Consider the following 120999-nt stretch of genomic DNA (forward strand, 5'->3'; position numbering starts at 1 on the left):
AGGCTTTGTAAAAAAAGAAAAGAAGAAAGACAAAAAGAGGTGAAAAGGAAATCAAAGTTCTAAAAAGTAGTTTTAGTACAAACGTTCCCCTTGCATGCAGTTGGGTCACTGCCAGTACCATGAACCTGTTTTTAAATGGATGTCACGTCTATAGTTCATATCAAAATTCATGGGCCCAATCACCTTTTTTTCAACCAAGGTACCAATAGAATCTTGCTTCCTTTGCCAGATCTTCTGTGGCCTTAATAAGGGGAAGATGCTCTGAGGAGATCGCGCGTGTGTCGAGGGCGCCCTCCTGTGGCTATACTCAGCTCTACCGCTGTGCCTGCCTAAGGCTTCCTTGGCGCCTGGTCAACCCCCATGGGGCACGCAGGACCCCTCCCTAACCTGCGGCTCTCTCTGCACGACTGCCAAGAGCCACACCACACTCCTGTGCACTGCCGGCTTTCAAATCTTTTGACAGTGACTTAGCTGAAAAGTCTTAGAAAGACTTTTGCATCGTGACACAGTGAACACACATGCCTATACTTGTTTTTCACGACAGTAATTTGATCGCTGGTGATAAACTGGTGTTTCCTTCTTTCTTCTACTTCTACTTGTTTTTCTATATAATGCAGAGACTAACTGTGACCTACTGAGTCACAACCCGTGGTTGAAATACACTTGCCTGGACCAAGACACCCTGACCTGCAGGCTGCAGGACCTGTGGGATTTCTAGGCTGCACTCACCCCATGCCTACTAGGTCGTGGTGTGTGCCAGGCAGCCATCTCTGCTGCCGCGAGATGCTAGCATTTCCCTTTTCTCTCTTCTTTCTCTTATTTCTTCCATCCTTTCAGAAGTTCTCACTGCAGATCTCCTTAGGCCGTTGCTTGTTGAAATAGCTTTTGCTGCTGGGGATTTAGCTCAGTGGCATAAACACCTGCCTTATAAGCAGGCAGTCGTGAGTTCGATCCCTGGTACCGATAAAAAGGAAAAAGACAAAAAAAAAAAAAAAGCTTTTGCTAACGGCATGGGGCTGATCGGTGGCCACTGAGAAAAACAGGTGAAGGTCCCAACCCCTAGAACCTTGGAATGTGACCTAGTTTAGGAAGCAGGAAGTGGAATAGTTTCCCATCTCCCGAAGGGCTCATGCGGATGGGTCCTAAATTCAAGGGCAAGCATACTTAAAACAGAAGAAATGGACACAGCAGAGAAGACCAGGAGAGGTCAAAGAGAGACACGGAAGTGATGCAACCCTAAGCTGAGGACCGGAAGTCACTAGATGCTAGACAAGAAGATGCTAGCCTTGTGGCCTTTGGAGGAAGTGTGGTCTTGCAGATACCTCCTCTTCACGTCGGTTCCCCTGAGAACTGCAAGAGAATATGTTTCTAGCTTTTTAACCCCGAGTTGTGCAGTGTTCTATAGCAGCCATGGAAATCACAACTCTGACTGAGCCTCTCCTGTCACCAAGAAGGGATCCAACCCAGCCGGATGTGACGTCAGCTCCACTCTTCCGGGCACTGCAATGCCTCTCCAAACCTCAAGCCCCTCCATGAAGTCAGGCTCATCCTGCCACGTGTTTTCTTCCCAAAAGTTAGACTCAACTAAGAAGGTGTAGAATTTTTTTTAACATTTTTACATTTTTTAAATACATGTTTGTATTAAAAATCACATTCCTTGTAGAAACTGTGAGTGGACACAGCATTTCACAATTTCACAATGTGTTTCCCTTTCTGAATCTCATTTCCCACCTTTCCCACATCTCTTAGTTTTCAATCCATATGCCCAAACCACAACTTATTATTTCCTATTTTCTATATTTTATTTTGCACTTCATTTATATATCAGGTTTCTCATATAAAAGAAACCACGTGACACTTAAACTTGAGAATCTGATTTATTGCACATAACATTAGGATCTCAAGGTGCATTCATTTTCCTGCAAATGACTCAAGTTTATCCTTCTTTATTGTGTATAAATACCTCATTTTCCTTATCCATTTGTGTTGTGGTGCTGTAAGCATGTGTCACTGTAATATGATGCCTTTAACTGTTTGAGGAAGATACCTAGGAGAAGAACAATCAGATCAAATGGAATTTTTATTTTTGGTTTGTTGAAGAATCTCCATACAAATTCCATAGTGGTTTTACTAGTTTACAAACTTTCCAACAATGAAGTAGGATTCTCCTCCCCGCCATAGCCTTTCCAGGGTTTGTTATTATTTGATTTCTTAAAGATAGTTATTCTTGCTTCACTGGGATGGAATCTCTGTGCTGTTTTGATTTGCCTCTCTTGAAGGGCAAGCAATATTGAACATCATCTTTTTCGTTTGTACTTCTTTGTCAGAAAAGTATCTTATTCATTTCAGATGCCCAGTTTTAACTGGGTCTTTGAATTTGGAAGTTGTAACTGTTTTGAGTTTTTAGTATATTGTAATAGTAATCCTTTGTCTGAAGAGTTGCTAGCAAAATCTTTTCCCATTCTGTAGGCTGTCTCTTTACTCTGTGGTTTTCCTTCCTGTACAGAAGCATTTTAATTTAATGTAACTTCACTGATTCCTGATATTATTCTTGTGGTTCTGTTCAGAAAGTCTTTAACTGCCTATGTTTAAGAGTTTTACCTATTTTGTCTTCCAGTAGATTGTTTCGGTTTTAATATCTAGATCTTTGATTTCTTTTGCTTTTAGTTTAGTGCATGGTTGAATCCTCAGCATGTGAATAGTCGCTTTTTCTAGTAGCATTTGTTAAAGAGGACATCCTTCCTGTAAAGAAAGTTTGTGGCCCTTTTGTCAAAAATAAGGCAGCTGGTTGTGCCTGGAGTTGTTTGGAATCCTCCATTCCAGTCGTAGTGAACCCATGGCACATGCCTGCCCGCTGTTTGTTATCATAGAAAACTCGTAAGAGGTTTCTATGCTGCTCTGTTCATCGCTGCTCTGTTCAGTTCCATTGATCCACAAGTCTATATTTTGGCCACTACTGTTGTGTTTTTATCATGAAACTTTGTAGCATGGCATTGTGATGCCTCCTGCCTTGACCTTGTGGCTCAGAAATGCTTTTGCTATTCTAGGTCTCTTCCTGTTCCACATGAATTTTAGGATTGCTTTTGCTAGTTCTGAGGTGCATGTATGTTTATAATTATTATCTCTGCCTGTTGAATTGTTCCCTTAACCAATACATACTGAACACCTTTGTCTCTTCTGATGAGTTTTGGCTTGAAGTACACTTTGTTAGGATACCTACTTATGCTTTTTGTCCAGATTTCTGTTACATGGGATATCATTTTCCATACTTTCACTTTTAATCTGTGAATTTCTTCTTGAATTAAATGTGAGATTTTTTTTAATTGGTACCAGGGATCGAACTCAGGACTGTGCGCTTGCAAGGCAGGTGCTTATGCCGCTGAGCTAAATCTCCAGCCCCAAATGTGGGATTTTTTAAAATACTACATATTGAGGCTCGGGATTTAGCTCAGCGGCATAAGCATCTGCCTTGCAACCAGGCGGTCGTGACTTTGATCCTTGGTACCGATAAAAAGAAAAAAAAAATACTACATATCACTGAGTTTTGTTTCTTGATCTACTCTGTCTTTTAACTAGGAGGCTGAAACTACCCATTGTAAGAATTATTACTGAATGATATTGACTTATTTCTATCATTGCATTATTTTCCTATTGCTGATTTCCTAATTGTCTTTCCTTTTGCTTGGCTGCTCATCCCATCAGGTGTACTCTTTTTTACTTATCTGCATTGTTGATTGCATTGTCTCTCTCTAAGAAATCCCTGGGAAGTTTTGTAAACCTAGTTTGGTGGTCTTAAGGTGCTCCATGTCAAAGACATTCCTTATTTCTCCATCAAATTAGAAGGGAAGTTTTATAGAATATATACATATTCTGGGTTAGAGTTGTTTCCTTTTGGGCTTGAAACCCTTCACTGCAAACACTTCTGCCTTTATAGTTTGTGTTGAGAAGTCTGTTGTGAACTAATGGGTTTATCTTTACATATGCCTCATTAGTTTTATCTGGCAACTTTTAAGGTTTTTTCCCAGTGATAGATTTCCGATAATTTAAGTATGTTGTAGTAGGGAGAGGTTCCCTTTTGGTTGTGTCTATTTGGAGTTCTGTGTACCTCTCTTATTTCTTTCCTTATATTTGGAAAGTTTTCTACCACTATAGCCGATTACAGGTATTTTATGTTCTTTGTGTTATTTTCTCAATTTTCACTTAACTCAGTTATTCTTATTAGTCTTCTTTGCATCCTTTAGCAGCTGTTGGATCCATGTGTCATTTCTTTTATTGATTTTAAAGTTGTTTGGTAGCTGATCTTCGCAGGCTCACTGTCTTCCAGTTCTGAAATTCTGGTCCTCACGTTCATTGTTTCTGCTGCTCATACTTCCAATATAATTTTTTATCTTCTGGGGTCCTGATTGATATCTATTTGTGGATTCTAATTCTTTGCTAAACTGATCATTCATGTTTTATATCATTTTGTTTAGATTAGCTAGCTCTGTATTAGCTCTGACAGCCCCTGGATGATTTTGGTTATTACTTCCATTATCTATTTAATAATATCTTCTAAATCCTACCAAGTACCTCTTTGATCTGTTTTTTAACCTCCTCTTATTATGCTTTCAGTAATCTGGGTACGTGATTTAAATGATGCTCCTCCTTGATGCCTTCTGAATCAGCTTTATGGGAATTGGAAGTTTTGGGAGGCATCGTATTATCTTCCTGTGTTTCATTATTTTGTTTGTTTTGTTTTATGCTAAGGTTTGTGAATACTGCATGAAGTGTAGAGACTTTGTTGCTAGTGCAGACATCTCTTTAGCTGGTAAATTTTCAGTGATATACTTTGGGTATCACTAACTGCAATCCTTTGCCTCTGCCCCAAGAACTGACCACCTCAGTTAATTAGGGAAGGGGAAATGCACTATAATTGATTCAATAGCAGGTTCTCTGGGAATGTATCCTAATATTGCTAATGTCACAAGTGTAATGTGGTTGTTGTCTTACAGAAAAAAAACCACATTAATAGAAATTATGCAACCCTAGTATTGTTGTGCAAATCAACTAGAATAGTCTTGTTCAAGACAATTGGGTATTAACATATTATAAGAACCAATTATCTATGGCCTTTTACCCTAGAGAAGAAATGCACATTATAGTATAAACATTAAAACAATCTAGGTATAGACTTATGGCTAATAAGTACTAAATATGACAGCTATGTCTCTGCTAATGGTAGAAAAAAATCAGCAGTAGCTTTTACAGAATTAACTATCTGAAGAGTAATAAAGCTTTATCACTATGCTATTAAAAATATAAGAGGTTGGGAATAGTTATGCAAAAGAAGAAAAATGTAAAGCCTTAAACTACATGTGAGAAGGAGAAGAGAGAAGTAAAGAATCCTACTAGGGAGCAGAAGTCTGTTTATAGAATTCAGGAAAGTTAACAAAAAGCTAATGAGAAATAGAAGATAAAAGATAGAAGAGAGAAAAACTACTTGAAAACTAAAAAAAAAGGATAAAATTTAAAAAGAGAAAAATTAAAGGGAATAAGAGGAAAAAATAAAGGAGAAAAACAAAGATGAAGAAAAAGAGATAGAAAAAAGGAAGGAATAAAGACCACAAAAAATTGCCCAAGTCCTAATAAACAAGTGAGGGAGAAAGAAGAGAAGAAAAAAAGAACATAGATTCTGTGTCTCACACACAAATGCATTCATACACACACACACACACAAAAAAAAAGTAGAGAAAGTTTCCCTGTAATTTTGAATGTGTGACTTTCTTTCAGGATCTACAGTTTAGGGGCAGTGGTTTAGTCAATATGTGTCCTTCCTCAGTTTGGCAAATAGCTAAGGAAATCACACCTCAGATCTACACTGGATTCAGGGGAGGGAGTAAGTACTACAGGAGGGGGCCTGTGTGTTTCAATACAAACCTCTTAGAGAGTCACTTTCCAGTCCTCTCGCTGACCAAGGCTGTCTCTTGTGGTTGTCCGTCATCCAGTCATGGTGGATGGGTAACATGGAGAGCCCTGAAGTGAAGCTGTAACTCAGCTGCTCTGAGCCCTGGATTCCCCCAGAAAGGTACCTGATCAAGCACTCTCTTCAGGGATACAGTGGGTGCTTACACCAGAGCTGCTCGTCAGCTGTTGCCTGTTGAAAGACTCCCATGGGAGCAGAATGCTGTGCTGGCCCTGCAGATCACAGCAGCTGTCTGTCTGGCTACAGGTCTACGCAATGTTACCTGGACTCCCCAGTGTTCACGCTGTCTCTGTAGGTTCAGTCTTCCTTTCCTATGAGCTGCAAGTCAGGAACCAGGGAGCAAGTGTAGACTGTCTTTTTTCTTCTCTGTGTTGTGTTCTGTCTCTTCAATTTCTCAGAAGCTTTTCATTTTTTTATCAAGCCCTTCCTCATTTCTAGGGATCTAGTTCCTTGTCTTTTTTCTCCCCCAAAGTATTATTTTTCCAGTGCCTGGATTAGGTAAACACAACAGAAAAAATTCTGAATCTCAGACAGGCTGAGTTATTGTTGCTAACACTCCCAAGTTTTTCTCCTGTAAGATCTGTTCTTGGTTCTTATTACAAGACTCGACCTTACACCATTTCGTTTGAAAAGATTCATCTTGATAAGATAAACTCCAACTGTGGATATGTGGGGAAATTTTCCCCCAGAAAGTTCCTTAATTACATGCAGATCAGTTGTTGAATTAGAAGCCAGGTTTATCATGGCAGTAAGAGTCATAGGTTGGGTGTGGGGATAAAAGCCCTGAAGAGTGAAATAACTATCCAAAATCACAGAGTCAATTAGTGACAGATGGATGTTTCTGTGAATGTATAATACTTGGAGAGTTTAGGGGATTTTCTCTGTTCCAATATCATTGTGAGAAACATACTGTCTCAGTAGATGAGGTCACACTCATTTCTCTGGCATATTTTGCATCTATTCAGCCCTCAGCCTGTTTATATCACCATCTGCCTCACTTGCTTAAGGGGAATTGATGTGATCTCTTGCTTATCCTAGCTCTGCACTTACTCATCATAAAACTTTCTGATAAATTGATGAACCACGGTCATGCCTCAGGAAGAAAATAAACCATTGGCTATGCAACATTAGACAGTAAGAGTCACAGATAAGCAGATGCCAACTTTGGATTCCTAATAAGAGAACTCATTCAGCAGAAAAAGTGTTTTTAAATCCAAGGAGAAGCAAAATGAGAAGTGGGCAGAAATGATTCCTGCAATGTGCAGTGAATGCGTGGGGTAATTACCAAGTCTCCCCAATCCTTGTATTCCATCCCTACCTAAAGCTGGGTGTCTTTATTCCTAATCTCCCATTTTCTTCTTTAAAAACAGAGGTTGGATATTTCCATGCACTCCTGATGCCGTCACAGGATTGATTCGAAACGCATGCATAGTGCTTTCCCAGAACCCACTGCAAATTCTTAAACAACACAGATAGCCTCTGTGTTTGTTTTTATTACAACAATTGCATTGTTCTTGATCATAGCTTTTTTGCATGTCTGGCTCCTTGTAAAAAGACTATGCTGCAAAAAGGCTTTTCTCAACAGCAGACATGATACCTGAAAGGTTCTTGCTGCAGTATAAATTACTGTATAGTTATGGTGGTGGTCTAACATGGCGGAAGGCCAAAGTGGGAATGCCTACCACTTCCTGCTTCTTCTTCAGCCCTAATTGCCACTCCCCTTCCTGTTTGCAAGCAAGAATTCCAATTGGCTCCTCACATCATCAATGCCCACCCCATGTGCCATTTTAATCAGAGGTCATATAACGCTCTGCCTCTCTGTATCTGGTTGAAGGAGATAGCCCAGCCACCATAGATTGTGTACTCCTTTCCACGTCTTCAATAAACCTGTTCGTTTTGTGCTTTTGCTTCTCTGTTGCAGCAGAATACTCTTAACAATGCTTTCTTGCCTTGGTTCACTCAGATCATGTGGAATGGAGTATATTAAGTGCTTCCACTTAAACATATCCCATACCCATACCCTGTGTGTTTAAAAAACAATACTTGTGAAACATTGGATATTCACCCTGCAGTGAACTAGTAGCTTCGTTATGGTTTAGACTGAGAGTGTCCCCTAAAGCCTAGTGCTAAGAGGTGAGACTTCTAGATGGTGACTGGATGACTGAACTCATCAGTGGATCCACGTACCTGTTCCCATGAGTTCCCAGCTGAATGTACTGTTGGAAAGTGGGACCGGTTTGGCACAGGTGGGTCACCAAGGCTGTGACCTGGAAGGAAACTGCTCCCTCCCTAGCTCCACCCTTCTCTCCACTAGCTTTCCACCTCTGTACATTTTTGTCATGCCGTTTCTGTCCTGGAGCTGGCCCATCTTGAACTGTAACTGTGAGCCAAAATAAACCCTTCTTTTAAGTTGTGAATGTTGGGTATTGTGTCTCAGCAACAAGGAAGTGACTAAGATAAGCTTCAAATCACCACCTTGATGCAGTTCTTAAGCTAGCCTTTCCTCTAATCATCATCTCTCTCTCCTTTTTTGATACTATACTATCTGGACTTGCTTTGGGAGTTTTTTAGATGTGAGTTTCTTCTTAGCCTCTCCCCACCATCATGGTAATGGGCTACCACTATAATCCAGGACCATAACACCCTCTTGTAAACTTCTTCAAAGTCTCCCAAATGGTTTTCCTATCAGCACTTCTCCCATTTGGCTACTACCAGCTTAGTCCCTTCTAATTGATTCCATGGTCAGATTCAACTTCTAAATACACATCTGATGATACACAACTGTCTCCTTTTAAAATTCCAAACTGAAACAATTGCCTTGGGAAGAGGTAGACATTCTTAATGCAGGTTTTAGAAGCTCTTGGGAATATAGTTACAACTTCTCCTTTAGCTGTGCTTCCTGTTAACACCTAACCCATCCAGAAACATGTGTGGTCACCATGTTCTAAAATGTGTGTTAGTCATTGTTAAACTGCTCGTCATGCTGTTCACAGCACGTTCATGCCCTGTCCTGCTCTCAAAGTGTACTCCTATATCTGAGAGCATGTCCAGTTTCATATCACTGACAAAGAAGTGGATAATAGACAGGCATCATGCAATGTCTTATTTTACCTTATTTTACATTTCATAATGTTTTAGTACTGGCAATCAAACTCATGGCCTCACGCTTGCCAAATAGTGCTGTGTTGCTGAGCTATATTCCTGGCCTGAAGTGAGGGGTTCTTTTAAGGAAAATAATGCAACATTCTATTTGATTATCATGTGCATACTTTAGTGGAGATTTATAGTACAAAATACTGTATTATATTTAGCATCAAGACTCTGAATAAATGCACAGGAAGACAGTCAAGCAAAGGACTATAAAGATAAAAAATAAAATGCATCTTATCTCCAAGAAATTTACAATGCAACCAAAGATAACAGGGCTATGTTAGTACTTGTCACACAAAATAAGATGAATTCATCAAGGAGAGGTTCAAAGAGGCAGGTTATGAGCATGGGTAGAGGAGGTTCTAATGTCCTGAATTCTGCATCAGGGTATGGGATATGCCTTCTTAAAAGATGGCATTCATTGCTGGAGCTGACGAAAGACAGTAGATCTTGGTGAAGAATGGGATGTGAGGATTACAGGGTTAATGATCCGAGTAAACAGTGAAAATGCTGTGTGTTTAAAAAATAACAGTGTTGCATAACTGCAGCTCCAATAAGTCAGGTGACCTGGGAGAAGAGCGTGATGTATTAGTGTGGTTCACTTTCAAAACTGTGAGGGCTTTTGGCCTTGCATGGTTTATTTATCATTTGCACAAAATTTCAAGTTGATGATCCAAGGCCGACACTGCACATGGTGACAATGGGTGAGGAATCAGGATAACTCTCATCTTGTCTTTCTGCCCCCTATGGTCTGAACCTCCTATTCGAAAATGACTATAGCTATTGTAAGACAACAAAATGCAAAACAGGATAAAGATGAGGAAAGTAGAAGGCACACGCCTATTGTCCATGGCAGGTGGCATGTTTCAAGGATGACTTTAACAATTTTCCTCTTCCAATTTGACTTTAACATATCTCCCACAGAAAAGTGAGGTCTTTGCCCTCTCTCCTCCTCCCTCCAGCTATTCTTCATAATAAATGGGTAAACATAAGTAAAGTATTTCCCTGAGCTCTAAGAGCCATTCTATCAAAAAAATTGTACCCAACGAGGGGTTTTGGGGAAGTCCAATTCATGGCCAGTCAATCAGAATCCCACATTGTGACTTGTTCCTGGTGTTTGAAGTGGAGCATCTTGTGACACTGAGCTTCTGACCTGTGGGTCCTGACAGTATCTCCAGATAGACACTTTCAGAATAGTGAACACCCAGCTGGTGCTCACCTGCTGTAGTCCATCAAAGAATTAATTGTTGGGGAACTATCACTGCACATTCTGAAAACCAAGTCATAGAAGCTGTGAAATACAAGTTCCATGCTGTACTGAGAACAAGGAACAGGACACACTACATTCATTTCTTGCCCCTGTATCCTCTGATGGAATCTGGAGATATAGTCAAGTGGAAGCAAATCTTGATCCTATTTCTAGAAGTGTGCCAGGGTCCCCACTCAGGGAGCATCTGATCACTGCTATAATTTACAGATTGAATTTGTATGAAGTAAAAAACATACCACCAAGATTAACTCCTAGGAAGGGTCTCCATGCCTGTCAGTGAGAGAACCAGGGTCCTACAACCGGATCCACAACAAAGCATGGAAAAGAAATGATCTGTTCTCTAGCCATGAATACTTTAAAGAATGGAAGTACTTACTTCTCCCTGTGTCTGAGACCAAGTAATTTGAAGAGACATTACACAATCTCTAAAAGAAATCCAGTTCTCCTACTATAAAGATCAGCAGAGAATAGTCACTAACATATGAAAAAATGATAGCTCAGATTCACAAAAACAATCTAAAAGATCAGAGTAAATGCCTCCCTGTCTCTTATAAACAAGGTTCCTAAGAAAAAAAAGTCTCTAGCTTGTACTCACAATAGGATTTTTGAGGCCACTGCATCAATTTTTATTTTTATTTTACTTTTCATCAGGGGATATAAAAAAAAAGACACCAGGTTGTTACTAGAATTTTTTTCTCTCCTAAAATAAATCCCAGAAGACATGAAATAACTCCTCCACACTTTTGAGGGAAAAAAATAACATAAAATTGTAGTCATAGACTATAAAATTGGCCAAGCTATTTTTTATGTGAAAGAGAACAGAAAATCATTCTTAGGAGGCATATCACTTATACACCTCCTGGAAAATACTAGTCACCCAAGTGCTTCAAATGAAAGAAACCCTGGATCAAAATAAAGAACTCAAAAGTGGAATGGGCTGGTGTAAAGAAATGACAAAGAAAAAGCAATCTGTGAAATGTAAAAAGTTGATTCCTAACTAGGAAAGATGGCAAGGGCCAGAAGTCCCAGCTAGCTGGGAGACTGAAGTGGGAAGGTCACTTGAGCCTCTGAGTTGGAATTCATGCTGGGCAATGTAGAGAGAATTTATCTTTAAAAAAATTACTCATAAAAACTCTGCTGAAAGTATTCAAAGCAGCTTAGGCCAGTGTCAGGACAGGATCTCAGATACTGAAGACAGGTTTGCAAGAAAAGAAAGATTTCTCAAAACTAACAAGGGAACATGAGAAATCAATTCACCAGCTGCCAGATGAGACAAAGAAGAGTAACTTTAGATGAACTGGAGTCAGTGAATAAGCAGGAGACACCACAAATGACATTAAAAACATGTTCACAGGCATCATGACAGAAAACTTCCCTGGTAGAGAAAAAGAATTTGACATACAAATAAGTGAGACATATAGAATCCCAATTAGCCATGATAAAAAAACTACGTCCAGTCCTATCATAGTTAAGTTTCCAGAAATTCAACACAAGAATAGAATCTTTAAAGCTGTTAGGAAAAAGAAACAAATCACTTACATAGGAAAGCCCATCAGAATTACAGCTGACTTCTTAGTACAAACTCTCAAGTCAAGGAGAGCTTGGAGTGGAATTCTAAAGGAAAACAACGTTCAATCAGATTGATGTATCCTTCAAGACTATCTCTCAAAACTGAGGAACGAATTAGATACTTGTATGACAAAGAACATCTGAGGAAATTTAGCACTCCAAATGTCCTTCAGAACATTTTGTCTCCAAATCAGCACTCCAAAATGTTCTGAAGGACATTCTAGAAAGTGATTAAAAGGACTACTGCTCCATTAACCCTAACAGAAGGAATCCATCAGGAAAGACAAAAATTAGAGGAGAGGGAAAAAGACAAAAAAGGAGCAGCCAATAATAGGAAAATAATATGACAAGGATAAGTCAATGCATTAATGTTAGTGATCTCAATTCACCAATCAAAAGACACAGACTGGCAGAATGGACCAAGAAGCAAGATCCAACAGTATGCTGTAAACAAGAAACACAATTAATTCAAAATGAAATTCATAGACTGAAAATCAAAGGATGGAAAACAGTACTCCATGCAACAGGAATCCAGAAAAAGCAGAGGTTGCTATTCTATTTACAGATAAAGTAAATTTCAAGTGAAGACTGATTAAGAGAGATAAAGGTCATTAAATCCTAAGAAAGGGAACAATCCAAGAGGAAGAGATGGCAATTATAAATATATGCAATAAATATTAGTGCACCCAGCTATATAAAACAATTATTAATGGACATGAAAAATCAAATACAATTGTATTGGGAGATCTCACTACCCTGCTGTCACAAAAAGACAGATCAACTAGATGAACAGTCAATAATGAAATATTAGAACTAAACCAAAATTTTGAGCAAGTGAACTTAGTAGATGTCTATAGAGTGTTCCACTCCACAACATCAGAATACACATTCTTCTCAGCTGCACATGGGACATTCTCCAAAACAGACCATATACTGGCTCATGAAACATGTTTAAGTAAATGTAAAGGAATTGAAATTATCCTATGCATACTATCAGACCACGGTGCAATGAAATTGGAAATCCATGCCAAAGGAAACCACAAGAACTTCATCAACACATGGAAATTAAATATCATCTTATTGAACAATCAATAGGTCACAGATGAAATTAAAGAAGAAATTAGACAGTTTTTACAGCTGAATGATAATGACAATACAACATACTGGAACTTGTGGGACTATAAGAAAGCAGTCTGAAGAGGGACATTTATAGTAGTAAATACTCATATCAGGAAAACAGAGCAAGCACATATAAATAACTTAATGTTGAACCTCAAACTTTTAGAAAAAGAAGAACAGGCTAAACCAAAAGCTCATACAAGGGAGGAAATTATAATAAATGAAATTAAAGATATAATTAAAAAAAACTATCAACAAAGGAAAGCCCAGGCCCTGATGGATTCACTGCTGAATTCTACAAGGAATTTAGTAAAGACCTAACACCACTACTTCTCAAATCTTCAATGAAATTAAAAGGAAAGCAATATTCCCAAGTCCATTCCTAGAAGCAAGCATTACCCTGATACCAAAACTAGAGAAGGACCCAACTAAAAAAGAGAATTACAGGCCAAGCTCCCTAATGAATATTGAAACAAAAATCCTCAATCAGACACTAGCAACAGTGCAGCAAATTATCAAGAAGATTGTACACCATGATCAAGTGGGATTCATCCCAGTGATGCAGGGATGGTTCAACACACATAAATCCATAAATGTAACACATTGCATTAATAGAGCCAAGGACAAAAATCATATGATCATCTGAAAAGATGTAGAAAAAGCTTTTGACAAAGTCCAGCACCCATTCATGATAAAAATCCTATGGAATATTGGAATAGATGGTCTTTATCTCAATCTGATAAAAGCCATCTCCAACAAACCAACAGCTGACATCATACTAAATGGACAAAAACTGAAAGCTTTCATTCTAAAATCAGGAACAAGACTAGGATGTCCACTGTCTCCATTTTTATTTAACATAGTCTTGGAATCTTTAGCCAGAGCAATTAAACAAAAGAAATATAGAAAAGGTAAAAAAAAAAAAACTATCATTATTTGCAGATGACATGATACTGTACTTAGAAGACCCCAAAAACTCCCCGAAAATTCTAGATTTAATAAGCAAATTCAGTAATGTAGCTAGTTACAAAGTCAATACTCAAAAATCAATAGCCTTCTTGTACATGAATAACAAACTCACTGAGAGAGAAATCAGGGAAACAATTACCTTTACAATAGCACCCAAAAAAGTGAAATATCTAGGAATCAATCTAATGAAGGATGTAAAAATACTTCTACACTGAAAGCTATAGTACTCTGAAAAGGAGATTGAAGAGGATATTACAAAAGGAGACATTTCTTGTGCTTTTGGGTAGGAAGAACCAAGATAGTGAAAATGGTATCTCAGTGTGGTTTTAATTTGCATTTCTCTAATGACCAATGATGATGAGCATTTTTTCATGTATTTATTTGCCATTTGCATTTCTTCATCTGAGAATTGCATATTCATCTCAGATGCCCATTTTTGGATTGGATCTTTGAATTTCGGAGGTCTGAGTTTCTTTAATTCTTTATATGTTTTAGACAAGAGGCCCTTGTCTGAGAGAGAGTTCACTAAAATCTTTTCCCAGTTTGTGGGTTTTCTTTTCACTATGCTGGAGATTTCTTTTGACATGCAGAAACTTTTTAATAAGAAGTGGTCCCAGTTACTGATTCTGGGAAGTATTTCCCGTGTGGTTTGAGTCCTGTTCATGAATTCTTTACCTACTCCTATGTCTCCAAGGTTTCTACCTATTTTGTCTTCCAATAGATTTAGTGTTTCTGTTTTAATATTCAGATCTTTGACCCATTTAGATTTTAATTTAGTACATGGTGATAGACATGGGTCTAGCTTTAGTTTTTGGCAAATGGAGAGCCAGTTTTTCCAGCACCATTTATTAAAGAGACTGTCGTTCTTCCAGTGAACCTGCTTGGCTCCTTTATCAAAAATAAGGTGGTTGAGTGTGTTCGTAGTTGTGGTTGTATCTTCTAATCTATTCCACTGATCTTCAGCTCTGTTTTGATTCCAATACCATGTTGATTTTACTACTGTTGCTTTGTAGTATAACTTCAAGTCAGGGATTGTGATGCCTCCTGCTTTGTCTTTGCTGCTTAGAATTGCCTTTGCGATTCTAGGTCTCTTCTGGTTCCAGATGAAATTTAGGAGTGATTTCTCTAGATCTATAAGGTATGTTGATGGTATCTCTATTGGGATTGCATTGAATCTGTATAACAGTTTTGGGAGAATGGCCATTTTCACAATGTTTGTTCTTCCTATCCATGAGCAAGGGATGTCTTTCCATTTTCTGAGATCATCTTCAATTTCCTTTTTCAGTGTATTATAATTTTCACTGTATAAGTCTTTCACTTCTTTCGTAAGAGTAATTCCTAAATATTTCATTTTTTTGCTTGCTAATGTGAATAGTCCAGTTTCTCTTATTTCCCTCTCTGTAATTTTGTTGTTCGTGTATAGGAATGCTATTGATTTCTGAGTATTGATTTTGTATCCAGCCACATTACTGAATTTATTTATTGTATCTAAGAGTATTTCAATGGAGTTTAGGGGGTCTTCTATGTAGAGTATCATGTCAAGTTTGAAGACATAGGCAACTACTTTGAAGACAATAAGATTCACTAAGATACCCATTCTGGTTTGACTATTGTCTTCTTTGGAAGTCCTGTAATGTTTACAATGCCTAAGTTTTATTGGTCTTGTTCTCTACTGTTTTGTCCAACTTTATAATATCTAATAAGATAGACAATTCTTTTTAAGGAAACAAGGGACAACGTTGATAACCATTGTTGATAAACTTGTACTCTGTTCTACACCATGTGCTATGTCTATCCTTGGTATTGACTGACAGCTTTGTTTTGCCATATTTGACTGTATTCTCCCCCCCCCCAAAGAAAGTAATAAGCACTAAGGAGTAATAAAATCCAAGATGTGTAAATTTTGTTGTAAAAAAGAGAGGGAAAAAAAAAAAGAAAAAGAGCTCTAACGGATATAACAGCAAATGTGTTTGGGGGTGTTAAATAGCTGACTTTATCAATGTTTTTGGAACATTGAACACAGCTGTTTGCAGTCTCCCTGTTTGAATGTCCACCTTGTGTTCTTTGATACTGTGATTTGAGGAACTATTTTCAAGAAGATAGTGTGTAATCTACTAGCAGGTGATTTCTTACTGTTATGTTTTTTTGTTTTGTTTTGTTTTGTTTTGTTTTGTTTTGTAGTTCTGTATTGCGTGTACCCTTACGCCGCTTTGGTTTGTTTTGTGTTTTTCTCTTTTTCCTCTTAAATAAATAAAAAAAAAAAGATAGTGAAAATGACCATACTTCCAAAACTGTTATACAAATTCAATGCAATCCCAATCAAAATTCCAATAGTACATCTTATAGAATCAGAGAAAACAGTCCTAAAATTAAACTGGAATCAGAAGAGACCTAGAATAGCAACAGCAATCCTGGGCAACAAAGATAAGATGCAAGCATCATTATCCCTGACTTGAAATTATATTATAAAGCTACTGTAATAAAACCAATGTGGCACTGGCAAAAAAAAAAAAAAAAAAAAACCGAACTGAAAATCAATGGAATAGATTAGAAGATGTAGAAACAACTGCAGACACACTAAGCCACCTTATCTTTGACAAAGGTGCCAAACACATTCACTGGAAGAAAGATAATGTCTTCAATAAATGTTGAAAAAATTGGATTTCCACATGCCAAAGATTAAAATTGGACCCATAGCTTTCATCATGTACTAAAATAAAATCAGAATGAATTAACAATCTTAATATTAAAGCAGAAAAATTCAACCTGCTGAAACATAGAGTGGATAAAACTCTTGAAAACATTGGTATAGGTAAAGACTTTATGAATAAAACCCAGATTGCGTACGACTTATCACAAAGAATCAACAATTGGGATCTCATCCTATTGAAAAGCTTTTGCACAGCAAAAGAAACCACCCACAGAGTGAAGAAACAACCCACAATGTGGGAGGAAATTTTGCCAGCTGTTCCTTAGACAAAGAATTACTATAGAGGATGTATAAAAACTCAAAAACATCAGTCCTCTCAGATTTAAAGATCCAATCCAAAAAATAAGAATCTAAGATGAACACACACTTCTCAGATGAAGAAGCATAAACAGCAAATAAATACATGAAAAAATGTTCAGCTGCACTGGTCATTCAAGAAACACAAATTAAAACAACACTGAGATATCATCTCACCCCAGAAAGAATGGCTAGCATTAAGAAATCAACCAACAACAAATGCTGGAGGGGCAGTGGGGAAAAAGGAGCCCTGCTTCACTGTTGGTGGGAATGCAGACTATGTAACCACCATGGAAATCAGTGTGGAGATTCCTCAAAACACTAGGATTGGAGGTCCATTCAACCCAGCTATTCCCCTCCTGGGTATCTTCCCAAAAGAATTAAAAACATCATACCACAGAGATATATGAACACCTATGTTTATAGCAACACAGTTTATAATAGCCTAAGGAATGGAAAAGGAATGGATAAAAAAGATATCCATTGACTAAGGATGGATTGACTAAGGAATGGATAAAAAACATGTGGTATTCCTATATAGTAGGATACTACTCAACCATAAAGAAAGATAAACTGGACACTTTTATAGGTAAATGGATGCACCTTGAGAACATACTTATTGATGAAATAAACAGGACAGACATGTATGTGTAAACATCGTATTGTTTCATTAGTGGACAAGCTGAAAGAAAAAACATGTATATGTATATGTATATGTATATGTATATGTATATGTATATGTATATGTATATGTGTATGTGTATGTATATGTGTATGTATATGTGTATGTATATGTATATTTAAAAAACAGTTAAGATAGTTTTTTTAAAAAGCAGCAAAATGGCCTCCTTTGTCATCCACATGGCCTGTTCAGAAGCAAATCTATTTCTCCCTTCCCTGAACACCTCTGTGGTTCCACCTTTCCTTCTTCTGCATCTCATCCCAGCCTCTTTGTCCCAGAGAGAATGACCTCAGCCAAAGCAAGACTCAGGCCACACCTGGCTTTACCTTAACTTACTGTGAGTCATTTTGAGTTGACTTTTGAATGTCTTAAGAAACTTTTGATGTGCTATAAGGTTTGAGTTTTTTGCATGTGGATATCCAGTTGTTCCACTATATTTATTGAAGGTACAATCCTTTCTCCACTTAACTGCTTTTGCATCCTTGCCAAAAATCATTTGTCTGCTATGTGGGTATTAATTTTGGGACTTCATCTTGGTACATTGGTGGTTTGACTGTCTTGATATTAATGCCATTTTTTTTCATGATCACTGTAACTTTGTGATAAGTCATGGCATTGGGATGGGTTGAAGCTCTAATTCTGTTCCTTTATTACAGTTGTTTAGACTATTCTGAATCCTTTGTATTTTTACAGAAATGTGAAAATCAAAATATTAATTTTTATGAAAAATAATGTTGGCATTTTGATGAGGGATTGTGTTTTCTGATATTTATTATTTTCTTATACTTTTTAATTTTATTCTGTATTTTATTTCTAATTTCTTAAGGAAAGATGTGAGGATATTTCATAACTTTCTTCTTTTCTAACAAATGTAATTGGGGTTAAAAAGTAAAAATAAATTACTCAAAAATGTTGGTTCCTAAATTTCTTGTTAATATTACAGAAAACCATGTCTAATAAAATTCCTGGAAAAGAAAGAATGACTTGTATAAAGCATTAGCTTGTGAATGTAATTATAAAGTTCTAAATCATTCTAAACATTGGAAATCCAAGTTGATGAGGAACAAAGTATGTTAAATTTCTTCCCATTTGCCAATAGCAAAGTAACAATAATATTGATAATAATAATAATTGCCTATTGACTGCCTTGAGATAGCAATAAGAATAAGACTGATTAAAAAAAGAATAAGGGTAATAATCCATTTTCTAAAATTGCATAATCATGAGTATATTACAACAAAATTCAAGGATGTGGGATTTTCAAACTATGTGTTAACGCCTTTGGATTAAAAATAAAATAAGAGGACAACCCATTCAGGACCCCTTCTGTCTCTCTCTCAGACAGAAGCTTTCTTTCTTGCAATAAATATATTCTGCTGTTAACCTCCATTATTCCTAAAATTCATTCTTTGGTTAGTTTGTACTGGACATAGTAGGTTGGGAATTTCATTTCCCTGTATCATTTGGAGGTCTTCTACTGAGATCATTGGAGGGAGATAAGAGGTTACATTTGTTTCATCGCCTCTCAACTGGGACCCATTTAGGTAACAAATTTTTGAATTTTGTTCTGCGTTTCCCCATTGTTTATAATTGCTTTGTCTCATATAGTTTTGTTAAATAATGGTAAATCTAAGTTAAAACATGGGAAAATTATAAAGTTATGATATTTCTTTAATGGTACACTTCTTATTGTTCTTGTACATGTTGAATTTAAATTAGTTGCTAAAGTTACTGGTACTACTTGCTTGACTGTATTTAGACAATAGTACCAGAGATAATAATGATAGAACATCCTTAACAGACTTTAATGTAAACTTCTATAATCTGGTTCTCTTAAACAAAATCTAGCTCAGACTTAGAAAATATACATGCCTACAATAAAACACAGGATTCCTTCTATCTTTTAAGCAGCACTAGGCTGGTGGCTGGTCTTCAAGACTTGGAGGGCAGGTTTCACTGAGGCAGGCTGGCTCTGATTCTCCTCTGCACTCTAGAGGAAATGTCAAGCCTGTTCTGCTTCAGTTTCCTTCCTTTGGCTTTACCTGTATTCTTTTCCCACTTTGTACTTTCCTTCTAGAGGCATGTAAAATTAGGAAAAATTCTAGATTATTCCAAGCTTTTCCTTCTAAGCTAAGCCCACAGAAAATGAGCATTTGCTAAAGCCAAAAATGGGGAAGTCATCTTAGATAAGGGACACATAGCTTGTCTCTGGGTCAGTTGAGACATCATCAGAATTGTGCCCATCCAGGAGAACACACATGACAGCCATGTCCTGGCTCAGTGTTCTGGGCAAATCTCCTTTGAAGATTAAACCTGAGACACAGCAGGGAGAAATGGCTTTCATATGACAATGGAAGAAGTTATCTCCAAAAGCAGCACACAGATGAGACCTAAACACATTTAGAATAAGAAGGCTCTCCAAACTTTCAAGTTGTGGACTTTAAAACCTTGTTGTAAATTTATAGAGCATCAGGTAATGATCTTGCTCAGGCTTTTAACTATCTCTTACAGAACATTGACAGTGGTTACAACAGCTTTCACTCCTAAAAGCAGAAGACAGATTTCCCCAGCATCTGTTTGGTGAATCCCTATTGAAGCCAGTTGCCAATTGGAGTCAGTGGAGTACTAACCTGACAGCTGGATGCATTTCTGATGACTGATGTCTGGTTGTGAGGGGCCTATGCAAACTGAGAACAACTGAGGGGTCATGGCCAAGACACCCAAGTTTTCCTCAATGGGCACCAGCTCCCCAACCACAGAAAACTCCACTTACCTATCCACTTAGATCTTTCTGCTAGTTAACTAATGACGTTCCCTAAACTTGTCAGGCAGTTAAGACTATCTCTCAAAATTAGGTGAAGGCACTGAGCAATAGCTTTTTACTTTTGAAAAGAAACTAGCAAGAAAGGATTTATATCTGTGCCTTACACGTATGTTAATTAAGAGTAAATAGTCTTTGTCTTTTCTATGGTAAAATGTGATTGTTAGATGATAATTTGTAAGTTTAACTTGTGAGCTTCAAAGATATAAAAATTTAAATAAAGCATAGCCACTTCCCTCCACTAGGAAAGATTACCTTGGTAATTAGAGATCACAAATGCCTTGGAGAATTTGCCCACGGGCCCAGGGCAGAGTTCCTCAAGTTTATTTGTTGTTTCTATTTCCAAGGGAATCTCTTTCCCAGAACAGAAATGCTTTAGCCCACCTTTTTACAGTAAACAAAAAGCAGTAGTTTATTGCAAAGTTATGCTTTCTTCCTTAAGCATTCCTTATGGAAATGATATAGGAAACTCCCAACTTACTATGTCCGGTATGAGTTCCTGCTCTCTAAAATCGAAGAATGAATTTTAGGAACAAAGGAGATTAAGAGCAGAATATATTTATTGAGAAAGCTTCTGCCTGAGAGACAGAAGTGGTCCTGAGTGGGTTGCCAGGGACTCTGTCTTTTTCAGGGACTTATATAGAGCAAAATCATTGGGTGAGACGGGTTCAAGGTGGGGAAAACTGGGAACTCACAATGCGGATGGGCATAAGATGGGACAGAGCTATGGTTAGCCATTGAGATTAATAGTTCAGGTAAAACATTACATTGGGGGCAAATGGGGAGCTGAGTCATGTAGAAAGCAGGCGTTCTTTGGGAGCAGAGATTATTCTTTTTAGTGGCTTGGGATAGTGACTCCTGACTTCCTCAGGGTGACAGGAAACTATTTAGAATATCTGTCCTCAGGATGTGGATGCATTTGCTTGTTCTTTTGTCATGTAGCCTGACCCACAGCAGGACTGCCAGGTATCTGGGCTTCTGTACTGGCTCCTTCAGAAGACCCAGCCCTGTCTCACTGCCGATAGTATTTCTAACTCAGCTGCCTGCCGCAGAAACAAAGTTCATGAGCTATCTGGTAAGATAAGATTGCATGCCACTTTGAGGGTGGATAGGCTGACCAAATCTGTCTTCCACTCTCTCCAGAAGGCATCGATGTGCCCTGGAGCAGAGTCAACCCAAGGGATGCCTAGGGAACATTTATCAAATAGAAAGAAAAAGGGACACCTTATTTCCTGTTTTGCATAGGTAGGTAGCTCAATATCATTCATAGCTCAGTGAAATTTCCTAAGTTTGATTCCTGGTCTTGGAAAAAAAATGGTTTCATACACTTTTGCCTTGCTTTTGCATTACAGACATGGGCAACTCAATACCAAAGCCCTTTACTCCTTTTGAATGTATTCTTAAGCACTGGAAGAGTTCGACCTTTGCATGTTGAAAAAGAGCCAATTGGTATTTCTCTGCATGAGTGCATGACCTACCTACTCCCTAGAGCCAAAATGAAACCCAGAGGGAAGTATTAATTATGATGTTCTTTTACAACTAAAATTATATTGTAAGAAAGAGGAAAAATGGTTAAAAGTACATTATCTTGAAACTTTCTTTGCATTAAGAGATAATTTTTATCTGTGCTCCAGGTATAATTATAATCCTTAAGAGACCACTCCCATTCATAGGTCTTTTTCTCTCAATGATTTAAAGCAAACTCAGGTAGAACTAGGAAAATTTTCAGATGTCCCTGATAAGTACTTTGATGTCTTTAGAGGATTTACTCAGACTTATGAGCTAGGCTGGGAAGATGTAATGTTATTCTTATATCAAACAGTGACTTCTAGTGAGAGACAGGAAACATTACAAGCTGCTGTTGCCTTTGGAGATGAATACCATATTGTTAATTTTAGAAGGCCAGAAGATAGATAGCCAGTTCCCACTGGGACATAAGCAGTTCCTACCCAAGACCCCAAGTGGATGGCCAACAATACAAGAGATTGGAACAGGAGACATTTTCAAGTGTGTATTCTTGAAGGTCTAAGAAGGACAAAAACCTAGCTAATTATTTTAAACTGTCAGCTATTTCTTAGGAAAAAGGTGAAAATCATTCTGACTTCTTAGATCACTTATCAGAGGCAGTAATAAAACATATTTCCATAGATCCTGATTCAATGGAGGGGCAGATTTTGCTTAAAGACATATTTATTAACCAGTCAATCCAGACATTAGAAAAAAGCTACAAAAGATAAGACTTTGCTCCAGATAGTTCATTTGATTCTTCAGTAAAAACTGCTTCCTTAGTATTCTTAGTAATCAGGACTGGGATAAAACTGAAGAGAGAAATCAGAGACCAAAACAAATGGCTGCCTTTATTGTGGCTTTAAAAACACAGACTTTAAGTCTGATTCTCGGGGTTCCAAGAAGAGCTCAGCAACACACCTACCTGCTGTCACTGCCATAAGCCAGGCCACTTTAAGAGGGACTGCCTTAAAAGGCCTCCCAAGCCATGCCCTAACTGCAAAGGGGACCACTGGAGTTCGGACTGCCCTCTGAGGCTGAGGCCAAGGCCCCAGGGTTCAGAAACAGCCTGTCAGCTGGTCCCACAGAACTGAAGGGCCTCGGGGGCCACATCTCCCTCTGGCCAGACTGTCACTCTGCCTGTCATCTCCACAGAGGGGCCCTGAGTAATCATGACAAGAGGTAAAAACCAGCCAACTGCTGGACATTGACATATGTTTCTTTGTCTTTCTCAAGTCCAGTCTTCCTTCCAGGCTCTGTACCTCAATACAGTCAGCAAAACATAGGTGCTTAAACTGTAACTGGGATAACTTTCTATTCACTCATTGCTTTTAGGCATAACTAGAAGGAATATATATATATATATATCTCCAAGTTGTCAACTAATCAAAATGATACTGAGACTGGTTTTTACAAGTATAGTACATATTGTTGTTCATATAAACTTAAGAAAGAGTTTCACTTGTCAAAATAAAGTATTAATCTGGTTCTCATGTTAATCAATTTTAGAGATAATTATCACTAAAGGTAAAAAAAATTTATAACAATGTCAGACTCCATCAATAAAAGAGCCCAAGAGTCAATGGGTTACAATTGTCATAATTTAGAAACAGTTTCTTAAGTATCAGTATACTACTCATGCTTTGATTATGCCTGCCTTTGTATATAACTTTTTGATTATATATGCCCTGATTAAAAATTGTTGTCGCCTAAAGGTGCCAAACCCCAAGACATCATACAGATTATAAACAATATGCTAGATTCCTTTTGGATTCTTTTTACTGGGATCCATCAGATCTTGTCCAGAAAAAATTATGTGACATATATTGAGGTCTTAACTATACTCATTGAGCCTTAAATGACATTATAACTGGTCTTTCTCCCAAATAAAATAAAATTAATGAGACAGGTCATCAGCCAAAGTCAGATGGCATTAGACATTCTAACAGCAGCATAGGGGAGTACTTATATAACTAAATGCTGTGTATACATTCTTGATCCTTCTGCTAATATCTCAGTAGCTATTCAAGATAGTAGATAACAAATCAATAACATGTTAGATTCTAAAATTTCCTGGACTTTATCCTTGTAGAAATTAATTCCAGCTCCTTTTGCTAAATTTTTTTTTGCTAACTGTACTCATAATTACCTTGTTGATTTTATTCTTTGGCCGATACATACTTAACTGTTTCTTTGGCTTTGTCTCCTCCAGACTTAAAGCTCTACACCTACCCAAGAGAAAAGTGCCTGGTGTCTATCAAAGGCCTCTAGACAGGATCTCTGACTGCTGTTCAACCACTACGATCCTCTTCAGCCTAAAGAAGCCAGATCAGTCATTGCCCATTACCCCCTCCTGGCAGTCCAGGTTACTTCTTCAGTGGGAGGTTTTTTGCAAGCAGCTGAGTTAGTTAGAAATACTATATGTAGTGAGACAGTGCTTGGTCCTCCAAGAAGTCAGTGCAGAAACCCAGATACCTGGCAACTATGGGGGAAACAGACATCTCCTGCTGTGGGCCAGGCCTCAAGACAAAAGATCAAAAAAATACATCCATATCCTAAGGAGTGGTATTCTTTATAGTTCCCTATCACCCTGAGGAAGTCACAGGTCACCATTCCAACCCCCTAGAGAACAGTGACTGCTCCCTAAGAATTCTGGCTTTCTATGTGACTCCCTTCCCCATTTGTCCCTAACATAGTGAATTTTATCTAAACTACCAATCTTATTGGCTAACCACACTTCTGTCCCACCTTATGCCCATCTGCCTTGTGAGTTCCCAGTTTTCCCCTGCCTTGAACTCATGATTTTACTCTACTAAAGTCCCTGGAAAAGACAGAGTCCTTGGTACCCGCTCAGGACCTCTTCTGTCTCTCTCTCAGAATCTTTCTCCCAATAAATAGATTATATTCCTTTTCTAAAAATTTAATAAGATATATTTTCAACTGATTGGAAATTATGGAGAAGGAGAACTCTACATACAAAAATTATTTCAGGCTGGATATGTTGGTGTATACTGTAATCCTAGCTACTTGGGGGGCTAAGGCGGGAAGTTTGCAAATTCAAGACTGAGTTCATGGCCAGCCTAGACTGCGCTGCAAGACCCTGTCTCAAAATGAAATTTAAAAAGATAATGTGAGTGGGGGGTACAGCTCAGTGCTGGAAAACTTACCTTGCATGCTTGAGGTCCTGGCTTCTATATCTAAAGGAAAAAACGTTTCAATACTTTTTTAATTTTTTGAAAGTTAATTTTGTAAGATGTTTTAGATTTTTATCTGTAAACCCAGCACTTAGGAGGTTGAGACAGGAGGATCACTGAATTTAGGGCCAGGCTGGAATATATAGTGAGTTTATAGCCAACCTGAACTATCTATTGAGACTCTATCTCAAAAAAAATTTTAAGTTATTTTTCCTATGGAAAGTTATGCAATAAATTTCAGTTCTTTTAATTTCTTAGTTAATAAATTAGCAGATGTTGTGAGCAGAGATATAAGATATACCACCTGCTTGTCAATGCCCTTGGTCAAAAAGCTCCAGGAGCACGTGTCACTGAACAAAATTCTTTTGCCTCTGCAAAGAGCCAAGGAAGCACAATGAGAACCACAAAGAATCTCATAAAGTGGGTGCTAGGAAGGGTCTGCTGAGGCACTGGAGAATGTGCTAGGTGATTTCAGGGAAGGTTCAGTAAAGTAAAGCTTTCCTCTGGACTGATATCAACAGGAAGAAGAGAATGAGGCTATGGCTGTGATGGATAAGGAAGTAGGAGTCACCCACCCTGGTCAGGAGAGGAGGATTTCTGGTCATTTCTATGGCTTGAAAATGTCCGTGGTGATGTCTGTATTGGACAAAATTACAGGGTGTGCCGGGCTTGCCTGGGTCTGTCACCCTCCCAGGTGACACTGGATAAGCTTAGTGTTCTGTGGAATTATGTTCAGCAGAAGATCATCTATCTCCTGGCTGTGATTACCAGCCCAGGTCCCAAGCATCAGCTCCTGCTTTCTTCTTCCTCACCTGGTATGTGCACGCCCTGACAAATACACACATATGTTTATATGTGCAGAACCAAATGCTGTTATCCAGTAACAATCTATATATTTCAAAATAGCTAGAAGAGAGGATTTTGAAAGTGCTCAACATAAAGAAATGAACAGAGTTTAAGGCAAGGCGTGTGTTAATTATCCTGGGGTGTGTTAATTACCCAATATCCATGCATGCATCAACACATCACATTGCTCCTTATAAACACACCTGACTACCATATTTCTAACTTAAAAAATTTTAATTGTTCTATATTTTATTTTATTGGAAGCATTTCCTATTTCTTAATGAATCTGCAATCTATAGTGGATATGAATATATATAACTATACACATTTAAGCCCTTAAAGTTATTTTTTATTGTACAAACCAAAAATAAAAAGGAAAGTCACATACCATTGTTGGTTGAATTCAATGTACATAAACAATTTAGACCAGAAAATAAAACTCCCTAGTTTTACTGATTATTAGTTAACTGGCCTAATTTTGACCATTAAATAAATACAACTTTTCGTGATATTTGAGTAAAGTTATTAGCTTCATTATTCGCAGTCCAAATTATCATGGTCCACACAACACTTGAGAGTATTTTTTTTCTGCACCTAAAGATGAGAACTGAGGCTATTCTCGGCTGCTGAATGAAGCACAAAGATGAATGGAGAAAGATCAGGCTGAGCAAAAAACTAAATATTTCCTTTCATACATACATAGCGCCCACAGCACTGTATACAGGTATTAAAGCATCTGTATAGGAGTGAGGGCATAGATGTTCAGTGCTGTTTTGTTTTTAAAGGAAAATATATTAAATAATAAAAATCTATCATAAATGAAAACTCACCCTCCAAACCATAGAATTTTACCCCTTACTTAAGCTAAGAAACTTGTTTTCATCCAACTCAGGCTTCCTTTGTCCTTTTGTTCTATTTCTAGTCAGCACTCCCAGACTCAGGAAACCCCCTCCTCTAACTCCTGCTGATTCTGGTCCTTGCTCACTTGGTCATTGAACCTCTAAGTCTCCCTTTTCCTTCACTTGTTCTGGGATGTACTTCATTCTCCATCAGCCCAGCAATGACTTCCAGACCCACTTCTACATGTCTTTCCCGATATGCCTTCTTGAATCTTCCTTGCAAAAGACCTCCCTAACCCCTGCCCCCAAGTCATACTCGGGTTCTCCCCTTTCCTAGACCAGCACTGACTCACACTTCGCATGACCCACCCACACACACACAGACACACTAGGAAGCCTTCCATATCAAGGACTATTTCTAGTTGCATTTGGGATTCAGGAACTGGAAAAGATCAAGAATAGAACAGACCAGAGTGTATAAATTTGAACTGTGAATAACAATTAAAAGAATACAGCTGTATTCCCCATGCTCTGTTTTTCCAAGCGTGATCACGGTTTGTCTTGACTTGTTCCCCTGTGTTGTGAGACTGGTTCTTAGATTTCCGGAGTCCCAGTGCAGCCCTCCTCTACATGCCTGACTTTGGGTACTCTGCAAACTACCCCCAGTGAGCAATCTGTGAAGATCACACTTGCTGCCTACGGTGTGAAATCAGCACAAAGATACACAAGGGTGGTTTTAGAATAGTACCTTCTCCTAAAACCTACCATACAGAGGCAGTTACAGGGTATATACAGAAACAAAAATAATAAGCCTTTCTCTATAGCTCACACTGGCCTCATGAAAGATAAGGCACAAACATTCATTCCGTTTAACATCAACAAAGGTACATGAATACTGAGTTCATCTCACATCAAGCGCTTGCAAACTTCTTGCTAATTCTCTGACAGGCAATTTTTGCACAACTCTGTGCCTACCACATGAGGCTTTATGACAGCCCTTAGCAGGAGGGAGCTCAAAGAAGTCTGAGGAGAGGAGTTTGCTGATCAGATTGTATTATTATGAGTTCACCCCAGGACAGCAACAGACTGCAGGGGGTGCTGTAAGGAGAGAGGCTACACTTAGGAAGCTCAAGAAGGAGCAAGAAACTCCAAATGAACAAGTCTGGGCAGTAAGAAGTGGAGACTGACGCCATAGGTACTTGGGACATGGAATCTGGCACCCCGACTAGTGTGGAGGAAGGCAGAATGGTGAGAGATAGCCAGGGGATAACATCTGGATTTCTGAGAAATCAAGCCAAGTGGCAGGTATGAATGGCAGCTTGATGAATTTTGGCTGTGTTGCTTTTGAGCAGATCTCCCAGTGACCACATCAGTGGGTCTCTGGGCTTGGAGCTCAGCTTGAATGCTTTGAAGAGCAAGGACGCCCAGGAGCTTACACGCAGTGAAAAGCCAAGTCGTTAGTGGGCGTGCTACTGAGGGAAAATGAGCAAAGCAAGAGAAGAATCCCGGAGACCTCCGACTTATCACAGATAGGTAGGCAGTAGGTGTGGAGAAAACAGAAGTCAAAGACGGATGAGCAAATGCTGTACTGGAATCTTGAAGGAGGACAATAAAATGCAGCAGATACGTCATGGCACAGACAGCAAAACAGCTAACCAGCAGTGGGGGACTGGGGTAGCCATTTTGGGGGACCACAGAAATGAGCTTTCCTTGGATAAAGGAGGAATTAAAACATGGAGATAAATGGAATCTACTCTTTCCTAAGAGACTTGACTTTGAAAGATTTTTCTTTTAAGTTCCATAGCAATTGTTAGAGGACAGTGTGGCACCAGTGAAGGGTCTTTCTAGATAAATGTGCAAAGGACACGATATGCTGACAGAGAAGAAACTGGACATGGTTGTCTTCTGGAATTCCCCTCACACCTCGCCCCGCCCCACCTCCTCCAGCCCTTTCTCCTCTCTCCGTTTTGTATGTTCTTCCCCTTCCACTCACAGTCCGCACCTCAGATGCTGTGCACCTTCCATCCCCAGATCCACAGACCACAGCTATAGTAAAGATGCTAGTTGATAGCCACAGCCTGGTACCTTTGTGCTGCCTTGAGACCTCAGGGTGACTTATGCTAGGGGGAGACAGATCTCTGGAGACCCTGAGGGTGACTCCTCAGTCCCACACTGATCTTCCCACAGGTCATCGCAGGTGAGCAATGGGCCCAGCTGGGCCTGGCATGACTGAGAATCTTAATTTTTAATGTTATTTAATTTTAATTAGTTTAAATGGAAATAGTCGTATATGGCCAGGGACAAGTGTATTACATAGCATAGCCCTAGACAATCCCAGTCCAGAACCCCCTGACCCGAGTTAAACCTGGAGCATCTTGGAATGGTGAGAGCAGCCTTCTCAGAAGAGAGACCAAGTGACTTTATTCCTGTGCCCTAAGTGAGGCCACCATTCTCCCTGCCCCAAGACACATAAAGAAAGCAAAGAGGACAAACATGAATCAGAGCTCAGGTGGTGCTCTGCTAAGTATTAACCCTTAATAGGGCAGACGATATGGAAATAAACAGCAAAACATGGGCCAGGAATGTAGGAGGAGGAAGAGAAGGAAGAGGGACACCTCCTGTGCATCTCCTACTAATGTGCAGTCTGCAAGTTCCCCAACCTCCTTAGAGCCTCCTCCCCTCCCTCCCATGCTGCACAGTTTAACGATGAACCAGTAAACAGTAAACAGAGGCACAGGCTGAGCTCAGCAAAGGTGACTGAGTTGTCCAGAGCCCTACACCGAATCTACCAGCATCAGGACCAGGCTGAGTCCTCCCTACTCCCAGCCCCATGGGCCCTCTCCCAGCTGCTTCTCCGGACCCTTTTAAAGGAAGGCAGGGCTGCGGAAGGAGAACTGCAGGTAGGCCAGGAGCAGACACAGGCAGCCCCACAAGATGCACCAGCGAAGGGAGAAGAAGTTGTAGCCGAAGCCTGCCTGAGCCTTCTGCTTGGAGCCATCGGAGCAGGTGGCAGCCTCCTCCAGCAGCTTCTCGCTGGGCTTCCAGTGCACGACGCCCTCCTGGCAGGCCTCGCAGAACTCGGGGCGGTGCGGCCCGCTGTCGGGGCGGCTAGCCACATGGATGCGGTACTGGCCACCGTCCTCCTCGTAGCACTGCTCGCGCAGGCTGCTGATAAGGTTGTCCACCAGGCACTCGATGTTCTCCTCCAGCATGCTCGACTCGTCCAGCCGCGCCGTGCCGCACTCGTAGCACAGCTGCTTGAAGACACGCATGCGCACCGAGCCTGTCCTCTTGGCGCGGTCCAGGTAGAAGTGGAAGAGGATGACCACGTTGGCCGACTGCCAGGTATGCCAGCACCAGGAGCAGTGGAACCTGCAGGGAGGAGAAGAAGGTGACGCCCTGAGTAATCCTCCCTGGGGAACCCAGGGAAAGGCCTCTACCCTTGATCCTGGAAAAGGATAGAGAGTGTTTATTGCCCTGTGGGTTCATTAGCATTCTGAAACCCCCAGCTGCACCCTCCTCCCGGGGACATCCTTGGGCCAGGGCAGCATCCTCAGGAATCTCCTACGGGAGCTGTCATGCATCCAGCGTGGTCTATACCGGACCTCCAGCAAGCTCCCTGCAGCCTCTGCTACTGACCTTGGAGTGGGCAGCCCCGGCCAGCCTCATTTCTTGGCTGTAACCTGCAGTGCCGTGGAGAGTGATAAAGGTCCTTCTGCTCAGACCTCCTGTGACTCTGGTAATAGAGATGACCTACATTATCTGACACACACATCTTGCTTGCTCTTAGAAAAAGAAATGCCAAGCATAGGTCCTGGCTCACTGCAGGTCCACAATACACCACTGAGAATGAGTGGATGGAGACAGACTGGCCCAAGGAGGGACTGCCAAGTTTGGTCCACTTATCTTTACAAAGAATGGTCCCCTGTCCCTTGACAAATCATCACAAAATCCTACTGAAGCTCTGCAGTGAACATCAGAAGGGTGAGTTCTGAGCTTTAATCCTGCCCCCCCCCCCCACTCAGCCAAACCCCGTATTGCCCATCCTTCCCCAGTGCTTGTACACATTTAGAGATGGAGCACTTGTGGCCTTTCACCCCACGTGACTCTTCTAGGCCCGCACAATGGAGACTTCTGGGGCCACTGAGTGTCCACTGGACTTAGTGTGCCTTCCTGGCTGGCTCTTTTTAGGCCTTAAAGGACTTCTGACCAGGACCAGGGTTGGATCTCTTGGATACCTTCAGCATTTGCTGTATGCCAAGCACCACTCAGTCCAAGCCGTGAATAATCGTGAAGTCAAGCCACCCCCAGCCCCAGGGAGACTGCAATATATGCACAGCAGTATAGCCAGCACCACACAGGCAGGACTGGCAGAGCAGAGGGCCCTGATGATTCCTGAGCCACAGCACCAGGGTTAATGCACCCAGTGGCTTAAAGGTAGAGTGAGAAGAGGGTTAGCAGTTCTGCAGCCCTGCTGGGACCCCAGGTCGCCAACTAGTAAGAGATCCAGCTGAGCTCTGAAGCAAGAGTTTAGCAAAATATAAGGCCCCACCCAAGGATTCAGTCAGCGCTGAAATATGAGCACCCACTCAAGGTTTCAGCCCTTTGGGCCTCTTTCTCCATTTTCAGACTCCTGCACTTCTCTAATTGAGTTGATTGAGAGTTGTGTCCCCTTTGGGGGCTGGAGGTTTAGCTCAGCGGCATAAGCACCTGCCTTGAAAGCAGGCAGTTGTGAGTTCAATCCCCGGTACCGATAAAAACGAAAAAGCCAAAAAAAAAAAAAAAAAAAAAAAAAAGAGAGAGTTGTGTCCCCACCCTCCATCTGGACCCCTGATCTTAAACACAATGATAGCAGACCTGTGTGAGGGGAGACCTTAAGAATCAGCTAGTCACTACTGGAATAAGAAGGAACACAAACTGTAAAAGGTCCATCGTGTGTACCCAGCTAGAAGCAAGCCAGTTGCCAGTGTATAACAGGAACCCAACAAATGCTTCTTGAATGAATTTGAATTGACTTTTGTTAAGACCGGCTCAACTGTCGGTACACAAATTGGCCTGCCCCCTCAGCACCACTCTGCACCATGAGGGGCTCTGCATGCATGCCTGTGTCCACGGGGCCGGCTCTGTGTCCATGCATCCAGAAGGCACCTGCTGGCTTCCCTTGAATAAAGGCACTGTGCTAACTCTGCAGGTAGGTTTAAGGCAGTTGGGGCAAGTGATGCCGTGGTCCCAAACGCAAATCACTCTAAAAGATGGAGAGCTGTGTGGGTTTAGAAGAACATCCCCCCTTGGATAGAGGACCCTGAGCCTAAGCACCTACGAGTTGACTTGCCCAAAGTGACACATGTAGTTTTGCAGACCCACAGATAAGATAACTGGAAGAGATTGATTATCAAAAGCCAAATCCTCATTCTGCAAATGCAAGAACTCAGAGCCAGAAAGGAAAATTTACTGAAAGTAGCTAAATACAAATCTAGTTTCTAGCACATAAGGAATGGTTGGTAAGAGTCTCTGCATGAGATCAAGTTGCATTCAGTTACTTGAAGATGCAAACCTAGGACCAGAGCAGGCCCCACCCTCCCAGTTTCTAGTTGAGGTCCAGTGGAGCCACCTACTCTCCATTCTAACCACTCCTTAAATATCAGAGATCACAGGAGCATTGGAGATATTATTGCTTATCATTTAATGTGCACATCTTGGAGGTCCAAAAAGAGAACATAACTTCCCAGAGTCACCCAGGGAATCTGTGGCACAGCTAGCAGTCCTGTCTCTGCTGCCCCATTGATGCTGATACAGAGTAGGACTGAACACAGGACCAAACTCTGTCTACTTGGAAGGTGACCCCTGGCTGTGACCCAGGGCTCCCTGCAGGGCCCTCTTCAGTGGCTCACCTGCCTGAGGCATGCTGTTCTAGATACTGCTTCCAGCCAGGAGCCAGCTCACCGGGCTTGAGGTTGGGGTCCACGATGAGTTCCCAGCTGTCAGCTGGCTTTGCCACCTCCATCTTCTCATAGAAAACTTTTTTCCACTCACACGTGGTCAGGCTCATTGTGGTGCTGGCAAGGCTGGAAGGCTGAGTTCTGCCTGAGTGAGAGCACAGAAGACAGAGAGGCAGTGCAGGGCAGTTCAGTCTCCACGGTCTGAAAATTTTCATCCACAGACCCAGCTCCTTCCTTTGTCACCTTGGAACCTGTTGCCATAGCAGCGAGGCAAGGCTCTAAGAGTCAGGGCTGGGTAAGAGGGAAACCCCAAGAGGAAGTTTCAGCCCTGAGCTGAAACTGGGTAGCGACATTGGCTAAGTGGAGCGAGTAGGGATAGAAGCCCAGCCGCATGCCACACTCTCCTGACTTCCAGACTCCAAGAGGCAAGCACTATGCAGTAGGCTTGCTTTGCTCTATTGCCCTTTTGGACAGAAAGATGCTGCTATTCCCACATCCTCCAATGTGCTGTGACCCCACTTATCGTGTGTGTGCCACTTATTGTGTGGCAAGCACAGGCCGCCTGACCTGTGTGCTGGCCAGTCTCTAGGTGGCTCATCCATGATTCAGATCTAAATGCAGTGACTGGTTTATTGAACTCCTAACACAAGCAGATTGAGAGACAAGTAATATGTGATCCCTTTGCTCCAGACCTCAGATCAGGTGGTGAGATAGGAAGTAATTTAATATACCACAAAAAAACACTTCAATGACAGTCCTAAATCATAGACCCTAAAAGAGCTCATATTCAATTTCTGGTCCCAAGTCTTAGAAGGCTGGAGAAACAAGTTTGTTCTGAGCTGTGGGCTCCTGCTGCTCCAGCTGCCTCAATGGGGAATCACAGCTCCCTGATGCCCAATTTAAATACTTTAGAGACCAGAAGAGGCTTCAAATCCAAATTTTCATAATCCAAGGAGAAGCAGTCCCTTGGAGGGAGACAGTCATGGGCAGAGAAAAGACTAGGCCATGTGGCTGCTTTCCGGGGCTCTGCCCAGCTGCTGTGAGGCTCCTCTGCCAGCTCTAATCCTCTTAGGGCTCCCTGACCTGGAAACTTGGATCTGGAGAGGTGTGCAGACAGAGCGAAGATCGAGCAGAGTGGACAAGGGTTACTAGCAGCCAGAAGTTTTCCAGGCTGTGTTTCAGACGTGATGCTTGCTTCCAAGAGGTTTTTGCTTGGGGTGAAATCAGGGACAATGTTATTGAATCCTGACTGCAAAAGGGACAATGTTCCTCCACTACAGAGCTGAGAAAGGACAAAAATATGTAGTACAGCCATTCGTAGATGGCTCTGGAAAGGACCCTTTAGTTTTGTTTATCAGACTTCTTCATAAGGAGGTAGCTGAGTGATAGATCACTTGCCTATCACAGTAAAAACACCATCAAAAAATGTATTTCTTCATTGAATTCTTTATTTCTAAGTCAAAATCTCTCCATATTGATTTAAGACAGAGGAGGCTCAGCAAAGAGAAGCTGATTGTCCAAGGCCTTGGCACTGGGCTGCATATACATCACGGTGGACCCCTTCAGAAGTTTGGTGTCAGGCCAGCTGGGATGGGGCCCCTTGAGTTCCTAGCAATTCAGTGAAACTGAAAGGCAGCTTGGCCTGGCTAGAGCCATGTGGCAGAGCAATCAGAAATTTTAAACCTGTTCTCACAACACATAGCACTGAAGATAAAACAAAAGCAGAATGAGAATTACTAGGGTTTATGTGGTTTGATTTGTTTGGGTTTTTTTTCTCTCAAATGATGCAATCCCCTTAGGCTTAGCATCAGGTTTAATTTAGCATAGGAAACCTCTAAGCAGAGACCAATATGATTCATCTTTTTGTACAGCAGCTATGTTTTCACTCAAGAAAAACTTTCATGTGATACACGAAAGGGGCACAGATCACCTGGGTTTTCTGGGAATGGAAGTGGATGGTTGGGAGAGCAGAACTGAAGAGTTCTCTAATACACGTATGTAACTGTGGCCCCTCACACGCTGGAAGTTTTATAATACATTGCTGCCTTATTTTTAATCTATAGTGATCTTAAAATTTTTTTATTCTTTTATAAAGCAAAATACTGCTCCCTGCATGCTGCAAACAAAATTGGCAGGAGAGTGGAGGAGTAATGATAACATTATATCCAAAAGATGAAAAGTATAAAACAAAAGAGGCCTTTATTCTGAGAACATGAAGAGAGAAAACCAAAACCCTCGACCGCTGGAGTCCAGCTATCTCTCTGGCGGACACGTGGCGTGGGGGGTAGTAAGTAGCCTTGGTTTGGGGTGGAATCTAAAGGGGCATCAGGGATGCACGGGTAGCCCATTGGTCTTTGCTTGGTGCCACAGGTAAATTCCTAAGGGGCGGGGAAGATGGAGTCACAGGTAAATTCCTAGGGGTGAGGGAGATAGAGCTCCTTGGTTCTGCCTTTAAGGCTTCACCAGCTACAGTGTCCTGTCTGGGCCAAAACCCTTTCAGGTAACAGTCCACACTACCCCTCCAATATGAACTATAGTCAGTAAATACTTCCATGAGCTCTTCATGACTTCAGTTTCATTTGTTAGAAGGACATAAGAAGCACTAACATAGATTAACATAGAGGCTAATGTGACAAAGTAGTGAACAGCTGGAAGGATGGGTAAATCAGGATCAGCTGGGAACTTCTGAAAAGTATATATATTTATCTCTACCCCAGAGATTTTAGTACCTGCTCTTGTTCTTCAGGGAATATACTCACCCACTCATCCCAGGCCTGGGAAGAATCTCTGCCATTGCCAGCCATTGTTGCTGATGGGAATATTTGTCCCATAGGCCACCAGAGGAAGGAAAAAAAGTCAGTGGCTAATGATCCCTTATTAAGAACAAATTCAGAGGAAATAAAAGTTATTTACTATCTTCACTTTATCTTCCCAAATCAAAGGACCACAGAAAGTGCTATAGGCAAACACTAGGTCCCCTGAAAAATCTTTTTCAAGAGATATTAGGAGGCAACATGATTTAAGCCCATGCTTTGGGAGAGAGGAGATCTCTGGGTCCCAGGGAGGGTCACATGGTTGGAACATTTCACGGCTTTCCGACTGTGGTGCAGAACTGAGAAGCAACTTCTAGGGATGGTTTCACAGGGCTCCTTTATAAGCAGCAGTCAGACCAATGCAAGCAAGCAACCTGCTGTTACTACTGGTGTTCCAGGGCCCAAACCTGCTCTCTGCCCCCCCCCCCCACCTCAAATGCTGCAGGGCTGCATGGAGAGTAGCTGTGATCGCACCGAGTTATGGTTGGTCTTCTACAGTGTTCTTAAAAGTGAGCATATTTGTATTCTTTTATAAAACAAAATACTGTTCCCGACATCCTGCAGACAAAATTGGCAGAAATGGTGATAGGTCACTCCTCCCCTCCCCTTCAGGATGGAATGTGGTTAGTAAGAAGTAAGGTCACTAAAGGCAAGGACGATTACTATAAAGTTCAAACAGCTAGAAGAAAATAGCTGGAATGCTGTTACTATAAAGATTTGAGAAGATTGATCTGTTTACCCAAATATGAATATTATAAAATATACATTTATCCAGACATCATATGGTACTCCATACACATGCATGATTTTTAAGACTTTATAATCAGTTTTTAAAAACTGGTCAAACTTTTTAAAAAGGGGGGATTACCTACCTACACTTTTTGTAGCATTTTATTATTCCAGACAGAGATTTGATGAAGAATTATTGCATTATTATTACTGCCAAAAGATAGCACAATTAACATTAGGAATTGCTAAAGAATTGTTACAGTTGTAAAATCATATCTATGAAGAGAAAATAAACCTAAGAAAATATCCAAAATATTATTAGTCATCAGGCATATGCAAATTAAATCTACAATGATTAAAAACAAGAATCACCAGCCATGGTGGCACACACCTATAATCCCACCATTCAAGAGGCTGAGGCAGGAGAATTGCCATGAGTTCAAGGCCAACCTGGGCTACCTAGCAAGCTTAAGGCAAATCTGAACTGCATAGTAAGATCTTGTTTCAAAATAAAAGAATAAATAAGATGTGCTATATATATATGTATATATATATTCCCTAAGATGAATGCAAATTTATGTACAGTAAATGTGTATTGCTAATAACAAAAAATCTACAATGATATGTCAGTGCACATCCACCAGGACTGCAATTAGAAAAACTGATAATCCCAACAGTTGGCAAAGATGTAGATTAACTCTCAAACATTATGGGTAGGAATTCAAAACAGCAGTTTGGCAGTTTCTTGCAAAGTTACACACTTAGCATGTGCTGTAGCAGTTCTAGATACTTATACAACAGAAACAGTGGTGTGTGTCTACATAAGCACTCACAGAAAATTTATAGCACCTTACTCATAGCCCCAAACTGGAAACTAACTAGACACCTATCGACAGATAAACAAAGTGTGTCAAATCCACGTGGTATCTTACTGCTTAGAAATGAGGGTGGTCTACTGGAATATACAATGATGAATTTCAAAAACATGCCAAGTGGAAAAAGTTAAAGACAAAAGAGAGCATTTGTACAATCGGTTCATTTTTATGAAACTCTTAAAAGTGACAAAGTAAACCATGCTTAGCTTGGGTCAATATCCTGAGTAGTTTTTTTAGGTATATTGTATTCTCTTCAAACCGGAGTCCAACAATCAAACATTTCCAACTTTAGGGCCTGCCAGAGGCACCCGTTTTTGCAAGGGAAAGATTAATTTAAGCTGAGTCCATTCTTGAAGCAGGACTTTCACTGTGAATGAAACAAACCCTCTATCTTTAGGAACAAAGCCACTTTACAAGGGATGCTAGATCCTCCACGAGCTGTCAGGAAAGTTCTTTGGCCAGAAACGTAGCTCAGTTTGTTTCCTTGGAGAATTCACTAAGCCAGCATTGGCGATACTTCAAACTGTGTGAGCATGGGGAAGAGAAGGAGGAACATCTCCACTGATCTGGATTTTATCCTCAAGGCTAGATGCTATATTTATTTTTCTTCTTATTTAAAAGTTGATAAGAAAATGTTCAAGTTGCGTATAATTGGACACACCTTGTACTTACAAATTATATCTAGATGTTCTCCCAAAGGCTCCCACACTCATAGGTGGGGCTTCTAGAAGTGATTGGATCATGCAGAAGTGAGAATCAGCATAGTAGACCAGTGAGTTTATAGCTAAAGTGGGAGGTTGGGAGGCGGAGCTTGGTCACTGGGAGCGTGGCCTGGATGTATGAATGTATTTCCCCTGTTCCTCCCTTGACTTTCTGCTACTCATTCGGCATTCTGTCAGCTTATTTCCTCTGCTGTGCCCCTCTGCCATGCCATCCTGCCCTGGAGCTAGCTGACCAAGGACTGCAAATGTAAGCCAACATAATCCTTTCCGCCTTCAAATTGTGGGTGTGAGGTATTTTATGCTGAGACAATTACACAGCTGAGCATCCCCTTATTGAAAACTCCCAGTAAAGATTCAAACACACCACTGAGCTGTGGGTTTGGGGTCAGGAGGTGCACATTCAATAGGAGTCAGACACTGAAGTGAGCAACCTGTGCTCAGGGTTAGGTTAGATGTGCTAGGAATCCTTCCATCCACCTCCCCATTTGTCAAACAATTATAGAGAGTGAGTCTATGAACTATAAAAATGTTTTCTCACCCCAGAGAGGAATCTAGTAGATATTAATAGTTTAAAAAGAATCTAGTAGATATTAATAGTTTAAAAAAAGTATATGAGGTATACATTTCCTAATTTTTCCTTCAATATTTATCAGTAAGTTTGAGATTTCGTGATATACATATAATAGATACAGTAGTTTAAAAGTTACCGTTTTTGTTCATTTTGTGCTACTGCAAGAGGATAGTCCAGATTGGGTAACTTATAAAGAAAATAAATTTATATTTTATAGCTTTACAAATTGGGATGTGAAATTTCAAGGCACTGTTATCTGGTGAGGGCCTTTTGCTATTTAGCCCATGGTGGGGGGCTGAAGGTTAGAAGAACACTTGTGAAAGAGGACTGAAATTTCCATTTACAGTGGAGCCAACTGCACTCTTGCAGCAAGGAACTCAGCTCTGTGATAGCAGCGTCAATCCCTGGCAAGGTCACAGCCCTCTGATCCGATCATCACCTCGAAGGTCCCGCCTTCCAGCACCACTGCATGAGGAGAGCACATCCAATTCCTGAACTTTAGGCAACACTTGAAAACTGTAGCAGTCACCTTTCTTGCAAAGTTCTGAGCTTGACATAGAAGACACTTGGGAAGAGAGAATTCCACAGGAAAATCCGCTGGCAAGCAGAGAAAATGACTGAGAACCATCCATTGTTAATAAAACAAGATAATGGCCCCAATTACAAGCTGGACTGATAGTTAAATTATAGTTAAACTTGGGTACGCAGTGAGAGGACAAGAAGAACCAATGTATGACTTTGTCTTTTTTCCAGCAGAGGGAATATTTACTTAATTATAACACTTCCCATTATCAATGAGCACACCTACTATGCACATCTGGAATCCAATACCATTCTCCAGCTCCAGGGACCAGGTAGTCTTGGAAAAGTCCTCCAAAGGTTAACAATAGACATGGCAGGTGGCTGATGCTGCCTGCTGCCAAGCATCTCAGTAAGGCCTTGGGCTAAGACACCTACACTTGGCCTTTCTCCATATGGCCTGGGATTCTTCATGGCAGAGTGGTTGGGTTCCAGCAAGCAGTGATCGGTGCCTCCCATGAGCGGTTGTGTCTTACATTATGGCCGAATCTCAAAGTCATGAACAGACACAAATACCTCCATCCAGAGTAAAGGTCCAGGAATTTATAACTCACATTGGGAGAAGAGGAAGGGAGACGATGCAAATCAGGAAACACTGTTGTGATCATCTTTGGAAAATATACATTATCACAGTAGGTGGCAAAGCCAAAGAGGCTTCGGAAGGGGGGTACATGAGCGAGCACACCCTTACAGGATGAGCAGCCTGAACAAGAGGAACCCTCAGCAGAGACTTATAATACTAAATAGTCTAGGATCTTCTTGAAACTCTGCATTATTTAATGCATCCGAATCAACTAGAAAAAATGATCAAAAGTTGAGCTCTAAGAGTGGTGAGACCCGGATTATGATGGGTTTTTAATGTCATTCAAAAGTTAAGATGTGAAAAGAGACATGAAATCACCGAATTGTTTTAAGTCTGCATTACATGATCAGACTCATACATTGATATCACTGAAGTGATTTGAATTTTCCATGAACTGACGAGTGCCAAGCAGTGCTGTTCTCATGGCCCAGTGGCCTAGGTTTCCGGTCTACCTAGCTCCTTGCAAATCTGTGCTCCTTTAAAGCAAGTATAACAAATACCTTCACTCCATTATGCTAAATGATTCCATAGAGTGTCTTGCCGTATACCCCCAGTTGGGACTTATTGCATTAAATGTCATGAGAAAACGAAGAAGTAAATCATTTATAATGTTTATATTAAACATAAGCAGTATTCACATTTGGAATATTGAATGTTCTTAATGACTTTATATTATCAACACAGCTCCTATGGAGCATTTTTCCCAATGGAAGATGATGAATGCAGAATGGATACACTGATGCTTATCAGTCCAATGAACACAAATGCTGTGGTCTGAACGTGTCCCCAAAGTGCCTGCATGGGAAACCAAATCTTCAACATAGCAATCTTGGGAGGTGGAACCTAAAAAGAGATGGTTAGGTAGTGAGGACTTGGGCCTCATGAATGAATACACATTGTTTCCATGAGAGTGTGTTAGGTATCATGAGATCGAGTTTGTTAGAAAAGCAAAATCAGCCCCCTGTTTTTCTCTGGCCTTCATTTTCACTCTCTCACTTGAACAACATAAAGGGCTTTGTCAGGCGCAAGCATGATGTTCTTGAACCTCTCAGCTTTTAGAGCTAGGAGACAGGTCAACCTTCTTTATTTACAAATTACCTGGTCTCTGGTATTCTGTTATAGCAACCTGCTAAAACAGTCAGAATGTATTGAACAAGCCATCTTAAATCTCCTAATTAGTTTTTTAAATTATATAGAAGAACAGAACAAGCTGAAAGAAGTAGATTTATTCTTTAAAAGGAAAAAGGAAGTTTGAAAATGACTTAATTCTCTTAAATGTGATGATTACATGTTTACTACACACACTAGCCATAGCATATTAATCTATGCCACACTCTGAAAATCAATTAGGCAAAGTTCTAGTGCATGAAGAAACTTAACCTTCCATCCAGAACGATTGCAATGTCCAGGGGGAGTTTCTGATGGAAACTGTCCAGGATATAACATCAAACTCATCGGAGGCTGCAGCCTCCTCTAGGGAGTGCAGGTAATTCTTCCAAGAGACTTTGTATGATGCAAGAAACAGCAAAAGCCGCAATCTGAGACACCAAGAACTGGGCAAAGATGCAGCAGACTAAAGTGCTATGTGCATGTCTGGGTGGGCTCAGTTTACGTTGATTACAATAAAGGTTAGTAAAGATAGAGAGCTTCCTGTGTACCAGGAGTTTTTCTAAGTATTTTACATATGTTAATTCACTTAAGCCACAAAAACTCTTAGAGATGCAGTATAATTATAATCTCTATTTACATAGGAGGAAGCTCAGAAAGACTGAGTAACTTACTAAAAGTCACGTAGCTATTAAGCAATAATTCCAGGATTTGGAGCTATACAATCTGGTTGCTCTCCACATTTATCCACTGACCTCTTCCCTAGGCCCAGTTTTAAAGCTTCTAAATTAATTATAAAATTTCAAGCCATACAGAAATATATTGACTACCAAGTGAAAGTTCTACATTCATTTCTTGCCATCTCTTGCTACCCTTCATTTTTTATTAAGTTAAAACTAAAAATTCATTTTTATTAAGTGACAATTCAGAATTCAGAATCTACTTGGCTGGAGGGTATATTTAATTTTTAAATGGATCATGCTTTTTTATCATCTCTACAGTGTTTTGGAAGGTTTATAGCACTGTGTCATCCAAGTGTGGTACATAACAGTCTCTGAAACTCAAATCCAGACCTCAGCTGTGAGGCTGTGTGAGCTGATGATTTGTCCCCATAGAAGCCAGATCAGCACCCCATCACACTTTTTCTGCATCGCACTGGGCCACGCATATTCTGCGGCACAAGTGCTGTAGGACCACAGGGATCTATTAACATACCACTTTTGTATCAAAAAAGAGAATCACAATAGGAATATATTCTCATTAAAAGGTCATTAAATTGGGTAGCTTGACATATGAGGAGCTGCCTTGGCAGCCCGTTAGGTGATGGTTGGTGTATGTGTCAGCCTGACAGGGCCACAGGGTGCCGGGATCTGGACTGAACACTGTTTTTGGGTGTGACAGGGACAGAGATTCTGCAAGAGTTCAGTGTGTGGATCGATGGACAGAGCGGAGCACATGGCTCTCCTCAGGGTGGGCAGGCACCATCCAAACCACTGGGGCCCACAGAGACCAAGAGGCAGTAGAGGAAGCTTGAATTCACTCTGCCTGTTGGGCTGGGACACAGATCTTCCTTCTGCCCCTGACTGTCTGTCTCCCAGGCCTGTGCCCTACATCGTAAGTTTCCAGGGTCTCAGTGACAGTGTGAGACTTTTTTCCCTTTAGAATTGCATGAGCCAATTCCTCAAAATCAATCTCTCTCTCTCTCTGTCTCTCTCTCTCTAATATATATATATATATATCTTTAAGTGTGACTCCAGTAAAAGACAGTCTTTACAAACATTTCTGTGGTTTCACAGGGAGGACTCCTAGAAGTCTAGATAAAAGTTCTGTGCAATGTCAAGAGGCTACGACTCTCCATGGGGAGCTAGACATCTTGGTTCCCAGTACAAACTTGTGATAACCCTGCTTAACTCACTTCGGTTTCCTGAGCATTATTTCCAAGTTTCAGGATTAGTGACATGCAAACTCCACCCACTGCGGCAATGTGGGGTGTCTATGGGTACCATGGAAAGCAGAGAGTTCTCACTGATCCTGATACAGACACTCACTCTTTTCACAGTTCCCATGTGTCTGTTCTGGCTTGGGTGCTTTTGTGTTCAGTTGCCTACAGCACCTTCCAGCCTCACTGCATTGATGCAAGGAAACCCAGGCAGCATTCTCTGGGGTGCTAGGGAATCTGCTTTTAAATTATTGGGCAAGCATTTATTACCTGCTCCAGGTCTCCCCCCCTTCCCCTTCACTACTCAGTGTGAGATGAGGCTCTGAGGATATCAGGATGCCTGGGACATGGTCCACACCCTGAAAGATTCAGTCTGGGGCTGGGCTAGTGTGACCTTCATCAGAGTTCAGCTGTGAAACACTAGATACCCAAGCCATCAATAAACACATGCACGTCCAGCCAGAGCTGAACCCACTGTCTTCCCCTGACCTGTGAGCTTCTTAGTGGTAAATATTTTTTTAAAAAAGTTAAAAACAGAGTTGTTCCAATTTCTTTTTAATTAATGATTTTCACTTAATCGCATTGTTTTTGGAGAATATAGTGTGTATAGAATCAACCTCCAAGTCTGGGGCAGATCTAGAAGTTAATCTCAGCTTTGCTAGTTTCTGGCAGGGTAAAATCGGTCTCCATACCTGTGAAGCAGTATGGTAATAATAGAAGCTACTGGAACGGGTTGTGGAAAGGATCACATAGTTGTTACCTGAAACAGTTCCTAGTGTGAAGTTAGTGCTCAGTCAATGATATTTAGTATTATCTTTCACAATTATTTCAATTACAGAACATTCCCAAAAAGAAAAAAAGCATCATACAAATGGACAACAGATTAGTGGTTTCCAGAGATTAGGGATGAAGAGAGGAAAGGGTGACTGGGTAAGAGTAGAAATGTGGCGGGATCCTTATGCAGAGATGGGACATTCAGGCCTTTCTTTCCCAGGAAGCAGCTTTCGTCCTGGGGACACTGTCCAAGCGAACTCCTATCTAGAAGCTGAGTGCTGAGCAAGGCATCATGGCAACCTTTCTTACAACTTTGTGTTTTGTTCTCCCTTCTGTGGGCATTTTAGAGTCTGGTTGTTTAGACATTAACATTCTACAGTCTGGCTAGGTATGATTTACGTTACAGTTACATCAGAACTACAAATGAATAATGGAGTCTGATATTGTTACATTGTAAAAAGTTTGGGAGGAGCCCTTCCACAGCCCAAGAGATCTTCACGATGATAGAACAATTGCACATCTCAATTGTGGTGGTGGCTGTATGTAGAATAAAATTGCACAGACTGACCTCATACACATGTACGCTAGTGCAGGTAAAACCGAGAAATCTGAGTGTGGCCTGTGAATTACACCAGTTGTATTGGTCACCTGGTTTTGATATTGTGCTACAGTTCCATAAAACATTACCACACGGAGGACAGAGAAAAAGAGTACAGGAGGCCTCTTCTGCCCTATTTTTGTAACTTCGTATGAATAATCTATAATTGTTTCAAAATTTTGAAAAAAATGTATAAATGCTCCTGGCCCATTATGATTGTTTGTTGAATGCTATTTGTATGATTATTTTCTTTCATAGATTTTTTCAAATTTTTCTCCATCTAATACATATTAATGTTAAAGTTAAATAGGTAAAAATGTAATTTTTAGAACGAGAAAAATGTATGTGAACAAAGCTATGTATCGGAGAACTTGGGGTCTCCTGTGGACTGTAAAGAAACTTCATTTTGTTAACAGAGTCCTTCGTAAACCCTCTTTGAACGTGAAAGAAGCCAGGGAAAGCTCTGATGCTGGGTAGATGAACCCAGGTCTACTGGATGCAGGAAGCGCTGGGAGCATCAGGGGAGCAGGGCTGGCCTGCAGACATGAGAACTCTGGTCTCTGGGAGTGGTTTACACCCCCAGAACACCACTCCTCAGGGCACTCTCCTTTCTATCTCCCGGCTACTTAGACAGCAAAAGGAAGGCCACCATCTGCAAAAGGGGGGATCCCAGAGTTCATGCTGCACAGTCCTTTCATCTGTAGTTAGAAACCACATTCCAGGGAGACTGAGTTTCCAGGCCCAGGCCAGTAGCTGGTCAGTGTAGAGTGCACTGTTCATCCAGGTGGGGCTGCTTAACGCCTCCCTCCTGCCCTCTCTGGTCACTGTATGGGACCTACAGAACCCTGCTTAGCAGGCTCCCCGCCTGCCTTGGCACGGAATGGCACTGTGAGAGTCTGGGGATGCACTGAGGTGCTGGACTCCAAGGCAGGCCCTGGTGTCTTCCTGTCTGCCTCCACTCAAAATTTGTAGTCTCAACCCTAGGAGAATTCCCATTCTGGAAGTCTCAGTTCCCTTCCTCCCAGGCTGTGCTGTGCCCTGCAGAAACCTGTGCACAAGGACAGAGACACACAAGACAAAGCCCTGCTGGAACCCTTGGCTGCAAGTCTGTAGGCAAAATCCCATCATGACCCCGCCAGTAGGCCCTGTGTTCTGCTCGCTCACCCTGGGTTTCTCATCCACCAACTGGGATGCTTTTTCTTTCTGAAAGCCTATGGTAAGGATTAGAGAGCTTGGATAGCATAGCCTTTTGTGACTTGTACTTATAGTGTCCCAGAAGCCTCTGCCTGCTCTCCTGGAGGATTCTGCTAAGGACTGGCCTCTTTTGCCTGAGGGGTGACATATGATCCCTTGGTTTTCAAGGACAAGTGGAAACCCGAAACTTACAGAAGTGACCTAGAGTGGAAATTTACACACCGAGGTAGGTCTACAGAGGAGAGATCTTGGAACTAGAGAACCTCAAATCATATCCCATAGGTCAGCAGCTGGTTCTGTTGTATGCGGAACAAACACACAGACACAGGAGACCCTCTCAAAACCCAGCAATGGTTCATTTACTCTTCCTTTTCTTCCCTGCGGCTGCAAACTTCACTGCTTGCCCTACTCTGCCACCTTGTGACAAAACACTGGACTGCAATAGTAAAACCCAGACGCCAAAGGCGCTGTAGCACCCCCTTAATGGGACCTACAGGCTCCCACTCTGCGCGAAACAAACCTGTACAGATGTTCAGGGCTTTCCAGGCTGAGAAAATTCAAAGCTCGAAGGGGATGGGGTAGAAAAGTTGAAGTGGAGCAAACAACACGCTAGGCAAAAGGCAGGAGGTAGGCACAAGCCTCGTTGCTTTGGAAATGATGTGTCTGCCCTCGTGACTGAAGCGCAGGTGTGGCAGGCAGAACTGACTGGAGGTGAAGCCATCTCTCACCATCAAAAAAAAAAAAAAAAAAATTATACATGCGAAAGCCTGGGTCAGAGTGTGGTGGGAAGATAGATACGACTTGGTCCCCGCCTCAGCTCAGTGCAGCCCTCCAAGTAGAGGGCTCACTTTCATGGTGGTGGTGCCACTGTCTTGAGACTCCCAGGTGCACGCCCAGGCTCCTCGTCTCATCTCCTGAGCAATTCCGGTTTCATGGCTTCCAACATTCTACGTCAGCAGGGATCAGGGGAAAAACTTCCAAACCGTTGTCCAACATAAAACCTTGCTTTCTCAGAGTAAATTACCTGGGGATATTTATTACAGTAACAAAGAGGAGTACTGGGGTCACCCCTTAGCACAGGGCCTCTGCAGACATCTGCTTGGAAACCCTCTACCGCATCAGGCTGTTCTCTTTGTCACTCCTGCCCATTCCTCTGAGGTTTTCCCTTGCCGGGCCTTGCCTGAGAAGTGATCACATATGTGAAAAATATACAAAGAAAGTGGTCGATTAGGGGCTGCACAAGGCTGTGGAGATTGGAAGTCATGGCACTGTGAGGCGGTGATTTCAGTGGAAATAATGTCACAGGAACTGCATCTCGGTCGTTAGAGTGTCTTTGTTTAATGTCACAGGACTTCCTGTTCTGAAGAGAAAAGGAGTTGGGTTAGACTCAAGATCCCTGGCCAGGGTTACGCCTTCAAAATCCCTTGAGGAACATGGGCCGTGTCTATGGCCTCCTACAGCAGAGAGCCACTGACTGGATCAGATCGTGACAAATGCGAATTCACCATTAATTTGCTAAAGGCAGAGAGTGATACTCATCTCTGGTTGGGGCTCAGAGATTTTTATCAAGGCTGCGATGTCCCGATCTGTAAGTTCCTCATGGTTCCTATGTCATAGAGACCCACCTGGACCTACACTTTTTTCAGCTATCTGTCTAACCAAAATGTGGTTGCTCACTGAGCACACTTCTGTCTGCTCGTGCTCTTTTGGGATGAGACCTGTGAGTGACACGAAAGAAAACAGCACAACTGGTCAGAGGAAGATGAAGAAAAGCAGCCCCCAGCTCGGCTGAATGCTAGTCTTTTTGCAGTTTGTCTTCCTCACTGGTAAGAAGGGAAGCCAAGCGACCCTGGTGAGCTACTGTGAAGGATCCAGTGAGAAACAGAGCTCCCCATCACTCCTCTTCACCTCCAGAAGCCCGAGGAAGGACATAAGAAAGAGAAACCATGGCAGGGCCATTCTGGAGAGCATTCTACCAGCCATCTCCCTGCTTACGGACTGGTCTGGGCCTTGTTACAAATGCATATGCTGAAGTCTTAATCCCTGCTACTCAAGATGTGATGTGATTTGGAAATAGGGGTGTTATAGATATTGAGGGTGGCCCTTCACCTAGTGTGACTGATATGCCTTTATTTAAAGTGCTTTTCTTTAGCATGTTTATTTGGCTTTTAATGGCCACAATTATATATATATATATATATATATATATATATATATATATATGAATGATACAGTGTAGTGTTTCAGTACATGTATACATTATATAACAGTCAAACCAGGATGCTTAACATCTTAGCATGCCTTATTTATCATTTCTTTGTGACGGGAACATGCAAAACTTTATTTTGCAGCTATTTTGAAATATTCAATACAGTATCGTTAGCCGCAGTCACCCCACAGTGCCATAGAACACTAGAATTCATTCTTCTCATCTTTCTGTGTCTTTATACCTATTGTTCAACCTCTCTCTCTACGCTTCCCCCCTACTCACTAAGGTGTAACTACTGTTCTGTCCTTTACTTCCATAAGATCACCTGTTAGACCCCCACCTCTGAGTGAGAGCTGGCAGTGTCTGTCTTTCTGTGCCTAGCTTATTGTACTTAACATAACAACCTCCAGATTCATCTGCACTGCTGCTGCTGCTGGGATTCTATTCTTCTTAAGGCTTAATTAGCATAGTCCACTTTATTTACCCATCCATCAGTTGAGGGCCACTTAGGTTGTTTTCACATCTTGGTCACTGTGAACAGTGCAGCGGTGAATCTTGACACACACACGACCCTTCAGCATGCTGATTTCATTTCTCTGGAATACATTTGCCCAGCAGTGAAATTGCTAGATTGTATGATAGTTCTATTTATGATCTATGGAGGAACCTCTACAGTTTTCCATAGTGGTTATTCTAATTTACATTCCCAACAGCAGTGCATAAGAGTTCCATCTCTTCATCTATGCTGAAGTTTGTAATTTTTGGCTTATCTGATCCTAACCATTCTAGCTGGGGTAAGAGGACCTTGTGGGTTGAATTTGCATTTCCTTGATGATTAGGGACTCTGTTTTCATGCTGGCCATTTGAATATCTTCCTTGGAGAAATGACTATTCAGGTTTTTGCCCATTTTTTTAATCAGACCTTTTTTTCCTTCCTCTTTTCCCCTAGTCCCTGCTATTGAGTTGCTCATGTATGCCGGATAATATCGCTTGCTGTGTGCATAGCTGTCAAATACTTTTTCCATCTTATAGACTGTCTTTCACTGTGTTGATAGTTTCCTTGACTGTACAGAAAACGTCACATGAAGCAAGAGAGGTGATACTTTTACAGGCCAAGGAACCATTGGAACCCAGGGAAGAAACTTGGAACAGATACTTCCTTACAGCCCTCAGAGGAAACCAGCTTTGCCAACACCATGTCTTGGCTGCCCAGACCTTGAGACCATAAGTTCCTGTTGTTAAAACTACTCAGATTGAGGTACATCGTGACCACAGCTCTAGGTAACCAATACAGCTCCAGAGATGACTTCTGTGGGGGAGACAGCTCTGTGCAGACAGGAGGAGGCACTGCAGTTCCACAGAAAGGGTGAGAGATACTCAACCAAAGGAAACTGCTTCTCCAAGGCCAGGGAGATTTAACTCTTTGAGGCCTGGGGCCATGTTACAAACTTACCTGGTAGTTAGATATTCACTCTGACAAAAATTCTCGGTGGCACCTTGCACCTATCAACTTTCCCTTTTGGGACTGGTTTCCTTGACTATATAAGAGGATTGTGATCCCCAAATTCCTTTGGTTACAATATTCTGTGATTTTGATTCCATATGAATACATTCAACCTGCTTGCTCAGAGCACAAAGAAGAAAAAGAAACTTCACTCTCCTTACAAGCAGCCAATCAACTGTGATTATTTGCATCACTTAAGAAGGGGCAGACCCCAAACCTTGGGGATGATATGGTATACTAAGAGGTCCAAAACCTGTTAAGTCTGTTTGCTAGACTCCGAGGCCCTCCTGCCTTGGTGTCTGCCTTTCTAGAAGCCCACTGTCCTGGGGATTGCTGAAGATTGTCCTCTTTTCCAGAGGGTACCATGCATGCCCCTGGATGTCAAATTGGGTATGCCAGACACCATAGTGTATCTTTTGGAGCCCTTCTCTCTCTGCTTTGGACACTGAAAGAACACTGTCTTTCCAAGTTGCCATAGTATTTTGAGTTAACCAATTTTTGAGTTACTTTAGATGGATTCCATCATGTCTCTACTATAAGGGAGCTTGAATCTAGTCAAAGAATATTTGTGACTACAAATGGCCAATATCCCCTCCCCAGGCTAGAATGCCAATAAATTATGCTTTTCTGATTCCTGGAAATAGATTCACACAAACCAGATCAAGTCATCAGGGAAAGATGAGGTCTGGAGTCATGGACTTACTATAAGGTGATTGATTATAAGAGAGATTAAGAAGAGAAATCTCCAAATAATGACAGTCTTCATGGAACCAGGTACTGGAAGATCATCCCAGTTGTGGGGACCTTATTCTGATGTGACCCAGTCACTCTCCAGGAGTCAGCTTCTCTATGCTTCTCTTCCCCATTGCAATTCTCTTAGCGTTTTCCCAAGAATGACTCTGGCAGAATTGGACACAACATACTATTAATCATTACTCTGATAGAGAGAGAAAAATGGGAACTCAAGTTCCTGAGAAAATAACCCATTTCTTCCCAGAAACCTAAGCCCTAATAACTGAACTAAACTGGTTAAAGTTCTACCAACACACAGTTGTGTGAGGTCAGCCATGCTGGACACGTCTGGCTTCCTGACCTTAGGTTAAGTCCCTGTGTCCATTTCCCCATCTCTAAAATAGAATATTTATTTGCATGCTTTCTTGCAGTAGGGGTCAGGAGCAGGACCCTACTGTCCACTCTGGTCCAAGCACTAGGTGGCAGGAGGAAGTCTCCAAACTGTCCTGTCTCAGTACCTTTGCAAATAAGAGGAGACTTCTGAACAAAGGACACTTTCTATTCTGTCTCTTCTAACTCCTACATAGCTAGCTGTTCGCTTCTTCCTGTGGGTCCATCAGAGCTTAGCTCCCACGCACGCTTCTTCCTGACATCCTCAGAATCTTTTCCTCCGAAGTCCCTGCAACGTAGACAAGAACATCATGGGTGCCCCTTTGATGACATACAGTTTGAACCAATTTGCGTTGAAGGCAGCTTCTATAATAAAATTCTACACTCCTCTGCCCAGGTTGATCTGTTTTGAGATGTGTCTTTTTTACTTATTATTGATCACTCATTGGCTGTTGTCACTGTTTGATCTTCTCTGTTCTTGGAACGCCACCCACAGTGTCTCCTGGCCCCTCAGCCTGTCTATTAAACAGTAATGATACGTAAACAGGCTCAGAGGTGCTCTGGGAGCAAAGGGACCCTGGGGCCAGTCTCCCTCTGCCTGCGGATTGTCATTCCTGAAGCTGTCTGTTTTGTAAGTTCTTCTGCCAAGTTTCTATGGGAGCAGAGGGATCATTTTCTCCATTTTCAAAGAGCAGGGTGAGATGAGGCTTCAAGCTGGCAAGTCTTTTAAAGTCACTTTCAAAGGAAACCTGAGCTGAAAGGCCATGCGGTTGGCAGAGGGTGGTGTGACTTTCTGAAGCTCTCTCTGGGGTTTGGGGTGGTCAGTTCTCCTAGGCTTCCTAGCACGTGCTTGGAGCCTGCTGCATGGCCACTGCCAAGGGACAGCACTGTCCAGCCACCAGGCCCATGGACCTTGGAAAGGCTCTGCCTCCTCCCCCTCCCCACCGCCAGGAAGGGACAGGAAGGGGGTGTGAACTTTCTGCTCTGGGCCAGTTACCAGAACCACATTGTCCTCCCTGTCCTCAGGTCCTGTCAATCAAACTTAATCCTTGGGGTTTTTTGAGGTAAAACACAAGACAGTGCCAAAACAAGCAGAGGTGAATTTACGTCTGTGTCATGGGATTATTAATGGCCTAGTTCACCCAGTCTCTTCATGAACTGGCTGAGAAGGGGAACCAGAAGGAAAATGATTGTCCCAAGTCACATAGGAAGAAGTAACTGAGTTCTACCCGCTGCTCAAAGCATTTCTGCAGGGGTCAAAGTTTGTTTGGCTTGAAGCCAGTCATAAAGCTCCTGAGGCTACAGGAGTCTGTTGATCTCCCAAGAACCTCCAGAGTGTCCCAAAAGAGCTGAAGGATGAGCATCTGAAAGCTGCGGAACACCCCAGTGCTGGGAGCCAGTGTAAGTGCAGGCTAAGCTCCCCCAAACAGCCCTGGCCTCCTCTCAGCCTCTCCACTAGAGTAAGAGCCCCCTGTATTCAACATTCCCATTCCATTCCCTTCCCACCCATTCCCATTTCCCTTTCCCATTCCCTGAGGTAAGACCTTCGGGACAAGCTGATTTTTCAACATTTTATTCCGATATTTGTACAGCTATATTTTACAACATGGTAATGCAGTTTAGACACAGCCAAACCCTGTCTCCGGAGAAGTTATAACACAAGCATGACGCAGAATGGGATGAGACAAACACTCCCTAAGAGAGTTTAGTTAGTGACCACTTCAAGTCCCTGTGTCTGCCTACACTTCAAAAAGGGATGGCACACTCCCGTCCATCGCTAAAAACTTCCGTGAAAAAAGGCACCGTGAGGACACATTGTACAGGTATATACAAACTGAAAACTAGAACAAAATTACACATTTTCTCCTTCTTCGGCTTTTTTTGTTCTTTTCATTTTTTTAATACACACTTTGTAAATTGTAAACCTTCACTTGCAAAAAAATACAAATACACTGAGGCATTTTAGACAAAATATTTTCTTACTTATACAGATGCAATACTTAAAATATTCTCTTAAGTGCTCTTTCTCAATAAAGATTCTCAGATCCGTGTCTGCCTGCAGATACAAAATCGAGCCTTTTACGCAGTTTTATATTTTTAATATATCTTTTTAGGTTTATATATTTATATTATATATATATTTATATATTTACAACTCTGCCATATATTCCTTCACCTTTGGTTAAAAAAATTAAAGCCCTCTCTTTGATAACATACTGAAGTCCGGTCTTTTAAAAGAATGCTCATTTACATACAAAAGAAATATGTGTTCCCACAAAACATATACATTCCTCATTTTCCAGACGAAGTCAAGTCAGAACTTTCGCATATTCCCCTGCTTTGATATATAAAATGATTTTGCTGTGTTTGCTGACATGGTTTGCCTTACACGGAGGAGAAGAAGCGATATTATTTTCTTATGTTTTATGGCAGTTGGGGGAGGCAAGCCGCTGCAGCTCCCAGGCCCCCCAGGCCCCGTCCCCCACCCCCCGCCCCCAGCTATGATTTGCACTAGTGGATGAAAGAGGCACTACATCATGGGATGGACGTTGTTGTAAAGTGTTACAGTATCCTTTGGGTCGATTCTGAGGAGTGGCTGGAGGGGAAAGTGTCAACACTCCATGCTTCAGCAGGCTTTGGGGAGCTCCGGAGGCAGGTCGGTGGCGGACACGCGGTATTGCACCTTGGTGTTGGTGATGGCGCCATGCTTCTGGCGCAGGTGAAGTCGCAGCTGGCTTTTGTGGCGGAAATGCAGATTACACTTCTCGCACTGGAGAGACACCAGAAGCAGACCATTAGCTGTCGTCAACCCAAGGAACCTGTCAGCACTCAAAGCCCCAGAGAAGGAGATTCTTCCCATGAGGGATGAGCTGGGCTCTTTCCTTGCAAAGGCAGGTGAAGGAATCTTGACTTCTGCTGTGGTGCCACCCATTCCTTTCCCTTACTGAACACGCCTACCCCTGATTCCCTGCATGAATGCAAGTCTTACCCAAAAACACCACTCAGGTGCCAACTCCCTTATGCACTGATGTATTTCTGAATCTCCCTAGGATAAAAATAATTCTTCTTTCCTTTGGATCGCACACTTACTGCCTTGCCATATAGCTGCCTTGTGTATTAACATTCTTATCACTAATATTTACAATCTCCCTAGTGCCTAGCAGTAAAGTACCTGATAAATCTGAATACATTTAGACAAATGTATTGGGCCAGTCTAAGTTCATGGGTATTCTAGATGCTAAGATACTTTTCAATGCAGGTATATTTCCTACTAGGCTATATTTCTCAGATAAGCCAGCAAAGCATTAGCAAGTAGAGCTGCTTCTCCCTTTGATTCAGTGAATGTGTGGTAATACTTCCAAAAGTCGTGGCTTAAACGTAAGGGGATAACTGAGACTTGATCCTGGCTCCACAAATAGGCATTTTTAGGTAAAAGCCGAGCAAATCCAAATACAGTGTGGACTTCATTAATTCATTAGTTGTGACAAATATTTCAAAATGTGGAAATACCAACAATATGAGAGTCTTACGTGTAACCTTTGTAAATTTTGTCTAAATCTAAAACTACGCTGGAATAATAAAACTGGATAAGCTATATTCAGATACAGAATGCTTAAGGTAAAAAGAGAGATGAATTTAGAAAATTATAGATAGAATGGGAAAGATAGTCAGCAAAGATCCCTGGTATTAAGAGACCCAGGTCCATTGTATGCTGTTACTTATAGTTTTGGGTTCTAACCATGTTATTTCTCTCTGTGAGTCCTGGATCTCCCTTAGGTAAGTGCCTGTCAGTACATGCTGAAGGTCATTTTCAACTCTGATATCTTCTGTATCTAAAATTATAGCACATGATTATATAGCAGCAACTTACTGGATTCTTATTATGTGTATGTGCTATCCTGAACACTTAGCAAAGTGCTTCACTCAACACTGTTACTGTGTAAGGAAAGTACTATTTTTCAGGTTCATTTCATAGATGAGGACATTAAGGCACTACATGGATAACTAATTTGTCCAAGTACAAAGAGCAAGCAAGCAGACATTGATTCAAAGCCTTAGGAACGTGTGAACAACCGCATTTTGCAGGTTAACCTCTGGGCTGTAGGAGAACCATTCACTCACTATTCTTGGGCCCATTCCCGCCTACAGAGATGTGACAGCAGTCACAGACAATGTGTAAATAAACTAGTGTGGCTGTATTCTAGTACCGTGCAGAGTGACTGAAATTTAAATTTCATATACTATACAATGTCACAGAATACCATGTACATATATACACTCAGTTTTAGCTCACGGAATGTTAAAAAATTAGCCCATGGCCATTATTAGCTGAGATCCTGCTGTGGGGCGTGACAGTCCTAATGGCCCTTGTGGGGCAATGTGCTCCACAGCTGGCCGTCTTCTTGGTTGAAGTAGCCTTTCTCTGTTTTTTGTTTTTCTCTTAATAACCCACATTTTCCTGATTCTCCTCCTACTTCTAAGGTAGCTCCTTTTCAAACCCATCAGCTTTTCTTCAGTGTACCTCTAACCCAGGGAATAGCTGTGCCCAGGCAATCAGAAAGTGTTTGTAGAATGAATGAATGTCCCCTAAATCTGCCTATTTATAGACTGGACTGTTTCCCTAGGGCTCAGACCACTCAGCCCAGTGCCTCCTCTTCAAGATACTTAGGCTAAAGTCAAGCAGGGTATATTTGATGACCCTGGTCTCCCACGGTTAGTTCAGCAGGCAGCTCCCTATGTGCCTGAGATGGGAGCAAACAGTCCTGCTGGACCAGTCCTCCCCTCCCGGGCAGCCACGTTGGGCTCACGTACATGGTAAGGTTTCTCTCCCGTGTGGATACGCAGGTGGCTCTTGAGAGTCTGAAGGTGCCGGAAGCGGGTCCCACAGATTTCGCAGGGATAGGGCTTCTCCCCAGTGTGGATGAGCACGTGGGCACGGAGGTGGGCCACCTAAAGAGGAGCACAGGCATAAAGACTCTGCCACTGGGATGGGCCACAGACCTTCCAGCAGCCACAGGTCACAGCCAAAGCCCCAGAGGCCCACTCACCCCAGGCCTTGCTCAGCTCACCTGTACGAATCTGGCTCCACAGGTTTCGCATTTGTAGGGCTTCTCTCCAGAGTGAATTCGAGTATGGGTTTTCAGGTTGGCTGGCCGGTTGAACTGGGCCCCACAGATATTGCAACGATAGGGTTTCTCACCTAATCATCAAAAAAGGAGGAAAAAGGAAAGCCATGTCAATGGGAAAGGTCTCCCATGGATTTCAAGGCCAACTCCCACCCTCTGAGGCTGCTTGTGCTTTCTTACTTTTTGGGAGATGTCAGAAAGAAAGAGAGAAAGCCCAGAGATCTGTTCCTGGCCTGTCAGCTTCCCCCTACACATACTGGCACAACCTGCAGAGCACCAGGCCCAAGGAACAAGCAGTAGCATCAGGTAGGGTGGTTTGAGGTGAGGCAGAGGCAAGAGGGGCAGATTCCAGGAAGCCTGGGCTTCAGAACCAGTGCTGTCAGCAGCATCACCTGTCTTCAGAACCTGGGCAAGGCACTGTCCTTCTCTGGGCCTGTTTCCCTCCCTGAATCTGTGAGGCTAAGTCACACGACCTGAGAAGGCTCCTTTGCCTCCTCCTTTGTCACTGGACATGACTGACGCCATACTCCACTGCCTCAGCAGGGAGACACAACCAGGCTGCTCTGGTTTCTCTTAGAGCAAACATACTTTTCCACTGTGGCCAGTGCAGCTGTATCCATTTGTAAGAGGGATGGGACATGGGTTTGAGTGGAGGCTGCGGCAGAGGAAGCCAATCAGAGAGCTGAGCCTGCCTCCACAGAAAGTTCCTGGGAGGAGGAGGCCACTGAAAAATGTAAAACAAATCTTTGGAAGACATTAAAAGGCCTTTCACTATCTCCTGGCTTTGCAGAAGCATGCACAATGTCTCTATCAGCCTCGGTTTCTTCACCTGTACAATGGAAATAACCCTTCTGACCCCAGCAAAGGCAGAGAGGCAGGACAGAGTCTCAGAGGAAAGACAAAGGATATGGAGAGTGGGGACCAGCCTCAGCAAAACAAGACAGGACTGAGCCCCTCCTACGGGGCCTACTCCCTGCCTCACCCAACTGGGCCCCAAGGCCCCTGGGGCTGGCTATGGACCCTCTGCCTTCCTCCCTAGGAGCCCTGGAGCATTCAGGCAGAGCGAGGCACGGCCATACCCGTGTGGACGGTCTTGTGGCTGGCCAGGTTGCCCTTGTAGCGGAAGGAGGCCTGACAGCGGTCACACTTGTAGGGTTTGTCACTGTGGGTCTGCAGCGTGTGCCTCTTGAGCGAGGCCTCCTCAGAGAAGCGGCAGTCACATTCATTGCAGAAGAAGGCCCCATTCTCTGTCGGTGGGGGAGAGGGACACAGCGTCAGTCAGCAAGCCACAGAGGAAGGTCTTAAGGCTCCTTCCCCTGGAGCTATCCTGGTGTCACACAAAAGCCCCCAGCTAACCAACACTCACAAGAGCTCAGAGCAAAGGCCCTATGGGAGTCTATCTGTTTCTTAGCATTAGGATCCTCGTGCATGGAGGAGAAAGGGGACAGATCAGACTGTGAGGTAGAGAAGAGAAGTTCGAACCCACAGGGCCCCAATGGCCTGTACCAATTCGCTGAATATGCAATGGTTTTTCCTTCTTGCTTCTAGAAGGACCTCTGAGAACTCACTTTTCTTATGGTTTATTTACCTTCAAACTCAGAAGCCCTCGGGCAAGACCCTTCCTTCACCTCTGAGAGCCTCTCTCTGCTCTCTGTCTCCAAAGTTAGGGTCATAAATCCTGCCTGCCTTGTAGGAACATGTTACGTTACACAAAACAAAACACAAAGCATTATAGAGAAGTGAGATATAGTGAACTTAATTATACTCTGAGGTCACTGAAGTGACAGTAAGGAAGACTTCCCAGTCATCCCTGTTCCTATTTGGATTTTGTGTCTCCAAAACACCTCTGTGACACTAGGACACCAAAACTGACAGTAGAAATAGAAACAGAGGCCCAGAAAAAAGGAACTGGAGTGCAGAGCAAGACACATAGCTAGGGGACAGAAGGGGACAGTCCCTGTTCTTTTCTGACTACAGATTTATGATCCTGGGCCAAATATCTCTAAATCAGCAACTTATTTCTTTTTTGACTTCTATAAATATTTGAAAATGGCATGCAATGTATGATGGCGCCATAATGTCACAGCCAGAGTGGGTGAAGAGTTGTATCGTTTATCTTGTAAAAACTATGATGCCCATCACCAAATATCCAGAAACATTAATTTAACCCACTGAGTTCAACTAACTTCATTCTGCTAACATTTACTGAGTAGCTCCTGCATGGGAAGGACTGACTAAGACCCACAGAGGATGCTGGGAGGACTGAAGTCAGACGCTTCTCCTTAAAGAACCCAAAGTCTAGCATGGCAGAGGAGGACTGGGCAAGCTCTGGAAGCAAGAGCCAGCTTCCTGGCTCCCTTTGCTGGAATGGAGCTGAAAAGACTGCTCGGTCAGTCTTGATGGCACCAGATTCACTCCAATACCCCACCAAAACTTGCTCTGGCCAAGGAAGTTTCCAGAGACAGGAAAAGTAGGGTCATCCACTGGTGATGTGCAGGGCCAGGGGAGTTCTATCCCAAAACTAGGGAGGACAATGCATACACAACAGAAGCACAAAACCCAGTGGCGCTTCCCTCCCGGGCAAGGAGAGGCAGGAACTCAGGAACGGGACTCACCACAGCTGGAGTCTGAGTACTCAGACTGAGTCTCTCCCATTTCCTCCGGGAACGTGGGGCCAGCGGTATGGAGGCACATCTCTGTGTGCTGCGGGGACTGAGAGCCACAGGATGTGCACTTGGGGGGATGCATGTAGAGGGGCGAGTGGCCCTCACTGGTGCTGCGTGGGGAGCCTGTCAGGGACCTGCGGGCAGGAGTAAAGATAGATTAGTACCTGGGCGGGGGAGTCCAATCCTCTGCACCCCTGCACATTTTCTCCTCCTTGTGGCAGGCAAGCCCAGAGGCTACAGCTGTCACAAGGCCTGAGGCCCCTAATCACTCTCAAGCCTGCCTCCAAATAACATCTATGGGATCAAACTGAGTCCAAACCCCTCTCTTGGGCCCAGTTCTTTCTTGAGGTACAGCCACCAACATTCTTTCTCACTGTAAGGGAAGCTTGAGGGTCCCTTGCTATAGCAAGACCACGGGAAATATCTTTGGAATCTGTGGGATACTCTTCTACCATAGAAAGGCATGATCTCTCTTGCTATAAAAAACATACTTATGTATAACACACTTCCTTACTTAGGTTAATTTGCTCCACAGGCACTAATTCTAAACCTTTAAGAGACTTAGCATTTTAGGCAAAACAAAAACAAACAAACAAACAAAAGAACCCAGACTTCTGCCCAGGTAATTCTGGAGCTCAGACCCCACCAGCCTCTGAAGTCACCTGTTCATGATGTTGTTGAGCCGGCTGGCTTGGGGGATGGTGGAGTCTTCCCCGCTGGCACTGAGCTTGGTTGGGGACTGGAGGTCAAGGTTCTCAGGCTCCATCGGTGGCTGGCAGGCAGGTGGGGCAGTGTAAGCTCTCGGTGAGAGGCGGCCCAGTTCAGCCTGCTCGGGCCCCTCCGGCTTGGCATTCTGGTTGAGACTGTTGAGCACAATGAACTTGTATTTCTTCCAGTTGCAGGCTTTGGGATCAGTGGGACTCTTGGCTGGAGGGGAACCAGAGGCCTGAAGGATACAGGCATTCTTGCTGCTGCAGGACTCTGTGGGTGAGTTGGGCTGGCAGTCAGATTTCTGGGGGCTCTGTGGACTAACCAGACCTTTCCTATTCAAGGGTGCGTTGGGGGGCTCGAAATGCAGGGCAATCTCATCCTCTGAAGAGGGTCGCTCTTCTTCTTTGCTGGTCTTGTCACAGAAGTATGGGGCATTCCGGGCTGTGGGGGCAGCAGGCTTGGGGCCCTCGGCCACACTGTAGCGCATGTCACCTCGTGCTTCCTCTGGGACTGCTTCCTTGGGTGAGTAGAGGCTGCTGTGGCACAGGCTGGGAGACACCTCCAGGGCCGGCCGGCTGTACTCACTAGGCCCTGGCCTGGCACTATCACAAGGGAGTGCTCGCTCCTTGGGGAAGGGGTTGGCCACAGGCATCCTAGCATCTCGAAGTTCCTCATCAGAGAAGAGGAACGGACTGACTGGGAGGTGACTGTACATGGGGTAAGAGGCTGGTGGTGTGGACAGGCCACCGTACAAGCTGGGAGCAAAAGCTCTGCTCTCACACCCAGGGGTGTTCCTCAGTGGGAGGTTGTTCTCCACCACCTCCCGACCCCGATAGGCCATGATGTCTTGGGGCATCAGCATCCGGCTGTTCAGAAACTCTTCACGGGAAGGTTTGATGGCAGAAACCATCTCTGCTTCACTGTGGGAGAAAAAAACACCGGGCAAAAAATCAGAACTGTTAAATGACCTGCCAGTGACACTGTTATGTAATCACTTCTGTGCTTGAGTCAGCTGGACGCAGGGGATGTGGCTTTGTAATAGGGAAACACAAAGAGAAGACACATACACTAGAAGTCTAGCAATGTGTCTTACAGTGGGGGAAAGCTGAGGCCCACAGAAAGAAGTAAATTATGTATTTTGGGGCTGATATGCTCATATCTGTGGACATACAACTTTTCTGATGCTAGAGAATTTAATAGCTTACATGAAGCTTGCAAAGCCCTTATCTCAGATCATGCATGCAAAATCCGGGGAGGAGGGAGAAGCAGGAATTTTACACACCCAGAAACAAGGAGGGAAAAATTTACCCAGTATAATTTCAGAGGGTCATTAAACAACAAACAAAGTAGATCTCTGTTAAAGAAAGAACCTGCCCCATATGCTAGATGGATTCACAGGAAAGTTTATGGTGAAGAACAGGCAGTAAATGCCAGTGCAAGAAACTCTGGTTTGCAAACCCACCTTGGTGTTTAGCAGCTATGTGACCTGGAGCTTATTATTTAAGCATTCTAAGCACAGGCCCGACCTATAGAAAGTCCCAAGAAATGACAGCAATGATGATCTCACTACCATTATCATCCACAGGAGACAAAAGACTCTGGCTGTAGACGCTCGAAGGAACATTATTATGTGGGGGAAAAAATAGGTCAGCTCAACATGGTCACAGTTAACTGAGCTAGAGCTAGTGAGCAAAAGCCAAGGGAGTCAGATTTCAATTTGCCATCGAGAGGCGCTTTCTGACTATCCAAGGTAGTCTCTGTGGCTCTGGGAACACAGAGTTCTGGACTCAGATGAAACAGCTTGGAAAACTCTTCTGTGGGGTAAGTATGCCACCTCCCCAGAGCAGCTGGGTCAAATGGGTCAGAAAAAATTAAGCCGAGAGTCTGTGTCCCACTTAGCAAAGCTCTTCACTTCTTTGTCCTTTGGGTTCCTCACCTTCCAATGAGGATTATCTCTTCCTTTCTCTTAAGTTCCCTTAGACCTAATGAAGCCTATTAGCAGCAGGCGACAAACAGGACAAGTAAGGCGGCCCCAGAGGCTGGTAGGGAACTAAGGACAAGAGCATGTGTATAAATGGTTGGAACAGAAATCTAAATGAGAACTAAAATACACATGCAAACAGTAAGACAGAACAAAGGTGCAAGAGCAAGCAGAGCGCTCGGGAACACAGAGGAAGAGCTGACCAAGGAAAAGCAGTGATCAGAAAAAATTCCACACAGAGGAGCTAGAACCCAATCTTGGTCTTGCAGAATGAAGAGGAAGAAAGGGCATGTTAAGTGATGGGAAGAGAACTAGAGTTGGTAATGCGTAGGACATATCTGGACAGCTGTGAGGAGTTAAGCCTGCCCGAAGGCCAGAGTTAATAGTTATGAAGGCAAAAGTGTGCAAAAGTAGAGGAATGTTGGTTGTGGCACAGTAGGGAGAACTGTGTTTCCCCACATGCATGCGGTATCGAGGGTTTCTCATCCAGAATCATCCCTTCTGCCTCCAGGTCCTCTACCTAGGGGGCAGCTCACCTGGCCTTGATAAACTTCCGGCAAGTGTCCACAACGTGCTCCATCTGTAGGTACATAGCGGTGGCCATCACGGCCATGATGTTCCCTTCCCGCAGGTTGAGCCGAGATGTGTACATGAAGTCCAGGAGGATGCAGAAGCCCTCAGGGTTGATCTCAGGATCCAGATTGATCACGCTGAGGTTGCACTTCAACTGGTCTGTGAAGATGCTATAGAACAGGCCGCTGCAAAACAAACGGTTCCTTCTTGTAGACGTGTCACATCTGTGATCATTTATAGCTGCTCAATTCATTCCCCAGGGCCTCATCCCAGCACTTCCATAGCAATTAATGGTAACTTTTGTGTATGGAGCACATATCAACTGCCAGAAATTCCATCAGTACTTTCTGTATGCTTTTATCCTATGTTCCTGCAAGGTAGACACTACCACTTTGTACTTTTTGGTGTGGGACAGCTAAGATCTCAGAGGGTAAGTAATTTTTCAAAGTCACAGAGCCTGTTTTCTTTTTAGTCTTAACTGCATGGATTGCCAGAGTTAAATTTAGCACACATTTGCAGTAACTATTCTTAGTCTGTATCTTTGGTATAAGTATTTTCCTCCTTGGTATATTACAGTATCCTTCTTTTTAGAAATCTATTTTTTAGAAGTAAGTTGGATGTAGAGGTCAAATAAATAAAAATATGCCTATAACTCTACTACACTGCTTTTCTCCAAGTCCACAGGCTATCAGAAGGTAAATTATTCCTAGTAGATTCCAATAAAAATCTTAAGACATGCTCCCAGGGACCAGATTGTCCAGTGGAAGAAAGCTAAAATTCTAGGTTGTCACTTCATATCTACTCTTTCTGGATGGATTACCAATTATTTCTTGGATTTGCCAAGAAATATCTGTGCAACCTTGGCTAAGATACTTACCTTCACTGTATCTTGATTTCCTTACCTGCAAATCAGCAGGAATGCTAGTGTGGATATTAGAGGCTCATTGAAACCATGGAAATATTAAAGGGATAGACGATGCCTGCATGCACTAAGCGTCAACAAGCATTACCTACCATTTTTATATCCCTAGCAGCCTCAGTCCTCTCCATTACTGAAAAGAAAGTACTTGTAGAAGTTGGATGGTTTCTAACCACATTAGGGACCTTGCACTCTCCATCATTCTACCTGCGACTTGCTTTTATCATCTCTGAAATGGAGGCACAGTGAAAGGGCTGCTAGGAAGGTGGATGGAGCTGATTTAATAGAATGCTGCTCTTAAAACTTGGACAACTGGTCAAATATGAAGAATTAACTGTCTCACTCTAACTCAATGTATTCTGAACACTCAGGAGATACAGGTACAGCATAAAATAAATAGTTATAGCAGAAAAGAGCAAAAAGGTCTCTGGTTAATTTGCTTAATCTGGTTAAAGATTCTCCTTTTTTTCTTCTTTTTTTCCTTCTCTTTTCTTTTCAACTGGCTAACTCAAGTCATTCTCCCTGTTTGCCCCAAACATATCCTTTCTTGTGGCAGTATATGACTGCTTCACCTATTATGACCACAAGAACAGAAGCCCTTTCCTCTCTAAAAGTGTATTCAATCATTAGCTTCCTAGGAGTGACAAAGCCAGGCCATGTGCTGAGGAGATCTGGCGATAAAGGGGACGTCTCCCCAGACATCTGTCCTACCTCGCTGGCTGCCAGCACCTCCGTTCCCAACTTAGTAGTTACAGCTCCTTCCTGTTCAGATCCCTCACCTGCAGGCCATCAGAACTGTCTTATGGGCTCTAAACTGTTCACGGCTGACCACGATGACGACATCAGTCAAGATGTCGCGGCTCCGGAGGCGATTAAGGTTGAGAAGAACGTCACTGGCATGGCGGGTGAACTGGATACAGCTGTCAGCCGGCGAGGCCATTTTGTCTTCACCTGAGCAAAAGATGCCAAAGTCCTATTAGTCCTCAGAAACCGTCCTTACCAGGAGGACAAAGCATGTGGCATAGGCTGCTAAGGTATGGCAATAATTCAGGGCCCTTGTGTTTGATCATAGATCAACTCATAACCCATCTCTGGGTATCACTCTTCATAGCTATAAAACATAGAAATTTTTTTAGGAGACAGGGCAAGGGAAAGACTCTGTTGAATGTTTTTCCCACATACCAAATATTCTGCCAGGCATTAAGAACCAGTGAATGTGTTGCAATGGAGAGAAATTTCATCTTGAAGACTACCAGGCTACTTTGCCTTTGGCCAGCTATGTGACTTGGGCCAGGTTGTTTTCTATTTCTGGGCTTTGGTTTTCCAGCATGGGGACAGTCATAGCTATGTCTGTTGTTTTAAACATTAAAGATAGGCGCCCAGAGTGTAGTAGGTCCCCCCCCCCCCGCCAAAATCAGAGCTATTTTCATCACAATCTAATTTCATTATCCCAGCCACAGCCAGTCTCTCTACATTACTGGGCTTATTTTCCTTTATGCTTGAAATACCTAACACAGTACATCTTAGTGCCTGGTAGCCGCAAAGTTAGTCTGAATAAAGAAATGAGTGAGGGAATAACTAATCATAAAAGGGTCGAGGACAAGCGAAGGGAGTTGGGAGGAACATAGAGGGAATTGTTAATCTTTGTGCCTTCAAACAAAAGATGTCGAAGTCCACAGCAACACATGCATTAGCAAAATTAAAAAGAAACAATTTGTCACAAAATTTTAAAGCATATAATTAGACTTACTTACCCAAAGCCTTGCTTCACAGTTCGAAATTTTGCTTAAAAACTGCAAAGAAGAGAAGAGAGCAAACAGAAATTGATTTAATGAATGTAAGATTGTCCACTATAGTCTTATTTTAGGACATGCGTATTTAGTTTTGCTTTGATAGCTGCAGCCTGCCAACTGCTGTGGTTTCACCACAAGCTAGCAAACATATTCCAGTTCTGCTCTTCCAGAAACAACAGGCACCCAAAGCTATGTGCTACCAACGTCTTCACCCCGAGTACTGAGACTGCTCTTACATACATTAGTTACATGTGCACACGCATTTTCTTTCTCAAGGTAAAACATTTATATCATCCCAACGCCACTTAAGTCTCTGGGAAAGAAACACTAAAAAAGGACATCTTTCTATATCAATGACAATGATCCTAAAAACAGTGGCCACTCTCAAAACCTGCTAAAATATTATCTTCCAAGCCTTACAATGATTACACAAGACTGATAGACTTAGTATCTCTATCCTTATTTCACTAGTGACGAAACTGACCCAGAGGTTCAAGTGGCTTGACTAAGACAAACAGCTAGGCACTATTTCCTGATTCTCTGGAACACTTAAGACAGAATACAGAGTCTACAGAATACGAGCTGAGATGGCATGTCTTCACATTCCTTGAGGATCTTTGCCCTCTTTTTTCAGTTTCCTCTCCCCTCCCTCCCGGGTCGGGTCTAAGACCAGAGAGAGTACTATAGCTTCCAAGTTTGTGTTTCTGCCTCCTGGTGAAAGATTTAACTATGTGGTTTACCTGAGAACTGGCCAGCGAGCACTAAACTTTAAAGAGATTTAATGAAATGTGTGTTCTTTCCAAATTGCTTTCTCTAAAACAATAATCACGCAAGGCATAGGTATAAGATTCTCCTTTATGACCAAAGGTGGGCTGTCAAGGGAAACCACATGATATCAGAATTCTTTTTTCCCTATTCGAAAAAGCAAAGCTCTTTAGAACTGTTTTCCGGGTAAAAGGGCCCTAGGCCAGTGAGGTCATGTTGGGTCGTGTAGATGGCTGACGGCCTGGCCCTAGGTCTCCTGGCTGGAATTCCTGTCCTCTATCCAAATTGGCCTACGTGCTGCAGAACATGCGAGACAGCACCCCGAGGTGGGTGAATCTCGTTTTTAAGTTCCTTCCCCCACACAAATACTTTGCGCCATTCCAGGCTGCTGAGTCTTACCAAGGGAGCACTCTAAAATGAGAAGTTTCTTTGAGTATGTAACCAAACACACCGACATTTCTCCGTGGTCAAAAGGGTCAATCGCACAATCTCATTGGTTTCAAGGTTAGTGTGTGCATGTGAGTGAATCAGGACGGGGAGAAAGACATGGCACAAGAGGCTGCCTCCTCCTCTCCCCATCCTAATTCAAGATGGAGTGAGAGAGAGCGAGAGCCACTAGTATTACGGTCCTAACCAGAGCTCCTTGATCATCTCTTTTGAAAAAGAATGTTGAAGGACCCATAAAGTTTATTTAGAAACTCTCTCCTCTTCCTTCATGGAAGAGGTCCTCAAACATTTCTGGAAAACCCAGGCTTTCCTTCAACCAGCTTTCAACCACCAGCTGTCTTGTGGATTTCCAGTTCCAGACTTTTGGAACCACAGGAAGCCGAGATTTGCCATTTCACCATGACAAGTGGCAATGACTCATTCCAGACACAGATTGAAACAAACAAAAACAGTTCCCCTGTGTCCACTGTGAGCTCAGATTTGGGCTTTCCACCGTAAGCCTCTCCTTGGCCTGGATTTTTAAAAATCGCAATGCAGTGGACTGCATCCTTACGAAATTCACGACTTTGTGAACTCCCCCTGAGTGTTACAGGGTGGAAGAACCCCCTAGAATTTGGTGTGGATTCTTCTCTTTTTACAGACCACTGACCTTTCCCATCCATTAGCGTATCTTGCTAACAGCCCTGATTTACTGTGGAGGATACTGGGAATAAACCTTGCCCAGTGTGCAACAAAATCTTGGACAAACCTCATCTACCAGCAGGGGTCCTATCAATGTCACTCACAAGACTCAACCCACAAAGCCATAACTCAGAAACTTAAAAAACTCCCCCCCAAACAAACAAACAAACAACCCCCTCCCCCCATTAAAAAAAAAAAACCTGCAGCAGGCCAGACTTGGATGCTCTTGGCTACAGGAATACCAAGAAAGAGTGAAACGTGCTCTAATGGGACTCCCACACCCTTTCCTCGAGTTTGTACATCAAAGAAGCACCTCGGTGAAGGCAGAGGCTGAAAAGGAGCTTCTTCTGGCAGAAGGATAAAAGGAAGCCTCCCCGCCCCTCCAAAAAAGGCAAAGAGAGAAAACCGGCAGAAGTGAAAGGGAACGCGAGCAAGCGGCAGGCGAAGCGATGAGTGAGCAAGCTATGCTTCCCTCCCTCCTCCCCCTGCCGGCTGGGAGCAGACGGCAGCGCGCTGGGTTTGCTCGCTCCTTGCAGCCGCTCAGCCCCGGCGCCACAAGAGCGCGCGCCCTGCTAGCCTGCGCAGACTCGCCCACCCCGAGGCCCCGTACCTGGCTCCAGGCACCGCCCACCCCCGGGCGACCGGCTGGCACCGCAGGCACCGCTGCCCACCCGCTTCGGAGCCCCCGAAAGAAGGCGCGCTGGGAGGCAGGGTGGTTAGGACCGTGGCAGCCCTTAAATTAGTTGCATTCAAATAAAGGTTGTCGTGCACTCCGGTAGCTAACATTGTGTATGTGCCGCTGCCCTCCACCCCCAGGCCGCCAAGGCAAGGGGTAGTGAGGGGAATGGCACAGCCCTCTCATTCCCGGAACATAGCCGATCTCCGCTAGCGGATTTCACAGAACTCTCTCTGCCTAACGCTGGTTCCAAGGAGAAGTAACTTTCCAGGAAGCTGCCGGCCCCCGACGGCCGCTGGGATCGCTGCCTGCGCCGGGGATTCACCGGGGGAGGAGGGGGGGGTCGAGAAGGCTCTCGGGGAACACGGTACACTTTCCCCTAAATCACTGGGCCGCGCGAGGTCCAGGGCTCTGATTCACCTCTCCGCTCCCCTCCCCCCAGGCACACATACGCGCAATCTATAGATGGGCAAAGGCGGACGAGTTAGGAGCGCAGCCCAAGACAGAACCCCGGAGTTTGGAGGCGATCTGAGGCTCATTTCAGGCCCAGGTCGCCCAACTCTGGCGTGTACCGGGCGCCTCTTTTCGCCTCTCTCACCCCCTGCTGTCCCCTCCCCGGCTCGTTAAAGTGAAGGGGTAAGCAAGGCGTCAAGGTCAAAGCGCTGTAAACCCAAGGCTGAGTCCCTTAGGAAGCAGCCCGGTGGGAAAGAACTAAACCGAAAGCCCCTTCCGCCTACGTTGGCAAACCCGGGAACCCAGATCCGCTCGGTTTCCGCCCAAAGTCTTTAGGAATGTAGCTACCAGGCGGAACCTGGCAGGGTCTGGGGATTTCAGAATTCTGTTTCCTCGAAACAAATCATAGAGTCAGGGAGTTCGGACTCAGAGGGGACCCGGAGCGCCGACCCCAGCAGGGCGCGCTCCAAAGTTACATCGCCTTCCCAGGATTGAAACTCCTGAGTGTCATCTCCTAACTGTTCCCGATAACTGGGTCCAGGAGATGATTTGGGGTGGAGGTCCGAAGGGGGCAGCCTCGGCTTCAGACGCCTCGGTCTAGTTCCCAAACTAGGAGGCGATGTCACACTCCAGCGCACCCCATCTGCGGCGGAGGCGGGGTCAGGGTCTGTCCTCGGAAGCTGAGTCCTCCCGCACCCAAAATACCATTCTATGGCTTTCTCATCCCGTCTCCCGATAGGATAAAGGAGGAAAACGTAGACTGAGGTTTTAATCTGAGATGGGGCGACAGTCCGGGCAATGAAAATTAAGTAAATTCACTTCCTATAAAGTAGGAAACCCATGGTTCGGGCAAGTCAAACCTCACCGTGTTTTTACCACTGTCGAACACTAGAGAGAGCCCTCGGTCCAGGCCTGAAGCCCAAGGCCCCCCTCCACGGCCCGCCCCTCCTCCTCACTGACCTAGTTTGGCTTTGGTCGCCTAATTTGGAGAACGCCCTTACCCCCTACCCCTCTCTTCTTTATCCAGGCCGGCTGTTCCGATTATAGGCAATCTAATAACTCCAATAATTCGCTGAAAAGTTCGAAGGAATATCTGAAAGCACAAGACACCCTTCAGGGTCAGGGACAAGGAATTTTAATAAGGCTGGGGCTGCCGCAGTTAAACTGGCACCGTGGCCCCCGCCGGACCAGTCCCTTTCCCAGCAGAGTCCAGCTAAGCAGCCCTTAGGGTCCAGACGCCCTGGGCGGGCGGTAAGGGTTAGGTTCAAACCTCGGGGGTGGAAAGGGGACACTCCTTGTGCTCTTGGCTGGAGGGTGGGGGGAGCGACAGACTACAAAGACGCATAGCACCATGACCTCGGCACCTGCCTCGGGTGACCGAGGTGTTCGAGGACATTATGTCCTGACTTTCAGTTCTGTCACGGTTGTTGCCAAGAGCGCTGCTCTCGCAAGCCTGCAAGCTTCTAGGAATTGCAATAAAACAGAGGGATGTGTTTTATCATCAAGATCTGAGGAGTACCAGCAAAGGGACGCTCCCTGTGCGGCCAGAAGGCCGGAAGACACTGCCAGCAAACACGTCCCCTGACACGGCTCTCCCCGCCATCCTAGCTGGATCGGGCTCAGCCTTTGCAAAAAAGGAAAGAAAAAAAAAAAAAAAAAAAAAAGGCTGGGGGGGGGGTGGTGGAGGCGAGAGGCACGATCTCCCTAAGCTAACAATGCCTTTTAAAATTTGATCTGGACAGAAGTCAGCCAAGGTCTTTATTCACGTTAATGAAGATGGAAGGCACTAACTGTCCTTGGAAAGCGATGAGTCAAACCTCACCGCGCTTCAAACGCGTACCCAGATTTGTTTCCAGCACGGAGAGAGGCGCATTTCTCTGACGCGTCCTCCGACAGCTCCCCGCAGTGGGAGCCGCTGAACTCGATTTGGGCGGACCTGGGCGGGGAGACCGCAGTGCCCTCGCCAGGCGAGCGCGCCGGTGTCCGCTAGAGGCCGCCACACGCCGACGCGCCTTAAAAGAGCTCGGAGCAAGAAAACTTCACTGAGATGTGGCCCAAATTCTGGGGAGTTTAGCTTCTGCTTATGAGCCCCCCTGCTACTGCTCTCCACACGCAGACACGCACACACGCGGCTTCTCGCCAGGCCACTAAGCACAGGTCAGAGGGACTTTCTGGGACCAAATGTGAGGCTCAGGATCGGTGTCATGTCCTTCTGCAACGCTGCAGTGGTGTAACCCCAGAGTTTGGAGACGCCCCACTCCTTGTCACCACTGTAAGCTTTTCATGGTTTTATCGAACATCTTAGGCTACTCTTTCTAAACGAATTTCTCCAAAACAACTTGGAGATGTTTTCCAATATACACTGGCCACGATGGTCAGGTGGACACGAGAGGTTAAAAATCAGGGTTAACTAGGACTGTGCTCCTTTCTCATAGATCCTGTAAAGGAACTGAGACCAACTTTGGTTTGAAACCACTCTGGAATTCTCAAGTTTATAACCTGGTCCTGGTTAGGTAACTAACTCACTACTAACATGTCCCCTAATCGTGCCTGTTTCTTCAACTGCAAAAGAGTTTAAATCCTAACCACCCTGAACTTTGGATGACACCCTTCTACCACTTTCCCAGGGCAGGCAGCACAGCCACAGGTACATGAATTCCGGTTTCTCCTAGTTGAGATAGATGCGGGATTGCCGAGACATTGCGTATGAGGTCGAGCATCCAGGACCCTTAAATTTTCATCCATCTTGCCAAAACTTTGGTGGTCGGATGCCGTACCCGTTGGAGAATACTCTCCCTCTCTTAATCCCACCGTTTGATGAGTAGTACACTGGGAGACCCAGAGGTGCAAAGGTTCGGCCCACCGCCCGAGACCGGATGTCGACCACGACCCACCACTAGGTGGCGGACTCAGTCCGTCCGAAAATCAACGTTTGGCCAAAACCGTCTAGCCGGATCCCCCACTGGCTTTTTTTCATCTTCTGTCTGTTGGGGGTGGGAGGTGTGGCTGCTTCCCAAACCAAAGCTGGAAAACATTATTTAGTGGATATCATTGCCTTCTTCCCGATGCTCACGTCTCTAGCAACCACAACGCAGAATCTGGGAGCTGCTTTCACGTATTTTACAGGATTTTTGTTGTTGTTTTCCTCCTAAGAGCTGAAAGTACTGGTAAAAGAAAGGGTGCACTTGTCTTCAGAGAGCAGAACAGCACTCGAAGATATTGGAAGAGAATTCTGCCAAACACTGGCCGGCTGGCATTAAAAGGGCAAAAAAAAAAAAAAAAAAAAAAAAACAGAGAAGAGAAAAAAAGGCGGGGAGTCGAGAATGAACCTCTGGTCCCCACGAAGAAAGCGGGGGTGGGGCGGGGGAAAGAACTAGGTCCTACCCTGACTCACTGCGCCCGCCAAAGCGTAGGGGTGCAGGAGCAGTGGGGTCTTTCTGAGGCCTCTGGGCTCGGGCTAGGGCTCAGGTTTGCAGCCGCAGCTCCTGGCTTCCGGGGAGGGGGGCGCGGAGTACCCGGCCGCTCAGCCTCTGCGCAGCGCCGCACGCGCGCGTGCCCACTTGTTGCGCAGTGCAAGAAAACCCAACACGCACCGCACTCTCGCCTCCCAGAGGGGTGCAGGCCAGCCTAGCACCGCCATCCACAGATCTGACCCTCACCACCACCGATGGTGAAATGATGCACTTCCAGCTACGACTATTTTTTAAACACCAAAACATTCCTCTATATCTCAATGTCAGACAGGCAGCAGTCTGCAGGCCCTGAGAAGTCAAATTCAAAAGGAAAGGCGCGCTACCACGACCTGGAGAATTCAAGACGACTCAAGTCCAGCGGGGCACCCCTATCTTGAGGCCCCTTCCCCTAAATCGTTGGACCTGCGTTGCCTGCTATGACACCATCCCTAGCTAGACAGCAACGTTTTCTTCCTTACTGGAGAGATCAACTGCAAAGTATTTCTTTTAAAGATAAAAATTTTATCTCTCCTAGATTTTAGTTTTTAAAAATTTTTCGGGGGGGGGGGCTCATTAAGCTCATTACAGTTGTTTTTCAAATATTTGACTTTTTCCCAGTAGTTTCACTCGCCCAGGGGGGGCGCTGCCGCACCATCTCCTCTGAAACACTTAGCTTTCTTTCTTTCTTTTTTTTTTTTTTTTTTTTCACAACCAAGTGGGTTGAGTGTGGCTACCCAGCAGGAGATAGAGGGAAGGAAGGATTTTGACATCTAGTCATGGCTACCATTTACTCAACTCCTAACTAGAACTCTTCAAGGACCCAGCAAACGACAGTTTTAAGAATTTAAAGAGTTCCATCATTGTTTGTCAAACCCAGAATAGATTACACAGTCTTTTCAAGAAAGCTGTAGAGATTAAAAACCCTTCAAAACTGGGGGGGGGGGGGGAGGCTGGAGAAGTCCTGCTTTGTCTGGCTGTCTCCTTAAAATTACCTATTTTACAGAATAGTTTCAGACTTTATTGTCAGTATCAACAGACCCTTAACATCAGCCAATGCTCCAGTCTACAGTATTGGAAAATCTTCCAAATAGGATACTAGAAACTTCTATTTATAAACTTTGGGGGGGGGGGGATTTCCCATCCACAGGTTTCTAATGTGGCCTAAAGACTCAGTTACAGTCATTTTAGCAAGAGTATCCATCTCCTCATACTCTCTCTCCATTTCCTCCTCCCCTAGAGACAGCATTTCTTCTTTCAAAAATACAGCATATATTTTAAAGCACAGAACGTGATTTCACCTTGCTCTTTTGAGCTCATATTTGCTACCTCCAGGAATAGCATGTGGACTAGGGCCAGATGAACTGCAACTTGGGCTGCAGATTTACGAGGTTCTGTTTCAGTGCCAAAGGCTTTTGGTAGTAAATAGTGAGGAAAAGAGATACCTGTCTCCTGATGGATTCTCTGTCTCTCTCTGTCTCTCTCTGTGTCTCTCTCATTATTTATGAAAACCACACACACCTTGCAAAGAAAAAGGGAAACCGGCCGTCTCTGTAGAGGAAGCCAGTGACACCGCTGAGAGCCACAAACTGTATTTCTAAACAGCCCTTTCCCTGGTTCCGTCTCTCCTGCCCCAGTTTTCTTTTTCTTTTTTCTGGACGGTAAAAAAAAAAAATGTATCTACTGATATTCACTTAAAATTTTTTGTGTGAAGTAAAGCGTCATAGGATTTCCCTCCTGGAAACTATAAACTGAGTGAAGACAAACACAAGCATAAAAAAGACTGCAGGACTTTCCTAGGAGAGATGACTGGTCTCTGAGGTGTCAAGAGACCCTGGAGCAGCTTTCAGCACAGGTTTGGGGTCATTCTCTCAGCTCAACCTTCAGGACCTCCACTATGCCCACCACCAAGTCTTATCCTTTGCGGGAGGGGGCATAACACAGAAGATCTTTTTATAAAAATCCGTTGGGTTACGTTCTTGTTTTCCATGGGGGAGTTTTAAAACTCATTATTGCAACACGAGTTCCATTTTTTTTTTTTCCGCCAGGGTTCCAATAACATGGTAGCATAAAGGTAACGCAGACCATACTTCTCCAAGACATTTACAGTACCACGGTCACTACCTTCCGGACTGGGGTGGCCCCTCGCTCCTGCTGGTCCCCAAGCACGGCGGATTCCAGAAGCTCCGACTCACTACCCACTCCCGCCCCGGGCCGCCGCCGCTGCCTTCCCCATTTCTACTCCCTGGAGGAGAGCTACAGGTTGCAAATCCAAGCAACCTCGTAATCGTAATCCTTTTTCCCCCCTTCCTCTGTGCAAAAATCACTCACAAAGCTCTCCCTTTCGCGCCCTCGCCCGCTCCTCCCGCGCCAGGTCCCCTAATCCAAGCCACAAAGTCCCCTTCTCTCTGGGTCTTGCACTTTAAGTACCGCGGGCTGGGGCTGTTTTTCTTTCCCTTCGCCCGGTGCAAGGACGTTGGGAATCTGAAGCCTGGAGTCCGCTATACTCAGGCCCACAGTTTGCCTTTTTTTTTTTTTTTTTTAACCAGACCTTGCACCACGGGAAAAATAAAATAAAATTTAGGAAAAGGAGGTAACAACCGCGGAGAGCCAATACAGTCACGCAGAGCCCAAAATACAAACACCGCGACCGCCAGAAAGCCCGCCAGCTTCTCGCTCTCCCGGGCTGTCCTGTCAAGGTTCCCCGCGTCCTTGCATGCTGGAAGGCGCCGCAGGTGCAAACGCGCACCTCTTTCCCACCCCCACACCCCCAAATTCCCGTCCCGCCATCAGCCTCTCTGCACGGGATGGGCAGCGAGAGCGCGCGCGGGGTGTCCCGACTCCCTCAACTACAATCAAGATAGAATAATTTTCAAAAAGTATTCAACATCCCCGCCCCCCATCCAAGCTAAAAACCTCCCCAAAACACAAGAGGAAAGGGACACCGAAAACATTCATCTCTAATTTAGGAAGATCACGGTTCTGAAAGGAAAAGAGTAGACACGATACTTCATCTGTGTTTATGACCAAAAAGGAAAGGAAAAAAAAAATCCCAAAACACCCGAGGAAGGAGTTCGGTTGCATTTTTCCTCCCAAATCTCAGCTCGGCTGGAGGCAGGGAATCTCAGGGACCAAAGCCGGGGGAAGGGAGCCACCCGGGCGAGCGAGCAGGCGAGCGGGCAGCCTCCCGGAGTTGCCCGGGAAGACCGGATCGGGGAAGGAAAGGAGAGGCCGGGAATGAGAAGGGAGGGAGGAAATGGGAGACTGGAACCGGGGAGCAAGGAAGGCGGTTTGCAAGCGAGCAGAGAGGGAAAGAGAACAGCCGCACGAATCCAGCGCGATCACAAGCCGTACGCAAGCAGCAGCAGAAAGCGAGAGCGAGAGCGCGAGCGCGCGTCCTCTCCGCGGTCCGAGGCCAGACAGCCCCCAGACTGGCCTGGATCACCCCCTAAACACTGCCTCATCCTCTCCGCTCCGGCTGCCCCTTAACTCCCCTCCTTCTCGCCTCCTCCACCTCCTTCTCAAAAACCAAAACAATCTAAGGGAGGGTGGCAAAAGCCTCTCCAAACCGGCCGATTCACTCAAAGACAACAAAAATAATCATACTAATAAATACATATAAAGCTATGTCCTAGAGTGGGAGAGACGTGGGACTAGTCTTCGGCATTTATTTTAACACCTGACAGCTAGAATAAATAAATATATACATTTATATCAATAGATACACATAGGAAACTTGGAGCCAAAGCATTTGGCAAAAGCGGGAAAAAAAAGAATTAAAAGGTAAAATAATGATCATGAGCAGCGGCGGCGACAGCAGCGGCAACGGCGGCGACGGCAGCGGCAGCGGCGGCGGCAGCAACAGCAATAATCACCTGGTGTCCGGCCTTTCCTAGAAACTTCTTGCATCACCACTTCTAAGAACCCCAGTTCTAAGAATCAACAGAGCTCAATTCTCGGAATTTGAGCTGCGGACTTCACCACTGCTACGTAGCAGGGGAGGACTCCGTGTCAGCTCTGTGAAATTTTTACCTCTTATGGCCCACAAAACTCGCTCCAAGCCACAATATTTTCACACTGTCCTGCATATTTCAAGCTCCTTATAGGACCAATGTCTTTGATATGGAGGTTCCCTTCCGAGGGTCGAGGAGACAGAAAATGGCTCTCCCTTTCCGAGCCCCTCAAAGTGGTACGGCCCGCTCCGCCACCGTCACGTGGGCTCCTCCTCTGTGACGTCACGTCTTCTCTGTAGCAAAGCTCGGCCTCTGGAATTCTGAGAACTAATTTGCTATTCGGTGACATAAGAGGCGGAGTGCTCTTTGCTTTCCCCGGGTCTCGGGCTAATTCTTCCTCTCTTACCCATAAACTCAGCTCCTCGAGCTAAATACACAAAAGGGAGCGAGAAATTTGAATTATTGGAACAATGATATTACGTATAGGAGGTTTAGAGAGGCGAGTAAGAGGAAAACAAAAAAAAAAAAAAAACAATAAACACCACAGCTCTTTCCAGCTAGAATATTAGGCACCACGAGAAAAATATTTGCCAAGCAGTTTTCGGTGGGTTCGTTTGCTTTATTTTTATTTGGGACGAGGCGGGTTGGGGTGGGGAATGTTTTTGGTTTTTGACTCTTTGTTTTTGGTGTGGTGGCTTGTGATTTCTGGTGGTTATATTTTGATGATTTTCAGATTCTTCTGATTTTTGCCTTTTGCAAGTTTGTGGTGTTACGTAAATCATAGGATCCGTCATCAGCTGTGTGAGTGTGTGTGTGTGTGTGTCTTTTCCTAGCTAATTGCTCAAGCATATAAGATGCATTATTTCAATCCTGATACTATTGGAAGACGCTTGAATTTTTGGTTATCTGTGACAATCCCAACCCCCACTTTTTTTTTCTTCCTTTGCTGTGATTTCCTTTTTTCCCTGGACTTTTGTTGAAGGGAGGCTCTCCTGCACTTGAGAGAACTGTTCAAAGGATTTGTTTTAGTTCAGTTTGTTTCTTTCCAGGACAAGCAAGCAGTGGATTTGCTCTTTCTGTTATTGTTGACTCTTAGGAAATTTCTTCTTACTGCAACAAACGTGTGCATTGGAGTATGTGTGTGCATTATCCTACAAAATTTGGAGCCAAATGCGTGTTTGTGTTTTGCCTTTTCTTAAGGTCTTGAATTCCACCCCCAACCCCAGCTCCTTTCAAGGTCGTTGTAAAAAATCTCTTCAGTCTGTGGAAGGGATCAGCCGGAGGGAATTCTAAAGGCCTGCCTTGCCAGTATCTCAGATACTGCGAGTATTCAGAACAGGCTGTGCTATAACTAAGGCGCACTCCTCTGAGCACAGTCCTGTCAGCGCTGGAGGAGAGTTGGGGGAAAGAGGAGAGGGAGAAATGCATCTCTTTTTCTTTATTCCTTTCATTTAAAAGGCAAACTCAGTGCAGAATCCTTTCACTGTGGGCCCTGGTTTGTTTGTTCAGAGATGCTAGCTTTCCTATTTAAATGTTGGTTGGGGTTTTTTTCCCCCTCCTACTCATCCCTGAATGAGGGAGATTCTTGTTTCCTTTATGTCTCTCTGCTAAAAGAAGGGTGTGAGGGGAAAATAATATTTCAGATTCCTCAAGAATTAACCCAAAACGTTTGGACCCAAAGCAGCTTTCAAAGGTCAGGCTGTTCTGAGCTTTGGCTGAGAGAGTCCTTCAGGCGACTCATTAAATCCTGAATGAGTTCTTAAAGGTTCCAAAATATTTCTTCATATATTAATTTCTAGTAAAGATATCTTGCAAAAACAGCCTGCCTAGTTCAACCTCAAGTTTGAGTTTATAATGGGCAGAAGCCTGCCATTTGTTTGCTGGGATACAGGAGACCTCAACGCTGATAGTCCCCCCAAGAAGTTTCACCCATTCCAGAGAATGCTCCTGTCAGTGTACCACTCCCCAGACACACACACACACACACACACACACACACGTGCACACTCCTCAAAAGGCTGTGTGTTGCCTGTTTCACAACCAAGGGAAGTCCAAAAAGGTTGATTATGTTCCACAAGGCCTAGAGCTTAAGAAGTATGCTTAAGTGTCTGTCCCTGTGAAATGTGAATGTTTTAATACGTATTGACAGATGGATTACTGCAGCTTCTGCAGAAAAGCCTGTCCTGTGAAGGATTTCTGGAAAATATACATAGGCCTAATCCTGTCACTGTTGTTGAAATGAATACTGTACCCCAAAGACGCACGACTCGGTCAAGTGCGAATTCTGGCTGCTGAGAGGCAGAATACCTGCCTGTGTATTTGCGTCCCCTTTCCTCCTGTTTTGAGGAGCTTTACACAAATCCACTGGACCCAGAGTGACACTCCGATTTTGCTAAGATGGTTTCTTTGTGTGTTTATATGTCTGATTTTCTGTCTTTTGTAAGGAATAAGCACTTTGGAATTTCTCAGGCGCACCTATATGGTTTGGTATGTGCATTCTATGGCTCTGCTGTATTCCTGGTCTTATAATAGGATTACTTTTGTGACATTTGGCCACCTGTCAATACTGCCACATCCCCTGCCCCCCTGCCCCCAATTTTAAACGCTCACAGCGGGTTGCTCTTGTGTTCCCATTGCCACTCCACTCTTAGCCCCGTGGGGGCGCTGCCGAGCAAAGGGAAATCTGCTCCTTCAGGCAGAGGGAGCCTAGGTGGGGGCTGGGCAGGAATTCACCCTTCTCTGGCCTCAGCCCTGTTAAACTCTGCTGGGAGACTCAGGAGGGAGCAAGAACCCTCCAGACTCCCTGTGTACACAGTTAACCCCTATAGTAGGCACTCAAACCTTAGCATTTTGTTTCTGGCACCAAGTGTCAGAGTCCACGTTTGTTCAATGTGTTTAGGTGTAAAGAAATTGACCAGCATTGGAGACCCATTGCAGATGGGTCTAAATAATGGGAAATAAGAAAGATTACTGAGAAAAGAAAGATTGATTATTGAAAATATTCTGGACACTTACTTTTAGATGTGCTTCTTTTTTTCAACTGAGTGGCTAGTGAGGAAAATCCTGCACCCTCCGTCTCAATCTCTTCAGTTCCTAGGAAAGTAACCTCGTCAAATTTCATACCAATTTAATTTCTTCCTGAATGTGCTTCCTTCTTACTGTGCCTGGTCTCTGCGCAGTCCATTCCCACTGGCATTGTGATGTGAGCCTCCCTCCTTCCCTCTAGCAAGGTTCTTGTGTAGGAGTAAAGGACTGACTTGAATATATTCAAATTATTTTCAATCATTTTAGGAAGCCCTGAAGAGTGGTTCCATGCCTAGGATCTTGTGAGTGATTCCTGCAGTCCTCAGGACACTGTCCAGCAACTAGTGTCATCATTTAATGGTCACCGGTTGTTAGTACTTGGAGGACCAGGCCAGGATTGAGCACAGGAATAGGTTCCCGATTACAGCTGCTGGGTAAATAGGCGCTTTATTACAAAATACCATGGTCCTAATATTACATCTATTTAAGGAAAGGAAGGCATCTTACATCCAGTTAGCATCACAAAACCTTTCTCACAATTCAGTTTCAGCTGAAAAGGAACATGGTCTGATCTGTCCTCCTTCATCTCCTCTGCTCTGCTCTCTTTATCTTTTTCTCTTTCTTTTCTTTTTCCTGTACTAGAACTTTTAAACTGAGCTACCACCGCAGTCCATCTGGAACTTTCGCTTGTTTTTTTGGTATTTTGAGACAAGGTCTTGCTAAGTTGCCAGGCGAGGCTTGAATTTGCAATCCTCCTGTCTCAGCCTTCCTGGCCTCTCAGGAGCTCAAAACAGGAAGTGGGTTTTACCTGTCAGAAACCTTTAGTACCTTGGTAAATCTTTAAGTTAACAGATCACAGGATTATAGGCTTAGGAACTGGAAGGTTTGGGAGAACTCTCACAGATAATCACTCCTCCAGGATTCCTCCTTTCCAGAGAATGAACTGGCCTCTCACAAGAAATACGACCCTAGGAACACAACTGAAAATGGGCCTGTGGTTTGATAGTCCTGTGTTACCTTAGCAAATCAGGTTGAGCTGGGTTTGGAGGTAGGTATCCTGTTTTTTTTCAAACCTAAGGAAAGCAAGGCTTCTTCAAACCCTGTGTAGACTCTAAACTGGGCCTCAGAACCAGCTCCTGGTAACCGTGAGTATGGCAATCTTGATGGTTGTTTGGGCCTGGTGATTTTGTGACTGTGTCTACAGTACTTGACACTTTACTTTTGATGAATGCCAAGGATATTATCTGTCTGATTTGTTAAATTTTGCCTCCTTGTTTTACTTCAAGTCCTTCATTTAAAACTGCTTTAAAATAAGCTCTGTATATTATCCTTGGACAAAAGAGTTTCTCAGTAAGTCTTAAAGAAACTGAGACCAAGGATGTAGACCAGGGTGGTAAAAGCAGCTGCCTAGCCTACTCGGGGTCTTGTTTTAGATTCCCAGCATTTCCAAAATAAAATAAAATAAAATAATTAAAAATAAATTGAGCAGAAAATTTTGAGACATTTAAAACAAATAAAGAGGATGATTTCCAACCACTGGCTTCTGAAAAGGAGGCTTCCAAGTTTAATTTTCATCCACATAATGGGAGTGTCTGGCCTTTATTATTCTGAGATATTTTGCCCCTTTTGCAAACCTTTTCATCCAGGTTCAGAACCCCCCCCCCACACACACACACACGCACACTGCTTTTCCACGCTTTTCTCGCCTACTTGAAATGGAAACAAATATCTCCAGCTTAAAATAGAGAAATGATAGGAGTGTGTGGGGGGGGGCACGTAATCATTTGTTTATTGCATTTGATCTCTGTTTTGAATAACAAGATTTTTACTTCCTGTGAAACCTTAGCAGGAGGGAAGGCAGCAGCTGGACTTGGAGAGGAGAAGTCAGGAAGAGGCTGGGGTGTTTGTAAACTCCAGAGTGGCCACCCTCTGCTGCCTACCCTGCTGAGCCTACCTGTCTCTCTTACCTAAGGCAAGTGGAAAAACTTGATTTGCGTGTTGTGCCTGCAACTTTTTTTTCCCCTTTCTTCTTCTCCACACCGCCCTCTGTACACCTGACCGTGCACAAGCCTATCTGGTGCCGGCTCCATGGCAGGGAGAACTGGAGAGCGGAAGAATGTGCCCAGGGAGGGAGCGCTCGGTACTTTTCCATTCACATCTCCACAGTGGCTTTTCTTGTTTATTTCAACCTCCACCCGCAGAAACCTTTCAGCTGCCTGAAATTCGAGTCATTAAACAGCTCCCTGAGGTCACTCTACAGAGGCCCAGTGCATGTTTCCTACATGTCAGGGTCCATGTAACTTGTGTGCATATAGGGACACAATCCTAGTTGTAAGGGAGCGCGGTGTGAGGGAGGAGAAGAGGGAGGAAAAAAAAAAAAAAACTGCACTCCTTGCCAGAAAACCCTTGGTTTCTAATTACAGCTCTGCCTGGAACTTTTTATGGGACGCAGAGCAAAGTTGCTTGGGAGGACTCAGTTTCCTCCGCTGTGTGAAGCATGACCTAGATGAGTGTGTTTCTGCTCTGAGCTCTCCAGCTGGACATCCAGACACATATTTACATAATTTAGGGTGGGGAGGAGGAGCTCTGTGTATCTGTGTCCAGGGGGTGGGGCAAGGGGTTAAAATACAAACTTCTAAGAAAGCAGTCCTAGAATCCAAACCTCTATCAATTTTTAACCAATTAGAGACCAAAGTCTGGGATTATGCTGAGTCCAAAACCGATTAAAGATTTTAAACGTTAAGAGTTAAAGGAGGCAGGTTTTTAAGACCTTGTACCTTTGATCACTACCATTCATAATCAGAAGTGACACATCCCAGGTGCTTTTTCTGCCTGATAGTTCTTTTTCTTCTCTCTCTGTCTCTTTTTGTTTTTGGAAACTGTCCCAGTCAGGGATAGAAAGGAGATGATATTTGTTAAGTGGGTAGTCTTTAAATTACTAGCTCCATGTGGACATGGAAAATACTTCCTAACATTCTGAACAAGAGATGGAAAAGGGAAGAGAAGCAGAGAGATTCTGGGTAAGAAATATAGCACTGGCGCAAGCATCACCGCACACAAAACAATTATTTAAAGTCAGAGGAAAAAACAGATGGTAGTTTGCCCTAAAAATATAAAGAAGAGAAAGAAAAGAGAAGCACTTTTGATTTACCAGGCCAAACTTGAAAGCAATAAAATAATACTTTCTATCAATATTTTCTATATGTTTTCAGTTTCTATTCTTTAAAAAGAAAGATCCTGATTTTTTCAGATCTGATTGTTGATGAGGTTAAGAGATTCCATCAGCCTCAGGAAATAACAAGTAACTCCTGTTTATTAGCAGTGATCTCCCTCCACTTAGACTGCCTGGGATATTGTACCTATGTGTAAGCAGGGGTAAACTTGCCACAATGCCACAGTGGAAAGCCACCAGCAGGGTAGATCTGGGAGGGTCCTTAGCCTTATGTAATCCAATATTACTGATCTTATAGCTTTGGAAATTGAGGCTCAGACAGAATGCATTTGCTACACAGGCTGTCACAGAGCCGAATTTGATGTTGGTATTCTAAATCCACTATGCTTTTTACGTGGTATATTATGGAAAGAGAGTTATCATGGGCAGTCTCACAAAAGAGTCATTTTCTGGGACATCACATTGGAAAAGGCCGCACATTTATACTTTTGACTATCTCCACTGGGTCTGCACATCATGTTGAGTGGTATAGGAACAAGACTGAAAGAAGACCATCACATATAAGAGCTACTTATGGGTCCCAGTGCAGGACTATAGTGTCTTATGGTACTGTGATTTATTACTGTTCATAAGTCTACATTGGTCTGGTGAATAGTACAATTGTATTGTTCTTATGAGTATGCTAGTGTTAAAAGTGTAAGGTTTGAAATGCACTTGGTTTAGAAGCAATGACAAGCAGTTGGCATGCCTAATTAATGTTCAGATCTGGGTGTCTGATGCCATTCCCTGGTAACAGGAAACAAGGGTTCCTGGGGGAAATGGGGCTCAGTAGACTGGGGCAGAAAGTATACAAAAATGCGACAGAAATGTCATATAGTACCATACAGAAGGGAATTATTTAAATCAAAATGATATCATAGGAGATATTTCAAGGCAATAGGAGAGCCCCTTGAAGCGCTCCTAGTTGTCAAGGTTGAAATAACTGAACAACAAAATAGAATATATTTTGGATTATAACCCAAATTACAAAATAACTACTCACAAGTCCACAGTGATATAAATACAGCATGGAATGAATTAATAAATAGGCAAGAAGAGTCCAATATCCCATACAAAAGAATGCCAAGTAGTTTATATAGATATGCTGTCCTCTAAGAAGGGAAGCATAAATTGCTAGTCTCTTCTACAGACTGGGTATGGTAACATCTTTCCAAGTAGTTCATTATAGAAAAGGAATGAGGGCAGAGTAACTTACCAAAGCAAAATCTCACAACCCCCATCTCAGCCAGCCAATCAAAGTGAATAGGGACAAATCATGTGGATGGTATATCCTATTGACAGTCTTCTTCTAAGAATACTTAACCTAAGCATGAGAGAAACATCAGACAAATAGTCGTAAAGAGGCATCCTACAAATACTTGACTAACAGTTCTGAAAACCATCAAGGACATCAAGACAAGGAAAATCTGAAGATCTACCATAGCCAACAGTAGCCAAAGGAGACACAACAGTGTAATGTAGTGTCCTGGATGGGGTCACAGAATGCAAAGAGACATAAGATAAGCCTTGACACAACTGAATCAGTGATGGACTTCAGTTAACCATGTGTCAGAATGATTTCACTGTTTAAAATGCACTAATTTAAGGTATTAATGAAGCGGAAACTGGCTGTGGTGTTCGCTCTACCATTTTATCAGTTTTCTGTTGAGCTAAAACTGTTTTTAAAGTGAAGTCTTCAAGTTGGAAAAATATACCCATGTGATGTTTGGGATTATTTTTTTCAATAGCAGAAACTTCCTAAAACCTCTGAAAATCCTGCTTCCCACTCAATCATTTTCCTTGCATAGAGTCAGGGAATCAGGGGGCCTCGCTCTTTCTTTTAGTTTACTAAATTGAAAGCAATTGCATCTCTGAATGCCACCATCTGTATAATGAACCATCAGGAAATCACTGGGGAGCTGCCAAAGGCCAGTGAAGTGTCATTATGGGAGTAGGTGACTCAAGCCACTTCATCAATCCCTGCAATCAACATTTCTCTGTGGAAACTTCTGGAGGAATCAAGACCCGCAAAGATCTTGCCATCAGTCCACATGCCACATGGGAATTCACTGCTGAGGTTACAGGAGACCCAAGTGCCCCCTCTAGATTACTTGCTAGTTCATTGCCTGACTCCAGTAGAGCTGGGGTCTCATCAGAATTGTAACTCAAGATGTCTAGAGAAGAAGCATGGATCAGACCCCATCGCTCTATAAGTTTGTCTTCCTTATTTACATAAAACCTCAAAGTCTAAATCTTGAAAGCCTCGATTCTCATCTTTCAACTCACTGGTTCTACCATTGAGAATGGTCCAGAGAGAGAAGTGACTGATAAAGACAACTTGACAGATTCATGATGGGCTTGTTTCCCATCAAGTCCATCTTGAATCCCTTATTTTTCTGCAGTGTCTATTTTTAGTACAACAGAGAACTGCTGCTACATTGACATACATTATAGTTTCAAAAATACTTTACCAGTTTCTAACATGTGTCAGTTACCAATGGCTTTTAGCTCTAATGCTGAACCTGAGTTTTAAGTACCTTTTGCCCTGTTCTCTTCACCTTGCCCACCCCTACCAGCCTCTCTGCCAAGTTTATAAGAACTTTGAACCATCACTTGTATTGGTGAAAGGGAGCGAGAGGGAGTCCTGCTAGTATGTCAATTCACATGACTTTTTCAGAGCTCTACTTGGCCGCCTTGTATCAAGGATCATAAATGTAGCCCTGCTCTTTGGCCCAGTAATTCCACTTATGGGAATGTATCTTCAAAGCATGATTCCACATTGCAGGGGAAAAGGTATGCATCCTAGCATTCTATTTAATAAAATATTTGAACGTGCATGTCTCATTATGACTAGATTGGGAGAAGAGGTATCAGTAGATAAATGATTAAACAAATTACAATAAAATTAATTCTGAAAAAATATAATAAAAATATGTATGACCTATAAAGTAAAGAGAAATAGGGTGTATATATATATATATATACATACATACATACATACACCATATATGTGTGTATAGTATATTCACAACTATGTTTTAAAATGCTCTTCCTAGAAAATAGGCTAGATATAATAAGAATGAATAATGAACAAAAATATTTACAGTGACTATCTTAGGGTAGTAAGATTGGAGACACTTATCTCCTTTATTTTTATATCTGCCAAAATGTTTAATAACTATCTATCATCTATCTCTCACACACTTAAAACATGAAAACCCCTAACTGATGTCTTTTAAATGTAGATAATTATTCACAGTTATGAATATTTGACTTAAAATTGGAGCCACCCACAACTGTAGGGTCCACAGCAAAAATGAGAGCCGCCCACATATTCACGAAGAGACTCTTGCTCTGGATGACACGCATCTCTACAACAAGAAAAGAGACAACAAAATGTGACCCTTTCTGTGTGCACTGACAATAACAAAATGAAGTAGATTCTGTAACCCTTTGATCTGTCTCTCCCCCCCCCCTACGTAGTAGTGTGATTATCTTGATTTTTTTCATGCTCCATGGCATTTAGAAATGTCGAAGGGTTTCCTGGTTACTGTGCTCTCTATGTGAGGCCACTCATATGCTCTCCTGGTAGACAGACCTTCCTTGGAGTAGTCTTGGGTCAACAAGTCATTTATTTATTTTTTTAATATTATAACAATTTGTCATGTGGATGCTGAGGAAAAAAATTAAAAACAAGAATCTCAGGGATTTATCATCAGAGAATCACCAAGGTGTTAAAAAATTTGAGAGATACTGTTTTATTTAGGCTGCTGGCTCTTAAACAAGGGCATGAGTGTAGACATCAGAATTCAGAGGTGAAGAAAGAAATGCAAGTAGTCCCTTAAACCACTGATAGAATTCCTCGTTCTCATCTCCGTCTGTGCACATGTGTACTTCCTTGTTCAAACACACAACTGAATTTGTAGGGCAGACACTGTGCTAGATGCTAGGGCAACAAATATGACTAAACATGGGACCCTGAGCCCCAATGGATGCAACATCTACTGAGGAAATAAAGATCCAAAAAGCTTAGGAAATTTGCTTTAAGTTACACAAAAATCATGCAGGAGCCAGGATTACCTGCCTGCCAAATGTCCTGATTCTGAGCCCAGTAAAACTCCACAGCTTCTTTGCAGAAGCTATTCCCTGAGCCCAGAAGCATTGAGTCCTTCCCAGAGCAGGTTCAACCTCTTTTAAGTGATCCAGTATTGATTAGAATGAAGTGTAACCCAGCCACCTCAATGTATCATCCAGGAAAAACCAATACCCAGTGTGGGAAGATTCGCAAAGACTGATGCATATACAAACTCAGCTTTCTACACCATCACTGCTATGTTAGCTCAGCATTCAGGTGAGAGGTTCACAGCTAAGAATGAACACAGGTTTGGGCTCCAAGCCTACATTCTCATATAACTCTTGACAGCCAATCCTCTTCTTAGGGAACCTGGGCCCAATTTTTAAACCTTTTTGGATCCAGTATCTGATAGGCATTGCTATAGCTAGGCATTGCTATAGACCTCCCCGTGTTGTACTGCTCCAAAATAGATAACCTCAAGGGACATCCAGAGTGTTGGCTCCAAAACCCAATACCATCTCTAGCAGGAGCTGGGCACTGGTAGATCTTGGTGCTTATTCAACCAAGGCCACATTCACACCAGACCTTTGGGTCATCAACCCCTAGGTGGTATCTTCAGGTTCCAGCCCTGCGTCCAGATGAATTTCTATAACATCCTAGACAACAAGATCCAGCCTGCCTCAGGGGTGGACACATCTGCCAGGAGTTGGTCAGACAAGGACACACTGAATATTCTGTTAGTCAGCTTTTCGTTCCTATAAAAATACCTGCAATAACCAATGTATGTATAAAGAAAGCTTTGTTCTGGCTCACAGTTGTAGAGATTGCAGCCATCCTTGATTGGCTCTGTTGCTTTGGACCTACAGTGAGCCAGCACATCCTGGCAGCAGACATGTAGAAGCAAAAAAAAAAAAAAAAAAAAAAATTATATCATAGCTCAGAAGCCAAAAGAGACAGGAAGAAGAAGGGGCTGCAGTCCCCTAGCTTCTCTGAGGGCACACCCTCAAGGCCTCTAGTAACATCTACCTCTTGGCGTTTCCACCACTTTCCAATAGTGGCAAGCCAGAGCCTGAGCCACACACAGTTTGAGGGACACTGTAGATTCAAACTGTCAGGTATGATGACACCTGCATAATGCTGCCAGACAAAATTTAGCCATACCAGAATTACTTGAAAGTTCAGTAGCTTTTAGGGTCTAAATATGAAATCATTAAGACTAACCTTGCCTTTTTGGAGGCAGCGACACTAAAAATGCTTAAAAGAAAATTGGACAGAAAAGGATTAATAGTGATGTTAATAAAGGTCATAAAAAGACTTGATGACATGGTTGTGATAGATAAATGGAATGTGGCGAGACCTCAGTGCCTACCAGAGTCATCCCCTGCCCCAGTTCTCCACACCAGATTCTGAAGCATTCCCCAAGGCCTCGTGCACTTTCCTCTACTCCACACGCATGCCTGATTTCTGCCTGTCCCTGATAAGCTATATGCTCAAGGGTAGAGGTGCATCATCTTTGTTTTCTTAAAACTGTGTCCAGCACATGATGTTCATTTAGAAAATGTTGACTGGGTGAAAGTCGGTAGCACAGCAACAAAAAAATTTGATGTGAAATCTGAGGATCTGGGTTCCAGTTAAAGTTCCACAACTGACTAAATTCTGTGGGTCTCAGTTTCTTGTTCTCTAAAATGGTAATTTCTGTTAAGGGAGTACATTAAAAGATTCCCATGAGAGTTTAGTGCAATGGAGGGAAGGGTGCTTTGAAAATTAGAATGCACAGTATAAAGTGGTTGTTGAATGACTGAGTGCATTGACAGATAAGTGAACTATCACGGTCCTGTAAAGTCATTAAGTTATTTAGTAACACATTTGAAGACTCAGATTATATCTGAGGGAAAATGTCATTTAAGAAGTACCTTGTCTTGACGTTGTTACCATTCTTAAATATGATTATTTCAGTTCCCCAAGTAGGTTAACCCTTTAGGGACTGGAAGACAGAAATGGCAGTTAAGGATTCATACTGATCCAAAAAGAATAAAAAAGATCATCAGAAAGTCGTTTTGTTCTTGAAATGCAGAATTGGAAATGAACCATTTTCCAGTAGTGGGAACTGAAATCCAGTATAAGATCCTCCTTTTTGGTACCTTCTTCCTCTTTCTTCCTCCCCATTTTACCTTAGCTCTTCCCCACCCCTCTCCTGCACCCAAACAGAAAATTAAATGAGTTATTTTGAGCTAACTTCAGTCTTTTAAAAAAGTGCAAGAAAAATCCAACTGTAATAGGGTTATTTCCTAGGATCAATGCAATGACTTTACAAAAAATTTTAAGCAATTGAGATGATAGGTGAATTATCAAAATAAGGATTTAGGATTACAGTACACCGAAAGCCTGAATGACAGGAAGAGTGCTGGCCCAACTCTATCCTAGTTGAAGAATCCCTAAATTTATCCCACCTCCCTCTGCAACAAGCGCAGAGTGGGTCCCAGGAGCATTGAGTTGGACGTGAAGAGAGATCCTGAGAACATACGCTTTTGGCGGGAGAAAAGCAAGAAGGGAAGGAGCTGGAAGGAGCAAGGTTTGCTCTCATAACTGAGCGAGGCAACACGCAAGCACATGAAGCAGTGGATGTTTGTTAGAGTTAAAAAGATAAAAGACTACCTGAAAGCACATCTCCTGGTTTCCGTAGCCTAAATCAATAGGCACCTAATGGAACAGGAAATCCAGTGGACTCCACAGGTATAGGTGCAAAGCAAGTTCCAAAGGGCCGGGAGTGGACTGTGGTGGCCTGAGACCTCCGGGAATAGGTGGCCTACCCGCTCATACTTGCCAATTTTCCCAGCTCCATGATCGTTTATTTTTGGGTTTCTACAGGTGGCAGGGACAAAATAGCAAGCTTGGACTCACTCCAGAGAAGGTGAGCTAGGACAAAAGCAAGAACCCCAAGAAGTGACCACCGAGAGTGTGGGCAGCACCTTCCCTACATGACTAAACAGATTCCCTCTTTTTTGTTTTCCTTTTCCCTCATCCTGCCTCCAAGACATCTCACCCAATAACGCCCGTGGAAACCACAATCCTACACAAAACTGCATGTATCTGGAAGAAACAAAGCAAAGGAAATAGCATACCAAGACGCTTCTCTTTGTAACCCTGAGCACTGGAACAGTTCAGTGAGAGAATCGAGGAAGGGTATAAGAGTCAAGCATTGAGAAATGAAATATGTGGAGAACCAGGATAGAATCAATATTCACATATTTCCATTAGGCTGTAGTTTTCCAGCACGAAGTAAACACCTGTTCATATCTTCAGGTCTTACAAACGTGCAACCACAAAAGTTATAAACTTAACTACCAATTATTACTCCAGGGCTTACCTGGTGCTAGACTGCATAAATTTAAAAAAACAATTCAGACCCGTTTCTAAAGGAGCTTATATTTCCAGGTAAACAGACAAACATTGCGCAAGTACATCCATGGACTGGTATTTTATCACAAATGATAGTAACTGAAATTCAGGTTATAAATAAGGCAGTATGAAACTGGGAAAGGATATCATTTCCCCAGATGTACAGAGTAAACTTTTAGCTGAGATTTAAAGGAAGAGAAGGGGTTATTCAGGCCAAGAGTGTTGGGAAATGTGTGCTAAGCAGAGAGAACACAGGTCAAACAGGAGTTTTAAAGTAAATTCAACAATGGAATGTTCAATGACCCGAAAGAAGCCAGCTTGGTAGTAGATACAGTTGGGAGAAGAACAAGGAGCTAGATCACGTAGTTCTTCTTAGGTCAAGGGCAGGAATTTATAGTTTATTCTAAGCGCATTGTGAAATCACTTAAGATTTTTAAGACAGGATGGTGACATGATCTGATTTATGTTTTAAGGACACCATCTTACCTATTGTGTGCAAGAAAGGGGCAAGAGGTCCTTTACAGATACTATTGTAGAAGCTCTGGTGAGAGATAAAGCAGTTTGGGTCAGGGAGGTAGTGGCATAGGTAGGGGTAGGTAGTAGGTACGGAAAGATTCGAGACATGCTTTGAAGTTAGAATCCACAAGCTTTAACAATAGTGCAAGCCAGGCATGGTGGTACATGCCTATAATCCCAGCATTTGCAGGATGCTGAGGCAAGACGGTTGCAGCAAGTTTGAGCCCTGCCCAGGCAATTTAGTGAGATGCTGTCTCAAAAAACAGGAAAAAAATCTAGGAATGTAGCTCACTGTAAATGTTCCAGGTTCAATCCTCAGTATAAGAAAAAAAAAAAAAAAACTAAAAGAAAAAATACATACAGTAATCATTTGAACAGCTGTAGGGGTAGGAAAGAGGATTTAAAAAGTGAATTCCAAGTTTCTAGATTGGGAAGCTAGATGAATATGCTTTCATTCACTGAGTTAGAAACATAGCAGAAGAAAATCTTTCTTTTGGAGGAGGTAATTTCTCAAACTCAGTTTGGAGCATGGTATATCTGAGACAGAGACCTCTGAGAGGGGTGTCAAGGTGCCTCTTGGGTGGATATTTGAGACCCAATTTCAAGAGATGTCAGTTTGGAGACATAAATGTGAGATTCATCAACACAGAGGCAGTATTTGAAGAACTGAAAAGCAGTGAAGATAAAGTTGTCCTTAGAGATATTTAAGTTTAAATTCATTTCTCAGTTTACAATGACAGTGGGCCCAAAGAAGTGAAATTGGTTTTGGAAATGGTGCTGATCAGACAGCTGTTTCCATTTCATAATGCATTCTCAACATTTACCATCAAAATGGTCCAGAATGAGAAGCCCTTTGAATGAAGCATAATTCTGTCGGTGTAGTTCATGGTACCACACTATGGCCTGTTTCAGAGTCTCTTTCTTTTCTTTCTTTCTTTCTTTCTTTCTTTCTTTCTTTCTTTCTTTCTTTCTTTCTTTCTTTCTTTTTCTCTGTCTCTCTCTGTTTCTCTGTCTCTCTCTCTCTCTCTCATACATAAACCCACAGTACTAGGGGTGAAACCTAGGACCTTGTTACTGAGTTATATAACCAGTCCTTTTTTTTCTTTCCATTTTGAGACAAAAATCTTGCTAAATTACCCAGGCTGGGCTCGAATTTATGATCCTCCTCCCTCAACCTTCCAGAGTGCTGGGATTACAAGCCTGCACCATCACACTCATGTCAGGAATAGTGAAAAAGTTGTAATTTTATTCACTAAAAATACAGTTATGATATAAAAGACATTATTAGTTTGCCTGCCTCCGATATGTGTAGCTTCATGTGTATACATTTGCATACATTCCATCCAATTCAGCAGATATATAATGTGCACAGAGGTACAAGAGGAAGTCTGTGTCCCACAGCGAACCAAGGCTACTGCAGATGGGAGGTACAAGCACACACACAAGCAATGGCTAACGCTGTCGCTGAGCTACAGGCAGCATAATTTGGTTGACATTAGAGCATGATTGCTTTAGACTAAGAGTTCTGAGGAAGTGTGAGATTTGAATAAAATAATTATGTCAGATAGTGAACATACCCCTGAAATAATAGACATCAAAACAATAGACATAGCTCTAAAACAACAAACACAATTTATCACTTCTTACTCTACTGTTCTAAGTACTTTATAACTGTTAATCTAGTTAGTTATTACAACAATCTCATAACTTAGGTGTTATGAAATCTGATATTCAGGTACAGATCCCTGTTTTACAGATTCTAGAGCCCAAAAGGACTAACCAAATCAACAGCCAAGAGCTGGATTTGAATCCTAGCCATCTAAGCACTGTTCTTAGTACGCCCTACCACCTTAGGAGTGAAGGCCACGACTTTCACAAACAGGGCAGAGGCAGCAAGGGGAGGAAAGGTGTTTCACGAAAAGAGAGGAGCTGAGCAAATGGCACAGAGATTGGGCATATACTTACTCATGCTTTGGCGTTTTATTGAGACCAGTGAATTATTTAGCTGTGGAAAGTGGATCAAAAACTGGGCATTTATCTTTGTTTGACTTTGTTTAACTTCCCACAAGGGTCTTTTCTTGCATCATAGTACTAACAGTGAAATGCAGTTTTGCTCGCTCGTCTGAGCAAAGCCCAGTGCTACGCTCTTCACCGGCATTATAACTTCATCCCCACAATGGCCTTGGTAGGGAGGTGTTGCATTTCAAAAGGAGAAACAGTTCAAGTCCTGCCTCCACTTGACCTCTATTTTGGAGAGTACTAGTGATTCCCCAGGAGGCATGTCAGTATTCGGCTTCATGTTGCATCCACTTCTTGGAGCCTAGGAGCCCCCAGGGATGGAGTATACCTATGCATTAACATGCGTAGCTTCTTTGACAGTGGAAAATACCAATCGATATCTTTGCCAAAATCTTCCACTCACTGTTGCAGTTGGCCAACCTTTGCTGTGTTGTGAAAGTCAACAGTTAAGTATGAAAACGGGCCTCTCTTTCCAAAAATTTAATTGCATTGTTAGGAATTAGTTGAAACTGGGCTTTGTTCTATGTGGGGAAAGCTAGGAATAAGCTTGCCCGTAATGCCTAAACCTGGCTTGCAGTTCAGAGCAATTGCTAAAACATTTGATGCAATCCTGAACAGCACTGGCAGCAATGTGGTGTCCAGCTCAGTGATTACCCATTGTACCCATAGTACTCAGGGCACAGTTCTAGGCCCTGCAAGGAGACTACAAATCAGTGTCTACAGAAAGGGACTGCTCTAGCATGGATCCAGTGGCAAGTATCATCAAATGTAAAGAATGACAGTCAAGTGAGAGCGAGGTAAAAATTCACAGCCCTAGGGGCAGCCAGGGCTGAATTCCTAAGCATCAGCTTTGTTTGTGCAAGTTAAATCTGAGAAGAAAGAAGACTCTGATCAGTCCTGTTGTCTTCCAGATTGGAGGGAGAGTCAAGACCTCATCCCAGAACAACATTTAGGAAAGCAACAAAGAACAAAAGATAAGATAACTGAAGCTTTTAATGCAAGAAGAAGGAGGATGGATGGAGGGACAATTGGGATGTTTACTCTCATTTTCAAGGCCAAGAATGTAATGAAGACCCTCTTGAACTCTGTTTGGAAGAAGATTCTCAAAAGAGTCTTCCTGGAATGCCAGTTACTAAACCATAGCTGTGTGCCTCTTGCCTTGGTTTGCTCATCTGTAAGAGACAATATCAACTGCTACATTGCAGATATTCTTCTGAGGATTAAGGATGAGGAGCTCAGTGGATGGCTTTCAAGCATCAGTGTGTAGATTACATTGTTTTATACGCTGCCCGCTAGCCTCATCTTTAGGTAAACTGACTCATTTCATGGAAACTTCAAGATCATCAGGCCAACACCTGAAAGTGACAGACGAGCAGGGAAGAGGCAGTGTGAGTCTTGCCCAAGGGTTCTTGCATGGCTCAAGAGTGCTCAGGAAACAAGATGCCCAGAGAATATTTTGATTTTTCCTTGCTGGAGAATAGAATGTTGGAAACTGCTGTGAATCCAGGACTCACTCTGCTGAGGGTTTATGACACAGTCTCATTTTATTCTGACAGGAGCGCTAGGAGGCACATATCTTCACTTTATAAGTCAGGAGCCAGAGGTTCTAAATAGGAATCGCTTCCCTGGGTCAAAGGACCAATAAGTAGATGAGGGGAGTTCAAAGCCAGGTTAAATAAATCCAGGCCCATTTGACCCTGCACCATCACATCACGTTATCTTCCTCCTCCCAAAGACCTATATCTGAAGGTTTCCATAGCACCAACTGAAAATAGTGGTGGTTAGGGAGGGAATGTTTTTATTTTCTATTTTTTAAAAAGTCTGCCTCTGACTCACTGCATGACCTTCCTTCGTGCTGCTCAATTTTGTAATCTAAAATGGCTAAAAGTACCTAGTGACCCAGTCCTCTTTCACCCCTACAGCTGGTGAGTCACACAAAAAGAAAATTGTCCTCCGTTGCTCTGAATCTACATGGTTCTTAACTCAAAAATCACTTATTTAAGACTGTCCATATGCAGTTTTTTATGATAATCCGAGTTTGGTGTATCCTTCCATCAGCAAATCCATCATGCCTCCAAACAAACACATGATTCCCAAGCCATACCATTAGCATACATGTAAGATTCAGGTGATGGTATATATTTAGTGAATGTTTATTATGTGACAGGCAACCAGTAAGTACCCGTAAAAATATCAGCAGGAAGTTAAAATTTAGACTTGGATGGCCTAAAAACTATTTTATCATTTTTTATACCACTGGTTAAAAAAGCAATCTGATGCTTAGAAAGACCAGTGCACATTGCTCCTGGCTATATTACTCTTATTCTCTTACTGAGAATTTAAATTGAAATCCTGGTTTCTCTTGAGTTATCTTCATGCAGTGCTAAGAGAAAAAAATATTCATGGTACAAGGCAGTGGACCGAGTGGGGATGGATTCATAGGTTTGGATATACACTGAGTTTTCCTTTCACTTGTAGAATTGTATCTAATGGCTCAGTCTGTGGTCTGTCTGGTCCTCATTTTAGACTTGTGTGTTATTCCTTTGTCTTTATTTGGCAGTTGAGTTATCCCTCGCTGTTTGCTAGTGTCTCTGAAAAGGCAACTTAGGGCAAAGGCATCAGACCTTGAAACATTTCTTCTCTGTCTGACATCAAATACCTCTGTGACTGTGGGGAAGTTACTTAACCTATCTCAGCCTGGGTCGTCTAACTGCCAAAGAACACCCTAATAACTAAACAACAAAGGTATAGAATGATGAAAGGAGAAAAAACTCCTGGGATTTGTGCATAGGGAATAAACAGTACCTTGGTTAGATACTAGCATCATCCTCAGGAAGATTCATCTCCCAGTCTCTCTTCCCACATTACTCCCATATTCAAAAGTCAAATGAAGGCTTTTCAAATGGATCTCTGATGTGGTGCTATTCACCCCTTTTTGTAACATCGAGGTAGATAATCTGCATGCAAGTCTGAGCAATGATTTCATTTACATGCTTGTCTTTTACTGATCTTCACTACAGGCATCCTATTTGTTACCTCAATTGATCTTCACAACAGGCTCCTGAGAACTGTAAGCCAGCGTGGTTATTCTTCAGTCACAGATGACCGAGCTGTGAGGTTAAGTGATTGGTGCAAGGTTCCATCCGGATTCAGACAAGGGACTCCCACTTCTGCCCATATGCTTTTCAGTGTATCAACAGCCATGAGATTTTCGTCACATGTTAAGTGAGAGTCAGTGGTATTGTGGAAGAAAATAAAATCTGGCAAATAAACACCGATGAAGAACAAGTCAGCCAGCCCAGTCCCACTCACCTCCACTGGACACCACTGGGCCTCTGTCTGTGTCCCTCTCTCCCTAGCCCCCTGTTGCAGCTCCTCTATTTGCTCAGAGCTCCTCTGGGCCAAGGGGTTAGCTCAAATCCAGGTTCCTCCATAAGGCGTTTGACCAAACACTCCACCCATTTTTTCAACCAAACATTTGCTAACTGCCTGCTAGTGTGCTCCATTTGCTCTTGTGGGGTTTTCTTCTAGGAAGAAGAAATCATAAAAAGAAACTCAACAGTAAAGATATATGCTCTTCTTGAGGATAATAAATGCTGAAGTAGAAAAAAATCACAAAGAAAAGGGATGTGACACTTCTGAGGGAAAAGATACAACTTGAGATTGGATGCTGGGAATGGCCTCATTGAGCCGGTGACATTTGATTAAAGACTGAATAAAGGTGGAGGAGGAAATGATCTGAACATCTGGGGGTGAGAATCTCAGGAAGAGGGAATTGCAAGTATCCAGGTCTTGAGCCAGAATGTGCATGAACTGCTTAAGGAAAGGAAAGGAGGTTGTTTAGAGCCCAGGGAAGGGCAGGGTAGTGGATGACCAGGACATAGAGGACTTCATTATGTACCTTTCATAGTGTACTCGAAGGCCTTTCTATTGTTGTGTATGAGTTGGAAAGTGATTAGATTTGGACAGGACCTGAATTTTATTTGCACAGATGTCTTGCCCTTCTTAACCGAGTAACATAACTTTGAATCCAGAACGTGGACTCTGGAACCAAATTGCTTGTGTTTGAATCTTGACTTTGCCACTTATTAGCTAGTAACTTTGGCCCGAGAAACTTGCCTAAACCCCAGTTTCCTCATCCGTAAATGAGAACAATGATATATTTACCCTCAAGCAGTTAAGATTAAGTAATACTATTGCACATGTAAAATACTCTGCATGGTGTCTGACATGTAGAGTATATATTCAGTAAATATTAAAGGTAATAATAGGTGAATGAATTTTTTAAAAATTTGGAAGCTATTTTGGAACATACTGTCCAGTGGTTCAGAAATCTGACTGGTGATACCTAGATGAAGAGGCAAGTACCACCACTCTGACCTGACATATCTTAGGAGATTCAGGAATGCTTTTTGTACTAATGGAAGCTTGATCAGGAAACTAAAATCACAAGTGGTACGGAATTAGGGACTCATTGTATGAGTTAGATCTTACACAACTGATATAAGGTAAAAGGCATGTGGGGAAGTGCTAAAAAATCCATGGAAATAGCAATAAAGAGGTATTAATAAACTTGTGTATATATTAAATGCTGGAAAGAACCTCACAGAAATGTTCATAATTAACATCTCTGGCTGATTATAACAGATTTTATTCTGACCTTCATTTATTTCACTTTCTAATTTTGTATATCAAACAGGTATTTAAATCAGAAATGTAAGTATATGTGTTAACATTTATTGTTCATGTATTATTTATTGTACCTAACACTTGTTTCTTCTAAAAAAATAAACACAATGTATTGGAAGCAATATAGTTAATTACGGGGAAGGCACAAGGAAGATGAAATCAGAGAATATCAAGTCTTGAAGTATCAAAGACTATGCAGCCAGGTGCTCATTTGAAAACGATGCCTATTAAGTCAGAGATCACACAGAGCCTGGAGAGAATCCAGAATTTCTGAGCTGTGCATCCCTTACCATACCTTGAACTCTCTGAGGTTGCAGTCAAGGTTGATTTTAGGATACAGATAATAATCAAGAAAGGAGAGGGGAGAAATGGCCCTGAATCTTAGCCTTATTTGGTTGGAAGTGGAAAATTTCTCTCAAAGGCATGTACACTAAATCAATCTACTGTCTTCAAAACCCTGGGGTGCCTATAGCAGTATTCTGATCACTAATCATCACTTTTCTCCTCAGCATTCCAGCAAAAACTCAAGAGGTGATCCAAGTGTAGACTGTAGCACTTAGACAGTGGCCTTGGTGCATGCTGTAGCTCTTTTTTCTCCTACTGGTAGCAGAGATGAGCTTGCTTGCAGTTACTTCTGGATCTCAACAGAGAGCTCATAAAACTCAGAAAACCCTCCTACCAGTCAAGCTGACACGTAATTGGCCACTCAGCTAAAATAAGTAACGAGCCAAGAAAGATGTTTTAAAGTGTGATTTTGATGCACAGGATTTTATTACTGGCATTAGTCCAGTAATTGTGAGCCAGTGAATTTTCAAAGCCGTCTTAAAATAATAATCCTTTCCCTCAATACTCAGATACAGTAGAGAAAGAAGGGTAAGGTTTTTTAGTACCTTCAGGGACATCTACAATCTGAGGATTTACTTTTAATAGATTATTGCATGGGAAGTATAAACAAGGTTTGGGTAAAAACACAGGAAGTCAAAAAATAAAGACTATATTTTGATGCTTTTATCCATCAGCTTTATGGCTTTAGGCGAAACATTTCATTTTTTACCTTTGGTTTCTCCCACAAGAAGATTGGGATAATATTCATACTTGTACTTTGAAACCCTACTGTATTATTTGGAGGCCAGCAGGGTGACTATGGAAACATTTGAATATTATTAGTTTAATTAACTATGTGTATAGAACTAGTTCTCCATGAAATTAGTCTTCTCTACACAATGAAATTGGTTGCCAGGTATACAATGTTTATATTTCTGAACGATTTGAAAAAGAAAGTAGGAGGAGGAAAAATAAATTATTCTTTTCCTGGAAAGCTCTGTTATTTAATCCTCTTCTTGGAGTGAAAAAAAAATTCTTAGCCACACTGTAGGGAAGAGAACACAGATTTCTCTTTGATGTCACCACTCAACGAGTGGTCAGTATCACTTCCTCTTTTTCACCAACAGATCCAAAGATCTTATGTTAGGGTTTCTTTAGTGATGACCTCAAACATTTAAGTCCCCTGCTTGAACATGTGCCATAGCCAAAACAACCAAAAGAAAAAGCAGAAGAGCAGGAAAGGGGGTGGAAAGAGAGAGATAATATTGTATTCTTTGGAAAGATGACAGTTAATGAGGCTCACTGTAGTTTAGAGCCAAATAATTTTCTTCAAAGAGAGAAAAAGGTCGTGACAACCCCCAGACAGAAGCAAGAAGAAGCAGAACCATGAGTACTGGGCTCCAACTGGTGATGTCACCACACATTTGTGGTTCCCCAGAATGGAGCTAGAGCAAGCTGGGCTTTCACACCCTGCCCTGCATTAACAAGCAGAGACCTGGCCTTTCAGGCACAATCCTTCTAGGGATGGGCCTCTCTTCCCCATCGTGGGTTCAGCCTGAAGCCAGGGTGAGTCCTGTAAAGATGCTGAACCCTTCTTGATCCGCACACATTCGGCTGTCATGCCTGCCAGTGTTGCTCCTAATCCAGCCAACAAATCAACACCTACCCAGGGGAAGGTGTGGGAATCCAAGCAGGCAGATGGCCTTTTAAAGAGCCAGAGAAGCAAGAGCTGGGGCAGGAAACCTCTTCAGCAGCTCTTTCACTGTGCCATTCTTTACCTCCTGAGTCATTCTCCACACCCTACAAGTTCAAACCGAGACTCAACAGCCTTACCAGAGATGGAGAGATGCTACAGTTGCTGCCTTTTGTACAGCAATGGCAATTTGCCATGGCACCGTCCCTGTTGCATTTCAGACAATCTCAGGCACCTTCTTTCTAGTTGTTGATTCTCAGCTGGATCAAGGGAAGGCCAGTCTTGTACCAAACAAAGGCAGAGGTCATTACCAGTGTTGAGCCTTGAGCAGTACAGGTGTAATTATACACATTGGTTGATTGATGCAGGCTCTGTTGGGAAATATTGTATTTTAAGGAAGTGTAACCTTTTAACTTTTGAGCTGGCCACGGAAGCATGCCAAGAAAAGAACTGGATTAAACTATAGAACAATCCAATGAGCCAAGGGCACTGAGCTGGGCATGAACCAAGCAGGATACAGAGAACAGAAGATTCAGGGAGAAGTGAGCAGGCAGGTAATTGTCAGATACCACAACAAATGCCAATAACATGATTCTTCCCTCTCCTATTTGCCAAATCCAAGTTTGGGCATGTTAGTTGCCTCTAACTCTTCCCCCCTCCACAACACTGCCATCTATGTTTAATAGAGTTGCATTACCCAGATTTCTGTGGCTCGGAATCTTGAAATCTTGGGGTCTTTAGTCTGAAAAGACTCAGCTAGCCCATGTGCAGTGTTAGTTTCTCTCCAGTAGGCTCCAACACTTCATTTTTAAAAATCTAAATATAAAACCCATTATCTATATCCTTGGAATTGACCAGACAAGACAGAGCCATAAAACTGTTGAGTTTAGAGGAAACGAAGTGGTTACTTCATATTTGGATCTCCAGAACTCCTCTTCTGAAGTGTTCATTCAGCCTTTTCTTTGATATCTCCACAACAGAGGACTTTTGACCTCCCAAAGTGGCCTAGCTGATGGTTGGTCATATTTAAAAGCAGGACAGTTTAAGTCTGGGCTTACATACTGGCTTAATTATAGGAAAGGATTCATCACAGTGAGAAATCACTTACCAATGATATCTGGGGCTATGCGAGGTTGTTGACTTGAGTGGATGCAAATAGAGGTCATGACTAAATGCTACACCCCAACTCCCAACCTGTATGTAAGTCTCTGCTCAACAGCAAATAAACAAAGCAGTCTGCTACATACAGTGCTCCTCTATTGCCAGGACTAGAGAAATATTTACAAAAGAAATGTTAGGTATGGCTGATGAAGCCTTATGTGAGAAACAAAATTTGATCATAGGGAAAGAAGCTCTATTTGAAATAATTTGATACTAGCTTTTAAGGATTCATGTGAAAATCAGGCCAAATTCATACATTTTGGGACAGGAGATGGACAATTAATATCTCCCAGCATCTGTCTGTATTTTTATTGGTTTTCTTCTGCCCTCTTATCTTGAATCTATGTTCAAGTCAGAATTTATTTCCATACACTAGAAATTTCCCAAAAGAAGTTGTAATAGATTTTCCTTATCTTAATACTAGAAAACTGAAACTCAGAAAGGGTTGGTAGTTGATTCAAAGTCGCAGAACCCATTTGAGTTGAAGCCAGAACAGAAGCATGTACCAGCTCCAACTCTACTATAATACGCTGAGCAGGTGTAAGGTATGAAAGTCTTGCTAACGTCCTATAGATCAGGAGCTATAGAAAGTTTTACGGCATAGAAAACTGAGCCACTTTTTCTTGAGTCCCCATTTGGTAACCTTATGAAATACGGGTTGCTAGTGTATCTCTTAAAATATCAATAAACAACAAATAAATAGAAAACACTGCACATCTGCATGTAAGTATATAAAAATTGTCCCCATTAGAAGAACTTCTAGTTATTGAGCATGCACTATGTCCCAAGCATTTTCCACCACGACGACCGCTCATCTTTCTAATGATCTGTATGTGAGCTCCATGCATTGATTGCTTTCCAGGTGAAGGTCAGAAGACACATGACCAGTGTGACAGAGCTAACACTGCAGCCTGGTTTTCCTGGCCCCAGAACCCACCCAGAACTGAGGACTTTTGACCTCTGTTTTCAGCGTGGCTGCCCATCTTTCCTAGATTCTCTCAGACCTGCTTTGTGCCCCACTCACCAACAAACCCATACATTGAATATGATTGCTACTGTGCTGTGTGTAGAGTAAACTTGTGATTGGTTCTTTTTCAAATTACCCAACTTGCACATCTTGTCAGCCAATTTTGGTAGTATCCTTCGTGTTTATTGTTGTGTTCTTCATATTTTATGCATCTTATGGAAAATAAGACAAACTAAGATACTAACCCAAGTTTACCTGGTGGTGAGAAGCAATGTTTGATGCATGAACATAAATAAATAAATAGAAATAGTAATGTTCTGAAAGTATTTGTTCATAGTTTGAAAAAATTATTGTTTGTGTTGACACATGTTTATATTAAACAACTATCTTCACAATTTAAAGTCAGAACATTTCTGTTTTTGCAGCAGAGCTGGTCCAATATTTGGTCATAAATTCTTTTAATAAAGATCCATTTTTTCTTTAATGCATGTATATGTAAAGTACATACTTGATGTTTTAAATCTATGTTTTAAACAAGAATCAAATCAGAATTTTATTAACAAAGAAATATCTACTTTTGAGGTTAGAGTAGTATTTTTATATAGCAGAGTAGATCATGATTCTGATCAGTGGTTTTATAAGTAAAATAAAATGTGACTGTGTGATTTCAGAAGAATAATTCTATGGCTGATTTTATGTTTGGGGTGGAGACTATAAGCACAGAACATAATGGTCCACTTGGAGCTCTGCTGCAGGGGTAATTATATTACATGGCAGCTCAGAGAAGCCCCTCTGTGGGCTGATGGAAGAACTCAGGATCCTGTCAATAAAGTTGCTATAAAATGTAATGTGTATGTTAGAGTCTTATTTTGTATCCCAAGGAAATGTAAACTTCTTTTTCTAAAATTCACTGAGGATACTTCATTTTAAAAATACAGAATCAGGGATAGAAGCAAAACAAAAGTAACTGACTTTGTTTGTTACAGGGTCTCGCTATGTAGTCCAGGCTGACTTTGAACTTTTTGATCTTCCTGCTCCAGCCTCCAAACTTCTGGGATTACAGGCATGTACCACCAAAGTAGATGCTTTTTAATGAGTACTTACTATGGTACTTACTATAAGCCAGTGAGTTCACAGGTATTAACTCTTTGGTCATTATGACAGCTGCATGAAAGAGAAACTGATTTTCTCCATTTGTTCAAAAGCCCAAGTTTACCCCATTGCAGCATGAGAGAGCTTTTGTTCAGATCTGGGGAGTGACTCCAGGTTCTGGGGTCACCTAACACAGTACTGTGCTGCCTTGACTGAATTCTGACCAGTGGGAAGGTCATGTAGACAGTGGCCCACAGTGCCAGTCCACCGTGTGTTAAGGGTTTGAGCAGGCTCTTGTGGTTTCTGCCACCCCACTGCCACCATCTTCTTTACGAGACAGAGCTTCCTATTTTGATGGGTGAGTCATCTAGCTATTCTTCATGATCTTCAGCTCAATTTCCTCTTTCAGGGGAAGCTTATTCATGCTCAGAAATGGGCTTCCTTTACCACTCACCTCCGAATGTTTTGTTCATCATTCTCTGAGTTGGAATAATATTTACTATGCCAACAGGAGCTACTCCTTCCTAGACCAAGGAAGCACTGATTAATTCCTACCTTGCCGAGATGTAAGGCCCCCAAAGAGCAGGACTCCTGCCTGATGTATTCTTCACTCCTATAACATCTGTCCAGTACACAGCAACCTGTTAATAAACATAGAGTGAATGACTCCCCTTTGGGAACTTTCTGGACCCCGTGGTTTTCCAGACACCTGCTTGAATACTAATTCCTTCTGTCATGAACTCAGAGAATATTCACTAAGTGACTACTATCTAAAGGGGATGTGAGATTGTGTGCCTGGAAGATGTGAATTTCTTCACACTCTGTTCATTCATATCTTTGATCATGCATTCAGTTAACATACCTTTACTGAGCACTTTCTCTGCTGAGCACATACAGTAAGTGTAGACACCAGCGTTAAGAATCAGGACTGGTGGGGCTGGGTATTTAGCTCAGCGGCATAAGAGCCTGCCTTGCAAGCAGGCAGTCGTGAGTTCGATCCCTGGTACCAATAAAAATGAAAAAAGACAAAAAAAAAAAAAAATCAGGACTGGAAGTCCCTGGCTTCCAACTTGATTTTGACATCTAATAGCTGTGAATTTGGGCAACAGTTCTTAACCTCTTTGAGTCCGTCTTTCTTCACTGCTAAATGTGAGGATTAAAGATCACAAAAGTTAAGTGATTACTCAGTGTTATCAATTAACTGCAATCATTGCTTGGTAAGTAGATCCAAGACAAATCAGATATAATCTTCATTCTTAACAAACTAATGAGCAGATAAATTATTGGAATATGAGATACAAATAAAAATGTCAGAGGAGTTCAGCTTAAGGTAGAGATGTACAATAGAGGGAATCAGGGAAGGCTCCTTCTTTTGGAAGAGGCTGCATTTGGACAGGTTGGAACATGCAGATCTGCAGAGGACAGGCATTCTGGGAAGTAGAAACAGGCAGCAAACAAACGGAGGGATTAATGAGCAAGCTCATATTCTGGGCTTCTGAGTCACTGGGCAGTCAAAGTAACAGGAATACAAGAGATACAAATGGATAGGCTGAGACATTCCTACAGAAAGAGGTTGAATGTTCCTTGGAGAGTCCTGTGAAAACTAGGCAAGGAATTTGGGTTCCAGTTCATATGGGCCAAGAGTGTTTCTAAGGGATTTGTGTGCATCATTCTCTAGTTTCATTTTGTTTTCAGCTATGGTTGCATCTGTACATATGCATGCTCACTTTTCAGATTTTAAGTAAGTTATTCTTTCATGCTTGATAAACTTGACTGTCTCGTAATTTGTTTTAACATCCATCATATCTCTTGAGTCAACGAGTAGCCCTGTAAGAAGGCTTCCTGGTAGAGGAGATCCCTGTGTTACTAGTGGAGAAATTCACATGCAGAGGTCAGATAACTTGTCTGTGGCCATGGCTCACACTCGAAATGGACTGGGATGTGAATTTTATATTTTCTCAAGAGTGTGTCTTCTGAGGTTGGAGTAGAAGAAGTAAGTGTGCTTCAAGAGGGACCTTGACCCCTGTGACCCGGGTGATAGAGAGGAGACATTTTAATCACAGGGCCCTCCAGCTTCTGGATGCTTCTGTTACCACTGGCTGTTCCACTTTGCTATGATTTGCAGTAAGTGCTGTGCAAAATGAAATCAGCTGTAGATATTTTTCTACTCTTTTGGCTTGGCCTACTGGGTACCTTTTTCCTGGCTTCCTCCCAGGTTTCTTAAAGGGCTTCAAAAGAAATTGTTATTGACTAAACTCTGGGGTTATTTATAATGGAAATCCAGTCTCTCCATCCTTCTCCACTGAAGAGTTGGGCTCTTAATCTGAACCTTGGGGAATCAGAGGCCCAGTTTGCTTTATTTAGCTTTCAGGACATTGGATTTTGTTTTTTTGGAAACAGCTCAAAGTTCCACTGCAGATAAAAGTATTCTATGTCCCAAAATCTTGGCCGCTTTAAGTAATTCATCTTCTGCTCCAAATCTTATTCTCATATTTCCCCAAATTGCACATTCTTCTTAATTTCTTTCCTTAAGCAGTCACATAACAGGGCAGTTTGGATACGGGCCAAGTTTTTTTAGCATGGTCCAGAGATAATTTATTGAAGTGCAAATTATTTACACAAAACAATTTAAGTATATTTTTCTAAAACTTTTTCTAGAAGTTTGTGAGGTCCAAAGGGGAGGTTCTATGACTATGTGTCCTGTGCTGTCTAAAGCTGAACATTGGTTCTGGTACAGAATAAGTGCTCCATCATTTTTGTAAATGAATTCATTTAGTAACTGTGCAAAAAATGAGGGCAGAGGTATGCTTTGTCTTTTATTTTCATGGTTTCCACTAGATGAGATTTTCTTCTCTCTCTTTGTCTCTCTCTGCTGTCTCTCTTTGTCTCTGTATCATACATTCACAAATTCATTCATGCTGAATATCTTGACTGTAAGTCTCTGAAAACCCTTGAACAGTTTATGTTGGTATAGGGCAATAGAAACTATTGATTTATTCATCTAAATTGTCTTTTTGGCTTAACAGTGATGCGACCTTAGTCAAGTTACCCAGACATTTTGGGCTTTGGTAAATGGAGACAGCAATCATATCTACCTCTTATAGAACAAGTGATATGGTGAGGATTAGAATTATCCCAGTCTGACATCTGCTCAGTGGTCTCACTAAATAATCCAGGATGGCCTCAAACTTGCAGCAGTTCTCCTGCCACAGACTACTGGATGCTAGGATTGTAGACATGTGTCACTGTGCCCAGCCTTCAACTCATGCCTATGTCTTATCATGTGAGCAACTACTTTGATGATAACAATATGTGATATACTAACCATTGTTGCTCTCCTATCATCTTGTTTGGAAATTTTGTACCAGTTCTTTTATTGTTTTTTTCTTTAAAATTAAAAAAATAAATAAAATGACAGTTTCTTTTGTTTAGATGAAAGCCATGAGACGATAACATAAGTTACAAATCAACTTTCTTTTGACAAAAGTTCAGATATAAATATCCAACAAAATATTTTAATCACTGAAGCATGTACTATACATACACTATCCATTTGATCAATGTATTTGAAGAAGCTGTCAATAAATTAGTGTAAATAATATCATAATTAGCATTTGGATTAATGCAAGTGTGAGTCACTTATGGAAACCGAATATGTGTTGTCATATAGTCCTTGACAGACTACTTGATGCATGTTCAAGCCTTATCTGACCTCATTGGTAATTTTCACAACTCTGTTAGGGACTTATTATCACTGATCTACCTGAGGGGGTGTAAAGTGCCCTGCCCTAGTTCTTACCACTTAGTATGTAGTTCAGGTTGTAGAAATGTTCAATGCTCTGGGAATGCATTGCTGTCTCCTTCAGCAGAAGAGCCAGGAATAAATTACCCTCTTGGGATTAATTTAAACCACCAGGTTCCCTTTGCCAAGGCCATGGCTATGCTGAAGGGGCAAGAAGTCAATAACCCACTCTGGCACTTGATAGATCTAATTTAAATATTGATTCTACTGCTTTCTAGTCACGTGCCTTGGGACAAGGGGCATAGTTCTCTGAGCTTCCGCTGGTTAGTCTGTGAGATAAAATAATGACACGTTGGAGGTTTTTGTGCAAATGGAAAGAGATGGTGCTTACAATGGGGAAAGTAGTGTAGACCGATGGACATTTGGATAAGCTAGTTTAGCCATAAATCCAGCTCTGGATTTGACAGCCTTAGGGCAGGAGAGTCTTGACTGTGAGGACCTGATTCAGAAAGAAGGTGTGTGTGTTACAGGAGAGGAAATATCAAAAGCCCAGAAAACAGGATAAAGAGGAGAGTTACAGAAACATTGTCCAGCCCACTGACCTGTGGAGTACAGGAAAAGAGCATGGAAATGAAGGGATCTGAGTTCTACACCTAATGCTATTAATTCAATTATATGATGCCAGAATTCTCTACTTTCTAGCCATCTGAAAAGAAAAAAGAATCAGAGAAGCTGACTTCTAACTTGCCTTTTGTCTTGATATTCTATCACGAGTTCTAGGGAACCAGTTTTCCCGGGAACACAAAGTTGTGGGTGTATTTCAGTTCATAAATGCTAATTAATTTGAAATTTTGGCACTTCATATTTTGGTTCTAAATAACTATTTTTCTTTGGAATATGTATAGCTTTGGGAAATAAAAGATAGTTATTCATTTGATTCCATCTTTCATTCCCTGCAAACTAGAAAAAAAAATGCCATTTAAATCAGGCAAGAGTTGGGCCCATCAGCGCCTCTAAGCCCTCAGGTGACAGATGAGGAAGAACTCTGGGCCATGGCTTTAGTGACCAACACAGAATACATAGTATAGAGCTACCCTCTTAACTTCTGGATAAATTTTTAGATAAATACACTTACTGCACTGTCACTGTAACGGTGGAAGTAGATCTGGTAATAATGGGACTGTTCCAGTGATAGACCACAGAGCTCCTCTAAAAACAAAGACAAAATTCAGAAAAGACAAAGTAGAAAGCGGGCGAAAAGGAAGAAGCAGAGGAAAAGAAGGTGCAGGGAAAAAGAAGGGGAAAAGGAAACGACCGTTGAATGGTAATTCATAATTTACAATGTCCCAAAGCAAGTAGTAGTAGTAGAAGTGTGTGTGTGTGTGTGTGTGTGTGTGTGTGTGTGTGTGTGTGTTTGTATGTCTTCCACACTACTAGTATTTTGACAACATGACTTAGGTAATATTTAGGCCTAATAACTCCTCAGAACCTGAAATTCGCATCTTGCTCAATAGATGTGTGGTTGGATTAATGTACAAATCTCTAAGAGGAGCTCCTGAAATCAGATGTTATAAAAGCAGATTTCTTCCTCCCGTGGTCTCAGTCTCTTGGCAATGGGAAGACTCAGGTGAGCCTGTCTGCCAGACATGACCACTAATCTTTTCAGGAATCAGTCGAAGGACCCGGTTAATGATGTTTAGTCACTTATTGGCTAATTTGCATAGAGTCTCATATGCTTTGGGAAACTTTCACACCGCTTATTTTGTGCCGCGAGGTGGCTAGGCAGGGATTTTTGTGACTCATATTTTGCAGAAGAAAAGACTGTGGTCTGGGGAAGTTAAGTGGCATTTTAAAACTTACCCAGCACACAGTGGTTGAGTTTGGATTTGAAATCTACCAAGGCTCTGGGTCCTGTGCCCAGGGCTCTTTCTCTGTGCGCCCTCACAAGGTCTTAGCCAGCTAACCAGGAATACTGCCCACCAGAGTGAAACTATCTAATAATGGAACACTCACAAAATTAAGATAAAAAGGCACAATGGCCTTATAATTAAAAAAATGTTCACATCAGTATAGTCACTGTTTTGGATGTCCCAATAGCATCTGTGCCTGTGAAACTGATTGTCACCCAGGAGTAAAGCACTGGTAATTTGGATATCTTGGTTGAAATGGCCCCAGAAGCAATGGACAGAAAAGGGCTTCTGGGCCCTCAGGTCTCCTGAACATTGGTCTGTTGACTACTCCATTGACCTTAAGGAGTGCTCTGAAATTTTCCATGCTTGGCGGTAATCTGGATAATCTCAGGAAGACTGTGGATATTTTATTCATTCGTTTGTTTGTTTGTTTATTTATTTTTGAGACCAGGTCTTGCTGTTCTTTCCAGGTTGATCTTAAAGTCATTATGTAGCTCAGGCTGGCCTCAGCCTCACAGCAATCCTCCTGCCTCAGTCTGGGACTAAAAGTACCAGTCACTCTGTGTAGCAAGACTGGACATTTTAATGAGCATTGTTTTCATGTCAGAGAAAAAAATATTTTTCCCAATTTGAATCATTCCATTAGAGAAAAGTACAAAATGTAATCCAGTTCTATGGAAATGATTTACAATTTTGTAAGGTTGTGTGTGTGTGTGCTTGTCTGGTGACACTGGGGATTCTGAACTACATCCCTGGCCACTCCCCCCTACCTTTTTTAAAAGATAGTATCTTATTATGTGCCACACACACTTCTAAGCACTAGACACAAGAACTGAATGAATAAAGCAGATGAAAAACCTCTGAACTTACAGAGCTTATATTTTAGTGGGAGAAAACAAAGGAAAGAAAAAGCAATGGGAACTCCAATGGGGGATAATTGTTCTGCAGAAGAATGGCTAGGAGGAGGAGATAAAGAGTTGGAGAGGGTAGTGCTGTTTGGTAAAGGTGGTGTTTGTGGATTTGTACCTGCACCCACCAGGAGAAGAGGGAGCTGCCAAGGTCCCCTGTGGAATACGTGTGGGTGTCTTGGGAGCAGTGAGGAAGCCAGGGTGGCTGGAGCAGAGAGCGAAATGAGGCCAAAGTGTCTGCAGGGGAAGCCCTGCAGCCCAGCAGGGCCTGTGTCACCGGAAGGCTCAGAGTTTTCCTACTGACGTTACTCCAGGTTCAACAGGCTCATGAGGGAGGCCTGATTACTATGTGGAGAATGGAGTTAGAAGGGTAATGGAGCGTGGAGAAGACAAACGGATTAACAGGCTATTCCAAGAGCTTCAGGCTAAAATGACTGTGTTTGAACTGTAGTGATCTGTACTGATGACCCCCAAATGGTGAGAAATCTCCGGGCCAAGTTAGAGATAGCTTACAGAACCATGCAAGAGTGAGTTCGGGGCAATCAAAACTCGATTTTAATCAAATGAACGTTTCCAGTATAGTGCAAACAAGTATTGGTTTTGAGAAGCATATAAGGAAATTTTCTCTTCCACTTGTGGAAAATAAAGCACTTCTCTTGGTTACTGCATGGCTTGAATCATTAAATGGGTGGGAACTGAAAAATTTATCCAATTCCTAAGTGCTAAAAGAGGCGAAAGAAAGCAGAGACCCTCACAATTCTAAAGAAGTTACTGGTGGAGTGTAAGGCTATCAGAAAAGCGGAAATTCCATTGGAAACATATGTCGTCATTTTAACACTTTTAGAAAGAGGCACAAGTTGGTAGCTTTGGCAGACCTTTCACGTTGTAGATAAAGAAACCGAGGCCCAAAAGGCAGCTAACTGTCTTAGTTCCATAACAGTTACTGAGTTTGGATCAGAACAAGATTCTCAGTTCACTATTTTGCTTCCTGCTGTCAAACATTTTCCTCACAGAGGATAAGAGAGGGAAGTTGGGAGTGAATACAATCAAAGAGCAACCTATGCACGCATGAAAACGTCACAGTGAAACCCATTACTACACAGCCAGTACACAGCAATCACTCTGAGGAGCAATGAATTTTAAAAAGTTTTCCTAATACCTGTACTTTGTTTCTAATATATTAGAGCTTCAAGTCAACCATTTAGAGCTGCTGGCTCTAAATTAAAGAACCGTAGTCTCCTCACTGTCACCCAGCAAGAACCCCTCTTGATCCACACCAGCCTGGGGCCGCCATCTTGCTCCCTCAGTTTCTTTCTTTATCTCTGCCTGCTTCACAGAGCCCCAGGGAATTGTAACTCTTCTGCTCTGACGGCCCTTCCTGTGGGATTCCTCCTGGCAGCCTTTCACTCCTCCGATTGCCAGAGAGGGAAAAACTAAGGAGAACGTATCTCGATGTTCTGAGAGGTCCAGAGAACCCCAAACTTCAATGATTTTTGTCCCATCACAAAGCAGATGTACCCATTCTAGTCTTGGAATTTCATAATGTGACTTTGTTCAGATTACTTTATATTTTTCAAGTATTTAGATTCTGACATAAGAACACGAGTATGAATCTAGGTATCAAAAGATGCATAGGATTCTTTTATGTTTATAATAACACAACCCCCCCAACACACACACACACACACACACACACACACACACACACACACACACAGAAATTAGAAGCTAGAATTAGCTGACTTTGAAGAGCACAAGAGAGCTTCGGCCTGCTCTAGAACCCAGTGGCCTTGTCCCCTTTACCTAAAGCACTTTCCCTCGGGTCGCTATCTCTTTGCCGGCATGGAGCTCAGGGGAAGAGGTTGGGGCTCTGCTGCTGGGCTCTGGTGCACCCTCCCAAAGGTTCACAGGTTCCCCCTCTGGACCTTTGCTTCCAGCTCCTGGCTCCTTGCCAAGGGCCTCCCTAACCTCCAACCGTCCTCCACCATAATCACAAATTCCACAATTCTAGAAGCACAGTTTGAATGATTTCTAAAACTCCACAGCACAGAAGAGCAACTACCTGACCTAATCTATACATACTGAATACACACATCAGAATGTCACATTGCACTCCATAGGTAGAGATAATTACTATGTGTGAATTGAAAGTCTTTGTAAAAATTTTAAATTCTATTTCTATTTAAAGCAGTACTTACTGTGCTCCTCCTTGGCTCACTGCTTTACTAGGCACTGTGAAACAATGCAAGAGAAAACATAGGATTCATTTCTTTTCTCAAGGAAAACTAACCGGAAGACAATCCTGCGTGCATTAGTCAAAAACAAGTGCATATTGATATTTTTAAAAGGAATGAAGTTTCAGTGTCTTTATGTACTTTTAGTCCTTCAAAATTAACCCAGAAAGCACTGCTTAGAAACTCACTTAGCAGAAATGCTTTCATTAATCCATCAAAAGCTTTGAATGAGCAAATCAAGGGCCTCTTTGTAAATGGCGGAGGGGGAATCAGAGACTTGGAAACAACTGATTCTCTAAAATATTTGAAACATTTTTGTCGTATTTTCACAATATTTATTTGTCTGATTAAAGAGAGGAGAGAAAAAGCCCAGAAATTTTCCGGAGGATCATATTTTCAGAATAACCGGAATCTAAAATCTGAATGAGAAGTAAAATCCTCTGTGCCCTAAAAGATTCAGACAGTCATTCCCTGTGCCAGGAGTTTAGCCCTCTTTGAGGGCTGAGTTCAAATACTGTCTCTTTCATAATAATAATAATAAGGATTCTCTCCTCTGTGTTTTATGTCTGGCCCTCTGCTTACCTTAAAGCACCCAGTTCCAATTTTCTTGCATCACAGAAAATTGCAACTGTGGTCTTTTGGACCAGACTCCCTAAGACCAACATCATGTCTTCTTCATCCACTTACTATGCCCTCTAGAAAGCAGGGTTCTTTCTACATGATGTTAGTTCAGAAGTCTGGTTGCCTCTATGAGATTACGGGTTAGCTGTTCTAACAGAGACCCAGACTAATAATGTCTGAAACAAGTTAGAGTCTTCTTGCTTGTCTGCATTTTTTAAGCTGCCCTAAGGAGACTAGGGCTGGTGCAGTAGCTCTAAGATGGTGGGAAGTCAGGCTCCTGCCACCTGGTTTAATGCCAGTCTCCTCAACTAACCTGCAAGGAAAGAGCTGAGCTGTTTACTCACCCGCACGCCTGCCACTCAGCTGGACGGATGACAGTGCTGAGCCATCCAGTGAGAAAGTCCTTGTAAATGTTCCCAATAATTATTACTTAAAAACAAGGCACGGAGCTATAAAACAGAACAGAAAGCAGGTGAAGGAAGTGGTAGTAAATACTACCAGTCATCTGGGGGGAACTGAATTTGATTCTAAGCTTCTTGGAAACTAAGTTAAAAAAAAAAAAAAAAAAAGAACAGGTTGGGTTACTGAATTTCTTTTGCTAAAGAGATAAAATGTATGAAGTTGTCTGCAGAAGCCAACTTTTCTTGGTGATTTATTAAAAATAAAATATTGTTTCTTCTTAGTTAATGTTTAAGCATAATCAAATGTCTCTTAACTTGAGAGCACCGGCCAGGGGCAGGGAGGGAAGAGAAGACAAGAATAGAAGACAGGAGAGAAGGGAAGAGGAGAAAGTAAACCTTTCTGTTCTGCCCCTGACAATTGTCCTGCCTTCCAGGTCACTTCATAAATGGCCTGTGCTTGTCCTACCCTCTTTCCCGTCATCCTCACCCCTTGCTTTCTCTGATCCTCATCCACCAACGCTTAGTCCTGAACTGCAGTCAGTTCTGCTTCCTGTCTCTGTCTCCCTCAAACAAGTATCACTACCTAAGTGTGGGACCTCGTGTGTCGCCTTCCATTCATATTTTGGTCCCCTGCACCTCACTTTGGGCCCTCACTATTGTGTCAGTGCTACTATCACGAAGGACAAAGGTAAATACATGGTGACTCTCCTTACTGAACTAAATGTGCCTTAATCATTTGAAACGCTTGGCCGTGGTGATTATGTCCCTGGCTTCTTTTGCCCCAGATGTAACTGGGTCGCTTGCCACCTTCCTGGAGGTTCTTTCTCAGTCGCTTACATGGGTTGCTGAGCTCTGTTCATCTCTTAGGTGTTGGTGTTTCTCTGATTTTTACTTTCCTTTGATCCTTCCATTGTTTCACTCAATATTTTCTGTCTAGATGTTACCTACTTTTTAGGCTCTACTTTATTCTCCAGATTCTAATGACCCCAACTTTTAGATCTTTAGAATATACACCTGATTTTTAAACCCAAATAATGAAACCCCTGCTATACCATACCTACCTTGAATTCTGTGTACCTCACATGGTGCCAATTTCCCCTCTTACCCTTTCTATTTCTCATACAACCCTCAGCTCAGTGAAGAGCCCTGGGTTCTGCTGAAGGTATAGGCTGGGAAGGCTTATACCTTCCCATCATCTTCACCCCTCACTTCCTCTGATTCCCTACCCTCTGATTCCCTTCCCAACACTCAGTCCTCGGCTCCAGTCGGTTCTACTGCCTGCCTCTGTCTGTCTTGAACAGTCTATTGGTCCTCTTTCCAATATCACTACTAAATGTGAGACCTCACATTTCTGCCACAGCTCTTAGCCTGGCTGCTTGGTTCAGGCTAGAATAGTCCAAGTGATCGTCCTGAAGCAGCACTCTGAGCTTGTGTTTGTCCACCTGAAACTTCCTGCTGGGCCTCTGTGGCCTTCCAGATAGTCTTCACTCCTTAGTGAGGCTTAGGTGGCCCTGTGTCATCTAACCCACTTCCAGTCTTATTTCTGTCTTCCTTCCAGAGACTCCTCCATTCACTCCAGTTGAGCTGCTCCTGCTCTCCAGGTCCTGGGTCTCTCTTGCTTCAAAGTCATTGCCTGTGTTGTATCCACATAGAACAATCTCCCTTTTACTCTCACTTCAGGGGGAATCTCTTTTTGTTCATTCATTCGTCAAATATTTACTGAGTACCTACAATGTTCTAGGCACCATTCAGGCATTTGTAACTCAACAGTGAACAAGAGATGCCTGGTCTTTGCCTTTATGGTCCTACTTAAGGAGGTCTTTCTTGACTTCCCAAGAACAAGTTATCTTCCATGGAACTCAGTCCTTACCACACACAGCAGTATCTCCACTATACCTTGGTGACCTGTAAATCAAGGTCAACAAAATTTTTCCATAAAGAGAAAAATGATGCATAAACCTTTGGCTTTGCAAGACACATAGTCTCTGTCAGAACTAGTAAACTCTAGTTGCAGAGAGGAAGGAGCCCCCATCAATACATGAATTAGCCCAGCTGTGTTTAATAATACTTTATTTTATAAAATCAGATGTTGAGTCAGATTTGGCCCTTTGGCTAGAGTTTGCTGACTCTTGGGCTAACCTCCCCCCCTCCCAGTACTGAGGACCAAACTCATGACCATGCGCTTGCAAGGCAGGCACTTATGCCATTGAGCTAAATCCCCAGCAGCCTAAAAATCTAACCTAGGACATTTTTATTTACTTTTGTATCCACAGTGCAAACATAATGTTTGACATTGAGGTTTATCAGATAAATAAGTGAATAGCAAATGAACAAATTAGGATGGACCTGCTTGCTCATCTTCATTAGTGGCCTTATCTCCCTAGTCATCATAGGTTTCATACTCATTTTGTTCAGCCAGTGACTGCTCTTCCACCCCAGGAAGATGGTTTTCTTATGCTGTGTTCATCTAACATTTTGTATTAAGCAAATGTCGCATTAGAAATTTGGATTCCTTTGGCCTCAATGGTTCAATTTTAAGTTCTTTTCCACAATATACAATCACCTGCCACAGCACTGTTTTTATTTTTGTAGATATGATAATTAAACTTTATATTACAAGATTTATGTGATGTATCTCTAATAGATTTTTGGTGATTTTGCTTGCGTATGCACAGGTCCAGGCATACCTCAGAGATATTTTAGGTTTGGTTCTAGGCCACCACAATAAAGGAAACATAATAAAGCAAGTCACATGAATTTTTTTTGGTGTCCCAGTACATATAAAAATCACATTTACACTCTACTCCAGTCTAGAAAATATGTGATGACAGTACGTCTAAAAATGTGCACGCCTTAAATTAAAAAAATGTTTTATTGCTGAAGATTCTAGGGTTTGTCTGAGCCTTCAGTGGGCTGTATTGGTTTTGGAAGGAGGGTCTTTCTTCCGTGTTGGTGGCTGCTGGATGATCATGGTGGTGGTTGCTGAAAGTTGTGGTGGTTGGGGCAATATCTTACCATAAGAAATGCTAAGTTTATTGCTTTGATTGATTCTTTCATAAAACATTTCTCTGTAGCAATTCATATTGCTTGATACCATTTAACTCACAGTAGAGCTTCCTTCAAAGTTAGTCTTCTCAAGCCCCATCACTAAAGTGTCCAGGGTGAACTTGAACTTGCAGTCTTCCTGCCTCACTCTTCCAGAGATAATCCCTGAGATAATCTCCAGGATTCTAGTCATGTACCATCATGCCTTATTTGAAATGTATTTCTTAAATAATACAACTTGGAAGTCAAAATTATTTTTGGACTACAGAATGGATGTCGTATCAGCATACAAGCAAACAACATTCTAGTCACTGTACATGTCCACCAGAATTCTTGTGCAACCAGCTATATTTTCAATAAATAATAATATTTTGAAACAAATCTTTTTTCTAAGCAATACATATCAACAATGGGTGAAAATATTCTGTCAACCATGTTATGAATACATGTGTTGTCGTCTAAGATTTATTGTTTTATATTTGGTTCACAGAGTAGACTGAGTGTAATTCTAAAGGGCTCTAGGCTATTCAGTGTAATTATTGAGGGCCCTGGGACATTCAGGATAGTAAATGAATGTTGACTTCAACTGCAGTTATCTTAGCTCCTAACAAAAAAGGCAATCTATCATTTGAAGCTTTGAAGCCACGCATTGATGTCTTCTTGGTATCCATGAAAGTTCTAGGTGATCTCTTCTTCCAGTATTAACTTGTTTCATCTACAGTAAACACATATTGCTTAGGATGGTGTCATCATTTATACCTAGATGTCCCACCAAAGCCTCATGCACTTCTAGGTGGGGCTTTGAGGAGGTGATTCGATCATAACAATGGAATAGTCACGAGTTTGTAGCTAAATGTGATGGTGGGAGGTGAAGCCTGGTTGGAGGAGGTGGGTCATTGGACACACAGCTTGGAAGGGTCCGTCTCCATCTCTCCACCCTTGATCTCTCTCTCTCTCTCTCTCTCTCTCTCTCTCTCTCTCTCTCTCCCTTTCTCTCTCTGTCTTTGTCTCTCTCTGCTTCTTGTTACCATGCCATGAGCCTTTCTTCTCTGTCACACCTCTTTGCCACGCCTTGGAGCCAGAAGACTACGGATTGAAACCTCTACAAACCATGAGCCAAAGTAAACCTCTCTTCCTTTAATTTGTGAGTGTCAGGTATCATTGTGTCTCAGCAGCAAGAATAGTAACTAAGACAAATTTTGGTACCATAGAAGTAGGGTTGTCACTGTGACTCCCTGGTCATGTAGTTCAGAAACCTTTATAACCTGTCCTAGGGAAAAGTTTGGAGAGGCTTGAAGATGCTAGCTGAAGAAGCATTTCTAGAATGATATAAGTCAAGCTGATTGGGAGATTATGATTGGAGCTCCAAAGACCAGAACGCTGATTGAAAAGTGGACAGTAAAGGCCAGGGTCCAGAGGTTTCACTTGGGATTGAAGACTCCATTACATGGGTGTTTTGCTGTGGTGAAAAATTTGTCCAGATTTTTCTTATGTCCTGAGACTTTGAAGGAGACCAGAATTAAGGATGGTGAACTAATCAATTTGCTGGAGCACATTTCAAGGCAGCTGAGCTTCCAGTCTGTTTTACAGCTATTCACTGGGGGAAAGTGGTAGCCAGCTATACCTTGAAAACCAGGAGAAATGGCCCTGCTGAATAATTTTAAAACTTCTGAATTTTGGCAGAAAAGAAGTTGTAGTATGTTGGAAACTCAGAAGGAGAAGATCTTAGTCTGAGAAGATTAGCATTGAAAAGAAGCCAAGGGCTGGGGATTTAGCTCAGCAACATAATCATCTGTCTGGCACGTGCGAGATCCTGAGTTTGATCCCTAGACAAGAAAAGAACGAAAGAACAAAAGAAACAAACAAAGAAAAAAACAAGTAGTTTACAGTGGGACGGTTGGAAAAATAGCCTGAAGTCAAGACCTTCCAGGTTCAAAGATCGAAAATGGAAGGATTTTGCTTTGAGAGGCCCCAGATTCTCTGTTTATGAAGGGTTGCCTAGGAAATTGGCTTCTCTGCTTTCAATGCACCATGCTCAGCCATCCAGACATTACTTGGCCTCTGCAACTTACCAGCAAGATGCATAAGAGCCAAATTACTGCTTCAGCTGGCAGCAGACTTTAGAATCACCCACACGGTGCTGGTTTTGCATGTGTAGAGAATGTAACTGTTGCAGGGTCAGGAAGGTTCTCACCCAGACTTCAGAAGAAGGCCCTAGAGGCCAGAGCAGTGTGCTTTTAAGAGTGTGTGAAGCTGTGAGAATGAAGCCAAAAGTGCCATGGCAACCCCATAAATTTGGAGAAGCCAAGAATGTGGAACGTATGAGGAAAGCTACAAGGAGTAAACAAAACCAACACAGGAGAGAAGCCAGGAGGGCTACAACCACCAGCAATGCCATAGGGGCAGAGCTGCAAAGGCATTTGGAGCTTACGTTTTGTCACATCTTGTCCTAGGTGCTGGACATGGAACTGCAGGATTTGATGTTTTCCCTACTAGGTTGCTGTTTATGTCGGTCCTGTTCCTTTCTATTCCCTTATTTCTCCCTTTTGGAATGGAAATGTTTACTTCATGCTTTTTTACATTGGAGATGTTTAAGTTTCTTTTGATTTTTACAAGGGCTCACAGATAAGAGTATGCTTTAAGCTCGGAGGCTTGGACTTCTCAGCAACGCTGGAACTGTTACGACTTTGGGAACTCTTAGAGATAGACTAAATACATTCTGCATAAAGGGATGCTCATGAGTCTTTTGGGGTCCAGGGACAGAATGCTACAGTTTATACCTAGATGTCCCCCAAAACTCTTATATGCCCCCAAGGGAGCTTCTAGACAGTGATTGTTTCATGAGAGCATTATACTCATCAGTGGATTAGGCTAATCAGTGTACTGGCTAAATGTGATATTTGGAGGTGAAGCCTGGTCAGAGGAGGTGAGTCACTAGGGCCATGCCCTGGAAGGGTCCATTTTCATCCTTGTGCTTTGATCTTTCTCTGCTTCCTGCTGCCGTGCCAGCTCTTTCTCCTCTGCCAGGCTGTTCTGCCATGCTGCCCTGTCTTGGAGCCAGTAGACTATGGACTGAAACTTCTACAAACTGTGAGACAAAATAAACCACTCCTCCTTTAATTTGTGGGTGTTGGATATTTTGTCTCAGCCACTAGAAAAGTAATTAGAACAGGTGGCCACCTTCATTAGTTTCTAAGCTAGAACTTCTGGCTAACTTGTTGCAGCGTTGTCTATCAGTATGTCCTGGCCTACCTTGCACTTCTATTTTATAGAAATGTCCTCTTTCCATAAATCTCATGAACCAACTTCTGTTAGTTTCAGAGCTTTCTTCTGCAGTTTCCTTACCTATCTAGCCATTATAGAACTGAAGAGTTATGGCCTCTCTGTCTCTTAATAAAACTATGCTTTAAGGGACTCTTGTAACTGGTTTGATAGCCTGTCCAAACCACTAAAACATTTTGCATATTGGCAATAAGGCAATTCCATTTTATTTTCATTCATGAATTCACTGGAGTAGCACTTTTAATTTCCTGCAAAAATTTTTCCTTTGTGGGCTGGGGATGTAGATTAGTGGTAGAACATTTGCCTAGCAGGTGTGAAACCCTGAATTCACTCCTTAGCACAACCATACACACCAAAAACAAACAAACAAACAAACAAAACCAAAAAACTTTTTTTTCTTTGCATTCACAACTTGATAAACTATTAGGCATAAGAAACCTAGCTTTTTGTCTGTCCTGCCTTTTGGCATGACTTACTATGCAAACCAGATATGCAAATTTCCCCTTTCACTTGAAAGGAACCACTAAAATGTTATTAATTGGCTTAATGTCGATGCTGTGGTGTTTTGGGGAACAAAGAGGCCACAAGAGGGGGAGAGATGGGGAGCAGCCAGCTAGGGGAGCAGTTTTTTAGAGATATACAACATCTATCAATTTTGTTTTTTGGGGAACTGTCTTTTTATAGGTGCTATTCATGGAACTCCAGACATTTAAGAGAGTTAATATCAAAGATCACTTGATCCCAAATCACCCCAATATTTATAATAATAAGAAGAAACTTTGAAATACTGAGAGGTGGCCTGCATGTGACACCGAGACACAAAGTGAGCACACACAGCTGGACAAATTGCATCGACAGACCTGTTTATTGCAGGGTCGCACAAACAATTTCTAACAAACACAGTACCTGTGAAGCACAGCAAAGCAAAGTGTGATAAAAGAAGATATGTTATATTTGTTATGTATGTTATTTGTTGCATAAATATTTATTCAAGCTTACCTTAATTTTTTTTTCTGAAGCAGGTAGGATATTAGGGAAAAACCTCAATTAAATCAGTGTATAAAGCCCTTGTGGCACAGAGAACTAGCAGAAGTTTCAGGGTAGCAGGCACAAAGGTAACTCAGATAAAGTATTGTCACCAAGGGGCTTATATTGTAGAAAGAAGAATGTAAGTGATTATAATGTGTAGAAAGTTGTGAGTCCTTTAAGGAAGGGATCAGCGAAGTACTCTGTGTCTTGCACAGGAAGTAAATATTAATCTTGGGCCACAGATTAAAGAAGGCTTTGGATAGAAGAATTTGACTGGAAATGGAAAGGTAGGTATTTGGAATGCTGATACAATAGTAAAAGGGGAGGGAAATGTACAGGTACACCAACAAGTTACTAGAAAGCAAGTCTTAATGAAGTTACATCCAGGGACTGTCTGATAAAACTGAAGCCAAATCCTTTCAAGAAGATGCCAAGTCCATTCTAATCTGGAATGCATTGATAATTGGGACATTACGCTCAGAGGCTGCAAACTGACATTCTGTTGTCATCCCCCTTGGAATAGAAACGCTGATCCTTTATAGTAATTAGCACCAATTTGGAGCATGTGTGCAAAAATAAATCACCAGTGTCCAAAACCAGATACATTAAGTTCAATGATTACAGAGCAAATTTTTTATTAGCCCCACCTATGTAAACAAAATCAGATATAATTAGCTTTTAAAAATAGAAGGGCCAAGGAGAGATCACAGTTCCCACTAGAAAATTATTATTTACATAAAGGGTCACAATGACTGTCCACTTGCCCTTCCTTGTCTTAGTCATGTTATTTAAATGGCTAAAGGATCAGCTTTCTTTCCTGAGGGCTGGGAGGGAGGATTGTGATTCTGTGCCTGCTGAGTGTCCTGGTTGAAACTGAAAGATGTATGTCCTTTGAAAACAAACAAGGATCTTTGCTCCATCTCTTCCTCCTTCTCTCTTCATCACGTCTCATCCCATCCTTGTCATGGTGCAGAACAGTGCTTGCTATGTCTCATGGTCATCTGTAGGTTCTTCCCCAGGAGCTCTGTTGTATGCAGTACTATTAACCTTGGCCAGTGAGACATCTATCTGCCTGTTGGAGAAAGTCTCAGGAGCTGCACTGGAAAAGATAGTGGTTGCTATAGTTCAGACGCGGTTGCCCCCTAAGGGTTCATGAACTGGAGGTCTGTCCTCAGTGTGGCAATGCTGAGGTAGTGGGACTTTAAAGAGGCGAAAGGTCCTTAGGACCCTGGAGATGCTGCCCTGGGAGGGCACCAAGGTAGTGCTCACAGGATCCTGAATTATTCTCACAAGAGCAAGTTAGTATCAAAGCCTAAACCTGAGCCCCACATCTCTCTCTGGCTTCCTGTCTGGCCATGGAATATCTTTCTCATTAATACACTGCGCTGTGAACCCTTCACAGGAGCTGAGCTGAGCCTGGAATAGCAATGCCTCTGAGTCTTCAGAACTGTGAGATAAATAGACCTCTTTCTTCATAAAGTTGCTTTGCCTCAGGTACTTTAATGTGTACAGAAAACAAACTATGATAGCAGTTCTCAGGAACTCAGTGGTACACATTTGGAAGGGGCTCTTGATGCCCTCTCTAAAGCATGCTGTGTCATGATCAAGGATTGAAACTCACTCATGGCACTGAGGCAGACTGGACTTGAAGTTAAGATGTAGGCATGGGATGTATGCTGTCATAAAGGCCCTGCTGATCGATGGTTCAGTTGGATTCTGCATGCCCGTTGTGTCCCTGACCTGCTTTGTAAACATGACCCAGTCACTTACTCTTCCTGAGTCTTGCTTTTCTTATCCTTGAACTTAAAGATTCCATTAGGTCATCCTACTGCCCTAGGGTCTTGTAGAGAGTTGTGTTTTGTTTTCTTTTGTTTTGTTTCCCCCATGTTAAAGGTATAATAACTCAAGTCTTGTGTTTGTCTCTTTCCATCCACTGGCTTGGAAAAGTGCTGGGGAAGGGAGAAAAGAAGAGGCTGTAGGATTCAAAACATTTTTTTATTTCTTATTTACAAAATGATTGCAAATGCTTCCCATATTTCCTTTCCCGGAAGACCATGACTAGAGAAATACAGGATTATGGTGGAGGATGCAAAAGGCCCACTGGGAGAGCATGGCAGAACCCACCAGATCACAGTCAGATGGAGAGACAAATACACTTAACCTTGCTGGAGTCGCAGAACGTAACTGAGCGCTAAAGGAAAGGAATTGGCTCCGAGTGGCGTGTTCCAGGCAGAACTAGGATTCACACCTCTTGATTTTAATGCTTCTTTCCACCATGGTTTTGTTTTGCCTTTGGAATGTCTAACCTTACACTGAGGCTAGAAAATTAATTAGAATGAATCCATTTTAAATAAAAATATCAGTGGAGCTTTGTAGATTGCATTAAATAGCCAATCATTTGTTTCTGTCAGGGCCTCCCTCGTTCTTTATATTTTCTCCAAGATATTTGTTGTTGTTATTTTCCCTCATAATTAATGTAATTTCCTCTGTCTGCATAGAAATAATTGGGTTCTTGTTTGTTTGCCCAACAATTTAAGACTCAACCCAGATGGCTCTGTGTCTGGGTATATTCCCACTGGCCACGGTCAGTCTATAGTCACTGACTCTTTGTTCTGTCCGCAGCAATGACCTCAAGTGTTTCTAGTGTACCTGTGTACAGGTCTATCTCCTCTGTGACACTGTCAGTTCTTTGAGAACTAGGAACATCTTTACATGCTTGTTCCCAAAGACCAAAAGTGCTGCTCGTGTGTTTATTGGATGACGACTGGAAGAAAGAACTTTATCCACACCCTAATTATGCGCCTGTGAGGCTCAGAGTGAGCTAGGCTTAGTGGTGGCCTCTACTTCACTATGAAGAAGCAGCCTGAGTAAAGAGTGGGCTGGGGAAGTCGGAGGAGTCAATAGCAGTGCATTTGCTTAACACGTACGAGAGTCGGGGTTCAAACTCCAAAACTGAAAAAAAAAAAAAAGAAAGATTATCTTTCTCCTACTTAAAGATTTTTTTATGTAATGAGAAAGTAGCTGGAGATGTAGCTCAGTGTTACAGTGCTTGCGTAGCATACGCAGAGATCTAGGTTTGACCCTAGCACTGGACGAAAAAAAAAAAAAAGGCAGATCATCCTGGCCATATCCCACCTCTTGTTTTATGGCTTCTTGGCTGTGAATTCATGACCACTCATGGGTGGCGCGAGAACACAGAGTGACTCTACTCAAATCCAGGAGATGGGGGAAAGGGCAAGAAGACAGCTCATAAACTTTGGGCTGCCAGGCTC

General features: G+C 42.6%; 2 protein-coding genes and 2 long non-coding RNA genes across 5 annotated transcripts; 2 read left to right on the top strand and 2 right to left on the bottom strand.

Moving 5' to 3' along the window:
• Nucleotides 1–29798: 29798 nt before the first annotated feature.
• Rtp2 (receptor transporter protein 2) lies at nt 29799–33161 on the bottom strand. The gene is made up of 2 exons (XM_003476937.3): nt 32826–33161; nt 29799–30306 (listed from the first exon to the last, which is right to left on the bottom strand). The coding sequence occupies exons 1-2, from the start codon at nt 33086–33088 to the stop codon at nt 29799–29801; spliced, it is 771 nt and encodes a 256-aa protein (XP_003476985.2). The 5' UTR covers nt 33089–33161.
• An 18588-nt stretch (nt 33162–51749) lies between these two features.
• Bcl6 (BCL6 transcription repressor) lies at nt 51750–63112 on the bottom strand. Of its 2 annotated transcripts, XM_003477082.5 has the most exons (8): nt 62948–63112; nt 61213–61434; nt 58647–59615; nt 57934–58118; nt 56398–56565; nt 55262–55392; nt 55005–55142; nt 51750–52962 (listed from the first exon to the last, which is right to left on the bottom strand). In XM_003477082.5, the coding sequence occupies exons 1-8, from the start codon at nt 63106–63108 to the stop codon at nt 52819–52821; spliced, it is 2118 nt and encodes a 705-aa protein (XP_003477130.1). In that variant the 5' UTR covers nt 63109–63112; the 3' UTR covers nt 51750–52818. The 2 variants fall into 2 exon arrangements, with proteins under 2 accessions (XP_003477130.1, XP_063117291.1); XM_063261221.1 differs by lacking the exon at nt 56398–56565.
• On the top strand, nt 63024–66026 carry LOC134478768 (uncharacterized). The gene is made up of 2 exons (XR_010051655.1): nt 63024–63202; nt 65111–66026. It is a non-coding gene; the product is annotated as an uncharacterized LOC134478768 (long non-coding RNA).
• A 13361-nt stretch (nt 66027–79387) lies between these two features.
• LOC106029202 (uncharacterized) lies at nt 79388–99786 on the top strand. The gene is made up of 2 exons (XR_001202886.3): nt 79388–92017; nt 93650–99786. It is a non-coding gene; the product is annotated as an uncharacterized LOC106029202 (long non-coding RNA).
• Nucleotides 99787–120999: the final 21213 nt, after the last annotated feature.

The sequence above is a fragment of the Cavia porcellus genome, unplaced genomic scaffold, assembly GCF_034190915.1.
Source record: "Cavia porcellus strain 051 isolate PalLab524CR breed Dunkin Hartley unplaced genomic scaffold, mCavPor4.1 scaffold_14, whole genome shotgun sequence".
NCBI lineage: Eukaryota > Metazoa > Chordata > Mammalia > Rodentia > Caviidae > Cavia > Cavia porcellus.

Coding starts and splice junctions, on each gene's coding strand:
- Rtp2 (XM_003476937.3), bottom strand. CDS start 33,088: ATGAAAATTTTCAGACCGTGGAGACTGAACTGCCCTGCACTGCCTCTC. Junction 30,307..32,825: donor GAACAGCATGCCTCAGGCAG/GTGAGCCACTGA, acceptor TCCTCCCTGCAG/GTTCCACTGCTCCTGGTGCT.
- Bcl6 (XM_003477082.5), bottom strand. CDS start 63,108: ATGGCCTCGCCGGCTGACAGCTGTATCCAGTTCACCCGCCATGCCAGT. Junction 56,566..57,933: donor GTACTCAGACTCCAGCTGTG/GTGAGTCCCGTT, acceptor CCCCACCGACAG/AGAATGGGGCCTTCTTCTGC. Junction 55,143..55,261: donor GTGGAGCCAGATTCGTACAG/GTGAGCTGAGCA, acceptor GCTCCTCTTTAG/GTGGCCCACCTCCGTGCCCA.